This window comes from Rhinoraja longicauda, chromosome 3 (assembly GCF_053455715.1).
Source record: "Rhinoraja longicauda isolate Sanriku21f chromosome 3, sRhiLon1.1, whole genome shotgun sequence".
In the NCBI taxonomy this organism is placed as follows: Eukaryota; Metazoa; Chordata; class Chondrichthyes; order Rajiformes; family Arhynchobatidae; genus Rhinoraja; species Rhinoraja longicauda.
In genome coordinates this window covers 26,861,051-26,990,724 of record NC_135955.1, presented here as the reverse complement: position 1 = coordinate 26,990,724, position 129,674 = coordinate 26,861,051, and the positions used below count along the sequence as shown (strand labels likewise).

At 43.6% G+C, this 129,674-nt stretch overlaps 1 protein-coding gene across 3 annotated transcripts; it reads right to left on the bottom strand.

Annotated features, from left to right (window-relative positions):
* Positions 1-21,203: 21,203 nt before the first annotated feature.
* LOC144590541 (lysophosphatidic acid receptor 1-A) lies at positions 21,204-102,500 on the bottom strand. 3 transcript variants are annotated; one of them, XM_078395080.1, is made up of 4 exons: positions 102,040-102,500; positions 71,282-71,395; positions 62,064-62,808; positions 21,204-24,546 (listed from the first exon to the last, which is right to left on the bottom strand). In XM_078395080.1, exons 3-4 carry the CDS (start codon positions 62,797-62,799, stop codon positions 24,248-24,250), a joined length of 1,035 nt encoding a protein of 344 aa, XP_078251206.1. In that variant the 5' UTR covers positions 62,800-62,808; positions 71,282-71,395; positions 102,040-102,500; the 3' UTR covers positions 21,204-24,247. The 3 variants fall into 3 exon arrangements, with proteins under 3 accessions (XP_078251206.1, XP_078251209.1, XP_078251212.1); XM_078395083.1 differs by lacking the exon at positions 102,040-102,500 and adding an exon at positions 101,019-101,148; XM_078395086.1 differs by lacking the exon at positions 102,040-102,500 and adding an exon at positions 99,635-99,655.
* Positions 102,501-129,674: the final 27,174 nt, after the last annotated feature.

Below are 129,674 nucleotides of genomic sequence, written 5' to 3'. Positions count from 1 at the left end.
TTCCACGCTGTATGATGACTTCTGAAAGTTGGAAGTGGGCTGGGGCAGGACAAAGTTTGGCAGGTGATAGGTGGATACAGGTGAAGGGGATTTTGGTTTGGCAAAAGACCAAGGAAAAAAAAGTCATTCAAGTGCCGCATCTCCAACTGGTCTATTGCACTTGGCGCTCATGCTGTGCCCTTCTCTACATCAGTGAGACCAAATCTAGCCTAAGTGACAGTTTTGCAGAGCACCTGCATTCTGTCCATACCACCCAGTTTGTGCTTCTGGTGGCATCTAATTTCAACTCCATTTCCCAAACCAACCAGTCTGTCCTCCGTCTTCTCCACTGCCATAGTGAGGCTATAAGAAAAACTTAAAGAACAACATCTCATGCTCTACTTGGCATACAAGCCAATGGTATGAACATTGAATTTTCTACTTTCATATAACTCACATCCTACATTCCTTTCCCACTCCAACTAGTCCTCCCAGGTTCTCTTGTCGGGTTCAGCTTTTTGCATTCCTTCCACACCCCAACTCCTCTGCTCCTTCTGCCCAACACCTGGTTCCATCCATTCCTCTCCAGCACTTCTATAAATTGGCTGTGTTTCCTCTTTCACCCGCAATCCAGATGCAGGGTCTCGATCCAAAACATCAACCTTCCCTTTTACCACTCCAGATGCTGTTTGACCTGCTGAGTTCTTCTAGTAGTTTATTTTTATATGAAACTTTGCATGCCATGTGACTTCCCAAACAAAAATAGCAAAGATCAACTTTCACCCCAAAATGACTTTTTTTTAAATTGTACTTTTAAAGGAATACACTGCTTTTTTGCCAATCATGGAGGATTGGCGGGGTGGGAACTCTACATGCAGGTACCGGGTTGTAATAATTACCAGGGTAATTATGCCCTTGACATGGTTTGTATTGCTTCAATGTAAACTTTAGCAAAAAAACACAAAGTGCTGGAGAAACTCAGCAAGTCAGGAAACATCTGGCATTTGATTAGTACGGGTGTCAGAGGTTATGGAAAGAAGTCAGGAGAATGGGGTTTGGAGATGCCACCAGAATTGCTGAGGTTCTCTGGCAACTTGTGTTTTGCTCAAGATTCCCATATCTGCAGCTCCTTGTGTCTTCAATGTAAAGTTATTCCTCAATGCAAATCCCAAAGGGTTTGAAAACATGTAGGAAAGTAATGGGAGTTGGAAAGGATGCAAATCCTACATAATGTGTGAAAACAAGCAAACACTCCTAAAAAACAATAGACAATAGGTGCAAGAGTAGGCCATTCAGCCCTTCGAGCCAGCACCACCATTCAATGTGATCATGGCTGATCATTCTCAATCAGTACCCCGTTCCTGCCTTCTCCCCATACCCCCTGACTCCGCTATCCTTAAGAGCTCTATCTAGTTCTCTCTTGAATGCATTGAAAACGTTCGTTACTTCTGGCTTTACCAGTTCTGAAGCCTGTTTAACAGGTCTAATCAACAGTCATTCCAAACAAATGCTTCAACTAAAAAGCACCATTGTTACAATTATTTTTCATAATTAGAATTTCTGCCAAAAAACTTGGATAACCAGGGAAAGAATGATGCAAGATGAGCTGGAAGATAGAAATGTCAATCAATGGGATGATAATAAAACAAGTTAAAAAGGCCATTCGTCTCCTATCTGAAAAAAAAAGCAATGTTTATTAGCCAAAATAGTCAGAAGTGGAGGTAAAGTTGACTTCAGGAGATGACAGTGATACGTGTGAATTGATGTGTGGTGGTAGTCACAACCGAGGGTAAGGAAGAGTTGTGTAGGAAGGAACCGCAGATGCTAATTTTAACTGAAGATAGACACAAAAAACCGGAGTAGCTCAACGGCTCAGACAGTATCTTTAGAGAAAAGGAATAGGTGACCTTTTGGGTCGAGACCTTTCTTCAGAATTAAACCTTCTCTATAACCTTCCGATAGCCTCCATTATCTTCCTGGAATGGGACAACCAGAACTACATGCAATGCACCAAATGTAGCTTAACCAAAGTCCTATATAGCTGCATCATGATTTTCTGACTCTTACATTCAATATTCCAACCAAATAAAGCGAGCATATAATATGCCTTCTTTACTGCCTGTGTTCCCACTTTCAGGGAGTTATGGATTTGGACCCCAAGATCCCTCTATACATAAATGCTATTAATGATCTTGCCATAAATTGTACATGTTTCTCTTACATTAGTCTTCCTAAAGTGTAACATCACACCAGTGCTCAGATTAAACTCCATCTGCTATTTCTCAGGCCATTTCTATCCTTAAGAGCTCTATCTAGCTCTCTCTTGAATGCATTCAGAGAATTGGCCTCCACTGCCTTCTGAGGCAGAGAATTCCACAGATTTACAACTCTCTGACTGAAAAAGTTTTTCCTCATCTCTGTTCTAAATGGCCTACCCCTTATTCTTAAACATTGGGAACATGTTTCCTGCCTCTAACGTGTCCAACCCCTTAATAATCTTATATGTTTCGATAAGATCCCCTCTCATCCTTCTAAATTCCAGTGTGTACAAGCCTAGTCGATCCAGTCTTTCAACATATGACAGTCCCGCCTTCTCACAATTTCTCAAACTTGCAAATACTACCATTCAGGGAAATACACACATGGAAAGTCCACAATCACATGTGCCTGTTAACCTAAATGTCCACACACCATCCTGTTACACACGCCAGGTCACACACCGTTCTGTCCATTTCTTCGATGTTGCTGAATCCTGGAACTCCCTGCACAAGGATTCTCATCAAGTTAAGAATTCTGAAGGAATGTCATTACATATCAAGAGGTTAGAATAAGAAATTAGCTCCTTGAAGGCATGATTAAGATGGGCAACTGAGATGCATTTAAGAGAGAGCAGGTTAGATACATGAGCAAGAAAGAAATCATAAAATCATGGATATATTGAGGAGAGAGGGAGCCCATTGAATCCATGTGGAGCCTTCCTACTGTGTCCTCTAGCCTGACAAGCATTTTAACACAATTTTTGCCCAGTTTCCTTCAGAATTATAAAATTAGATCTGCATTCACCATGCCTTTGGGTCTGATTTCCAGATTTTAACCACTTAGAAAACTGGTTTCTTCTTTTTCTTCTTCTTCTTCTTCACTCTTCTTCTTCTTCTTCTTCTTCTTCTTCTTCGAGAGAGAGAGAGAGAGAGAGAGAGAGAGAGAGAGGTAGAGAGGTAGAGAGAGAGAGAGAGGTAGAGAGAGGTAGAGAGAGGGAGAGGGAGAGAGAGAGAGAGGTAGAGAGGTAGAGAGAGAGAGAGAGAGAGAGAGAGAGAGAGAGAGAGGTAGAGAGAGGTAGAGAGAGGTAGAGAGAGGTAGAGAGAGAGGTAGAGAGAGGTAGAGAGAGAGGTAGAGAGGTAGAGAGAGGTAGAGAGAGGGAGAGAGAGAGGGAGAGAGAGAGGTAGAGAGAGGTAGAGAGAGAGAGAGAGGTAGAGAGAGAGAGAGAGAGAGAGGTCGGAGTCTCGCCTGGGTCGGATTGGTGAGGACTCCTGTGAATGGGGAGAGTTTCAGGGGAAGAAGGAAGCCTTGAGGAACCTGCTGCTTGAGCGGTCCCGAGGTGCTTACGTGAGGTCGCGAGTCCAAATGCTGCACGATTTGGACCGAGCGTCACCTTTCTTTCTCTCTCTGGAGAAGGGGCGGGGAGCCCGCAAACAGCTCGTAGAGCTGCTCGCGGATGATGGCTCCTCTGTCACAGATCCAGAGAGGATCAGTGCTTTAGTCCGGTCCTTTTATGGGACCCTGTTCTCCGCAGATGGTTGCAGCGGGGAGGCTCAGCGGGTCCTGTGGGAGGGTCTACCGACTGTAGATAGGGAAGTGTCCGATCTTCTGGATGACTCCTTATCATTGGAGGAGTTGACACGTGCCCTGCACCAGCTCAGGAGGGGCAAGTCCCCTGGGCTGGATGGGTTGACGGTAGAATTTGTTAGAGCCTTCTGGGATGTCCTGGGGGATGATTACATGAAGGTTCTGGGGGAGAGCCTGGCGACCGGGGAGATGCCCCTCTCATGGCGCAGGGCAGTCGTTGTCCTGCTGCCCAAGAAGGGCGAACTCCGCCTGTTGAAGAACTGGCGCCCGGTCTCTCTCCTCTGTACAGAGTACAAAGTCTTTGCACGGGCGATGGCAAATCGCCTGGGCTCTGTGCTGTCTCAACTGATTCACCCTGACCAGTCCTATACAATCCCTGGTCGGTCCATTCAGGATAACATCCACCTGGTTAGGGACCTGATTCATCTATCTCAGGGCACTGGTCAGTCAGCTGCCTTTCTGTCTCTTGATCAGGAGAAGGCTTTTGACAGGGTAGATCACGACTACCTACTCGGGACGCTGCAAGCGTTCGGATTTGGACCGCATTTTGTAGCCAGGGTCCGGCTCTTGTACGCTGCAGTGGAGTGCCTTGTGAAGGTTAATGGTGTGTTGTTGGCTCCCATTCATTTTGGGAGGGGGGTTCGTCAGGGGTGCCCCATGTCTGGTCAGTTGTACTCGGTCTGTGTAGAGCCATTCCTGTGTCTTCTTCGGAGGAGGTTGACAGGTCTGGCTCTACCAGGTCCGGGGGTGGAAGTGGTTCTTTCAGCTTATGCCGATGATGTGCTCCTTACGTTCACTGACCCTGGTGACCTGCGGAGGATGCGTGACTGCCAGAGGATTTTCTCGGCTGCATCATCCGCCAGGATTAACTGGAGTAAATGTTCTGGACTATTAGTGGGTCAGTGGCAGGTAGACTCCCTGCCGGAGGAGATGGCGTTGTATGCGTGGAGCACCACGCACCTCCTCTATCTGGGGGTGTACCTGAGTCCCACTGAGGATGCTTGGCCGGCGAACTGGCAGGAGCTGGAGATGAAAGTCGTCGCCCGGCTGGGACGCTGGTCAGGCCTGCTTGGAGTCCTTTCTTTTCAGGGGAGGGTGCTGGTCATAAACCAGCTGGTGGCCTCCATGTTGTGGTACCGGCTGGCTACTCTTGTCCCGCCCTCCATCTTTGCAACTACTTTACAGAAGAAGCTGGTGGACTTCTTCTGGGGAAATAGGAAGCATTGGGTTTCCGCAGCAGTCCTGAGTCTCCCGTTAGAGGAGGGCGGCCAGTCCTTGGTATGCGTGCGTACCCAGGTGGCGGCTCTCCGTCTCAGGACTCTGCGAAGGTACATGTACACGGAGAACCCTCCCAGGTGGCACGCTCTGGCCACGTATTTTTTTCGTCGGGGTGGTTGCCTACGGGGGGATTCGCGGCTGCCGGTGGCGGGCATCAGTCGACCCACCTTACGGGGTCTGCCTAGTTTCTATCGGGACGTGCTTAGAGTGAGGAATTTGGTTGTTTTCAGCCGACGTGTTGCTCCACAAGGGGAGGGGGACGTTGTGGCTGCGGGAGTGGCCGGTCCTCACCCTGTCATGGCGGGTGTCGAGGAGAGGCGTGCGCCTAGAGTGGCTCTGACTGAGCTTACCCCCGCTCCGTCAGATTTGCTCATCGGGCCTAGGCTCCGGGATTTCTCTCGGGCGCCGGCTCCGCACAACTTGAGCCGCCTTTCCGAGGTGCCCAGCGTGCCGTTTCGTGATGCGAAGAGACGCACACTGTACAGAATGCTCCTGCACATTCTACACCTCCTTGTCTTCATACACCGCCCTGACACATCTTGGCGGTCTGTGTTACCACCTGAAGACAGGGACGGTCCTCAGTGGGGGTCTCTCTACAAGGGAGTCGTTCCCCTTTACATCGGGGACCTGGGGTGGAGAGTGTTTCACAGAGCGGTGGTGTGTAATAAACTATTGAGTCGGTTCACGGGCTCGCCGACCGCCTGTATTTTCTGCGGTGACGAAGAGACCGTGTTCCACGTGTATATGGAGTGTGAGACGTTACTGCCCCTGTACCAATATCTGAAGGGGTTGTTCCTCAAGTTTTGGTTACACTTTAGTCCTACGATTCTAGTGTTTGGACACAAGGCAGGGGGTGGGGTGGGACCTCCCTGTCGGTTTGCTCTTGGGCCTGGCCAAGTTGGCCATTCGCGGGTCCAGGCAGCGGGCGGTCGATGGTCTTGCCAGAGTCGGCTGCCTTCCCCTCTTCCGGGCCTACGTCCGTGCGCGCGTGACCCTAGAGAGGGAACACGCGGAGACCACGGGGACTCTGGAGGTCTTCCGTGGGCGCTGGTCACCGCGGGGGGTTGAGAGCATTGTAAATAATGAAGGCAACATTGTATTATAATGATTACTTGATGTTTTGTAACCTCTGAATGTGGTTTTGATGTGATGTATCATGTGATTGTGCTGAATAAAGTCTTTGAAAAAAAAAAAAAAGAGAGAGAGAGGTAGAGAGAGAGAGAGAGAGAGGTAGAGAGAGGTAGAGAGAGGTAGAGAGAGAGAGAGGTAGAGAGAGAGAGAGAGAGAGAGAGAGAGAGAGAGAGAGAGAGAGAGAGAGAGAGAGAGAGAGAGAGAGAGAGGTAGAGAGAGAGGTAGAGAGAGAGGTAGAGAGAGAGGTAGAGAGAGAGAGAGAGAGAGAGAGAGAGGTTTGTTGCTGTAAAATGCCCGGTTTGTAGCATAATCACCAGGTAATGTAGAAAGGAACTGCAGGTGCTGGTTTACACCAAAGATAGACACTAAATTCTGGAGCAACTCAGCGGATCAAGCGGCATCTCGGGATAAAAGGAACGGGTGACGTTTCGGGTCAAGACCCATCTTGAGACTGGAGTCTTGATCTGAAATGTCACCCATTCCTTCTCTCCAGAGATGCTGCCTGTCCTGCTGAGATTCTCCAGCATTTTGTGTCTATAAACACCAGGTAGGTCTAGCTGGGGTGAATGGCCATGCCCCCGCTTCCAAACAAGATGCAGCTCCATACAAGAAGTAATGCCTCTGAAACATTTGTTTACAATTTTGCTGCATCTAATGATTGCCTCAGAAACTCAGAGGCTGTTTGTAATTGTTTAACAGCTGCAAATATATTTCTGCACTGTAGCCATGTTAAGTTGAGCAAAAATAAATTCTTGCTCTTCAGAAACCAAATCTACCTCATCCCGCTTTGTTGTGGCCTGTATCTGAAATCCAAATATGCGCTACATGGTTCATGTCTTCAGCCACTTTTAAATAGACATGGGATCCAAGTTGTTGGCAGATTGCAGCAATTCCCATCTAAACATTGCCTATTCCCTGCATTTACCAAGCAAGGTAAATGCTTTACTTACACCTGTGTCAATTCCTTATTGTTATCAGCTGGGTCAAGGCCAAATCCTCTTCACCACGACTGACATTTCCATAGCAGCAACGCAAAACTCATTTTCTTTTTGTCCCTTAGAAAAAGAACTGAGCATGCGGTTTGTATGTTTCGATGTTTATGGAAGCAATATGTAACTCAGAAATAATGAATCTCAGTCAGCTGCTTTTGTTTTGCTGGTTTCTCTGCCTCGCTGGATTCTTTAAGGGTTTGGATCAGTCCAGCAATTTGGTTGCAGTGTTTATGCTCTGCTCACGCCTCCCCTTCACCCGACATCATCTCTTTCCATTCCTTTCTCCCGCATGTGGCCTACTGCCGTTCCTCCTGTGGAACAAGTTCTGCTCTCTGAGTAATATATGTTGGGGACTAACTTACACTCAGGGATTCTGGCATTGAATCACACCTTCTCCCCATCTGCTCTGTTAAATCCCATGTTTGTTTGCTGGATAAAGAAACCTCAGTCTGATTAGTTGCTCCTTTTAATCCCAACTTCTCAGTTCTACTGTCGTTCTTGTTCAGTGGAGCATTCCTCCATTCATGGCTAAAGTCCATCTTCATGTGTCCAGATTTGCACAGATCTGCAATTTAAGTAATCACCTTTGTATGCCCAGAGCACCTTATGTCTAATGAAGTTCTTTTATAAGTATAATTTTTTTAATATTATGGAAAATAAACCAACCAATGAGACTACTGTCCTACTACAAATATCAATGTTTTCATTAAGAGGGGAATCATGAGATTCTTTTACTAGATCCAGTGAAACTGTTTGATCGCGGTGGAAGAAAATGACCACAAGGCTTTTTTTCCCAAGATGAGCTGGCCAATATTTATAACTGACTAGACCAAGTGAACCCGTTGGGCCCAAACCTCTCCTGCATTGGTGTAGCACCCTCTCCTCCTCTCCTCCCCACAGGACAAACAAACGAGAGTTTTAGTATAGAGATTAACATAATTAAAAGCAGTTCACCTATTCATTATCATTTTAATGCTTGTTGGAGCTTGTGGTGCCCAGGTTGGCTGTCATGGACACTATATATAGGAAGGAACTGCGGATGCTGGTTTACACCGAAGCTCACAATAGTTCATTGGTGGCTGTGGGGAAGTTATACAAACAGTGAAACTCAACAGGACGACAGTGAAACTAGTTCAACGACTAGGGTTGTCATGTACACTCTGTTCACAAATTCCTGGCTGACTTTTATGAATCATCATTAAATATGGGTGCTGGAAGTCTGGAAGGTGGCAAATATTGTGCCTCTATTTAAGGAAAAAGGAAAGGAAAAGCCAATGAACTATAGGCCAGTGAATCTAACATCTGTGGTTGAAAAGTTACTAGAGCGTATTCTGAGGGATAAGTCAGATATGCAGTTATATTGATAAGGGCTGATTAGGAATAGCCAGCATGGTTTTGTACGTGAGAGATAATTTCTCATGAATCTGATTACTGTTTTGAAGATGTAACCAAAACGGTTGATGAGGGCAGAGCTGTAGACATTGTATATATGGATTTCACTAAGGCATTTGACAAAGATCCGCATGATAGGCTGCTCTGGAAGGTCACACGGACCAGGGAGAGCAAGCCAACTGGATAGAAAATTACTTAATGGAAGGAAGAAGGTGGTGATGGTGGAAGATTGCTTCACGGACTGGAGGCCTGGGACTAGTGGTGTGCCTTAGGGTTCAGTGCTGGGCCCGTTACTGTTTGTCATCTATATCAATGATTTGGATGAGAACATGCAAGGCATAATTAGCAAGTTTGCAAATAATACCAAATGGGCGGTTTTGTTATCAAAAATTGCAGCAGGATCTTGATCAGTTGGGCAGGTGGGTTGAGGAATGGTTAATGACATTTGATGCAGCTGTGCAAAATGTTGCATTTTGGGAAGTCTAACCAGGGCAGGACTTACACAGTGAATGACAGGGCTCTGAGAAGTGTCGGAGAGCAAAGGGATCTAGGAGTATAGGAAAAAACTGCAGATGCTGGTTTAAATTGAAGTTAGACACAAAATGCTGGAGTAACTCAGCGGGACTGGCAGCGTCTCTGAAGAGAAGGAATGGGTGATGTTTCGTGTCGAGACCCTTATTCAGACTGATGTTAGGGAAGTAGGTGGGACAGAGATAGAATGTAGTCGAAGACAGTAAGACTGTTGGGAGAACTGGGAAGGGGAAGGGAATGGAGAGGAAGGGAAAGCAAGGGCTATACGAGGTTAGAAAAGTCAATGTTCATACTCTGTGGTCTAAGCTACCCAAGCTACATATGAGGTGCTGTTCCTCCAATTTGCACTGGGCCTCACACTGACAATGGAGGCCCAGGACAGAAAGGTCAGATTGGGAATGGGAGGGGGAGGTAAAGTGCTGAGCAACTGGGAAATCAGGTTGGGTAAGGCGGACTGAGCGGAGGTGTTCAGCGAAACAATCGGCGAGCCTGCGCTTGGTCTCACCGATGTACAGAAGTTGACACCTGGAACGGCGGATACGGTAGATGAGGTTGGAGGAGGTGCAAGTGAACCTCTGCCTCACCTGAAAAGACTGTTGGGGGCCCTTAGATGGAGTCGAGGGGGGAGGTAAAGGGACAGGTATTGCATCTCCTGCGTTTGCAGGGGAAAGTACCTGGGGAGGGGTGGTTTGGGTCTGAAGGGACGAGTTGACCAGAGAGTTATGGAGGGAATGGTCTCTGCGGAAAGGGGTGGGTGGACATGGGAATATGCGGCCAGCAGTGGGATCCCGTTGGAGGTAGCAAAAGTGTTGGAGGATTATATTCTTTATGTGACGGCTGACGGGTGGAAGGTGAGGCCAAGGGGGACTGTCCTTGTTGCGAATGGGAGGTGGGGGGGGAGCAAGAGCGGAGCTGCAGGATATCGAGGAGACCCTAGTGAGAGCCTCATCTTTTATGGAAGAGGGGAACCCCCGTTTCCTAAAGAATTAAGATATTCTTTAGGAATGTCCCACATAGGAGATTAGTGGGCAAAATTAGAGCACATGGTATTGGGGGTAGGGTACTGACATGGATAGAAAATTGGTTGGCAGACAGGAAACAAAGAGTAGGGATTAACGAGCCCCTTTCAGAATTGCAGGCAGTGACAAATGGGGTACCACAAGGCTCAGTGCTGGGACCGCAGCTATTTACAATATACATTAATGACTTAGATGAAGGGATTAAAAGTAACATTAGCAAATTTGCAGATGACACAAAGCTGGGTGGCAGTGTGAACTGTGAGGAGGATGCTATGATGATGCAGGGTGACTTGGACAGGTTGTGTGAGTGGGCAGATATATGGCAGATGAAGTTTAATGTGGATAAATATGAGGTTATCCACTTTGGTGGTAAGAACAAGAAGGCAGATTATTATCTGAATGGTGTCAAGTTAGGAAAAGTGGAAGTAAAGAGATCTGGGTATCCTTGTTCATCAGTCACTGAAAGTAATCATGCAGGTACAGCAGGCAGTGAAGAAAGCTAATGGCATGTTGGCCTTCATGACAAGTGTCTTACAGCATGGAAACAGACCCTTCGGCCTAATTTGCCCACATCAGCCAACATATCCCATCTACACTAGTCCTACCTGCCAGCAATTGGTCCATATCCCTCTAAGCCTGTCCTATCCATGTACCTGTCTAAATGTTTCTTAAACATTGCGATAGTACTCTAAAGTCTTTATTTATATAAAGTTTATAGGAAGGATTTTCCATGCTTAAAGCACCCTGGGATCATCTAAGGTCCGCCTTTATAAATTCTAAGAAACTAAATTCATCCGAAGAAGAAAACAAGTTAAAAATTAAGAAAGGGCAATGGAGAATGGACATTTCAAGTTTGTTCAGTTTTCTAAAACAGAACCATCAATTTTGAAACAATTTCACTTGTGGCTTAATGACAGGAATGGTCAATGATAATCATCTTTGATCATTGATTCTAATTTTTAAGAGTCATCAGCAGGCAGAGCAAAATGGGTGGAGGCAGCTTCTGACAGCAAGCGAGCTGCCACAACGTAGTAGTTATATCACAAGGCTGTTAATCAAGAGATCGTTTTATTTTTAAGTATCCGTTACCACAATTTATGTTTCAATAAAAACCAAGGGTGGAACTGTGCTACTGCAACAGGGAGTAGGACTTGCAAATTTAGGCTTGTTTAGCTCTGTATTTTTAGCCTATGCTGTAAACGGAATGGTTGCACATGAAGCCTAAACTGTGTTACAGAATGGATGCCTTTAAGCCGAGCACAAAACGCCCTCATCTCTGCCCTGCTGGGGAGTACCTAGAGGTGATGTGCAGGAAATATTTCCAAGAAGAAACCCATGCCAAAGTTTGCCTTCATATTTTTGCTCATGAGAACAATGGGAATAAAAAGCCAGATTCACAGGAAGAGATACTAGTAAAAGCTTCAAAGGAACAAATAGTCACCAAAAAAAAACGTGTCCCCTAATTGTTTCCTTCTAACTTTACCAATATTGCAGATTCCGTGTCTGAAGTAGACCTAAAGAGAATTTGACCTTTAGGGAATCCTCAATCAGCATGATTCAAAAAGCTGTAGAGCCACTACATTAACAGTCTGGCACACACTCAGCTCTTGATTCTTATACAGTTGAGGCAAGAGATCCTTATACCATCTGTGGAACCAGAGAACAGTTTAAAACTGTTGGGTCTCACCTGTAATGACTTTCATTGAGGCCCAAGATACAGGGCCTCAGTATATATACTTAGATCCTAACTTGTGGTGATGTATATAGGATAGAAAATGAAAGAATGAAAGCCTTGCATTTCAATAGCATCTTTGATGACTGGCAATGTGCTTTAAGGCCAGTCAAATATATTGTTTAGATATGATCATCAATGTAGGAAATGCACCAGCCCATTGACACATTGCCAGAAATCATCATCTGATTCATGGCACTGACTGAGGGGTAAATATTGAATATGGGAAATTCCAAAATAGCAGCCAAGTGAGAATTTACCCCGACTGGCCAGCCATTCGGCTTGCTCTGCACATTGCGTTTCACATGATGTTGCCCTTAAATGTCACAGGACTCAACTTGAAGGACACTCTTCAGAAAACCATTTTTGGTCGAGGAAGAGAGAAATTCTTTTGTATTCATTACAGTTTGAAAACCTGCCTCGAGAAAGGCGCATTTTTAATATTGAAGCCAAACACCACAATGAAATCATTACGATCCTTTAGTGGGACTCTGGGGAATCTTAAAAGAAAGTTTGAGCCTGTAATCACAGGCATACTGCACGCACAAAGATGACCTCAACTGATTGCTGGGTGTGTTTTTGCTGCCATGGCTATTTCCTGACAAAGAAATCATCCACTAATTTTAGAGAAAGCTTAACTGAAGGAGGTTTTCCATACTCTTATGGCATAGAAAGGGGAAATTCGACTCACAGAGCAATTTCGTTCCCCCGCTAATTTTAGTTGTAACTCTATCCACACATATTCCCTTCAACTGCCCATTACTCAAGTTGAGGAAATTTATAGCAGCCAATTAACCCAATAATAATAGCTGTCTTCCTGAGGCATTGATCAGTGGGAGGAAACTGGTGAGACTGGAGGAAACCCTCACGGTCACGGGGAGAACACACAAAATCAGCACAGCATCACCAGAGATTGGGATTGAATCAGGGTTCAATCTTGATTGAAGTATCTGCTTGGGGAAAGAAGGAAGCTGAGGAGATTATCACCAGGAGCTTTACTTTCAAAGATGCTTCTGTATATTGTCCCTCGCATGTAGGATAGAACTAGTGTATGAGTAATCATTGATTGGCAGACTCAGTGGGCCGAAGGGCCTGTTTCCATGCTGTATCTGTGAACTAAACGAAACTATTGAAGGATCATTTTCTTTCTGATCTAAGATCGTTGTGAATTCCAGGCAAGACCAAAAAGGTAGGTGAAAAGGAAGGCAGGTCGATTGATGAAGGGATGCCTATCAATTGGAATTAAAGGGCTCATGATATGCTGGGACTAAAGCAGAACATGCCACCACAGAAAGGCTATTCAGTCCATTGGGTTATATTGCACTTGAGCCTTATCCATCTGTATTCATCTAAGTCTGTTAATGTCCTAATGTGCTTGTATCAATGCTAGTCATTTCAATTCTTGCCTGCACCATCCAGTGCCACATTCTCACCAGTCTCAGGGTAAAGAGGTGAACTGAGCTGCCCTCAGAATTTGTGGCATCTCTGATCACTGTGCTTCTTCTTTGCTTCTCACTTGGGGATAAGTTTGGGAAGATTTGATATGTCACCAGATACTCTATTGAACTTCTTCAGGTGCAAGGCAAGAGGACAGGTGTACAGATGGGCGGCACGGTGGCGCAGCGGTAGAGTTGCTGCCTTACAGCGAATGCAGCGCCGGAGACTCGGGTTCGATCCTGACTACGGGTGCTGTACTGTAAGGAGTTTGTGCGTTCTCCCCGTGACCTGAGTGGGTTTTCTCCGAGATCTTCGGTTTCCTCCCACACTCCAAAGACGTACAGGTATGTAGGTTAATTGGCTGGGTAAATGTAAAAATTGTTCCCTAGTGTGTGTAGGATAGTGTTAATGTGCGGGGATCGCTGGGCGGTGCAGACTTGGTGGGCCGAAAAGGCCTGTTTCCGCGCTGTATCTGAAATATGAAATGTACAAGTGACTAGTTGCATCATGGCCTGGCTTGATGAATTGAATGCTCAAGGTCAACGGAGGCAGCAGAAAGTGAAAATTGTCTAGTAGTCCATCAAAGGTACTAACCATCCCACTTTTGAAGGGATCTGCAGGAGGCACTGCCTCAGGAAGACAGCTAATATCATCATAGGCCCACACATCTATGCTCTCATCTGGCTGCTATCATTGGGAAGGAGATACAGGAGCCTGAGAAACATCACTTCCAGTTTCAAGAACAGCTTCTTCCCTTCAGCCATCAGAGTTTTGAATGACCCTGCTCAACACTAACCACAGCTTAGGTCAGGTTTACTTGGTATATGCGACAATTTCTTATATACTTATCTGTGGTGTTATTGTGCTCAGCGAATATGTAACACATTCCAAACTGCCCTTCCAGAAGCGACACCACCAATGCATAATTTGCTGATTTCAGCAGCCTTATTAATCAAGGCTCGCTCGCAAGCTTTCTCTTCATTAATTCACAAACGTGGCTGTGGTCGGCAAAGCCAGTAGTTATTGCACTTGCGGGTTGCACTGGGCAAGGTAGTGTGAGAACCACCTGCTTGACCGTTTAGTGGCTTCTTCTGCCAAGTTTGTTGGGCGTTAAATCACAGTTGCTGTGGGTCTGGTGTTGTGTAGGTGCCAGACTGGGGCTGTGGTTAGGTTCCTTCCCTTAAAGCTGAACATTAATGAACCAGATGGTTTTTTTCATACGAGAATTGGCCAGGCAGTCAAGATGATCCCTCCCTAATTGTCATCACTGAAACTGGCTTTCTAGTTCCAGATATTATTTAATTTATTAAACTTCAGCTTCAGTGAAGTGATTTGAACTCAAGTTCTGGATGATACTAGTTTAGTTTATCATCAAGTGTACTGAGGTACAGTGAAAAGTTTTTTTGTGTGCTAACCAGTCAGCGGAAAGACAATACATGATTACAAATGAGCAGTACACAGTGTATCGATACATGATAGAGGGAGTAATGTGAATAACATTTAGTGCAGGATAAAGTCCCGTAAAGTCTGAGTATAGATAGTCCAAGGGTCTCCAATGAGGTAGATAGTAGCTCAGGACTGCGATCTTGTTCGTGATAGGATGTTTTAGTAGCCTGATTACAGCTGGGAAGAAATTGTCCTTGAATCTGGACCTGTGCGTTTTCACACTTCTATACCTCTTGCCTGATGGGCTCTAGGCTACAGCCTCTAATACAAATAACCTTACCACTGTGCCCCAAAAAGCAAGATAGTGAGGAAATGAAATCAGTTTCTCTTTGCACAGAGCCCTAGGAGAAGAGCTGTGACATGCTCGAATGCCTAACTTGATGCCAGCAGACGAGGTGGACATTGGGCTGCTCTTTATCGACCAGTCCCGACGCGAGGGGCTGAATAGCCTCTGTGCCTTGCTAAGAGTTATTGAGCTAGTCTGGTTCTGGAGCTGACCTGTTTCAGAATAACAAGCAGTTGACAAAGTGAATATCTTAGAAACAGATTCACGTGATAAACATGAGCTACCAGGTCATCTCAGCAGACCGTCTCGATGCTCGGGTAATCGGTTGGGTTAAAGCAGCTTTCTGATGAGTAGTCAGTTGTGAGTCATGTACTCTGTTCGCATTTAAGGCAAATATTGTTCCACACACTATGGGGGGAGAAACAATTGGAAGACAATTTAACCAGGGCACCATAACCAATGTGAAGTGAATGGAAGTGAATGGAATGACCACTGCTGCCTCACAGCAACAGAGACCCAGGTTCAATCCTGACCTCGGGTGGCACTACATGGAGTTTGCACATTCTCCCTGTGACTGTGAAAGTTTCCACCAAGTGCTCCAGTTTCCTTTTACGTGCCAAACGTGTGGGTTTGTAGGTTAATCAGCCTCTGCAAATTGCCTCTAATATATAGGGAGTGATTCTAAAGATCGACACAAAATGTTTAAGTCACTCAGTAGGTCAGGCAGCATCTCGGGAGAAAATGGTCGAGACCCTTCTTCAGACTGATGAGACTTCCTGTTTTGTCTATCATGCTGTTCTGTGGTCTCTTCCATGCCTCAGTTTCACTGGTGGCATTCAGGAGAATGTTGAGAGACTAAATGAAGTTAGAAGCAGCAGCAGTCAATATGGAGCAACATGTTTATCCCAATTAACCATGACCACACATTGGTACAAACACCACTTCTACAGTTGTAACAAAGTTAAAAGAAGGCCACGGAAGGCAGCACCCCTCCACACAGAATAAGGATTAGTTTTATGCCAAAGAAATCAGCACAGGCAGATGGAATTTCAAGGGAACAATGTGCATAGAGGAAATAATGACAGAGACTGGTATTTCTTAACATTAGTGAGACTGGATTACAAGTGACGTGGCTTGAGTTATACAGCAAGAAAAATTATAGTTTCTAACCAGAACCTTTGAATAGAAGGACATCAGCAATCCTTGGATTGCGAACGACTTTCTGTGCAGTACATGTCTTTTGCAAATAACAAAATACATGCCAGTAATCAAGTAGAAAATTAACAGTCATATGATGAGAAAATTTGACTCATTCCTCTTCCCAGGATCAAGCTAAAGCCATAATCTATTTCCAACCAACTGGAGAAATACAGTTCCCATCTAAGACTTCAATCATTAAAAAGGTAATGAAGGAGCAACATAAATTTATATTTCAACTAGAAATGGAACAGACTTAAACATTTGTAGATATCTGGCAAGAGCCAACTTCTGCATCCAGTGCTTTAACCAAAAGCGGGCCATCATTAAATGACCAAATGGATCCTGTGATGGTGGGTCTTCAGGGTTATCCTGGATGGATGGTCCCAGCAGAATCAAACCTTCAAAGATAAACTGTGGAATTTACAAGACTGTATCGGGCCTGCATCCTAACTGGTCTCGTCTAATGTTTTCTGCACCTTCTCCTAACCTGACTCAATGCAATCTCTCAACACTTCATTTCCCTCCCAGACAGGCACAGAATGTATTTTGTTTTTATCCTGACATTCCTGGAAACAGTTCTAACATTGGGTGGCCCTACGGCTGACTCTGAAGTGGTCGTCTCTGACCCGTTCTGAACCAGGCTTCCCAGAGCAGCTCGAGTTGTGTGGTTCCAGCCCTCTGTTGAGAGTTTCCAATCCACTCTTTCTCGTGTTCCCCTTCATCTTTACTCTTTGACTTCTCCAAACCACTGCTCCTCCTGGCCCAACCAGATAAGTAGGTTGTTTTCCCCAACACAACAGTGCTGATTGCCTGCGGTCCATAGTCATTTCACTCTCTTGCTGGATGTAAAATCCTCGGGTAATTTTAAATACTTGGAAATAATTCAATTTTAGACTTTGAAAGTCCACCCTTCATGGCCCTCATTATGATGGACAAAACCAAGTACAGGCCTCCAATTGTTATTCAGGATGCAGGGCACAATGTACATCAAGAAATAGAAAAAACATGCAGGAAAGACAATGTTACAGTGGTCAGGGGGGGATTTTAAATATGCATGTAGACTGGGAAAATCAGGTAGGTACTGGATCCCAAAAGAAGGAATTTGCAGAATGCCATATGAGATGGTTTCTTAGAGCAGTTTGTGGTTGAGCCCACTAGGGAAAAAGCAATTCTGGATTTGGTGTTGTGCAAAGAACCAGACTTGATTGGGGATCTTAAGGTGAAGGAATCCCTATGAGGCAGTGATCATAATCTGACAAAATTCAACCTGCTATTTGAGAGGGAGGAGCAGAAATCGTAAGTATCAGTATTACGGTTGAGTAAAGGTAACTACAGGGGCATGAGGGAGGAGCTGGCTAAAGGTGTTTGGAAGGGAACCCTAGCAGGAATGACGGTGGAGCAGATGTTTCGGCAACGGCAGATCTTTCTGGGAATAATTCAGACGATGCAGGATCTTTACATTCCAAAGAGGAAGAAACATACCAAGGGTAGAATGTTGCCACTGGAGCTGACAAGGGAAGCCAAAGACAGAATAAAAGCAAAAGAGAAGACATACAGTATAACATGACAATGATTAATAGGAGGCTAGAGGTTTGGGAAACTTTCAAAAACTAACAGAAGGCAACTTAAAAAGCAAAAAGGGGAGGAAATATGAAATATGAAGGTAGGCTAGCCAATACTATAAAAGAGGATACCAAAAGTTTCTGATGTAATATGTAAAAGAGAGCAAAGAGTGGACACTGGACAGTTGGAAAGAGGTACAGATAAGTAGTAATGGTGAACAAAGAAATGGTGGGTCAACTGAATAAGTTTTTGTGTCAGTCTTCACGGTGCAAGAGACCAACAGTATGCCAGAAATCCAAGAGAGTCAGGGGGCAGAAGCGAGTGCAGTCGTTATTACTGAGAAGGTGCTTGGGAAGCTGAAAGGTCTGAAGGTGGATAAATCACCTGGGGTGTAGTCCACCTGGACCAGATGCACTACACCCCAGGGAAATAGGTAGCTGTAGAGATTGTGGAGACATTAGTAGTGATCTTACAAGAATCAGGAATGGTTCCAGACAACTGGAAAATTACAAATGTAACTCCACTGTTTAAGGGAGCAAGGCAAAAGGAAGGACATTAAAGGCCAGTTGGTCTGACTTCTGTGGTTGGTAAAAAATTTAGAGTCCATTATTAAGGATGAAGTTTCAGGGTACTTGAAAGCACATGATAAAATAGACCAAAGTCAGGATTTGTGTGGGGGAGATCTTGCCTGATAAATCTGTTGGTTTTTTTTGGTGGAGGTAACAAGCAGGATAGACAAAGGGGGAGTCAGTGGGTGTTCTTTACTTGGATTTTCAGAAGGCCTTTGATAAGGTGCTACACATAGGCAGCTAAACAAGATAGGTATTATAGGTAAAGTATAGGTTAGAATGGATAGAAGATTGACTCACCAGCAGAAGGGAAAGAGTAGGCTTTTCTGGTTGGCTGCCGGTGTCTAGTGGCATTCCACAGGGATCGATGTTGGGTCCACTACATTTTGCGTTATATGTTAATAATCTGGATGATGGAATTGAAGGCTTTGTGGCCAAATTTGCGGATGATATGAAGGTAGATAGAAGGGCAGGTAGTGTTGAGGAAGCAGGGAGGCTGCAGAAGAACTTGGACTGTTTGAGAGAGTGGGCAAAGAAGTGACAAATGGAATACAGCATAGCAAAGTGTGGAGTCATGCACTTTGGTTGAAGAAATAAAGGTGTAGACTACTTTCCAAATGGGGAGATGATTTAGAAGATGGAGGTGCAAAGGCATAACTTTTGGAACTTGTTTTTTTAATTTTTTAATTTTATTTTTTATTTTTTATTTTACAATAGGTGCAGGAGTAGGCCATTCAGCCCTTCGAGCCAGCACCGCCATTCAATGCAATCATGGTTGATCACTCTCAATCAGTACCCCGTTCCTGCCTTCTCCCCATACCCCCTCACTCCGCTATCCTTAAGAGCTCTATCCAGCTTTCTCTTGAAAGCATCCAACGAACTGGCCTCCAATGCCTTCTGAGGCAGAGAATTCCACACCTTCACCACTCTCTGACTGAAAAAGTTCTTCCTCATCTCTGTTCTAAATGGCCTACCCCTTATTCTTAAACTGTGGCCCCTTGTTCTGGACTCCCCCAACATTGGGAACATGTTTCCTGCCTCTAATGTGTCCAATCCCCTAATTATCTTATATGTTTCAATAAGATCCCCCCTCATCCTTCTAAATTCCAGTGTACACAAGCCCAATCGCTCCAGCCTTTCAACATACGACAGTCCCGCCATTCCGGGAATTAACCTAGTGAACCTACGCTGCACGCCCTCCATAGCAAGAATATCCTTCCTCAAATTTGGAGACCAAAACTGCACACAGTACTCCAGGTGCGGTCTCACCAGGGCCCGGTACAACTGTAGAAGGACCTCTTTGCTCCTATACTCAACTCCTCTTGTTACGAAGGCCAACATTCCATTGGCTTTCTTCACTGCCTGCTGTACCTGCATGCTTCCTTTCATTGACTGATGCACTAGGACACCCAGATCTCGTTGAACTCCCCCTCCTCCTAACTTGACACCATTCAGATAATAATCTGCCTTTCTATTCTTACTTCCAAAATGAATAACCTCACACTTATCTACATTAAACTGCATCTGCCATGTATCCGCCCACTCACACAACCTGTCCAAGTCACCCTGCAGCCTTATTGCATCTTCCTCACAATTCACACTACCCCCCAACTTAGTATCATCTGCAAATTTGCTAATGGTACTTTTAATCCCTTCGTCTAAGTCATTAATGTATATCGTAAATAGCTGGGGTCCCAGCACCGAACCTTGCGGTACCCCACTGGTCACTGCCTGCCATTCCGAAAGGGCCCCATTTATCCCCACTCTTTGCTTTCTGTCTGTCAACCAATTTTCTATCCATGTCAGTACCCTACCCCCAATACCATGTGCCCTAATTTTGCCCACTAATCTCCTATGTGGGACCTTGTCGAAGGCTTTCTGAAAGTCGAGGTACACCACATCCACTGACTCTCCCCTGTCAATTTTCCTAGTTACATCCTCAAAAAATTCCAGTAGATTTGTCAAGCATGATTTCCCCTTCGTAAATCCATGCTGACTTACGCATGTCAATGTCAGTCTGTGCACAGGGCATGGATACAGAACTCGTCATCATCACAGTCCTCATTGTTGATTAGAAGCTACCAGTTTGCTGCCACATATATTCCTCATTGATTTGCCTTCAATTGAATAAGTTATTCTGAAAACACAGGTCTCCTAACAGATACACTGGTTGAGGAGCCTAGTATTAAACCAGGGTTTGAAACTTAGAACCAGGCCACTCAGGGATAAAGTTAACAAACACTGCTCCTCCTGGAAATGGTACCCGAAATGAGGCAAATCAATAATTTTGAGTTTAAAAGCTTTGGTTGACAAATTGCTAAATAATTGCATTGTATCTGGCACAGGAGATGGGCAAGAGATCAGTCATGCTTAATGAATGATTAAGGGCGGCACGGTGGCGCAGCGGTAGCGTTGCTGCTTTACAGCGAATGCAGCGCCGGAGACTCAGGTTCGATCCTGACTACGGGTGCTGTACTGTAAGGAGTTTGTACGTTCTCCCCGTGACCTGCGTGGGTTTTCTCCGAGATCTTCGGTTTCCTCCCACACTCCAAAGACGTACAGGTATGTAGGTTAATTTGACTGGGTAAATGTAAAAATTGTCCCTAGTGTGTGTAGGATAGTGGCGGAACAGACACAAGGGGGCAAATGGCCTCCCCCTTTTCTAATCTTGCATTCTCAATGTATACTGAAAAAGCTGTGCAACTATGCAGCTGTTGATCAAGTAGAAGACAGTGTAATACAAATAATTTCTCAACACATTTTCAATCCAAAACCAAGGAATGATCATTTTTTATTATTTATATATAAATCACAAAAAACATCAATAGGAAGTTAAAAAAAGTTATCAAGTTGTAACGAATTCATTTGTTTTGAACCTGATAATATTGGCATTTTCACTATTACTGTTTACACGAAGACGGCATAAATATATCTGCAAAAGTGGTCCTTATTTTGAATAGCTGAGGAAGTGTATTTAAAAACTTTCAAAGGAGTTTATAATGCAAGGGTTCCACAAGTGTTATTTATTAATATCTGAGATATCTCCAATAGCTTTTATATCACAATTTAATATAGGTGAAAACTTTGTAAATACAATCTCAGAAGTTACATAACAGAATGTTAGAATGCAGATTGACGTGAGTGGTGACATTTCCCCCCATTCGCTTCCCATTCCCATTACACACCATTGCTTTGCTGCAAGCCCACTGGAGAACTCAATTTGCACACCGAGGACTTGTTTATATGTGGAAATAGTGGGGGAGGAATTCCAAGGCACTTCTGGTAAAATGTCTCCACTGAACTGGGAAAAGTTCCAAGGAATTTCACAGTCCAATGTTAGTATTTTTAAATATATAAATCCACATTTCAAGTTTTAATTTAACAACCTCCTGTTCTTAGTAACAACTGAACACTTTCAACCATACTCTATTCAAAACTAATTGACCAGTCCCAGCTAGCATCAGTACCTGGTGCAAACAATAAAGTCCCTACAGTCTTATTCTGACTCACCACCACATCAACAGTGCAAGTCTTTACTCATGTTCTCTCCTGCTGCCTTGGTTCCTGGCTGGACAAGGTGTATCCCAATCGGTCTTACTCTATTCCTGTGAGTGAGCGAGACTGGATTAAGGTGTAAAAGGACAAAAATCAGATTTCACTAACTAGGCCAGGGGACAAAAGAGTAGGCGAGGACTGAAATATCTGTTAGCTCTACAGCATTTATCAATAGAAAATTAAAACTCATCCTGGCACAAGGTGCAACTACAATGTCAATGCTCAAGACCTGGCTACATCAAAACTATTGTGTTCTGTAGTGGTAAATCATTTCCATAGTTATAATTAACAGTACCATCATTTTACACTACAGGTGCACACATTGCACAGTCCTGCCTTGAGCACTTTGTGCATTAAGCAGTATAATATTTACATAGCTTAGAACTTAAAAAGCACTAACTGACATAATTTAGGGAAACTACTTGGAACAACAATCTGGGCCCTGTAAACTACATCGTCTTTGAAGAAACACTTGCCAGGTTAAAGAAAACAAAAATCATAACTTGCATAAATTGTACCAAATCCATGAAACATACAAAACAATTAACTAAATACATGAGATTCAGCAAAGAGACACTGGGTCATTCCTGGTGCATTATTTAATGGAAATACAGAGCCAATTGTTGCCACTGTACTTTATAAACTGCAGGAATGCACATGAACACCATCAATTTACAAACACCCAACATTTCGCGAGGTTTAACGATCAGGCTAATTAACAATTGCCCAAGCATGTGATCACCAAATTGACCACTAATGAAACCTTTTTCTGCAACTCCTAAAACAATTTAAACATTAGAGTACAGTAGTTGATTTTAGTTTCCAATCATTCCATCCACTTGAGTGCAAAGTAAAATAACTTCACCGATTTATATTGGTACACATTTTCATTTAGCACTAACATCTTGGACCACACTGAGGAATGCATTCCAAAGGACTGCTATAATTTCCATGTTATGCCCGATTCATGTACCGCCTAGTATGTAAAAGAGATTATTTTACATATTTAAGAGAGATTCTACTGGGAATATTCTAATTCCTGAAATTCCAAAAGAACCTAGACTAGGAAAAGTTTACAAGGCATGTAGTATAGAATTCACTAAATGAATACCTGCAACTATTATTATGAAGGAGAAAACACCAAATATTAAAGTATTTTTTGGCACAATTGACACACAATACAGCAATGGGTACTTGGCAGGACTATTGCCTCTTCAACAAAAAGATGTTACACACAAACGAGGCAGTTCATTTATCCAAACATCTGGCATCAGTCCAGGTGGATCAACATAAGGCAACTCCTGTAGCCAACGAAACCCAAAGAATTAATACCTGTTCACAAAGATCATACCCAGACATGAGAAATCAAAAAACATGTCAATATTTTTTAAACATTACTTTGAAATGCAAAATTCAGACCATGTTAAATAGTTCACCTTTATTTTATGCTGACAAAATTTATTTATTCCAAAGTGTTTTTATTTCCATTTATAAACTGTAACACAGTCATGAGTATGAAGAGCTCAATTAGCAGCAAACAAAAGTCAATATTGTCAGCTAAGCTTCAATTAACTATTTATTCAAGAGGTCTTAAATGGTCTGCAATTTGAGAATATTTCATTCAAAAGAGCTCGACTGCCAATACTGAATCCATATTTTGCACATTACATGTCCATAACCTTTTACACAGTTATATAAAGGTGTGTTTGGAGAGCCAAATATTAGAAGTTAAACAATTGGCTCAAAATGGGACTTGAAGTAGCTTTCAAAATAACAGGGAAGTAAAACAGGTACATCTCAAACTTTTATTAATGGCTTACAAACTTTGTCGGTCCCTTAAGAACAGCATCCATGGGCTCCCATGCTCCTGGGAAAACTTACCATAAATTGAAAGTACTTCCAGTCTTTAAAAATGTTTTTTCGATTCAGTGGGAACTGACAACAAACTATAAAATGTGGAATTCTGCCTGCTATGCAAAAGTCCATCCCAAGCATGCTAATGGGTTGAATAAAATAAGTTTATTATGTTTTTACAAAGCCTCAACTTCTACAGCTAAATGCAGTTTAGCAGGTAATACAACACAAGTACTTAGGACTTCAACCCGTTACTAAAGGTGAATCACACTAGGTCCTATTAAAACAGAAATATTTGTCAACAGTCTCTCGCATTAGTTTGTGTGTTGGTCCCGATGCTAGTGTAGCATTTAATTTTCAGGGATCTACTTGCGCACATCTGGATGGCTCCAATATCCTAGTTATCTTGCAAAGGACAGCTGCAGCTCACAGGCCTCCACTTACACCATTGAATGGTCATTGTGTATTCCGCTCAAGATGGTATGGTTGAGGGAGGAGGCCGAGCGATCTGAACCTTCTGCAGCTCCATTGCTGTTCTCGTTCCGCCGGCAGCACAGGATCTGCTTGAAGGTGGCGCTCATCTCCTTGTCGCGGTAGGAGTAGATGATGGGGTTCATTGCAGAGTTGAATTCGGCCAGCAAGAGGAAGAACTTCTCGTACGTCAGGACACTGCAGTCAGGGCAAAACACATCGAGCAACAGCAAAACTAGCCCCGGAGTCCAGCAGACGATAAACGCCCCTAAACAGGAGAGAAAACAAACACTTAGTATTCCACAAAGAACTTGCAGTATGACTAAAGATAGACAAAAAGCTGGAGTGACTCAGCAGGTGAGGCAGCATCTCTGGAGAAAAAGAATAGGTGACGTTTTGGGTCGAGTCCCTTCTTCAGACTGAGAGTCAGAGTGAAGGGGAAACAGGATATATAGACGTGATGTAGGGAGATATAGAACAAATGAATGAGAGATATGCAAAAAAAATGATAAAGGAAACAGGCCATGGTGAATGAGTATAGACAATGAGACTCAACAAGATGACTGAAGCTGGTACGACTTGGGTGGGGGAGGGATGGAGAGGGAGGATGCAAGGTTTACAGTATGACTAACTACTCCAGCTTTGTGTCTACTCAGCTCAACTGGTCCAAGCCAGTATTTATGCACCTACTCCCATTCAATGTCACTTCTTCTGACACTGGGATAGTCCTTTGAATTTTGGCAAGGGAGGCTGTGAGATAGAATAATTATTATATAACATTTACAAGGAGAGAAACCTTACAGGAACTGGGATATCGTCATTCAACCAAATACAGTTATTGTTCTGCTCATTATAGACACATCCTGGACAAGACTATTCCCAAAAAAAGGCCGAGAGAACAAAACCGACAGGATGAATGGTGGAGGAACCGTTCTTTAGTGATGCAGTGGAGATTTAATAACGTAATCCAAAACACTACCATATCAAGTCATCCACCTAAAAGGTTAACCATGTTTCCTTCTCCTTAGTTTAGACACTGCAGAATGTTAACTATGTTCCTAGGCTAGTGGCCCAGAAGCCAGGATGTATAAGCCTTCACGTCTCACTGCCAAATAGAAAGTATACCATAATTAAACATTCTAGGATTAAAAACTAGTCACTAATGGTGACTGGATTCTATAATCACATGACTTTTAAGGAAGGCGAATTGCATCCATACACACTTGTCTACACTTAATCACATTGCCATGGTTTCTGGAGTTTTATTTTAATTGCCTCCTAAAATGGCAAGCAAGCTCTTCAGATCAACGATCAATGGTAATTGAAGGCAGAATTTGGACCTGCCCCTCGTGACAGTTATACAAGACATCAGCAAGGCCAGATTTGGAGTATTGTGTTCAGTTTTGGTCTCCCTCCTAGAAAAAAAAAAGTTAAGCTGGAAAGGGTGCAGGGAAAATGTACAAGAGTTTTGCCAGGGCTTGAAGTACAGAGAGAGGTTGGACAGGCTAGGACCTTATTCCTTGGAGCGCAGGAGGATGAGGCGTGATCGTATAGAGGTGTATAAGATCATGTGGGGAATTGGGTAGATGCACAGAATCTTTCACAGTGTACAGGACTCAAGAAGCAGTGCTCATACATTTAAGGCAAGAGGGGAAAGATTTAATAGGATCCTGAAGAGTAACTTTTTCATATAGGGGGTTGTGGGTATATGGAATGAGGTGCCAGAGGAGATAGTTGAGGCAGGCACTATAACACCATTTAAAAGACATTTGGACAGGTACATGAATTGGAAAGGTTTGGAAGGATATGACCACAACACAATGCAGATGTGTCACCTTGGTCAGCGTGGGCAGGTGGGGCCAAAGGGTCTATTTCCTTGCTGCATTGGAAAAAGGTCAGATTATCCCAAAAATGCACAATGGCATTTCAGGGATAACTGATCTAATTTCCACTGCAATGATCAACGGTTACACAGGGGAAACATGCAATTTCATGTGCACAGCACAAAACTAATGCCAGATGTACAAGCAAACCCATGTAGGAATTACTGCATTCTTCACTCGCTTTAATAACTCTGCCTTAAAATTTCAAGGACTGTTTCCTCTGTTCTTTATGAAATCTTATCCGAGAAAATATTTTGCCTCATCTCATTCTGAAATGGGCACCATCATATTTTTAAATCATGACCCCTAGCTCCAGATTCCACCTCTCAGCCTCTCCACATCCACCTTACTGAGATCCCTCAGGATCTTACATTTTCAATCAGGTTCCCTCTCAGCATTCTAAACTTCAACAGATGCAATCATCTGAGCTTTTTTCTCTCATGAACCCATCTATTCCAAGTACTAGTCCAGTAAGCCTCTTGGAATTACTTCCAAAACATTTACATCCTTCTACAAATAAGGAGATGAATACTGTGTACAATCTTCTAAGTGCAAATTCACCAATACCCTATATAACTGAAGTGTAACCTTCCTACACGTGTATTCACTTTCTCAAATAAAAAGCAATAATATTTAATTTTCCTAGTTACTCTGTCTCTGCACACCAACGTTTTATGAATCTTTCACAAGGATGCCCTCATCCCTTTGTATCTCAGAGCTCTGCGATCTCCCAGTAATTAGGTAAAATGCTTCTTTACTTTTGCTGTCCTAATCGACAATTTCACATTTTCTCAGATCTTTGCCCACTCACTTAACCCATCTACATTGCTTTGCAGGATATAAGATGGCTACAACTTGCCTTCCTATCTTTGCTTTATCAGCAACCTTTATCCAGGTAATCTGTGCAAACTCCACATTGACTGTTGCTTCCTTGGTTATTTCAGGGACTGGGGAGTTTTCATTGCTCCTTCGTACTCTTCAACAACCCGACATCCAAATACACCTTGTCAGTCCACTTAAAAAGTCAAAGCCCCAGACCCGATTCCTGTGGTCCACTATTGATAACAGCTAGTCAACTAAAGAGATCAGTTTAATAAGAAAATAACTGCAGATGCTGGTACAAATCGAAGGTATTTATTCACAAAATGCTGGAGTAACTCAGCAGGTCAGGCAGCATCTCGGGAGAGAAGGAATGGGTGACGTTTCGGGTCGAGACCCTTCTTCAGACTGATGTCAGGGGGGCGGGACAAAGGAAGGATATAGGTGGAGACAGGAAGATAGAGGGAGATCTGGGAAAGAGGAGGAGAAGAGAGGGACAGAGGAACTATCTAAAGTTGGAGAAGTCAATGTTCATATCTAAAGTTGGAGAAGTCGATGTTCATTCTAAAGTTGGAGAAGTCGATGTTCAGTTTACACTTTTGCTGTTTTCTGGTAGTCAGCCAACAGAAAACTCTGCACCAATGTCAACTCCTGTACTACAAGCATTTATTATTCACAACAATCAAATTGGCATCTCTGTCAAATGCCTCTGGAAACACAAGTACAATACATCCATGGATCCCCTTTATCCACAGCACCATGGTTCTTTGCAACTGAAGCAGGCAGCACCGTGTGGTCAGTTTCTTGAAATGGATCACTTCACAATTGAAACCCTTCATTTGTCAATTGTAAAACAATCCATGTGTTTTAAGTAATTTATTTCTCAGTTGTACCGTATTAACAAATTCTAAGCCCATTCGTCTCAAAATTCTGGTGCAATTTGTAATAGAATCGCAGAAATAGAAATAGAAATAGAAAGTACAGGCCACCCCAGAGACTTGAACACAACAATCTAGGCCAACCATTCATTGCAGGACCCAGGGAATGCTGTGGTACCAGAATTGGTGGCATTACCCCACCTTCTCTCAGCCCCACAAAGGCATTAAGCCAAGACTCTGACATGAAACCAGTCTGAAGAAATGTCTAAACATCTCTACCCAAACATCTTTCCATTTTCTCCAGAGATGCTGTCTGACCCACCGAGTTACTCCAGTATTTTGTGTCGTTCCCTGACATTCAGCCAGAAAAACAGAACACTGTACAGAAGACACAAATGACTGCAGATGCTGGATTCTTGAGCAAAATGAAAAATTGCTGGAGGAACTCAGCAAGTCTAGCAGCACCTGTGGAAGGAAATGCATAGGTGACATTTTGGGTTGGGACCCTTCTTCAGAGAGGGTGAAGAGAAAAGGGGATAAGAAGGGAGGGTCAGGGGTTTGCACCCACCATTCAACTCTCCCACCCCCATACAACTTTCTCCCACCACTCTGTCACCCTGTACCTTTCCTCCCCATCTGCTCATCTTCCACCTCTCCCTTCTCAAAGTCTATTTCTCTTTTATCCCTCCCTTTTTCCCTTTCCACCCATATATCTCCCCTCCAGCTTTACATTTCATTCTTTCTCTTCCTTCCATATCTGACATCCCTTTCTCTTCATTTCGCCTCTCGCCTTTGTCATTTACTCCACCATCTGCCAATAAAGTCCCCCTCACCTGTATCCACCTATCCCTTGCCAGGTTTTGTCCTACCCCCACCTATCTTTACCAGTTTTCTCACCTCTACTTCATCAGTTTGAACATGAACAAGGGTCCCGACTGGAAATGTCGTTTATCCATTCCCTCCACAGATGCTGCCTGACCCACTTAATTCTTCCGGCACTTGTGGGGTTTTTTGTTTCCATTTGTGGAAGTGGTCTCTGCGCTCAGAACTGCTAACATTTTCGGTGTTGTGAGATTGGCTAAACTTCAAAAGTACTGTACCCCACTGGCTGGCAACTAATAAGAGAGGTCATTGTTGAATTTCAACTAATTCACTCATGTCCTTCGAAGAATTCTGCCTTCTTTCTGGTCTGGCTCATCCCACATACAACTCCCGACTCTGAGCTGCCCTAATAGCTCATCAAACCTCTTGGTTCAAGGGCAGCATGCATTTCCTTTGCCAAGCAACACCCATGAAAAACAACAAAAAACAAAAGCCAATCTTGGACCAAAAATAATATTTGCTCTGAAATCTTTACTGCATCTTGGGAAAAGCAAAGCCCATGTTTCCTGTTGCAATCATTGATGCAAATGGGACCATTTGTCAGAAACCTACTGCACAATTTTGTGTGCTTTTAAAAAATATATAAACCAAAAATAAATGTAATCCATTACTACAAGAATATGTACAATACAAAACAATAGCAACAAACCCACCACCATAGTACAAATTAAAACAAATATTCTTAAATATCAAAAATACTGAGTATTAAACAACGATGTTACAATTTTTGTGTGCCCTTGTGCGAGATGCTTTATACAAAATGGAATGTGAAGGTTGTAGCAATGATCCAAGAAAGTAGCCAGTCAACTGGAGCCCACGCTATTTCAGAGCTGAGAGATGGAGGAGCAGCGGAAGCATTATTATTGCTGCAACATCATCCACTGCACTCCCTTTCCTATCCAAAGCACGCATCGTCCCAGGGTGCCTGAAAAGACATCTGCTCGGATCATGTAGTGGCCTCAATTTTGACCTCGTCCTTGTTTCCAAAACTACTCTAGCCTCACATCCTTCACCTTCTATAAAAAAAACAACAGGTCATCCAACCTCAAACTGTCCTGCTCAGAGTAGAAATCAGATCTGTTCAGCCCTCACCCCTGGACTCCCTGACCTACACTGGCTCCCAGTGAAGCAAACACAAGTTTAAAATTCTCACTCATTCACAGCTGTGAAGTGAAGAGACCATGGAAGGACATGAGAATGGTGTCTTGAGAATGGACTTGAGAATGGTGTCTCAGGGCTGGGAATAATTAACATCCAATAACAACCATCTTCCTTTGCGTGAAATCCGCCTCCAACCCATGTTCTCCATTTGGTACCCATTAACTTTTGTTTTATCAAGTTTTCTTTAAAGTCACATTTGGTAAATGCTACCATGATTTCAATGCTATTTATTCTCAACTCACCACTAAAATTCAGTTGTTGGTCCATATATGGACCAAGGATGTGATGAAGTCAGGGTGGGGAGAAGGGGGTGAGGACCGTGCCTGGGGAAAGGGGAGTATGGGGCGTGGTGACAGGGTTGACAGTATAGGTTTACTATTGTCATGTGCACCAATTAAATCAGATAATACTACACCTGAATACAATCAAGCCACCCGCAAGTAGAAAAGGTAGAGAAAAGAGCAAAATACCAGAGTACAGATAATAATTTATCAGCATTACAGCTCCAGAAAATAGTCCAATGTCCACAATAAGTTAGGTTGAAAGATCAGGATTACACCCTATCTTATGGGAGAACCATTCAGAAGTCTGATAAAGTTACTTGGGACGACAAAATGTTCCTACACAGATGAATTAACATCTGCCTAGCAGCATAAATGTCTGACAGGTCTGACCTATGCAGTTTTATTCTCAACATCATGAGTCCATGATTGCGCACATCAACTCCTGGAGCCACTACAATTTGCCTACTGCCACAATAAATCCAAAGGGGATGCAATCTCGCTGGCTCCCCACTGAACCACCTGGACAATAGAAATACACATGCAAGGCTGTTGTTCATCCCCATCATCCCCTCCAAACTTGTTACCAAGCTCAGGGAACTGGGTCTCCGCACATTCCTATGCAACCGGATCCTCGATTTCCTCATCAATAGACCACAACCGGTACAAATTGGCAGCAACATTTCTCCCTCGATAACCATTCCAATCCCATGGCTGCATAGCCACACCGTTCAAATTCCATCTTTTCAATTCACCAATACCACTGTTGTTGTGTGAATTACAGCCAATGACCAGAGTATACAAGGAAGATTGATCATGTGATTGAATTTTGCCAAAACATCCACCTTGCTCTCAACACCAGGCCAAGAAACTGATTGTTGACTTTAGAAGAGGGAGGCCAAGAATCAACAAACTTGTTTTCATCAACAACTTCAGGTTCTTGGCCCTGCATTTCTCTGAAGATCTGTCCTGGATCCAGCACATTGATGCAATTATAAAGAAACCACATGAATGAATGCCTTTACTTCTTTAGAAGATTGAGGATATTCGACATAATGCCAAACACTGTCTTGAACTTCTGCAGGTATACTGTAGAAAGCATTTTGATTGGTTGCACCAAATTCTAGTTCAGCAACGCGAACACCCAGGAATGGAGATTACAAAAGGTTGTGAACACTGACTGGTCCATCACAGGTACTCAACTCCCCATCATTGAAGGGATCAAAAAGGCCCCACATCAGCAAGGACCCGCACCACCTGAACCATGTTCTCATATCACTCCTGCCATCAGGAAGAAATTACAAGGCTGAAAACTGTGACCTCCAGGTTAAAGACAGCTTCTTCCCAACAACCATAAGGCTCTTGAATACTGCAAGCACTCACTAAACGATGAACTACTAACTGTCTTGGTTGCACTAATGACTTTGATTTTTTTTTCAATAATGTTGGAGTTTCTTAATTTATTGAATTTGTTTGTTTATGATATCTATGAGCACTGCATTTATGGGCCTGTTATACTGTTGCAAGCAAGAGATTTTTTTGTTCTGTTTTTAGTATATGTGACAACTAAATATTCTTGGCATACATTGTTCCTCTCGCCACGCGAACTCAGGGCAAGTAGCCAGGTGTCATGATTTTGGATTACCCAAAGTTTACTTCTCCTTTAACCTCAAAGCTGAGGGGACTATTAATGAGCAAGGACACATCCACACACCACTGATTCAGCTGTGGCATTTGTTCTTGCTCAGATCACCAGAAACCCAGTCAGAGGGCTGAGCTGAACCAGACTGGACACATTGGTGTGTGGATGTGTCCTATAGATCTCTTCAATGGTGGGGAGGTCAGTACCTAGAAACATAGAAAAATAGGTGTAGTAGTAGGCCATTCGGCCCTTCAATATGATCATGGCTGATCATCTAAAATCAGTAACCCGTTCCTGCTTTTTCCCCCATATCTATTGATTCCTTTCGCCCCAAGTGCTAAATCTAACCCTGTGATGGACCAGACATTGCCACTCAACTTTTTGCTTCAAAACTCCAAGAGAAAATCAGCAGGTCAGTCAGCCTCTGTGGAAGGAATGGACTGGCGACATTTCAGGTCAGGTCAGGATACTTCTTCAGACAGAGTCCGAAGAAGGGTCCCAACCCAAAATGAGCTCATGCATTCCCTCCACAGATGCTGCCTGACCTGCTGAGTTCCTCTTACAGTGTGTTATGCTCAAGTTACCAGCATTTGCATTTCCTCGGGCCTTAAAACTCTGTCTTCCTCCCAATACTCTGATTTATAGTGGTTCCAAAGATATCAATTGCTGCCACCATCGCCCTTCATCATTACAATCTCGCCCACCATGAATTATCTTCCAGATTTGCACCTTTGCAATGATGGCTTCTAGATCATTATCATTTCAGTCCCTCCACCATCAACCGCTGTGCCTTTAAGTTCTCTTTGTCCAAAGTATTTGAATTACCTCATGGCTCCTTATTATCTATGCTTAAAACTAAGTATTTGTTCATGCCTCCTAAAACCCCTTGTGCATCTCAATGGAACACACCTTTTGGGAATACAGAGGCATTTTGGACTGTATTTACTATATTATTGTTGCTGTAGTGATCCTGGTCCCTGCAGTAATGTAATGATGGCCTGCAATAGGAGAGGGAAAGATGGCAATGGTTTTGAAGTTTTGCAGTGGCCATTAGGCCAGGCATTTTTCCCTTTAGCATAATAAAATTTCTCGCCATGGCTTTCTCATGTTCGCTTTCCCAGTCTTGTGTTATTCCTTGCCAGTGGAAAAAGTTTCCCCCTCAAAGTTAAAAAAAAATTGCAGCCAAATCATCCTTAAAAATTAGAGGAAATCCTAGCCTAGCTTATGTCATGTCGCCTCATTGTCTAGCCCACAGCATTTGTAATTGAAAAGCAGGAATAGCCCCAAACGTGGATCTATCAGTCTTCGTGAAGGGTTAGCAGCTTCCTGGCAGCTTTTGGGTTATTTCTGCAGGGTTTCTCACTCAATGGCTGCAAGCTGATGAAGTAATGCAGAGCGTTTCCAGAGGGTAATCCAGAGAATGGAGTCTGCCATGTGGATTTGTTCTCAAAGTGGCTGATGCGCCCCCTCCTTAATAGACTAGTCATTTTCAGGGGTGAAGTTAGGAAACACCACTACAGATTGGGAGAGATTCGAAGCTTTCGTCTGCAACCTGCAATTGATGGTTGGGGCAATCAGTAGATTTGAATCTTAGATTTTTTTTTTTTAATGCAAAATATAAAGGATATTGGTAAGAGAGTTTATTATTCTGATCTCACTGCTTGTTGGAACAAGCTCACTGGGCTGAGTGGTCTCCCAATCCTGATACAAAAGAACCCGGTAATCTGGTGTGCAATTTTCTAATATCCAGCAATAATGAAATATGCAGAAGCTTAAACAAACTTTAAAAATTTAATTATAATCTAAATGTTAAAAGTACATTTGTTTGGAATTTGCTATTCTTTTGGCTGGTGGCCAGATTATAGTAGTACCAACCACTAGATGGCAATCGATGTTATAGTGGTTGGTAGACGTGTTAAATTCAGGTTAGTTATTTGCTGTAAAAATCCTCTGACTCCGCAATGTCCCAAGATCTCAAAGGTGCTACACAAATGTGAGCCGCTGTTTAGGTTTAACTCTTGTAAAGCAATTTAGAGTTACACAAGGAAACAAGCCTTTTAGGCCAGCTCGTCCATGCCAACGAAATTACCTCCTTGAGTTAGTTCCATTTGCCTGCATTTGACGCATATATCCCTCTAAACCTTTCCTATCTACAAACCTGTCCAAATATCTTTCAAACATTATAACTGCACCCACCTCTATCACTTCCTCTGGCAGCCGATTCCATGCACCCACCACCCAGTTTGAAAAACGTCCCACTGATCCCTTCAACCCCCCCCCCAATTAACCTTTGCCGTCTAGTAGTAGATTCCTCTATTCTTGGAAAAAGACTGCGACCATTCCCTTTATCTATGCCCCTCATGATTTTATAAACCTCTTGTCCAGTCAGCCACCTCCACTCCAAGAAAACAATCTCAGCCTATCTCGTCTCTTGCAATTCAAACCCTTCAGTCCCAGCAAAATTCAAGTGAACCTTTTCTGCAGCCTGTTTTAAATCACATCCTTCCTAAAGTACGGCAACCAGAACAGCACACAATAATCCAAGTGTGGTTTCACCAACTCCTTGTCTGCTTGTAATATGACATTCCTCGCTCTTCCACTCAATGCCTCTTCAAATGAAAACAAGCATGCCATACGCCTTCTGCACTACCTTGTCCACTTGCAATGCCATGTTCAGGAAATATGTACTTGTACCTCCAGGTCACTGTTCTACAATACCTCCCAGTGCCCTGTCATTTACTGTGCAAGTCCTGCCAAAATGCATCATTTCACACTTCATTAAATGCCATCTGCCTATTTTGACCCCTTCCATCGTTGATCTGCATCCTGCTGTAACCTTAGGTGACTTCATTATCCACCACATCACCAATTTGGGTGTCACCCACAAACTTAATCGCGCCACCTACTTTGCAGTCCAAATTATTTGTCCCCAACAAACACAGGTGACGGTAACGCCGATCTCTGCGGCACACCTCCAGGGTTGCAATCTGGAGATAACAACCCTCATCTGCCCTCCGACTGCTTCCACCAAGCCAATTTTGTATCCATCTGACTAGCTACCCTTGGCTCACGTGTGATCTCACTTTCTGGAACAGTCTACCATGTCAAATCTTGCCAAAAGCTTTGCAAAAGCTTATGTGGACAACATTTACCACCCTATTCTTGTCAATCCTCTTGTCACCTCTTCCAAAAACTCAGATTTGTGCGACATGATTTCCCACGCACATCAAATACTTTAACAAGAAATTCCTGTCACATGCACCAACAAAACATAGCAACAGGCTTGCCAACTGAACAGCCCCCAAATCTAAATGCTGCTGATTTTCCTAAGCTGGGCACAACACAGCCACTGCTACATGTGTGTGCTGGCAGCCAGGTAGGGCATTTTACCCCCTGTTGACCACTCTGTATTTCAGGACATGGGTAAAAGTGTTCCCACCAGGGCAGCAAAAGTTGAGGGGAAATGTGGTCGTTACTCGGGAGAAACCTTTCCCAGTAGCAAGACATGCAATGGGCAAAGGAACCTAAGGGAAGACGAGAGGATATATAATTAATGATGTATCATTTGTAAAATGGAATGCAAGTCAAGAAAGAGTTAACGTTACGATAGAACTTCATTTATCCTAGGAGGGAAATTGAACTGCCAACAGTCATAAAGCATAAGACACATGAAACATGAAATTAAAGGGAGCAGATACATTAGTAACTTTCAAAAGGGAAGCAGACCCATATTCAAAAAGGCAAAAACATGCAGAATCATGAAGAGCAAGGATTTGGAACTAATTGGGGAGAACTTTCAAAGAGCTGGCATTGGCACAAAGGGCCAAACGGTCTCCTACTGTGCATTACATTTCTGTTAAGGTCAAGGGGGAAAGATGCATATTGTTTATTCGCGTAATTGCAGGCAGCAGACCAATTCATGCTGGGTCTTCATTGAAATGATCTACTTATCTTTGTTATTCCATAGCTGTGAACTTTCTTGCCAAGGAAGGAGTGCCAGAGGTGGGGGAGGGGCGGGGGGCATCAGGGAATTAAAATGGTCATCTCTGCCGCACTCAAAGAGTGAGCTGCAGGAGAGCAATAGGTAGCAGGTAACAAGATGAAAAATGTTTGGAGGTGGTGCAGTGAAGGCATTAGGGCATTCCAGCGCTATGTTTGAGGCTTTGATGTGGACAGAGGGAGAAAGATATTTTGGAAGAGATGCAGCATGGAAACAGGCCCTTCGACACACCGAGTCCATGCCAGCCATCGATCCCCATTCACACTAGATCTAAGTTATCCCACTTTCACATCCACTCCATTTGCGCCTGGAGGAAATCAACAGAGACAAGCAACGGCACAGAGACGAGAGACTGGGGTGTGGGGGGCCCCTAGGGTTGCCAACCGTCCCAAATTAGCCGGGACATCCCGTATTTTGGGCAAAATTTGTTTGTCCCATACGGGACCACCCATGTCCCGTATTAGGCCCAAGGGGCCGCTGTAGGCCCCGACACTGTAGGCTCGGACAGTGTAGGTTAACGGACCTCATTAACGTTAATGGAGTTCAGGGAGTGGGGCCGAATGTGTTCGGGGAGCCGGGCTGAGTGTTCGGGGAGCGGGCTAAGTGTGTTCGGGGAGCGGAGGTTGCAACCCGCCTCCGGCGGCAGTCATTGGTGGAGTGGGAGCACGTGGCCGCTGGGTGAGGACACGCGAGGCGCGGCGCAGGGGGGTGACATCACCATGTCCCGTATTTAAGGCCCCTTTATAACATATGCTACGGGCCCCGTACTAGCTTAATCCAGCCCTGGAGATGCTCCTCCAAGACTGCAGCACCACCTCAGTACTGGCCTGTCAGCTTAGATTACCATGCTCAACCTCAAACAGCCACTAGTGGACATGTCTTAGAGAGCAAAACCACAGGAAAAACTTCTACAGCAAGCACGGAGTTGTAAAAACTACTTCAGTGATTCCCTAGGCTCTTGAGACTATTTTAACATAGCTAGCATGTCAGTTATTCAGCAAATGCAATCTTTATTATTCTGGAACTGGCTTTGTGCCAAATATTTGGACCATTTGTGCCGTGCTTGCTCCGACCTCAAGAACTACATGCGTTGCCCTTGTTTTCTATAGCAATTTTGTGTTGCAATTGGACATCTAGGGAATGATTGCACAATGGCACTTGGTTTATGAGCTGTCCCTTATCATAGCAGCAACTCATTCTGCAGCACTGGAAATCTATGCAATGTACCAATAAAACTGAAACACACCAGAATAACATAATTCCCGTCTCCTTAAAAAGATTCACTCATTTATTTACAATAAGGATTCCTAACCTGATCCGGAATGTGAAGGGTTTACTGGAAAAACAGCTGGTTTCATGGAAAATTTGAGACCAAATGGCTAGATTGGTCAAGTCTGCCGCAAATAACAAAGATTTCCATTTTGATAGCTTCTTTTGTGTCAACTGCATATCCTAAAGAATCTTTCTACTATATTCTTGAAGTGTGGTTGCTACTATAATGCAGGAGATGCAGGAGTCAATTTGTACACAGTAAACTCCCATATAACAGCAATATGACAATAGACTATGATAATGATCTACGTTAAGGATGTTAAGGAGAAGGAAAAATATTTGTCAGAATACCATCTGCTCTTTAAAATGATGAAATGGAATCTTGTACACATTCATCATAGTGGATTGGGTCTCGATGCAATCTCACTTATCACCTCCAACACTGACACACTCCCTCATGCCTGCACTGGTGCTCTACCCAAGGTTTTTGTGCTCAAATCTCAGAAATGGACCATGAGCATGAAACCTCAGAGATCAACCACTTAACCATGGTTGATACACAATTATCCTAAAGTCATAGAGTCACAATATACAAGTTGTTTGGCCCATCTAGCAACTGCCATCACTTTGTTAGTCTGCTCAATCACATCCGATGTTCACTTTCTATTTCGTAGCCCAGTGAATAAATCACCTTCAAATGCACATCTCATTGAAATTTCCCTCGGAATCTGCTTCAACTACCCTTTATGCCATCTAGATTTTAAGAATCCTCCATGTAAAAGAAATGTCCGTTCCTCTTCCACTTCTTGATCCAATAACTTTGAAATATTGACCCACTTACAGAGGGGGCACTTTCTTTCTAGTTGTTATATTGTTCATCAATTTTTAACTCTTCTATTAAGCTTGCACCTTTCTTTCTCCATTCTAAGAATTATGGATTTGATCGGATGTTACATTATAGAATAGAGTAGGAAAAGTTGGCAAATTGGGGATGGGAGGGGTGTTGAAAAAACAGGGACAAAGAAACATAAAAAGTTTCATGCTGGCAGTGGATCTTTCCGATATAAATCTAGAAACATTTCCAAGAAGTTGATTACAATACAGATGGAGTGTTGCCAACTTTGGGCCCATCTTACAGAACTGGATTAGCTATATGCAAATAATGATCAAGCTTTTCCATCTGTTTGTGACTACTGGAGTTATTCTGAGAACACACCCAGAAATTACTACAACAGAGAAACTTGCATTTCAAGCGTGCCTTTCATTCCCCTCTTCAGACATCTTAAAGCATTTTACAACTAATCAAATTTTGTTTTTGAAGTATAGTCATGGCTGCAATGTAGAAAATGCAGCAACAAACATCAACAAGTGATCAAATAAGTGCCCACTTTCAAGGCAATGATGACCAGATCATCTCTTAATACTGTGGAGAGAATTAATACAGAGGACACTGGAGATAAGGTCTTCACTGTTAAATGGGAATGAGGGCACTTCCTCACTGACAATGTTGGTCTGGATTTTGCTCTCTTTCGTCTTTACATTCATAGATTACAATTTGTTGGTTCCATTTGGATACAAATCTCCATTCTCAGAGCAGATCTATTTATCTTAATCTTATTAATCGTAACTCATTAAGTGTGGTTAAGTTTTCAGGACAATAATTTCAATTATTTGGTAAAGTTTATATTAAATCTAAAAGATGATATGAAATCTCCATGGAGCCGTGGCTCTTTTTAAACTAATGTTTGCAATACCACCCTGCAGCTCACCTATTTACATTATTGTAGGATTTACTTAAAAGGAGATTTAGAAATCAACTCTGGATAAACTCTGCAGAATTTGCAGGAGTTATGAGATGTCCACGTTGGCAACAGCATCCAGAAGCCGCATGCTTAATGAGAAGAGAGATTGTTTTTTTCCCCCTTTGTTTTGAACCATTTCTCACAGGGCTGTGGGCCTCATGTCCCCACTCATCCATGTCTGGTCACTGCTCCCTGTAATGGCAATAGACAATAGGTGCAGGAGTAGGCCATTCAGCCCTTCGAGCCAGCACCACCATTCAATGTGATCATGGCTGATCATTCTCAATCAGTACCCCCATTCCTGCCTTCTCCCCATACCCCCTGACTCCGCTATCCTTAAGAGCTCTATCTAGCTCTCTCTTGAATGCATTCAGAGAATTGGCCTCCACTGCCTTCTGAGGCAGAGAATTCCATAGATTTACAACTCTCTGACTGAAAAAGTTTTTCCTCATCTCCGTTCTAAATGGCCTACCCCTTATTCTTAAACTGTGGCCCCTGGTTCTGGACTCCCCCAACATTGGGAACATGTTTCCTGCCTCTAACGTGTCCAACTCCTTAATAATCTTATATGTTTCGATAAGATCTCCTCTCATCCTTCTAAATTCCAGTGTATATAAGCCTAATCGCTCCAGTCTTTCAACATATGACAGTCCCGCCATTCCGGGAATTAACCTAGTAAACCTACGCTGCACGCCCTCAATAGCAAGAATATCCTTCCTCAAATTTGGAGACCAAAACTGCACACAGTACTCCAGGTGCAGTCTCAGTAGGGCCCTGTACAACTGCAGAAGGACCTCTTTGCTCCTATGCTCAACTCCTCTTGTTATGAAGGCCAACATTCCATTGGCTTTCTTCACTGCCTGCATGCTTCCTTTCATTGACTGATGCACTAGGACACCCAGATCTCATTGTACGTCCCCTTTTCCTAACTTGATACCATTCAGATAATAATCTGCCTTCCTATTCTTACCACCAAAGTGGATAACCTCACACTTATCCACATTAATCTGCATCTGCCATGCATCCGCCCACTCACACAACCTGTCCAAGTCACCCTACAAACTCATAGCATCTTCCTCACAGTTCACACTGCCACCCAGCTTTGTATCATCTGCAAATTTGTGATGGTACTTTTAATCCCTTCATCCAAGTCATTAATGTATATTGTAAATAGCTGCGGTCCCAGCACCGAGCCTTGTGGTACCCCACTAGTCACTGCCTGCCATTCTGAAAGGGACCCATTCATCCCCACTCTTTGCTTTCTGTCTGCCAACCAATTTTCTATCCATGTCAGTACCCTACCCCCAATAGCATGTGCTCTAATTTTGCCCACTAATCTCCTATCTGGGACCTTGTCGAAGGCTTTCTGAAAGTCAACGTACACTACATCCACCGGCTGTATCATTTGCACAGCAGCTCAGCAACTGAAATTGGACACACCTGGGGTCTGGAAGCAATGCAAGTTGAACAACTTCCCACAAATCCCATCCTAGTGGCAAGCTTGGAGGTGAGATGCAGCTTTGTAACAAGGTAAAGGTACTGATTGCATGGCATCGTGGTGCAGATACAAGACGGGCATATCTCAGAGCTGCCAAGTTTCAGAAGGATACACCCCACTCCCTCTCAATTAACAGAATTAAAAGCTATTGGAGTCAGTCATACAGCATGGAAACAGGCACTTTTGCCCAACACGTCCATGCTGACCAAGATACCCCAGTGAACCAAATTTGCATTTGTCGCAGGAGATCATTGTGTAAGTGCAACAGAAAGTGCTGGAGTAACTCAGCGGGTTAGGCACCATATGTGGAGGGAATGGTTAGCCAAGTTCCGGGTCAGGAACCTTCAAGTCAAGTCAAGTCAAGTTTATTTGTCACATTCACGATGTGTAGTGAAATGAAAGTGGCAATGCCTGCGGATTGTGCAAAAAAAAAATTACAATTACAGCATATAAATTAAAATTAATACAGAAATGAAAATTTAGTCCCTGGAGTTATAATAGTTAACAGTCCTGATGGCCTGTGGGAAGAAACTCCATCTCATCCTCTCCGTTTTCACAGCATGACAGCGGAGGCCTTTGCCTGACCGTAGCAGCTGGAACAGTCCGTTGCTGGGGTGGCAGAGGTCCCTCATAATCTTGCTTGCTCTTGATCTGCATCTCCTGATGTATAGGTCCTGCAGGGGGACGAGTGTAGTTCCCATGGTGCGTTCTGCAGAACACACTACTCTCTGCAGGGCCTTCCTGTCCTGGGCAGAGTTGTTCCCAAACCAGACTGTGATGTTGCCGGACAGGATGCTCTCTACAGCCCCAGAGTAGAAGCATTGAAGGATCCTCAGAGACACTTTGAATTTCCTCAGCTGTCTGAGGTGGTAAAGGCGCTGCCTTGCCTTACTCACCAGTGTGGCAATGTGTGTTGTCCATGTCAGATCCTCTTTGATGTGGACTCCCAGGTATTTAAAACTGCTCACCTTATCCCATTCATTTCCAGTGGCGTGTACGTCCTTGGAAGTTTTGCTCAAGTTTCCAGCACCTGCAGTTCCTTGTGTCCCCATTGTACAAGTTCAACTGATTTTCCACTGCCGTCTGCACCGAGTCTGGCCTCTATGTGATTGAGACCCACATGGATGAGATGCAACTCTCCTCCAAGATGATCCAAGGGACCAATTAGAGGTGGACAATAAATACCAGCACCACCCTCATCTTATGAAAGAAATGAAAAGTGAAAAGGTCTGTCCAACGTCACAGTATCTGTGGCGTCTTACTTTGCACAACCCAACCTCGGCATTTTGTACATTACAACAGCTTTAAGTGATTGTAAATGACTTTGGACCGACTTACAACACAATGCAAGCGCAAGGCTCTTTCTAATCTTTGCAGCGCACAGCAGAAAGTTTGAGATTGAAAGCATGTTGCCTCCCACACACTGAGGTCTAGGAATGGAATGTCAAAGGGCGCAGTTATGGCTGCATATACAGAAGATGGAACACACAAGCCTCGCGCTGTACTTTGTCAACAAAGAGCAGATTTTGATTCTGTTTGCTGCCCTGGGAGATTTTGTTTAAAACATGGCAGAGATATTGTTCCTGATGCTAAGGAAGAACCAAAAACGAAGGAAGAACGAAAAGCAAAATAGTCTGCTGAATGAAATTTGTCAATCACAAAACATCACAAACATGCCAACATTACATTATTTACTGAATTTTCAGATACATCTGGTCACTAATCTTTCCACAGTGATAACTGCACCCAGGCAATCAATTTTAAATTCCTTGGCAGTGTGCATTTGGACGAGGCTACAACGACCGAGTGTATGCCTGCATCAGTACAACAAGGGGCCCTGGTCTTTTAGATGTTAGATGCAAATCAAGCATGAAATCATTGCACTTGTTAGCATTTCCATCAGTACAACAAGGGGCCCTGGTCTTTTAGATGCTACATGCAAATCAAACATGAAATCATTGCACTTGTTAGCATTTCCACCGATGCTTCTTGCTTGGAGTGATTGAGGGGAAAGGTTTTGATAGATTACGGAGAAGCGGTTTCTTGTGGCACAAGCATCAAGCAAGCCCAGATCCAAGGTTGCTGCAGATGGGGCCAGAGGGGAGATGAAGAAAACAAGTTTGCACAGTGAGTTACTGCGCCCTGGGATGCGCTGCCTAAAAGGGCAGCTGAAGCAAATCCAACAGTAACTTTCAACAGAACATTAGAAAAATACTTCAAGGGGAAAATGTGGCTGGGCTGAAGGGAAAGCGATTTATTTCTAATTTCACTTAAAAGAAGCAAAGTATGATTAAAGAATAACAACTCCAAGTAGAAAATAGTCCAAACTTGAATGAAGGTCACTGATTTCTTTGCACACAAGTTTTCCTTCAGTCTTGGAGAACAGCAGTCTGAAAAAAGATTGGTGTTAGAATAAATTGCTATATATTTGAGTGTTTATGCAAATGTGAATGCTTTTTTTAAAGATTGCAAAACTTTTAACCTGATATCCTGGGTTATGTAGGTAGCTCTGTAATAAATGGTTTATTAGTTTGAAGTGCCTTTAAACAAGCAGCATAATATATGCAGAAAGAGAATTTTCCACATATCCCTTGATTCCGTTAGCCCGAAGAGCTATAGACAATAGGTACAGGAGGAGGCCATTCGGCCCTTCGAGCCAGCACCGCCATTCAATGTGATCATGGCTGATCATTCTCAATCAGTACCCCGTTCCTGCCTTCTCCCCATACCCCCTGACTCCGCTATCCTTAAGAGCTCTATCTAGCTCTCTCTTGAATGCATTCAGAGAATTGGCCTCCACTGCCTTCTGAGGCTGAGAATTCCACAGATTCACAACTCTGACTCAAAAGGTTTTTCCTCATCTCAGTTCTAAATGGCCTACCCCTTATTAACATAGGCAGTTATTCCTCTGCTCCAGCTAGCCTCTCCTGCGGAGTTCCACAAGGCTCCATCCTAGGCCCCATTCTCTTCTCTCTATACATGCTCCCCCTTGGCCAAATCATTCAAAGGCACGGCATTTCTTTCCACTGCTATGCCGATGACACTCAGCTTTACCTCCCCCTGAAACCCAACAACCAGTCAAATTTAAACAGCCTCTTACACTGCCTTGAGGACAAAAAATGTTGGATGGCACAGAACTTCCTCCAATTAAATGAGAGCAAGTCTGAGGTCATCCTATTCGCCCCCCCCGACTCCATCAAATCGATAACAGGCAGTCTTGGAAGTCTATCCTGCCTAGTCAAACCGCATGTCAAAAACCTCGGCATGATATTTGACTCTGCATTAAAATTTGATAAGCAAGTCAACGCTGTGGTAAAAAGCCAGCTTCTTCCAACTTCGAACCATAGCTAAAATCAAACCTTTCCTCCAATTCGACGACACAGAAAAAATCATTCACGCTTTCATTTCCTCCCGCCTAGACTACTGCAACTCCCTATACACTGGGATCAGCCAATCTTCCCTGTCCCGCCTGCAACTGGTCCAAAACGCCGCAGCGAGACTCCTGACGGGTACCCGTAAAAGGGACCACATCACCCCGATTCTGGGCTCTCTCCACTGGCTCCCTGTACGGTACAGAATCAACTTCAAGCTCCTCCTATTCACGTATAAAGCCCTAAATGGACATTCCCCCCCCTACATCAAAAATCTTCTAACCCCCCTCTCTAACTCCAGGTCCCTCAGGTCGGCCGACTTGGGGCTACTCACTATCCCGCGGTCTAGGCTTAAGCTCAGGGGTGACCGCGCTTTTGCGGTTGCAGCTCCTAGACTGTGGAACAGCATCCCTCTCCCCATCAGAACTGCCCCCTCCATCGACTCCTTTAAGTCCAGGCTCAAAACCTATTTCTACTCCCTAGCGTTTGAGGCTCATTGAGGAGGCGCTGTGAACTGTTTGCGTGCTACTGTATGTTTCATTTTTTTTCCTTAGTACCTAATCAGATGTACAGCACTTTGGTCAACGTGGGTTGTTTTTAAATGTGCTATACAAATAAAATTGACTTGACTTGACTTGACTTATTCTTGTTCTGGACTCCCCCAACATTGGGAACATGTTTCCTGCCCCTAACGTGTCCAACTCCTTAATAATCTGATACGTTTCGATAAGATCTCCACTCATCCTTCTAAATTCCAGTGTATACAAGCCTAGTCGCTCCAGTCTTTCAACATATGACAGTCCCGCCATTCCGGGAATTAACCTAGTAAACCTACGCTGCACGCCCTCAATAGCAAGAATATCCTTCCTCAAATTTGGAGAACAAAACGGCACACAGTACTCCAGGTGACATCTCACTAGGGCCCTGTACAACTGCAGAAGGACCTCTTTGCTCCTATACTCAACTCCCCTTGTTATAAAGGCCAACATTCCATTGGCTTTCTTCACTGCCTGCTGTACCTGCATGCTTCCTTTCAGTGACTATATCTAACTCTCTCTTGAATACGTCAGTAAATTGGCCTCCACTGCCTGCTGTGGCAGAGAATTCCACAGATTCACAACTCTCTGGGTGAAAACATTTTTCTCTTATCTCAGTTCTAATTCCTTAACTGTGACCCCTGGTTCTGGACTCCCCCAACATTGGAATTTTTTTTCCCCGCCCAAACACTGAAATTTTTTATGTTTCTATAAGATCTCCTCTCATTCTTCTAAATTTCAGTGAATATAAGCCCAGTCGATCCATCCTTTCATCATATGTCAGTCACACCATCCTAGGAATTAACCTGGTGAATCCTTCAATAGCAAGAACGTTCTTCAAATTACGGGGCCAAAACTGCACACAATACTCCAGGTGTGGTCTTACCAGGGTCCTGTGCAACTGCAGTAGGACCTCCTTGCTCCAATCCTTCAAATCCTCTCGCTATGAAGGCCAACATGCCATTTGCTTACTTCAGTGCCTGCTACCCCTGCATGCTTACTTTCAGTGACTGATGTACAAAGACACCCAGGTCTCGTTGCACATTCCTGTTTCCTAATCTGACACCATTCAGAAAATAATCTGCCTTCTTTTTTTGCCACCAAAGTGGATAACCTCGCGTGTATCCACATGCATCTGCCCACTCACCCAACCCATCCAAGTCACCCTGCAGCCTCATAGCATCCTCCTTGCAACTCACACTGCCACCCAGCTTCGTGTCATCCGCAAACTTATTGCCAGAGAGATGGGATGTAGAAATAAGAATCTCACCAAAGCTTTTGAGACCACACTTTGTGCATTGCACACATTGTGTATCTCCCTGTTTACAGAAGAGATGTACTTGACGGAGGCAAAAGAGAGATAATTGATTAGAATAATTCTGGAGACAAACTGGATCTCTACTGCAGGCGAGAAAGGTGACCTTACTGAAACATAGATTGACGGAGCCTGATAGGTGTTACGAGAACCATAGAGCTGGGGTCGAACTCTGAATAAAACTGACATTTAAGAGCAAGATAGGGGAAAAAAAGGGTTTGGAATTCTCAACCTAAAAAGCAGAGAAAGAGTCAGGAAATGCATATAAGACAGCGATACATTTTTGGGTTGCAGGAGAAATTGGGGAGTAATGGGTTCCAGGCAAGATAGTGGCAACAAGTAGATCAACCATAATCTTATTGAATGGCAATAAAGACTGAAGGGTCTGAGTGGAGAGGAGCAAAGGAAAAGAAACAGAAGTGGCCGGTGATATATTAGAAGGCTAACATATTGGCATTCTAACCAATACAAGCCAACAGATTTCAGTTCCCTACCATCCCACAATTAGTATGGGCATCACCTTGCATTTAATCAGTATCATTAACAGAGCTTCTCTGGATTGTTATTAAAAATAATCAGAGATAAGTTATATCTGGAATTAATAAAATGCCCCATGGATCAGGAAGGTTTTAAAGGGAGCAAGTAGTGCATAAGAAAATTGCCTGGCGAGTTGTATTTTCTCAGTTCAATATTACTTGTCAAGAACAGCATCATCCCACTCCATGCTGTGGAGAGGAAACATATTTATGCAGTCAACCTGGAAGTTGCCCACAGCCCAGGGAAACAGTGTTTAAATGTTGACGAGACAAAAATGCAACCAACCTTAAGGGCTTTGAAAATACAGATAAGCATACATTACTTGCTGACGTTTTCCAAGCTATCCATATATTTCTAGGTAACATAATTACATCATTGTTCCATTGTTTAACATTGGCATAAATCAATACTGTAAAACACGCACAAGATAACAAATCTTGACTCCTCCTGATAACCTATGATCATTGAACAATTTCAAACTTTGCTGATTTTGCTATTGCCCCAAGTGTCTGCCACTAATCTCACTTTCAAACTCAAAAAGATTTGATTGTACAGATCCTCTAAGTCTTGGCACCATTCCATAAACAAAGCACAATACAGTTTAGTTTAAACAACATCTTGCTTGGCTGCATAACTGACATGACCTAAAAATATGGCTCTACTCATGCACATCTGAACAAAGAACTTGAATGACAACTGAAAATGCGAAGCGGGATGCAAATGCCTTGAAAATCATTTTTTTCTTTAATGCTGATTTGCTTCCAACTTGGCCAAGAGAATAAAACTGTAACGCAACAATTATTTGAACAATTCTGGAACCAGAAGTCTGAAAGAGCAATGAAAGCAGGTCCACAAGCAACCCTCAAGAGGAAAGGAGGAATAACTGGATTAATAATTGAAATAGAAAAAGTGGGAGGCAGGGTAGTAAAACCAACTGGGCAGTTCCAAAGATGGACCTGCAGTCCAATGTCATCTTACTCTGCAAGTTTCTAGTCACATGTCCAGATTGAAAGTGATCGATCCCAAACTTCAAAAGAAAATGGCTTCCCACTCACAAAAGGTTAACTAATCCCAACTGGTTATGTGTACACCATGGAGAGGGTTTAAAGTAAGGTGTTACTTAACGCAAGTCACAAAACTGCTGCTCGCTGTACCAGCAAGTCAGGTTCAATTCTGACCTTGAATGCTGTCTGTGTGGAGTTTGCACATTCACCCTGTGATCACATAGGGCTTCTCCCAGATACTCCCTCAAGCCAAGGATACACAGGATGTTAGGTTCATTGGCCTCTGTAAATTACCCCGAGTGTGTAGGTGAGTGGTAGAACAGAGAGCTGATGAAAATGTGGGACGAATTTTTAAAATTGGATTATATACACGTGTTTTTTCAGTGGCTGAAAGCCTATTTTTCAGCAATTCTCTTTTTGATTATAATCTTCTTATTGAGGAATTTAAGAAATCCAGAAAGTTATTAAAATTATCCAGAAAGGTAATTAAATAAAATGTCAAAATGCCCTCAATATCTCATTGTGGACTCAAAGGTTTAGAAATGTTTTTTTGATTATGAATGATAAAAGGTGGTGTCAACCATTTGAAGATTGATGGGCATAGTTAAAAATATGATTACAAATACTATTAAGATGATCAAACTCCTTTATTCTTGCCTTTCTCCCTCTCTGTTGTGAAATCCCTATTCATCTATATGGGCTCATGGATCATGCACCAGGTCAAACTTGCTTCAGAGTACAAACCGCTACTTCACAGTCAAGCAGCGTAAAGGTCATGGCTGGGAGTTTGTTGCAAATCCCAACAAAAACCAAAGCCAAGTGTCAATGAGCTTCATGGTCACTGAAAGTTGCGTGTTCAATCACTGGTCTGTGTTGAGAAAGGTGATGTCACAATGCTCCGGGTAGAATTACCATGTTTAGCATGGCTTAGTATCCATTTTCTACAAGTTCAAGCATCACTTAATAAAAATAAATCTAGCGTCAGAATCGTGTGCCTTCTTGTCGAATATGAAAGTTGAGATGTTAAACACAGCTAATTTGCATTTTAAGGCAAGAGATCTCATGATGTTATAGAGACAGAGGCACAAGAGTCCCTTCAACCCCCTGAGTCCATGCCACATGTCAACATCTCCATTCACATTAATTCTATATTTTAATCCTGTCCACATTCTCACCAAATTCATCCAGATTCTGCCAACCACTTGCACACTCGGGGCAATCTGCAGGTGGCCAATTAACCAACAAAACCTGCATCTCTTTGGGATGTGGAAGGAAACTGGAGCATCTCAATGAAACCCATGTGGTCAGAGGAAGCATGTGTAAACTCCACACAGGAAGCACCCATGTGGGGATTGAAGCCAGATCTTGGGAGCCGAGAAGCAGCATTCCTGTTAGCCGTACCACTGTGCCAAACATATTGTTATATTGGCAAGTTCTCCCTGGTATACAAACCAATATTTTTTTTTTAATAACCAAATGAAGCGAGAATCCACTCAATATCAAACTACAGTTTGCAGGGGCTTGCTGTGTACAAATTCCCTGTTACTGTTATTTTAAAACTTTCAAAGCCCCACAAATATTTTATTAGCTTTGGGGTGCCCTGAAGACAGGAAATGTGCTAAATAAATACGTCACTTCAGCATCCTGGGTTTGGAGGGAACTTTTTTCCCCCCTGTTACTGAGACAAATGGAGGGAGACAGGACCCAGCTACATTAACTACCAACCTCTTTCTACAGAAGGGAAAACATTGGAACAAATGTAAACCAAACACAATATTTCCACTCCAATCCAAGCCTGAAAATATTTGAACAGCAAGTTTAAGGAAAACAAGAATTCTTTCAAGACTTCCAGCCATTTGCTTAGGCAAGAAAAAAAAGATTTAGAAATCTATACAGCCTTACAACATTGAAGGTGCAGCCAAATATTATTCACAGAAAGACTTAATATTTATAATTGGCGTATCTGAAGCATTAGTTGGTTTCAGCAAATAAATACATTTAGATTACTGTGCAAAAATACATAAACATCCGGAAACTGTATTTGTAAAGGTTACCTAGTCCCAATTTCCACTCAACCTCCGCTATGAAACCTAGCCAACATGCAAAAATATCCATTTTGATAGCCTTCAAAATAAGTTGTACCAGATTAGATTTTGTACATCTTAACTTCTCAGAGGATTTAATTTCTCATGCTCAAATCAAAATTCACAATACAGGTGACCAAGCAAGAGAAAGACTTGTGACCCAAAACAGTTTTTTCTTAAAATAAATAAAATCTCTCTGCTTCCTGACATAGGACAAGTGAAGGCAGCAAGACCAAATAAAAGTCCACAAGACCACAAAAAAATATGCACAAAAGTAATCAATCTTTAAACAGAAGGGATAACCTTATGCCGGTAATCTAAACATAGAAACTATTTAAGAATCGCAAAATCATGTAACTTCATGCAGACGACCTTTCCAGAAGATCACATGGGTCAGGGAAAGAACCAAGGGTTGGATATCTATGAAGATGCAGGAGAAATAGGTTATACATGGAACATAAAAAAATACGAAGAGGAACAGGCCCTTCAGCTCGCACTGTCTGTGCCGAAAATGATGCCAAGATAAACTAAGCTCATTTGCCTGCACATGTTCTGTATCCCTCCATTCCCTCATACCCACGTGCCTGCCACTATCGTATTTGCTACCACCACCACCCTGGCAGAGCATTCCAGGCATGCACCACCCTCTGCGTGAAATACTTGCCCCACATTACTTTAAACTTTGCCCATCTAACTTTAAAGCTATGCCGTCAGAGTCATAGAGTCTGGAAACAGGCCCTTCGGCCCAACTTACCCACACTGGCCAACATGTCCCAGCTACACTAGTTGCACTTGCCTGGGCTTGGTCCATATCCCTCCAAACCTGTCCTCTCGCTGATGTTGGATATATCAGTGGAGTTAGAGAGACATGAAAAAAGCAGGAAGACAAGTGCTGAACTTGAGTCCCTACACCAAACAACATGGACTTTTAATTGTCCAAGTCACACCACAGCAGCGTGCTGATTACAGTGAAGGCCTCCTTCCACGTGTATGACCTGAACAATTTGTGGGGCACACACAGGGAAGTCATTGTAGTTATTTGGCCTCAAATTGTGCACTGTACTTCATGCACACATCTGGCAAGATGCCCCCAGAAGGAAACAGTAAAGTAACATTTCCAAACGAATGTCAAACATTAGTCATTATCGATGACCAATTGGATTCCCTATCTAAATAGAGCTCAATCTGCTCTCTTGGGTGGACCAATAGATCCCAGGCCGTTATCTAGAGAACCAGCCAGGGCACTTTCCCAGTGTCTCCCTCCTGTATTTAGCCTGGTTATTGAAGACGACCGAGAATAATCCGGAATGTCAATTAGATGTCAAACGTTGTCCGGAATAATACGAACTGGCCTTTGGGAAGCACTTTATGGGCAGTAGATACAATGCAGGACTTGAAAGGTGTTACTGAACTACAAGCTCCACGGAGGAATTAATCGGGTTACCGTGGGTCTGGCAATGGATATATTGACCAAGCTAGGCAATGATGTCAGACAGCCAGATGGAAAATCAGGTCGGCTTTTATCATTCAGCGCTTTCATGGTCACCATCGCCAATATTAGCTCTTAGCTACAGATTTATTTGCTTAACTGAATTTAAGTACACGAGTTTACCCAGTATGTATGCATCCGGAATGCTCTTGCAACTGCCAAAAATTTTACCGAATATTAAGCAATTACACAATTTTGTTTCCCCAAAATGTAAAATAAGCAGGGAAAGACATTATAAATCTGTTTACAGTTATACACAAGGCAGTGCAGTTGCAGCAAGATCTTCAGAAGAGTTGGCAGCATGTGACGGTGAGGATCGGCAGTCACTTGATTTATTTTTGCCATTTTTTCCACAAATACCATTTAGTCCTAAAATATACAATTTAGATGTCAAACGTTGTTATTTAAAAGATTGAGTTGACACAGTTCTGCAGTTTATTTTGAAGTGTATGGTGTACGGCATTGCTGTTTTGAGCTATTCTCATGCAACCCCGCTTCCCCAGGGCTGCTGCTGCTGGTTGGGTGTGCACTGTATCTTAATTGCCAGAGCGAGATTCCAACTTGCTCAGATCAATCATCCAGGCTTTTGCATACCAGTGAAATGCATCAGCTTACATTTCTTTAAAAAAAAACACAGCACATTAATATTGAAAGAATAACAGAAGCCTTGTGTCCAAGTGTCAAGTTACAACCGGGAATGCTTCAGAGTGTTTACTGCATACAACGGTGAATGTGTATTACCCAACAATCACCATCTCCAGGGGCTACAAGAGGGGGACGACGACACCTCTTGAAATTCCATCACTGTTTTACACCATCAACATGTTGGGGGATCATTGTTGACCAGAAGCTCAACTGGATGAGCCACAAATGCAGTGACTTAGAGTTGGTCTAAATTCGCAACTACTGATTGACCTGTTGACTTCCCAAAGCCTTTCCACCATTGACAAAGCGTGCCAGGAACATGATAATCACTACTTTCCTGAATGAGTGCAATTCAAACAAGTGTCTCCAAAGAGCTTAACACCATCTACAATAATGCAGCTCACATGATTAGCACACCATCCACCACTGTGGCTGCAGTGTGAACCAGTTCCAAATGAAATGCAGCAACTTATCAAAATTCCTTCCTATGACGCCGATTGACCTGGAAAAGCAAAAGCGGACACCATCCTTTCTTGGAAATACATCCCCGGACTTCAATTATTGGCAAAATTCTGCAACTCTCTACCCAACAACACTATATGTGCCCCTTCACTAGAAGGAGTGCAATGATTTATGGAGGGCGTAAGACTTGAGCGGCAAATCTTGGCCTTGAAGTGACATCTACTTCATGCAAGAGAATGAAAATAATTATAATTTTCTTTTAACCTTCCAAGCAAAAAAATCAATGCACAAGTCATTTTACTGTGAACAGAACCATTAATGGCTGGCAAAGCACAAAGAAAAAAGTCAAAAGTCAATGCCTCATTTAAAGCTCCATGCTGTTCAAAACCCAGGCCTAAAGGAAAGTCAGACAGTGTGCTAACTGTGACATGGCAGCAGATTATATTGGCCAAATGCCAATGGCTACATCCTATAAAACTTATTAGCAACGCATGCCAACACAGTTTCAGGTCTCGCCAAACAATTTAACCCCACTTCAAATTACTTTGCTCATAATTTTTTGCAAATATCGTTGAAATTTATAGCCAGCAACAGACAATTGCAAAGTATTTTACACTGCACTCCCTTTCAGTCTAAAGAAAGGTCTTGAAACAAAACATCACCCATTCCTTCTCTCCAGAGATACTGCCTGACCCGCTTAGTTACTCCAGCATTTTGTGTCTATCTTCGGTTTAAACCAGCATCTGCAGTTTTCTTTCCTACTCCCTTTCATACTCCTTCAATGCAATATATTAAGAGCATTTATATGGAGCCTTTCACATCTCCTTTCAACAACGCAAAAAATTCCAAAACACTTTCCAGCCAATAAAGTAATTTTTTTAAATATATGATACAAGTTCCACAGCAATCAATTCACCCACAGGTTCCCACAGCAGCAATGTGATAATAATATAATAATAATATATTCCTTTATTTGTCCCACACCGGGGAAATTTACAGTGTTATCATATCATATCATATATATACAGCCGGAAACAGGCCTTTTCGGCACTCCAAGTCCGTGCCGCCCAGCGATCCCCGCACATTAACAGTGTTACAGCAGCAAAGTGGATAGCAAGAGAGCAAGAGATCATTCATTATAAATAAAGATGCATAAATTGTCATCAGTTTTCTGTGTGTTCTTAGTTGTTATTGCTGACTCGTCTGCTGGGAGCAGTGCTGGTTGTGCAGTCTCGCAGCAGTGGGAAGGAAGGACCTCCTATATCTCTCCTTCACGCACTTGGGATGAAGGAGTCTGTCACTGAAGGAGCTACTCAGTGCAGTGAGTGTCCTGCATGGGGTGGGAGTCGTTGTCCAGCAGCGATGTTAACTTTGCCATCATCATCCTCCTCTCTCCCACCACCTGCACTGAGTCGAGGGGGCAACCCAGGACAGAGCTGGCCTTCCTGACCAGCTTGTCGAGTCTCTTCCCTTCTGCCGCTGAGATGCTGCTGCTCCAGCAGACCACTCCATAGAAAATGGCCGATACCACCACCGTGTTGTAGAAGGTCCTTCGGAGTGCCCCCTAACTCCAAAGGACCCGAGTCTCCTTAGCAGATAAAGTCTGCTCTGGCCCTTTCTGTATAGCGCATCGGTATTTTCAGTCCAGTTTATTGTTGAGGTAGACACCCAGGTACTTATAAGAATCCACCCTCTCGATGTCCGTTCCCTGGATGTTCACCGGTGTCGGGGGGAACTGGCTGCGCCTGCGGAAATCTATCACCATCTCCCTGGTTTTCCCTGCGTTGATCCGGAGGCGTTTCCGCTGGCACCAGTCCACAAACTCCTTGATCAGTTCTCTGTACGCCCTGTCCTCATCGCCCGTGGTGAGGCAGAGTCGTCAGAGAACTTCTGTAGATAGGAGGCTGCGGAGCTGTGCCCAATACTAAATTGTCCATCAATTTGCAAACCAAGGATGTCCTACAAAATAACTGCAAAACTAGAAAACAGAATATTATCCATTCTCTTTGCTCATCCACCTCTCTTCACACATTCCGCAAACACGTGAATGGGTTACAATGAAACTCTGGGGAAACCCAGATGTCTTTTGCTCTATTTGCAGAAGTTAGAAGTGCAACTACACACAAGAATAAAAGGCAGCATCCTTGGAGGGAACTAGACAGATAAGCTTTCTGGTCAGGACCCTTCTTTAGTCCATTGCCCTCCGCAGATGTTACCTGACCTGTTGAGTTCCTCCAGCAATTTGCTTTTTTTAAACTAAAGATTACAACATCTGCAGTCCATTGTGTTCCCACAAGAATAAAACTTTGCTCTCCAGATCTCAACACCCTCTATCACTGCAGGTAAGTGTTTTACCAATAACTTATGCCAAACATCTTAGCAATATACAATTACAAAATATTTTACATTTAACTATTTTCCACTAATTCAGATGTTCAAAAGTAGGTAGTATAAATGAATTCCTTCTCTCCAGAGATGCTGCTTGTCCCGCTGAGTTACTCCAGCATTTTGTGTCGACCTTCGATTTAAACCAGCATCTGCAGTTCTTTCTGACACATATTATAAATGAATGATTGATAACTGATTTTTTTCATCAATATAGAATCTTTAGCAAAAGTCCCAAAACAAAACTCAATGGCATTATCAAGTAAAAATGGGCAATGGGCCATGCAAGTCTGAAAGTTTGATCAGAGTGTTGGCTTTAAGGTATATCTGACAGGAAATAGAAAAATAGAGGTATAGGGAGGAAGTTAGAGAGCTTAGAGCCATACACTTGAAGACAAGGCCATCAAAGATAGAACAATTACATTTAAGGATAAACAGAATTGGAGCAGTGAGGAGATCTCTGGGGGTTATGAAACTGGATGAGACTGGAAGGGGCATAAAAATATGGGTAATTTTATAATAACCCAGGCAGCATAAACTAGAGATGATGCACATCACGGCACTCTGAGGTGATGGGCAAGTTGGCGTGGAATAAGTTTGGATGGATAAGTTCAAAGAGAACCATCTTCCCTCAGAATGGTGAGCTGTAGAACTTCTATCCTGGAGTGTGATGCCTTTTTAAGATACGCTGGATCTGCACGAGGGAGAAATGAAATCTGTAGCAGCTCAAGGCCTGTGTGGACAATGCAGCAACAGTCGTGCTGACCTTTACTATGTTGTTTAGTTTTATACCACTTTGTCTTATCCTGCCTTTGGGGGCTGTCTCAGAATTGAAGAGCATCTCAAAAAGATTTATCCATAGGTCACAATTGCAAAAAAGGTGGAAAGGAAGTCATGAGTGATTCTCAAAATCACAACGGCCTTTAATAAAGCAAGAAGCCTTTCCACCGGGAGGGCTGTGACCAAGATGTTTAACAAAAGAGCCAGAGCCAACCACTGGGAAGGCAAAACAAACGTACCAAATGTTGGGAACAAGCAGTAGGAGCAGTGAGATTATTTGGAGTGCTCTTTTCAAAGATGCAACAGGCTGAATGCACTCTTCCTGTTCTCTAATATCCAGGACTCCATGTTGTGTGATTCTTAAATTTGGTTCTGCACAAAATAGGACTCCATGTTACCTTTCAAGTATTGTCCATTTCTCTTTTCGAATTTGCTTCCACAACTCACCGTGACAGTTAAGAGCTGATCACAACCAGCATCAGTTCTCATCTTCCTGTTGAGTAATTGGCAACTTCTGAGTAATTGGCAACTTCTATTAGAAAACTGCAGCAAAGCCTCCATCAGGTCCTCACAAGAAATGTCAGTCAATGGAACTTTAAGCTTTTGTCAAGGACATTTGTCAAGAAACAGGACGCAATGTTAATGTTGGCAGGTCAGGGAAAGAGATGATAGGGGGAGAAAAATAACAGAATGACTTGGCACTTTCACAAAGATAATTAGCATGTTCAAAATAGCAAGCAACTGGTGAAAGAAGATTACAGAGGGAAATAATCATCTGCGACATGTTGTTTATGCCATATATACATCTTCACAAGAAATCATTTGGCAGGCTCCTAGGTTGTTCCCAGTTTGCAAAACATTAAAATTATGAGCAAAAGTACATTTACGTTTCCCCATTTACTTATTACAGGAGGAGGCCATTCAACCCATCAAATTCATCCAGGCTCACAGCTCTTTGCATTGATCAGTCCCTCACTCCTCCTGTCAGTTTCTTGTACGCCTATAACTTACTCTGTCTCACACATGCACCTTTGATTCTTTTTACCGCTTACCTGTACTAATGATAATTTACAGAAGGCAGGAAATCTATTAACTCATCTTTGGGAAATGGGAAGAATCTGGTGCATATGGTGTAGACATTAAAAGATACAACTTTTATCAGCAACAAACTATAACACAATGGGAGACTGCACTCACTGTTCCGATGATGCATCAGAACTGATCTCAAGAACATTGTCTCAATCTCAGCCTGACAGTTGTTTTCTTGCCCCCAACATCTGGAATTCCCTCCCAAAACAACTGTCATGCTGCCTCCTTTAGGATGTTCCTTAAAATCGTTTTAGTTGATGAAGCCTTTGGTTACAAATGATCGAGCGCTAAACGGGGTTTAAGGAAACTTCTGTCTAAAGGAGGGCCTCGACCCAAAACATCACCTATCCACGTTCTGCAGGGATGCTGCCTGGCCCATTGAACCAACATCTGCAGTTCCTTGAAATTTCAGGTCGCAGTGTTGCTTCATGAAATCATCTTTTTAAAACTTTACACTTAAGATCTTCATACCGATTCCCATTTTAAGATCTTCAGTGACATTAAGGGTTAAAAATCCATCTCTGTGGTGCCATTTGTTATATAGGTTATAAATAACAGTTGCTTTAAGTTTGTCACCCCTTTAAGGGTTGAGCCATGTGACTAATTTATTCTCTGGGCTGCAGCAAAAAGTATAGGCATGCAGGGGTAGTCTGGGAAAATACCTGGAATAAAGAATAAAAGAATAAAGAATAAAACACCTTGTCTGAACTTGTAATTAACAGTCTGTACATGCTGCAATGGACTTCATCCAGTCAGAACACACACTTGCATTGATCATTCACACTGATACACACGTGCACAATGTTCTACACTTCGAAAGTGCATTCCACTGAAATCTATTGAGCCAAATTTTGAATGCAGAGTACAATGCACAGTTGCTCCCTTGTTGCAAATTTAGTGCAAGTGCACAAGGATTAATTAGCACTGCCAAGTGTCTAACCAATTTTCTGGGATTCCTTTGCCCATTTGCAATAGGCAACCAAAGCTACCTCAGGCTTCAGAATAGACAAAGCCAGACCCAGTAGTCCAATTTACCTTTGCCAGGTCACACCACACCATTTGTCCAACAACATCAATAGTCAATCCATTTAGTTAAATGCCCACAATCTATTCTTCGACAAAACTACACTGAGATCTATGCCCATTTTACACCAGAAGAATTTACGTTGAATTGGTCTGAGCACACGTCAAAATGTGCTCAGGCACAGTGCTCCAGAGGGGTAGCTGTGAGCATAGTTCATTTAACTACATCGTAACATTATTGATTTTGGGAATGTTGAAGTTTGCTTTGGTCAACCAATTATCAAAAGTCCCATTCTAGAAACCTTTCCTCGTCTATGTTGCTGTGCCTTAGCGGATGAAAACATCAGAAACTAACTCTTGTATAGATCCTGTTATTATTTTCCATTTCTAATGTTAGTTTAAATTGATGCTTTTCAAACTCTTGCTCAATGCTGTCACTCTGATCAGAAAATGCATTCTTATTGGTTCAGAAACACACTTCAGCTCTGGTCAGGATGTGTAGAAAGGAACTGCAGATTGCAGCATATGCCGAAGATAGACATTAAGTGCTGGAGTAACTCAGTGGGTCAGGCAGCATCTCTGGCAAAAAAGGATGGGGTGACATTTCAGGTTGGGATGGGTTGGGTCTAAAGAAGGGCTGTGACCAGAGACATCACCCATCCTTTTTCTCCAGAGATGCTGCGTGGCCAGCTGAGTTACTCCAGCATTGTGCATCTCGTTCTGGTCAGGGGACAGGATTCGCACTTTGGAATCCAAGGTCATGAGTTCAAATCCACCTCGGAGACTAGAGCACAAGAATGTAGGTTTGCACTCCAGTGCAGTTCGGAGGAAGCACCACTCAGCTGGAGTAGTGGTCTTTCAGATAAGATGTGAAATGAAGGTTTATTCCCAAGAGGAAAGGTACATCTGGAGATGGAGGCAAGGAGGAACTTCTTTTGTCAGAGGGCACTTAATCTGTGCAACTCATTGCCACAGAGGGCTGTGGAGGCCAAGTCAGTGGATATTTTTAAGGCAATTCATGATTAGAATGGGTATCAAGGGTTATGGGGAGAAGGCAGGAAAATGGGATTAGGAGGCAGAGATCAGCTATGATTGAATGGCGGAGTATTCTTGATGTGTCAAATGGCCTAATTGTGCCCCTATAACTTGTGAACGTGTGAAAGCATCGCAACAGCAACACGTGGTGGGCAAGGAAGTTTCCCCTGCTAATCTAGGGTTTACCCATCCCTCAAATCAACACCACTAAAACAATCCGATCACTAAAACATTGTTGATGCAGGATCTTGATCCAAATTATCTTCGCCTTCATGGATGCTGCTTGGCCTGCTGAGTTTTTCCAGCAATTTATCTTATTTTTCATATTTATTCACTTTGGAAGTAAGAATAGAAAGGCAGATTATTATCTGAATGGTGTCAAGTTAGGAGGAGGGGGAGTTCAACGAGATCTGGGTGTCCTAGTGCATCAGTCAATGAAAGGAAGCATGCAGGTACAGCAGGCAGTGAAGAAAGCCAATGGAATGTTGGCCTTCGTAACAAGAGGAGTTGAGTATAGGAGCAAAGAGGTCCTTCTACAGTTGTACCGGGCCCTGGTGAGACCGCACCTGGAGTACTGTGTGCAGTTTTGGTCTCCAAATTTGAGGAAGGATATTCTTGCTATGGAGGGCGTGCAGCGTAGGTTCACTAGGTTAATTCCCGGAATGGCGGGACTGTCGTATGTTGAAAGGCTGGAGCGATTGGGCTTGTATACACTGGAATTTAGAAGGATGAGGGGGGATCTTATTGAAACATACAAGATAATTAGGGGATTGGACACATTAGAGGCAGATAACATGTTCCCAATGTTGGGGGAGTCCAGAACAAGGGGCCACAGTTTAAGAATAAGGGGTAGGCCATTTAGAACGGAGATGAGGAAGAACTTTTTCAGTCAGAGGGTGGTGAAGGTGTGGAATTCTCTGCCTCAGAAGGCAGTGGAGGCCAGTTCGTTGGATGCTTTCAAGAGAGAGCTGGATAGAGCTCTTAAGGATAGCGGAGTTAGGGGGTATGGGGAGAAGGCAGGAACGGGGTACTGATTGAGAGTGATCAGCCATGATCGCATTGAATGGCGGTGCTGGCTCGAAGGGCTGAATGGCCTACTCCTGCACCTATTGTCTATTGTCTATTATTTTCATATTTCAGATACAGCGCGGAAACAGGCCTTTTCGGCCCACCCAGTCCGCGCTGCCCAGCGATCCCCGCACATTAACACTATCCTACACACACTAGGGACAATTTTTTACATTTACCCAGTCAATTAACCTACATACCTGTACGTCTTTGGAGTGTGGGAGGAAACCGAAGATCTCGGAGAAAACCCACGCAGGTCACGGGGAGAACGTACAAACTCCTTAGTGCAGCACCCGTAGTCGGGATCGAACCTGAGTCCCCAGCGCTGCATTCGCTGTAAGGCAGCAACTCTACCGTTGCGCCACCATGCGCCATCTTGTGCTAAGCTAATGCTGCGTCGTTACCCCAATGATAACAGTCCAAATTTACCACATCCATGTTTGCCAACTAAGTGATCTAGAACAGAAACTGGGAGTATAAACAGACAGCACTGTGTGTCACTGCCCCACACCAAATAACAATTCCTCTAAATGAAGGCATTTGTTTCAGCACAATGTCAAACAACGGGATGCTTCCAAAACTTCTGACAAGAGCTGTTGTTAAACAGATTCAGAAACCACGATGCATGACACAGTGCTGCAGTACCAGGCGCCTGACAAACTGATAACAAATGCAAAGGAAACAGCAATTCTTTTCATCGCTTTTGGACCAAGACCAGGCAATGGTGTAACTAACATCTCAATCCTAATTTGTTTGCCGTTTAGCTTCAAACTTCACAGTGACCAGGACTAAAACTCCACCCATGAAGCTAGTTTCTGCAGTCCTGGAAAGGAAGGCATTTCCAACATCTTCCATTTGTGCACAACCTTCAGGGAGGTATATCATTAAATACAATTTGACACCAAGCAGAAACTTGACCAAATAGCCAAAAACTTGATCAGGGTGAAAGAATTTGAGCATTCTAAATGCAGGCAAGGTCAGCACAGAACTTTGCAGAACAAATTCCAGGGCTGGGGACCTGGGTAAGTGAAGCCACAGCCTTCAGTGCTGCAATGCTGAGATTTGGGGGATGATCAAACGCCCAGAATTAGGCAAATCCATACATATGACTGCAGTGGCTTAAAGGATGGAATGAGGTATGGTGAGGCATGGTGGGATTAGACAGCAAGAGCACTTACAATACCAACATGAACCAAATAGCTCATGCCATTTCTAAAGTCACACATGGTGGTATATTCATGCTACAAAATCCAATACTGTCCCAGTAATTTCATCTCTCCTCCCCACCACCCTGGCACTGATCCATATTGTTCCCAATCTCCAAGTCCTGCTAAGAATCAACATCACATTGAATTCTTGTGATGTTACTTTTACTGTCCAACTCATTTGCTACTGTCCTTTATATGAGCATCCCCACTGTGCTGCAAGGATGTGGTTCAAGCCCCACTCCAGGTATCTCCATCAGCTTCTCACTGCAGTATCTGGGAACTACAAACCTGTACATCCTTGGAGTTGGGGAGGAAACGGGAGATCCTGGGGAAAACCCATGTGGTCATGGGGAGAACATATACTCTGTACAGATAGCACCCGTAGTCAGGATCGAACCATGGTCTCTGGTGCTGTAAAGGCAGCGATTCCGCCACGATGCCACTCTCATGTGCATGGATTGCTTTTACTGTGGAGCCATGGTCTTTTACTGTGGAGCCATAGCCAGCAGAGCCATGGTCGCTCAGGGATGTTGATCCCACAAATGCCCCTCACTGCTGCATGAGGAAGGACATCCCAAGCTCCATACTCAAGATTCACCCATTTTTCCTTTGGCTCACAGAGGGTGGGCACAGCATCGCAAGCTCCTTCCAAACTGCAGGCATTCAGAGATAGCCACCAATTGTAGTCACATACCAGGCAAAGGACTGGCAGGAGCACCTCTCTGCAACCACTGATGGTCCTTGCACACAGGGCAAGTACCTTCATAGGACTGCTCGTCACCAGGCTGTCCAGGTCTCTCACCCCTTCCTTGTTACCGCTCTTCCAGAACCCTCACTGTTCAAGCAGCATCACCTGGACGAGCAGCAGCTGGACGAGCGTAGCTTGTGTTGACATAATGCCCAATTATGGATTAACTTGAAAATTTGCAATTCCCAGACAATATATCGATTAGTACGGGCGTCAGAGCTTATGGGGAGAAGGCAGGAGAATGGAGTTGAGAGGAAGAGATTGATCAGCCATGAGTGAATGGCAGAGCAGACATGATGGGCTGAATGGCCTAATTCTGTTCCTATCACGAATGAACTTATATGAAGATAACTGAGAGAAATTGCAATGCACCAAACAGGAAGAGCTGAAAATAGCTGTCAGTTTCAGCATGATGTTACACAAGAGCCCTGGCAACAGTCCATGACACTGGTGAAGTTTTGCACCTTTAACAGTGTGAGTGACTCCCTCATAACACCAATAAAAGAAGAAATGTGCTGGAAATTCTAGATCAGTATCTTTCAGGGATGCGAATAAATTCTGACCAGCAAGATGTGTATCAATCTACCATCATTCTTAATATAATCCTTCCTAGTTTTAAGTTGTTTCAAAATGCCTCTCCCAATGTACTGCTCCAGAGCATCAGCCTTGATTTTTAGAATCAATTCTTTGCACTACAATCCAAATACGTTAAAGGGAGACATCTCTCCACTTCCGGCTAGCTGTAAACTTGCTACAATTCTAGTGTTTTCATTAACTAGTTGTAGTGAAACTTTAACCTGAAGGATAGACAGGGAAAGGCTGTTAATAGGAAGCTATAGATGCCAATAAACTTCTGGCAAGGCTCCACTGAGAAACGGGAACACTTACCCAGCACTATAGCAACAGTCTTCAACAGGCTCATCATGGTGTCACGGTTTCTGCGGGGTCCCGAACTATGGCGTGACATCCGCATAGTCCTCTGACGCACGTAGACAAAGATGTGGGCATAGAGGATCACCATCACGACAAAGGTGACCAGGTTGAAAATGGCCCAGAAGACCAGGTAGGAGCTGCTGTACAGGGGGGCCATGGTGGAGCAGATCCTGATGTCGCAGATGCAATTCCAGCCCACACTGGGGATGGCGCCCATGACGATGGCCATGGTCCAGATCACCATGATCACCACCACCACCCTCCGGTTGCTCATCCTGGTGTGGAGCTGCATCCGGAAGACAGTGATGTGCCTCTCAATGGCGATGGCCAGCAGGTTGGCCACCGAGGCGGTGAGGCTGGTGTCAATGAGGCCCTGGCGGAGCAGCCACGTGCTGACCGTCAACCGACGGGTGTTGGGCCCCGTGTTGAACATGAGGTAAAAATATGCCAGGCCGGCAAAGAAGTCCGCAGCTGCCAAGTTGGCCATCAGGTAATAAATAGGGAAGTGGAAGCGACGGTTCACATAAATGGCGATCATTACAAGCATGTTGGCAAGCATGATGAAGATACAGACCGTGATGCCCAGACCCATGACCAGCTTGCTGACTGCATTCCATTCCGTCGCCAGGTGCTTCTTACTGTTGTTGTAAAAAAATGCAATGGTTTCATTGTAGTAGCATTGTTCTTCCATCTTGACAATCTAGGAGAAAAATGACAAGAGTTTACTGCCAGTCATAAAAATTATTGAAATCTCAGTGCTTGCAACATATGACCTTTGCTTTACGAGAAAAGCAAAGTTTTATCTTCAATTCTCTTTATTTTTTGTTGGAGCATTATGGCATCGTGTCTGTACAGTGGGCACAGAGGCGCTCAATAACAAAGCTTCCCAACAAAACCGCACCTTCCTTCATTCTCCTGGCTGTGCAGCAATAAGTGGGTCACATCTTGGTACTATGGAATATCTCCCTATTTATATCATTCAAGCACAAGAAACTGCAACAGGGCGAGATCACATGGTCCCTCAGGCTCACCGCGCCATTCATTAAAATAACAGATTCCCCACCAAGAATGACACATTCCAGCCCAGTTTCCACAACCCTCGCTTCCCTTTGTGACAAACGCATCAGCCTAACCCCTGAATGCAACTTAAAATTGCATATGATGAAACAAAGTGCTGGAATCTCCCCTCTATCACAGACATCTAAAAACTCCTTCCTTATTATATCATATCATATATATACAGCGCGGAAACAGGCCTTTTTCGGCCCACCAAGTCCGCGCCGCCCAGTGATCCCCGCACATTAACACTATCCTACACACACTAGGGAATTTTTTTAACATTTACCCAGTCAAATTAACCTACATACCCGAACGTCTTTGGAGTGTGGGAGGAAACCGAAGATCTCGGAGAAAACCCACGCAGGTCACGGGGAGAACGTACAAACTCCTTACAGTACAGCACCTGTAGTCAGGATCGAACCTGAGTCTCCGGCGCTGCATTCGCTGTAAAGCAGCAACTCTACTGCTGCGCCACCGTGCCACTATTATTGAAATAGTGATTTATTTATCCTTCTTCCTACCTGGACAGTTGCATTTTGTCCTCACATACGGTCACTAACCTGCTGTCCCAATGCAGGTTCTCAATCTGAAGTATCTAATTTCTTCCCCATCCCCCAAAATATGTTGCTCTACCCGCCGACCTCCTCCAGTCTTTCCATTTTGTGGAAGAAACAGTCAAGGATGTTTATTTGCAATTCCACAGACGTTGCCCGAACTGTTGGGCATTTCCAGCCTTTTCTGATTTTTAACAGAATAGCTTAAATCTCACCGTTCCACCGTTTCTACACCGTAACAGTCTTCCTTCAACTTTACTTGCATCCCTTCCAGCTAGATCAGCTGCCATTTATGAGCAGCCCTCACACTTTCTTACTTAACCAAAGCTCGCTTCTACACAGCCACGTCACCAACGCTTTCCACAGCAAAACATCAACTCCAGCTTATCCCAAATGGATTCCAACTGAAATTCCACTCTCTACAATTAGGATTCACCTAGGGTGATATGTACAAACTCTTGAACTTTTCTCAAGGTACTATCTCCATGCTTGATGCCATGTGTCATTCTAAACCAAAAATTACAACAGCTATTATTGTGATTCATGAAGTAATCCCCGTTAAGACCAGAAGTTCATTTTAGTGAAGTCAATGGGCATGCACTCAATCACAGCTGATTACATGACTGGCCACAAAATTTAACTGAATGTCAGCACACTTAAAATGGATGATTGTTGAAGATCGGCTCCACGCTATCCAACCATAGTGGCATTAGCAGTGCTTGCGTTTTGAATTTCATCTGGCCTATACCAGTTCCAGCACCTTCATTTTTAATCTGTCATCCATGTCTGCAAGTTTGTCCATGACCTCGCTCCTCTCCATAACTGCAGCCACCTCAAACCCACACTTCAGACCCCTTAATTGCGCTACCTCTGGCCGTTATAAAGACCCTTCACTCTGGAATTCTCTGCCCAAATTAACTTACCCCTCCAAGATTTCCTTACAACTCTCTCTTTGACCAAACTTCTAATCACCTGTCCCAAAATCTCCCATTAGTGCTCGGTATCCAATTTTGTTTAGTAAGTTCCTACAAGGCCTGTTGGGTTGGTATCAAAAAGACATCATATAAATAAATTGTTGGCAAAAAAAAAAACCCCCGTTGTTAATAAGGTACATTTTTGTGATGCAAGTGCTACAAAATTACAAATCAACATGTGGTAAAATTAAAGAAAAAATACTGGGTTTATAGAAAGAGAATAAATATGGTTCAAATATCTCTACTTTGCAAACTGCAATTTTAGATAAAAGTGCATCAAATTTAGTAAATCTGAAGTCCCTTTGTTGCACAGCTAATTAATCTGACCCGTCAAATGTAAAAATAATCCACCCCAGTCACTTCTCCTTTGATCACAGCTTTTTGAAATACAATGTTGTCTGAAAATATGAAACAATGGTGGTACCTTTGCACATGGGACAGACCCGAAACGTCACCCGTCCTTTTCCTCCAGAGATGCTGCCTGATCTGCTGAATTACTCCAGCTCTGTCTAGCTACAGATAAACCCAACCTCATTTCAAGAATTAAGTTAATTAATATTTTATATTATTCCTAGTGATGCTTCAATATTATTATACATTTAGATGCTGGATAATTATTCCCAGATTTGATAAACATTAATTAAATCCTGCTTGCAAATTAACGCACAAGCAGAGATAATTATTGGCATAACAACATGTGAGCAATCTTGCCTTAACTCTAGACCATATCATATCATATCATATCATATATATACAGCCGGAAACAGGCCTTTTCGGCCCTCCAAGTCCGTGCCGCCCAGTGATCCCCGCACATTAACATTATCCTACACCCACTAGGGACAATTTTTTTTTTATTTTTTAACATTTACCCAGCCAATTAACCTACATACCTGTACGTCTTTGGAGTGTGGGAGGAAACCGAAGATCTCGGAGAAAACCCACGCAGGTCACGGGGAGAACGTACAAACTCCTTACCACCATAAATGATAATTCACTAGTTTGTCTCAGTGATGGATGCCCATGTTCCTGGTGTGGAAACACAAGGCAGCCTTCTCTTTCCAACTCTGAACAAAGACATGCGTGACTCCAAAGATGAACAAGTTTGTTGGTTAATTGGCTTCCGTAAAAATTGTAAATTGTCCCTGGTGCGTAGGAAAGTGCACGGGGAATGCTGGGTCAGTGCGCCAAAGGTCCTGCCTCCACGCTGCATCTCTAAACTAAATCAAACTAAAGACAGAGACAAGGTCATGAGGTATACTGAACAAAACTCCGCAAGACACACAAGCTCTGTAAAGATCATGTGATGGTTAGAATGCCAGGCTATGCTGTTTCAAGGAAATATGAACAGATTTGATTGTATCCACAACTCATCAGCAAATGAAGCAGTCCCCAGGTATTAAGGCCGAGACAACATTCAGGTATTGGACAATAGGGGGCAAGTAATATTTACATCAGAGCAGGTTGGGGCCATCACCATTATGGGAGATCAAACTACCACCCTTGATATTACCCTCACCAGGTTCCCCACTATCAATATTGCAGAGTCACTATTGATCAATAATTAAATTGGGCCAGCAACATAAATACCATATCTACAAGAGTAGGTTAGATATTGGGTCTAGGTGTATTGCAGTGAGTGATACACCCAAGCCTTTCCACCATCTACCAAGTACAAGTTGAAAGCACAATGGGATTTTCTGCCGCCTCCATGAGAGCAGCTCCAACAACTCTCGAGAAGACTAACGCCATCAGAACACAGCAGAGGACATGAATTGCACTCCATCAACAACCCTAAACATTCATCTCCTCCACCACTGATCTACGGTGACTGCATTGTGCACCAACTGCAAAATGTACTGCAGTCACTTGCACAGGATACTTCAAGAGCCAAGAGTGTTTTATTGTCATATGCCCCAAAATGGAACAATTACATTCTTATATGCAGCACCAAAACAGGTTTGTAAACAAGGTACTCAATAGATGATATAATAAACAACAGCATCTAAACCCTCTATCTCTACCATGAAGAACAAGAGCAGTAGGTGCGTGGAGGGACCAGATTGGCAGGCTCCCCTCCAAGTCACACACGAGTCCAACTTTTTGTCATCCAAGTCTTTTGTCATCGCTGCATCTGAAAAATGGACCTCTCTACCCACAGCAGACCTCCCAACATTCAATTTTGCAAATTCATAAATTTTGATGTCCAAAATTCAGAATTTTACATCAAAATTCATAATATGGTGCGTAATGCAACATTTCAGCAAAAAAAGGTATGCCAGCCAAATGCTCGTATGCGTTGTGCTACATTCATGTGTGAAAAACAACTATCATTTCTAACAGTCTGTAGTTGTTGGACTACATGTACAATGTCAGGCCTGTCATGCTATTTATACAAAGGTTATTGAACAGAGATACTTTTTGCAACACAAAGAAAAAATTGTATTCTTTTGTTTTTTCTATTTTGCTTTTTCCTTACACATTCCAATTCTCTTGGTATTGAATAAAAGAATAATGGTCATAAAATGTATGACTAAGTTATGAAGAAAAAGTTGAGAAATGCAACTCGACTAAGCATATGGAAGTACTTGAAGTAAATTTGCACATTAATTGATAATCAGCCCAAAAAGGTAGTAATTGGCTTGTCTGCTGTGTTTTATATTTTATCCCAGTCTTAATTAATGAATATAGTTATATAATCTTGCACTTAAATTTAATATTTACTCATTACAGTTCCACCACTGATTTTCTGGCACTCTTGGTTCCAGAGGTTTGATGGTTTATCCAGCCGGCCAAGGAAGTCGGCTATGGGGATAGATGTGCTGGCTCCATCTGGGCTGGAGTTCCAGAGCCCCGGCCGCAGGTTGCAAATTCAACCTACTGATCGGCCATGGAAGTCCCGATGAGGTCGAGATTGGCTACCTTGCCCAGTCTAGGTGCCACATTTTCAGGGAGACTTCCAGGGCGGGGGGATTTCTAGCGGAACCCCTAGCGACCTCTAGCAGCCAAATTGACAAATTGCAATTACCGACTGTTTTGCAGAAAAATGAGGCGCGAAATAGGGATCGATGTGAAGGGTGAGATGAGTAAGGAATTAAAAGTATTGTATATGAATGCGCAAAGAGAAGAGAAAAAGAGTAGTAAAGTCAAATGTGGGTCCCTTGAAGGCAGACACGGGTGAAATTATTATGGGTAACAAGGAAATGACAGAAGAGTTGAACAGGTACTTCGGATCCGTCTTCACTAAGGAAGATACAAACAATCTCCCAGATGTACTGGAGGACAGAGGATCTAGGGGGGGTAGAGGAACTGAAATAAATTTTCATTTGGCGAGAAATAGTATTGGGTAGACTAATGGGACTGAAGGATGATAAATCCCCTGGGCCTGATGGTCTGCATCCCAGGGTTTTCAGGGAGGTGGCTCTAGAAATAGTGGATGTATTGGTGATCATTTTCCAATGTTCAATAGATTCGGGATCAGTTCCTGTGGATTGGAGTATAGCTACTGTTATCCCACTTTTCAAGAAAGGAGCGAGAGAGAAAATGGGGAATTTCAGACCAGTTAGCCTGACTTCGGTGGTGGGAAAGATGCTTTTGGATAGCAGTAAAAGGATAAGTCCAAGTCAGCATGGATTTATGAAAGGGAAATCATGCTTGACTAATCTTCTGGAATTTTTTTGAGGACGTGACAAGTAAAATGGATGAAGGGGAGCCAGTGTATCTAGACTTTCAGAAAGCCTTTGATATGGTCCCGCACGGGAGATTGGTGACTAAAATATAGAGCACATGGTATTAGACAATAGACAATAGACAATAGGTGCAGGAGTAGGCCATTCAGCCCTTCGAGCCAGCACCGCCATTCAATGCGATCATGGCTGATCACTCAATCAGTACCCCGTTCCTGCCTTCTCCCCATACCCCCTCACTCCGCTATCCTCAAGAGCTCTATCCAGCTCTCTCTTGAAAGCATCCAACGAACTGGCCTCCACTGCCTTCTGAGGCAGAGAATTCCACACCTTCACCACCCTCTGACTGAAAAAGTTCTTCCTCATCTCCGTTCTAAATGGCCTACCCCTTATTCTCAAACTGTGGCCCCTTGTTCTGGACTCCCCTAACATTGGGAACATGTTATCTGCCTCTAATGTGTCCAATCCCCTAATTATCTTATATGTTTCAATAAGATCCCCCCTCATCCTTCTAAATTCCAGTGTATACAAGCCCAATCGCTCCAGCCTTTCAACATTGGGGGTAGCGTGTTGACATGGATAGAAAATTGGTTGGAAGACAGGAAGCAAAGAGTAGGAGTAAACGTGTCCTTTTCAGAATGGCAGGCAGTGGCGAGTGGAGTGCCGCAAGGCTCGGTGTTGGGGCCGCAACTGTTTACCATATATATGAATGATTTGGAAGAGAGAATTAGAAGCAACACTAGCAAGTTTGCGGATGACACAAAGCTGGGTGGCAGTGTAAACTGTAAAAAGGATGTTAGGAGGTTGCAGGGTGACCTGAACAGGTTGAGTGAGTGGGCAGATGCGTGGCAGATGCAGTATAATATAGATAAATGTGAGGTTATCCACTTTGGTGGCAGAAACAAGGAGGCAGATTATTATCTTAATGGAGTTAGGTTAGGTAAGGGGGAGGTGCAGCGAGACCTGGGTGTCCTTGTACACCAGTCACTGAAAGTTGGCGTGCAGGTACAGCAGGCAGTGAAGAAAGCTAATGGAATGTTGGCCTTCATAACAAGAGGATTTCAGTATAGGAGTAAAGAGGTTCTTCTGCAATTGTATAGGGCCCTGGTAAGACCACATCTGGAGTATTGTGTACAGTTTTGGTCTCCTAATTTGAGGAAGGGCATCTTTGTAATTGAGGCAGTGCAGCGTAGGTTCACAAGATTGATCCCTGGGATGGCGGGACTGACATATGAGGAAAGATTGAAAAGACTAGGCTTGTATTCACTGGAGTTTAGAAGGATGAGAGGGGATCTTATAGAAACATATAAAATTATAAAAGGACTGGACAAGCTAGATGTAGGAAAAATGTTCCCAATGTTGGGCGAGTCCAGAACAGGGGCCACAGTCTTAGAATAAAGGGGAGGCCATTTAAAACTGAGGTGAGAAAAAACTTTTTCACCCAGAGAGTTGTGAATTTGTGGAATTCTCTGCCACAGAGGGCAATGGAGGCCAAATCACTGGATGGATTTAAGAGAGAGTTAGATAGAGCTCTTGGGGCTAGTGGAATCAAGGGATATGGGGAGAAGGCAGGCACGGGGTATTGATTGGGGACGATCAGCCATGATCACAATTAATGGCAGTGCTGGCTCGAAGGGCCGAATGGCCTCCTCCTGCACCTATTTTCTATGTTTCTATGAAATCGGAATGGCGGAAATGAAATAAGAAAGCGGAAACTTTCCACCAAATTTAGAAGGGTTGGGAGGGGTGCCACAGCACAATGCAAGCACTGTCACCAGCAGGGCTGTAGCCGCTCAAGAAAGCAGCTCATCACCATCTTCACGAATAATTAGGGATGAGTAATAAATACTGGCCTTGCCAGCAATGCTCAGATCCCCAAAATTAATAGGGGAAAAAAAGCGAATTTATGCACAAAATGAACGCAATGGCTGAATCTTTAGGTTTGATTATAATCTTTGCTCCAGGAGTGTCAATCTTTAATCAGGCCTTACTTTGTGTAATCAGCTCAGGAGAGAGATTGACGAGACACATAGATTAAAGTGTAGCTGGTCCCCAGAGTGGGTTTTTGGAGGATCTAGATGATACCAATATACAGGTAGCTACATCAGCTCCCATAGCCATAGATTTATAACATGCTTCCCATACTGTTGGTTTATCTTAGACATGTTATGATTATTTTACTCACCACCTTCCACAATATTCTCCAACTGTTGTTTAGTTTGGAGATACACTGGAAACAGGTCATTTGACCCATTGAGTCCACACTGACCATCGATCATTCATACACTAGTCCTATCATATCCCACCTTTGCATCCTACACACATGGGGCAATTTACAGGGAACAATTTACCTACAAACCTGCACGTCTTTGGAATGTGGGAGGGAATCAAGGGATATGGGGGGAAAAGCAGGAACGGGATACTGATTTTGGATGATCAGCCATGATCATATTCAATGGCGGTGCTGGCTCGAAGGGCCGAATGGCCTACTCCTGCACCTATTTTCTATGTTTCTATGAAACTGGAGTATCCGGAGAAAACCACACGGTCACAGGGAGAACTTACAAACTCAGACAACAACCATAGTCAGGATCGAATCTGGTTCTCCAGTGAAATGAGGCAGCAACTTTACCACTGTACCACCCTTGTGCCAGGATTTAACACCATTCCCTTTCTATAGCAAGAAGTAAAAATGAAGAAATGTCATTTCCAAGGCCAATGGTAGCCATGCCTCGAACTGCTTACATGATAAGCTCTGAAATTTTGACTAAAAAAATCCCTCCTCTCCTTCTCCTCCAAGATATCCTTGTATCTTCTTGGTGTTGCAGTATAAAAAGCTGTTTAAAGAGCATTGGAAGCTGCCACCAAATTCATGCCTTGGTTGTTTCTTGTATTGCACTCACCTTATGGACTGACAGTCAGTATTCAACAGCTTATTTTGTTTAAAGGAGTGTGGAGTTTCTCTCAGACGAATGTCATGCAATGGCCACAAATACGACTCTCGTTCTTACTTGAACCTGTAAAGGACAGATAATTAGTGAGGTTAAAACCTCTTCAATATACACAAGCACTTCACGCAGGCACATTGTGATTGTGGGATTCTGCCGTGCAAATTAGCCACCAAAACATTAACTGTAAAGCCAACAGAAAATTATATACAGGTTGGGGGGGGGGGAGGAAGATAGTGACATTAATTCAGCATGTAAGGCAGCAGCTGTGGAGGTAATGGATAGGTGATGTTTCAGGTTGGGACCATTCCTCACACGGAGAGTAGAAGTAGTAGAAAGCTGGAAACGGCATTGGTGCAGGAAAAAGCTTGGAAAAATGATAGGTGGATACAGATGATGGGGGCTTTGACTGGCAGATGCGTGCAACAAGTGACAGAGGTCAGAGATGAAGAGATGACATGAGGGTGCCAGATAAAGAGGAGTGAAACGTAAAACCCGGAGGGAGGAATACAAGTGGAAGGGAAGAGGGGGTGGGAGGAAAGTAAAAGGAGGACAGATAGTGGAAGAAATGGATACCCTGCCATGCGAGGGTGGGGTGCAAAAAGGAGGGGGCATGGGGATGTGTACTGCCATTCATTCTCCAAACCCCCCTCCTCCCCTTCCACCTTTATTTCTCTCACTTCACATTTAATTCCTCTTCTCTTTGCCTGGCACCCTTTTGTCTCCAGTTCATCTCACTGAATCCACCAATCATACCCCCCCCCCCCCGCCCCCTGCATTCACCCATCACTTGCCAGGTTTTGTGTCATCCCCACCTCTCTTTATCCAGCTTTTCCCCTCCCCATTACGATCAGTCTGAAGAAGGGTCCAAATCCTAAATGTCACCTGTCCATTTCCTCCACAGATGCTACCTGATGCTACCACCGAGTTACTCCAGCACCGTCGGTTTTGCTCAAGATTCCAACATCTGCAGTTCCTTGTGTCTCCAGACAGTGACTTTAATGGTTTCTCCAACTGGGTGGGACATTTGGCCCTCACCATAATGTCAACTCTGGCTTTCGATCCAAGTCCCTCACCAGAGCGGCAAATCTCACCCACTGGACAGAGGTTTGCTTCACTCCCTGCTGCACGAGTGCATCGAGGCTCCTCGCACTATTTCATTGATCAGTAGAGTTCTCCTGAGCATCTTGACTAGTATTTGAGATGCTCAACATTTGCCAAACAAAGTCAATAGTTTGCTGTTGTATTGCTGTTTGCAGGAGCTACACGGCTGTGTTTTAAATATTATTACACGGAACATTAACACTGAAGTACGTTGAAAGGAATGTGAAAGACAAGTCTTTATTATTCAATTCACAACATGGATCCAGCTACCTGGGAGTGGGGGTTGGGTGGGCCCGTGGAGAGTGTGAGATGGAGTCACAGCTTTGAACACACCCCTCAGCTCAATAGCGTCATGGTGCCTGGCAATGAAGAGGTTCAAAAACTTAGACTGTGTGTAAGTTTGCATTATCACACAGCATATTTATTTGTTGTGCTGTTGCATTTAATGTGTCTGTAAAGCTGCAGCAACTAAGAATTTCATTGTTCCGATCCTGGTGCAGATGACAATTAAATACTCAACTTCAGGGAAAAAAGATCCAGCCTATCCAACCTCTCCTGATTATTCAAACCCTCTAATTGGGGATCATCCATGTAAATTTGAAGGGTCTTGACCCAAAATATTATCTGTCTATTCCCTCCACAGATGCTGCCTGACCAACCAAGTTCTCCCAGCACCTTGTGATTTGCTCAAGATTCCAGCATCTGCAGTTCTTTAACTCATGCTTGTCAATCTTTACTGCACCCTCTCTGATGACTTGGGTTTTACTTTTGATATGACTGACATCGGAGCAGAACAACCTAGATGAAGGTTCACTCCCAAAACGCTGACTGCCCATTTCACCTCCACCGATATTGTTTGACCCATTCCTTCAGCACCTTTCCTTTGTTTTGCTCTAAATAAATGTTATTGCATAAATTTTCGCTAACATAAAATTGGGCAATGATTTACTTTCAATTAAAATACTTTGATTATATCAGTCAATTACTGCTCTCCACTTGGGAAAAGGCACCAGAGACCTATTTTGTCTGCACTTGCAGAATCTGCTGTGCTGCAAAACTTGCTTGAGCTTTACAAAGTTCCTTCCCTGTTGATTAATGATTAAAGATTAGCACTCAGTAGTTATGTAAACAAATCCAACAATCCTTACCTAGAAAAAAAATTCTTAACCAACAAAAAAAACATTGCTTCTTCCTCCCGAGAAAAACGTGTGCCATTTAATATTTATTTTTCCTCCCCTCGCCCCTTTTGCCCCACAATGCAAAGATATCAATTAAGCAGCCAGCTCTGACTGCTTGAAGGTCAATGAAAGGTGAGGCACACAAACATCTTCCCGGTCAATGCATCACTATGCACCCATTGCTCCACCCCCACAGGGAAATGTTCAACCTCCATTCACATCTTCTTCAGTAGTACGGCAAGAACCGGGCATTGGCAGCAGGTTGTAGGCTTGAGGGGCCGAATGGCCTAATTCTGCTCCTATAACTTATAAACGTAACATGCCAAGCTTCTCGAGTGACCCCAGGGTTCCTGCAATCTCTCTCCTGTTCCCAAACAAAGAGCTATTGTGGCTGAGCAGCCAATTAAAATTATCAAAGTTAAGACTGATAGTCTTATTACCACCAATAATGATAACATCTGTTGTTTTACTTCATCACTCCCCATTATCCATTGACCAAAACAATCATTACAGGGGAAGTGGTGATTCACCTGAACTTTTGCCAATCTGGTGGATTGCATTATGTTCACAATGCAGCCTCCTCTACACGAGAGAAAACAAATGTAAATTTGGTGACCTTTTTGCAAAACATCTCCATGAAGTCTACAAGGGGACCCCGAGCTCCCGGTGGCTGGTCATTTTAGTTCTGCCTCCCACTCTCATCCATTGATCTCAGTCCAACACAAGCTTGAAGCACCGCTTGTTCTTCTGTAAAGGCATTGCAGCCTTTCAGGCTAAAACACCAAATACAACCATTTTCTGTTTGTATCAGAACTGGCCAATGCTGCTGCAAGGCTTTCAATCTAATATTAATCCCATTTTTTCTTTCTCCACAGACACTGCCTGATCTGCTGGCCTTTTGAGTATCAGTGGTGACCTGCATTTAACATGTACCTTTGTCCCCTTCCCCCTGCAGATGAGGGTGCCACATTGACACACAAGAGCCACTGCCTCACAGTTCTATTCATTTCAACCCGAGCTCGAGTGCTGTCTGTGTGGTTTGCACATCCCTCGTGCCCAAAAAGGGTTTCCAGAAGTGCTTCAGTTTCCTCTCACTTTCAGTTGGTGAGCTGGTAGGTTAACTGGCTAGTGCAAATCAGCCTCTGTATAGGTGGCTGTCAGGAGAATCGGGATGCAATTGATGAGCGAGAGAGTGAGAGAGCTAGAGAGGCTATAGGGAAAACATGGAGGGAATTGATGAGGTTGCTCCGAGAACCTCCTTTTGTCATAACAATGAGAAATATGAAGAATAAAGAGCTTGCCCTGTTAGGATTCCCTCCAGTATTTTCTGTATTTTTTTGTAATCCAAAGGGCTGTTATCATTGCTGAAACAAAATGTCTTGATGGGTGATATCCCTTTAAAGAGGGGTTAAAGGCCAGGAAGGAGAGTTTGTCCCAGGCGGCTTGGTGGGATACTGGATATTCCAAGAGAGGTCCTCGTAACAGCACCCTTGGGTATGTACAGACCTCCCTGTAGTTTGTTTGGAGGGTGTGAATGGGGGAGGTGCGGAGAGGAGTACAGGAAAGGTTTGTCATCTGCGAATTGTCAACAGTGCAAACTCTCAGGAATGCGGCCTAAGAATTCCAAACACTCAAAACATTTGGTCACGAAACCCAACAGCATGATGAGTTTTCCCTGATGGATAAAAGTAAAACTAAATGAAACCAAATGTTTTGGAACAATGAGGAAAATCCAATATCAAGAATGCTTTTAACAGATATGTAGGCCTGGCCTGAAACATGTGGAACCTGGAAGTAATTCTTAACACGTTCTGGAATGCTGAACGAAAGGCTTGCAGATAATTGCCTGAATGTTACCCCACTTGGAGCAGAGAACTACTTACACCAGGCACATGGAGCAAACCCCCTGCTATAATATCCTGTTTAGATTTGAGAAGTAGGCTGACGATGATACAAGCTATGGCTTGTCCCTGCACAACTAATGCTCTTCCATTTATAGTCACTTGCTCCAATGTTGAGTTGTCATGGCTTCTCTACAGTTCAGTGAGGAAAAATAACTTTCCTTTCTCCCTCCTTCTGTAATCTTTCCCGGTCCTTTGAAAATGCTAACTTCACCTTCATTTTACCAGTCAGAACACCCCACTCCAATTCATTGTGGTATCTATACAGTCTGCTGTTTTGTTACATTATAGTTCCGATCCGGTCAATATGTTTAAGAAAATAGTTTTAAGCAATTAGGAACAGGAAAGAACAAACAGTTTGTACTATCAAAGGAGGCACAGTTCTCATATCCCTCTGCTTTTGCAGACTGCTGGCAAAAGTCAATTAAAGTCTTCAATGGCCCTGACACCATTCGGCCACAAATACACTTTCAGGAAGTCAGCTCAATCATTTTAAGAAACAAACAGTTATCAAGAGAAAACAAACATGCTCTTACATCCCTCCTGTTATCATAAACTCCTGGCAACATCAAATATAAGTGCATCTTTGCTCTGGTCCTTGGCACTACTTCCCAACTATGGTCCATAGGAGCCCTCTTCAGTTAAAAATGTCCATTGATACACAAACCTTGTGCATCATCACTGAAGTAGCCAAACCTAAATCAAGCTGTTTAACACATTCTTCACAAATTAACTATTACCATACCAGTATTATTAATTGCATGTGTCAAAGTTTTAATAAAGTAAAACCTTTACCACATTAACACTATTCAAAGCAATTAATCAGTTCTTGCTGCCATCCGCATCACACTACAGAGGTAGAAATTCATCTAAGGTCACTTGTCACAAAGAGCATCTCACTTTTGTTGTACTCGCCCAGCACACATTCAATTCTGCCCGGTATCACTATGTAATGTGGAGCCAATGGGCTGTGGATGTGCACAAGCTTCCTTGGTCAAAGACAAATTTTCCCACTCCTCTTTTTACAGCAGACCTATCAACATAATGAAAGCAAAACTTGCCCAGATAGAACCAAAACACTCCAGGTACCAGAAATAGATGGGCGGAAGTACTCACCAAGTCAGCCATTAACTAGGTTAATTCCCGGAATGGCGGGACTGTCATATGTTGAAAGGCTGGAGCAATTAGGCTTGTATACACTGGAATTTAGAAGGATGAGGGGGGATCTTATTGAAACATATAAGATAATTAGGGGATTGGACACATTAGAGGCAGGAAACATGTTCCCAATGTTGGGGGAGTCCAGAACAAGGGGCCACAGTTTAAGAATAAGGGGTAGGCCATTTAGAACGGAGATGAGGAAGAACTTTTTCAGTCAGAGAGTGGTGAAGGTGTGGAATTATCTGCCTCAGTAGGCAGTGGAGGCCAGTTCGTTGGATGCTTTCAAGAGAGAGCTGGATAGAGCTCTTAAGGATAGCGGAGTGAGGGGGTATGGGAAGAAGGCAGGAACGGGGTACTGATTGAGAGTGAGCAGCCATGATCGCATTGAATGGCGGTGCTGGCTCGAAGGGCTGAATGGCCTACTCCTGCACCTATTGTCTATTCTGCCATTGTGGACTGAATGGAGGTGTTCTCCAAAGCACCAAAACAATCTGGCTTTGTTTCTCCTGTACATTGGGGATCCTATTGTGAGCACCAAATGCAATTATCCAGGATGGAAAAAGTTTAAGTTAATTACAGCTCGATCTGGAAGAAGTATCTGGGCCCCAAGCGGTGGGAAGAGATGAAGCAAAAGAGTGGATGTTGTGTAACGACAGAAGATGCAATCATGGCAGACTGAGGTCAGTCAGTTGCTGCACCTTTTGATGGGCTATGGTACGTAGGATAAAATATACCCAAAAGAAAACGAAAATTAATGTTCAAGGTTAAAACGATCATGACGACCATCTATCAGAACCCTTCCATGCAGGATTTGGCCACCCAATACGTCTGCGGTGTTCTAAATAATGGCACGATCCAGTTTCACACCCACCCAGTGACAAGGCCCAAGGAAGGGCCACACAACGTCCCATCCACTCAAATGCAGCACTGCAGTAAATCCAACTTCAATCTCAAAGTAGTCTCAGACACATTACTAGCACAACCTGTCACTCCAGGAAGAGGTTCTTCATCAGTCTGAAGGTTCTCTACCTGAAAAGTTACCCATTCCTTCTCTCCATAGATGCTGCCTGTCCCGCTGAGTTACTCCAGCATTTTGTGTCTATCTTCGGTTTAAACCAGCATCTGCAGTTTCTTCTTACACACTCCAGGAACAGAACCTGGATCAATTATAGACCACTTTCGAGAATAAGCCAGCAGCATTATACCTGCAGTATACTGATAGTCCCTTGTTTGGAATGGGATGAACATTCAATTGGTTTCTTCAAATAGGTGATGGTTGATTTCAAAAATAAATCAGCCAATACAAATCTTACGAACGCAGAGCAAGACTGCTTAGTGCTGTGGAATCCACAGATGTAAACGGAGTCCACGTGAACTCTTCAATAAGCATCTATTCTCCTTCAACTGAATTTGCTCCTAATTCTAGGAAGCCAATCATTAAATGCAGAGTAATTTGGTCCACTGTGCACAACCCAACCAGTGTGTCAGTTGATGTGGCCACAAAAAGACTGGTGTTCAATGTTTGCACTGCTCTGCTGAAAGTTTGGTCATAGATTAAACAAGCTCGGACATTCTGCTATCTGACAGGGAGCCATGCACAGCATATAAAACAGAAAGACTCATTTCAAAAACAAGCTCTGCGACCCCTGTTTGTCTCAGAACGCTTTATAACCAATAATGCACTTCTCACAATGTTGCCACCGTTACAATGAAAACATCTATGCACATAGGTTCTCAAAAACCCCTTGTCATTGAATTTAATAATAACAGTGGAGGGATGAACATCTACCATGATATCAGGGATAATTCTCTGGTTCTTTGAAATATCATGGAATCTGTCACTTTGGCCTAGAAGATGGTTGGTAATAGAACCATCTAATAGCTATAGAACCACTTGCCTAACAGACCCCAGCCATTAGCTGTGAATAACAGATGCAAAGCAGCATAATCACCTTGTAATTGCCTTAGCCTCACCCTTTCACAAATACTCCTTTTGTCCTTTCCATCCTTCCTGCCACCTTCACTTAACATTCCCTTTTCTCAATCCTTCTCTCTCAGTTCTGCAGGTCTCAGTCCTTAAATGTAAACAGTTTCTCCTTCAGCAGATGTTGCCCAATCTGCTCAGTGTGTCCATCGCTTTCTGGTTTTAAACCCTCTCCCACCCCAGATTTCAGCAGTTTCTTTGATTTCCACCACCGATCTCCATTTGGTTGGATAGCTAGTCACAAGACTCTACTTGACTGACTGTCAAATGTGTTAATAATTCGATACTGCTGACAAGATGCGAGGGCTACATTTTACAGCGCCAACATTTACCTTAGATCCTCACATCCGTTCTGTTGCATTGGAAGAACACCCCGTTCTCTGTGCTTCAAGCTAACATCCCATCACAGGTGGTGGGGTGGCTCCACAATTCTGCACCCTCTGGCTGGACTCCATGGAGGTCCAAGGTCACCATATAGTGTAAGAAATACTGGAGATAGTACCAGCAGTTTGTGACTGACATTTTAATCCCAGAGTCACTGGCATTTTAGAACTACCCACTTGCTGTCCATAACCAGGAGCCGGCAACTAACCCAATTACTAACCCAATTCTCCCCACCACACCGCCCATAGCCTCAGATTACAATTAGAAGAAAAATAGGTCAGCAATATTACACTTCTACAGACAGAACAAACACTTTGATAAAGGTGATGTTCGTCATCTTTCCAATGAAGTGTTGACATCACACGTAAACATCCCAAACCAATTCATTCCTTCAATCCACAGATTACGAAACTACAAAAAGTACAGCATTTGACAAATGCTCACAAACTGACAGCGAGCCCTTATTTAGTCAAGCTAGCGACATGCCTCAAACCAGGGATAAACACTGCAATGATGTGACCTCCTTGAATAAACAAGTGTCACTGTAGACAGACTTGGTATTCTTGGGGCTTCTTTCTCTGATGCAGAGCTGCTTTGAACTGCAGGCAACACATGGCAGTACCAGAGTATCAGTCACATTCCAAATGCCTTGGGATCAGTCAGATAATTGCTGTAACTCTTTAGCACGTGAAATGTGAAACACTTTTGTCTGTTTTAGTGGAAAAGGCAAGTAGCCAAACAAATATAAAAGCAATTAAAGAGGCTAGTAACATGAGAACATGTTTCTTACCTCCAAGATGCAGGGGGCTGGTAGAAATGGCAGCTGATTTATTATGTATAGTGCTGTATCCGATTGTAAAATGCCTGAAATGTTAAAATCTTCTCAATATCAAGAAGATTTGCATGCACGTAGCACTTTTTATTGGATGCCCCAAATTGCTTAACAACCATAAAATTTAAGTTGTACAGCAGCCATTTCATGGACAGCAATCTTCCAAAAATAACTTTGTGATAATACCTAGATTAGCTGTTTCTAGGAATGTTGATCGAGGGATGCACATTGCCCAGGGCACCAGAAATAATGTTCCCGCGCTTCTAAATAAAATATTTTTTATTAAAAAAACCCAGAAGGGATGCAAAAGACCGCATCTTTAACATTACTGCACTCTCTCAGTACTGCATTGGAGAGTTAGCCTTGGCTTTTCTTCTCTAACCTCTGGAAAGGACTTTCAAAGCATGCCTTCAGGGTTCTAAGCAGAGATTGCAACCCATTCAACCCCAAGGCAATAAGATTTTGGACACTGCACCATTAAAACATGTAGACGCTTTCTGTGGAAAACTTGAGCAGTGTTAAGGGCTAATTATTAACAAAAAGCTCATGCAGAAACATTTTCGAAAGATTTGCAGGAAACTGTACCAACGCATTTCTATGTTACATATATGTCATTTGAATTAGGTTTTGGTTGTGACCTAAATAGTTAAGATGAACTATTATATAGCGCAAAATGCCTGCTCTCAGAAGGTGACAATGCAAAATTTGCTACCACATGGAAGTTACACAAGAATAAGAACATAAGGTAGGTCATCTGATCCTTTGGGTCTACTGTTGTGCCATGATTGATCTTCCACCTCAGCCCAGTTTTCCTGCCCTATCCCCATATCCCACTATTCTTCTAATATCTAGATATCTAATTATCCGTGTTTTGAATGAACCAGTGTCGCAGCCTCCACAACATCCTATGGACGAGACTTCTACAAGTACCAAGTGAAGGCATTTCCATTTTTAATCAGTCCTAGCGGGTCAGCCCCTTATTCTGAGACTGAATCCTGGGTCTGGACTCTTCCGCCAAGTAAAATATTTTCCTCATATCCCACCTGCCAAGCTCAATTAAAATTATTTAAACTCCAATGCGATATCCTTTCATTCCAAACCTCAGAAAATAGGCATAGACTATTCAATCTTCCTCCCATATGGCAAAGCCACCATTTCAGGAACCAGTCTGATGATTGTCATTGCCAGCCATTGTTCTTGCCCAAGGAAAACAGCCCCAATTCACTACTGACTATGGCATAGAAATTTGTCCCAGTCACTACATTGGCTGCGATTCATTTCAATGACTGCACACTGTCCACCGGGGTACATGGGTGTGCTCCTGGAGGTGGTCTATGCACGTGGCATCAAGCTCCAGCATTCAACAGGGCTTCAGGACAGTAGGGGCAGGGAATGATGGCCACGTGCACTACCTCCAGCTTGTAGATCAAAGTGCTCAGTCACGGAACTAATACAATTCAGTAATAAATTATTTAAAACGGAACTGCCTTTCCTTTGGGCTACACAATCAGAATTGTATTTAAATTAGGGCCCTGTATAGCCTCAAAAAGATGCAAAATGTCACCATGGATTCCCACCCCCACCCCCAATGGATTCCTCCTTCGTGCCCGCAGAAAATATTCGTCCCTCAACCAACAAATGACGCTGATCCAAGTGGAGCTTCACGTGTCCCCACCGGCTGCTACCACCTTTAGAAGATTACGAGAGTGACCACACTTCAGAAAGTATTTCATTCACTGTAAAGTACTGCAGCACATAATTAAGCAAGGCACCATGCAAGTGCAGGTCTTTCCATCCACTATCTATTCCTAAGTATCAAGTCTTTCATGCTTTGATCCCAAGTGCAGAAATCCCAAACTCGCTGGCACGTGAAAACACCCCACGCTGCCCATACAAAACCTCAAACAAGACTCGAGGGCTCTCGTTAAGTCAGATAGTTCAGTGGCAAATGATGCAAGCTGTTCCTGGAAACTAACAGCCCTGACCTTGCGAATGAGATGAAATATTTCAGATATTTTGTCAGCTGCAATGCAGTTTTATTTGGAGATGCTCGTTACAGTTCTGCCATTTTCTGCTCAAGGTCATCAACAGTCAGTTAACTCTCCTGACCAACAGCATTGGAACACAATGTGGGTCAGGCAGCATCTCTGGAGGTCGTGGATAGTCGAGCTTCGGGGTGGAATAATTTCAGAAACTAGTGCTTGCTGGGATGGTTACATTAGTGCAGAGAGCCTACACATGGATGCCACCTGAAGCTCATAAGGATTTCAAACCTCCAATGCGATATCCTTTCGGATATAGAGGCCACAGTACTGTCCTACAGTACTTCATTGACTCCCCCAATCATAAGAAGTTTTCTCTGACGCTACCCACACCATTGAGGACATGTTAGATAGATACAAAATGCTGGAGTAACTCTGCGGGACAGGCAGCATCTCTGGGGAGAAGGAATGGGTGACGTTTCGGGTCAAGACCCTTCTTCAGACTGATCCAGCATTTTGTGTCACTGTACCGCTGAGTTACTCCAGCATTTTGTGTCCCTTCTCTCCAGAGATGCTGCCTGTCCCACTGAGTTACTCCAGCATTTTGTGTCTCTTCTCTCCAGAGATACTGCCTGTCCCGCTGAGTTACATGGAAACATAGAAAATAGGTGCAGGAGGCCATTTGGCCCTTCGAGCCAGCACCGCCATTCATTGTGATCATGGCTGATCATCCACACTCAGTAACCCGTGCCTGCCTTCTCCCCATAATCCCGCTAGCCCCTAGAGCTCTGTCTATCTAACACATGACAATAATAAACTAAACTAAACCATAGATAGACACAAAAAGCCGGAGTAACTCAGTGGGACAGGCAGCACCTCTGGAGAGAAGGAATGGGTGATGTTTCGGGTTGAGACCCTTCTTCAGAATGAAGAACACGAATCGTCACCCATTCTTTTTCTCCAGAGATGCTGCCTGTCCCGCCGAGCCACTCAAGCCTTGTGTCCTTCGGTTTAAACCAACATTTGCAGTTACTCCAGCATTTTGTGTCTATCTTCGATTTAAACCAGCATCTGCAGTTCTTTCCTACACATACCGAGGACATGTTAGACACTCATACAAAGCTACATATTTCCTGTCAAAGAAGGGAGTTGTGCTTTAAAAGAAACACTTATGCCCTATCTGGCAATCTTGTGTTTTTAAAATAAATCTAGCATCAGCCTCATGCCTGTGAGAGTGCAATAAAGTGTCTGTTGATGTACATCAAAGGTTCCCTCAAACTCCCCTCAAGTCCACCATCTCAGGCCGGTTGGAATTACTTTGCCTTCAGGGTTATTATTAAGTCAGTCAGCATGCTGCAAGTTCTCAACCTGCGCCCCAGAAATAATTCCCGCAGCGGTATCAGGTTACTGCCTGTTAATTTCAACCATATTTTTGCCTTTTCCTCTGGTTTTGTTGTTCCTGTAATGATGGCTGCAGTGCAGACCTGCACAAAACACATTTCCTTCCCACCAGACCTCCCTATTAAAACGACATCTTAAACTCAGCCAGTGTTCAACAATCATCCTGACATTTTCCACTGCCTTCCCTGCATCACATTCTTGAACCAATCACCTCTTTCACACCCCCTTCCCAGAGGTGCTGCCACGTACTCTGTCTTAACTTTACCTCATTCGGTTATTCCATTATAGCTGATCAGCGCTTTATTTGCACAGTTTCAGATTATACTACAATCTTTGCACCATTTTGCCGTTTTGAATTCATCATTGGATTTTTTAAAATCTGTCATTACCATGTAATCTGTTTATGAGCTTCATGCAAATAAGGAATTTTATTGCAATAAACAATTCTGAATCAAGACTCTGAATACCAGCCCTTGGTAGATCCAGATTAAATGTTACTTCAGGAAACAGACAAGCGAGCTAAAGCAGAGAAGTCAGAAAGAGATGAATGAAGTAATTTTGTTTTTGCCTGATGCTGTTTTCATTGCCGTTGTGAAATTCCTGCACAGAGTTGGAGCACACTGTTGGAGAGGGGAGACGGTGTTGGTCTAAAATGATGACTTCAGCATAAAAGGGTCATTGTCATCAGTTCGGAAAACACCAAATGGAAGTTACAAAACATAAAAAGGACATAAATGTTAGAACTCAAAAGTTGTCAGAGGACATTTATCTCAACCAAGATCACAAACTGATTTAACGATGTTAATGTTTCTGGGATCTGTCTGGATTGCCAGGTTGTATAAGCCAGAGTCAAACAGCACAAAGATAGACCCTTTTTCTCACCATGTCCACACCAACCACTGTGTACCATCCAAACCAATCCTGCTTTCCAGCACGGTTTATAGCCTACTATGCCTTGACATATTAAGTGTTTGCCTAGGTATTCCTTAAATGTCATGAGAGTTCCTGCCTCCATCACACTCTCAGGTGAGCAATACTTCATTAGTTGTGAAGTTATGTAATAACTACACTGAATTAAGTTTCTATTTAAAGTCAGTTCCTAATTTTCCCCGTGTGGTCCAGTGTTCAGATCCCAGCTCAATCTAGGAAGGCCAGTTATGGCTGCTCCAACATGGGCTGCAAAAGGCCCACCCAGATAACCATCGCGGAGAAAAGGAAAGGACCAGGGAGGGAAAATGGATGAGAAAGCAGCACAGCGATCTGCGATATCTCTCAAACAAAGAACAGACAGCATGTTCTTGCAAAATCCAAGCTGCCCTCTGGAAGAAAATGCAGAGGATCTGACCATAATTTTTCTATCCTTCCTGTCCACAGAGTGGTGCCAGAGAAGTGGAGGACTGTTAATATTGTAATGTTGTTTACAAAAGATTAAATTAAATATTTACAGGTCAGTCAGCTTAACTTTGGTCAGATGTGACTCATCAAGGGCTAACCAAACTTGGCTCCCGTCACAGTTCTGTTTGTTCCTTTATAGGATGTGGACAAGCTTCTGTGCAGATTTAAAAAAAGATACAAAGTGCTGAAGTAACCCAGCGAGTCAGGCAGCAGCCCAGGGATCTGCCCGACTCATTGAGTTACTCCACACTGTCTTTTTTTCCCTAAACTAGCATCTCCTGTAGATTCCCCTTTTAATTCTAGGACATAAGATTGCTGCTACCATTCACTTCTCTCAAGCTTACTACATGAACAGAGACAAATCTCAACTCATCTAATTAAGGAAAAAGCAACTGTTCTCCCTTCAACACGGACTTCAGGGTGCTTCTTTGTATTACCTTTACGGGTGGGTTCAGGATATAAACCAATGCATACAGAGGCTCAAAAACACACCAGTCTCCTGCAGATGTTACCTCCATCCATAATTGCCCTTTCAACTGAACAGCTTACTGGAGTTTCTCAGTCTACCAGTTATGCTTTTACGACAATCCAACAGTTTCAAGACTTTATAATTGCATCATTATTGATGCACTTGTCAAGATTTATTTCATTAGTTGAAAGACCTGTGAAAGTAGAGCTTTGGTCAATAGACCAGCCTCTTGATTGTTAGTCCAAATAACTTAACTAAGCTGCTGCCATAAGCACATTTCCTCCAAATTCAGCTGGACAAATGTATGAGCTGGCCTTATTGCCTTTCAATAAGGCAAACATAAACCATATGACTGGGAACACTGCATCACCAACCTCATTGTGCCTTTTGCGTTGATTCTGACCTTTAAAATTCTTCTTCTTGCGTTTGAGGCAGCAGAAGTTATGTAACGCCCTCCAGGCGCTGTAGCCACTGCAATGTGCTGTTGTCAAGGGCCGTGAGGTCTACCCCTCCACCAGGGGGACGGAGGACAGTGCAGTCGAAAATGACATGCTGGTCTGCTCCACACACGCAGGCTGCTGATGGACGCAACCCCCAACGTTGCATGTTGGCGTTGAACCGGCCGACCCCTGTGCGGAGCCGGTTCAGGGCAACCCACTCTTTGCGGGGCATGTCCGAGCCGCGTGGGGCTGTGGTGTTCGGTGCGACAGTGAATTGAGGAGGTCGTGATGTCTGTTCCCAGCTGGTTCTCCATGCTTCTAATATGTTGAAACCGGAGCCACAGAGGGTCGCTGCATGACGGGAGAAAGGGCGACGAGATGACAGGCGTTGAGGTCCCAGTTGCTGTGAATCATGGGCGAGGTGGTGCAAAGGATGTTTGGCGTCCGATGGGGCCTTGCACACCAGCCTATGAGTGAAGAACTCTCTGCGAAGCTTGGTGGGTGCGATACCTGTGAGCACCGGCAGGAGATCCGTCGGAGTAGGGCGTAGGCAGCCAGTGATGATCCGCATGGTGTCGTTGAGGGTGGCGTCTAGCTTGCTAGTATGAGCGCTGCGGCACCATACTGGGGCGGCGTACTCCGCGGCGCTGTACACAAGTGCAAGAGCACTTGTTCGAAGAGTAGATGTCCTGGCACCCCATGACGACCAGGCCAAGCAACGCAGGAGGTTGATCCGTGCCGAGACTTTAGCACGGAGAGCTTCAAGGTGTTGTTTGTAGGTCAGCTGCCGATCTAGTTTCACCCCGAGATATGTAGGAAGTGGGTTGTAGGGTAGGGGTGACCCATTGAGGGTGACGGTTAGCTTGCGTTGAGCTTCCTTGTTGTTCAGGTGAAAGGCCGTTGTGGTGGTTTTTGCCATACTCAGTTTTAGTCACCAGGTCTTAAGGTAGCCCGCGACAAGTTCCATATCCGCCGAGAACACATCCTCAACATTTGACCAACTCTTGTCCGAGTGCAGTAGGGCCAAGTCATCTGCGTATCCATACTGGCGTGAGGTCGTGCATGGCAGATCGCTGATATAGGGATTGAAGAGCATGGGGGCTATTTCCGAGCCTTGGGGGACTCCGTTTCTTAGGCGTCACAGTCGGCTAGATTGTCCGTCGCTGGTCTTGAGTACAAAACTGCGTTTGGCAAGTTTCGAAAAGGGTGACAAGGCAGGCATCACACTGGCGGACCTCACCGCCGCTTATGACACGGTGTGGCACCAGGGCCTGACACGGTGTGGCACCAGGGCCTGACACGGTGTGGCACCAGGGCCTGACACGGTGTGGCACCAGGGCCTGACACGGTGTGGCACCAGGGCCTGACACGGTGTGGCACCAGGGCCTGACACGGTGTGGCACCAGGGCCCGACACGGTGTGGCACCAGGGCCTGACACGGTGTGGCACCAGGGCCTGATACGGTGTGGCACCAGGGCCTGATACGGTGTGGCACCAGGGCCTGATACGGTGTGGCACCAGGGCCTGATCGTGAAGCTCCTCCAAACCATCCCTGACCGTCATTTAGTGCAGTTCCTGCCAACATCATTGCCAACCTTTAAAATTAAAACTCAGAAAGCAGACTGAAAATCTGACAGCACCATTCATGCTAATGAATGAAGATAGAATGAAGAAAGACTCAAAGTGAAACAGTGGTGGTGCATTGCCTTGGTAAACAGAACTTTTGAGCTCAACTCCACTGTAAACATAGGAAAATACAACCATTTATTGACTCAGCAGTTAATAAGGGCCATGAAAGCCATTGCAAAGATTGATACATAGCATTTCGCTGATTTGTGAATGCAGCAAATCTCGTCAAAAAGCCCATTGTCCTCGAAACAAGATTTTACAACTGTGCTCCATCAAATCCACTCAGCACATTATTCTTAATTACATCTTCACAGATGCACATTCTGTTCCTACATTTTACCTGGAGAGTATCTACTAAACTACTTAATAAATACATACAACTCAACTATTTTAAGCAAGTGACAGGAAGTGTCAGCATGTGCAAGTTTGAAGCCCGAGCTGGCTGCAAGAAAAGTAAACCCATTGAACAAAGTGCTATGTGGTCATCCGATTACTGATGACTTCTTGGAACCCCAAATAAGTATTAATAAACATGTAAGCAAGGTTGAAGTTGAGACAATGGCTCAGCACTTCAAACTTCTGCACATGCGCCGTGGAAAGCATTTTATTGAGATGCATCACAGCATGGTTTGGGAACAGCTCCATCTAAGACCGCAAGAAATTGCAGAGAACTGTGGATGCAGCTCAGACCATCACACAAACGTCCCTTCCATTTACACTTTACGCTGCCTCAGCAAGGCCTCCAGCAGAATCAAGGATGAGTCTCACCCCAGACACTCCCTCTTCACCCCTTGCCCATCAGGCAAGAGGCACAGAAGTAATAATATCACCGGTAAAGGAAAAGAGACAAATGGCTGAAGTAACTCAGCAAGTCAGCAGCATCGATGGAGGACAAGGATTGGCAATGTTTTTGGTTCGGGATCCTTCTACAAATTGATTGTAGGGGTGGGGAGAAGGTTGGAGGAGAGGTGGGGTTATGTCAAAGCCAGGCATGAGACAGGTGGATACAGGTGAGGGGGGGGGGGGGGGGGTTGATTGGCAGATAACTGGACAAATGCTAGAGATGAAAAGGCAACAAAAGAGGATTAGTGAGGAGAGAAGAGGAATGAAATGTAACAGAGTGAGGGATATTGGTGGAAGGAGATGGGGAGAAGAGGGGTGGGATAGTGGGAGAAATGGATGTGCTTCAGAGTTAGGGAGGCAAAGGAAAGATAGGAAGAAGGGGTGGGGAATTGGAGAACACAATGTTCATACAGTTGGGTTTTAAACTACCCAAGCATAGAGATCCTTTTCATGCCCACTAATGCTTGCACCAGCTTAAACACAAGGATGCTTACCCGTGTACCTATTCCATGGGTTTCGCCTGCATACAAGTTTGAGGAATTTCTGCCAGCCCTTTCGTGAATTTTGACCATCAACAAACAAAAAGTTTTGCAACACTTGCCCTGGAATAGATATACGGGAAGCATCCTTGTGGTTGAAGCTGGTGCAAGCATTAGTGGGCATGAAAAGCATTGTTTTCATTGTTTCCCCATGCAAACTGTTTCCCCCCCCCCCCCCAATCTTACAGAGAACACTCCAATTTCCCCCCCAATATATTCTTGCATGCATTGCGAATATATTGGGGAAAATTGGGGTAATCTGTAAGATTGGGGGAGAAAAAAAGTTTGCATGGGAAATAAATCAGATTGGGTGTTGGTTGAAATAGGATTCTTCAACTCACTCCAAGAAGAGTGCTCCTTACACTACATTAATACTGGTCTGTCACTCAGTTAAGTTTAGAATAAGGTCAACAGTTCCCTGTTAAAATAATCAGGCTGATAGTCCCCTGATAAATGTGCTCATCAATCAAAGGCTAACACCAGTCACACACATCAAACACATTGCCAAAAGCAAGGCTGCCATTATTCCTCTGCAAGAATTAACAATTAATAGTATCCCCTTAACCGAACGGCTGCTAAATAGATTTTGCCATGATAACAAAAAATGAATTTTCTTGTTAAATTTATATAAAAATGTGATTAAAATCTGACGAACATTTAAATAACAGTGATTTGAACAAACTGCTTAATCATTGTGTACATTTTATGCACTAGATTAGTTTTGAGTCACTATGATTGTGTGGAATTACATAGAACTGACAGCACAAATGAGGCCTCCTGGCCCAGACCCATGCTGGTGTTTATGCTGCATTCAAGTCTATTCCCATCCTTCCTTATCTATCTCCATCAACATACCCTTAGTTTGCTAGCTATCTTCCTTACTTATTGAATGCATTAAACTATTCACCTCAACCACTCCTCATGGTAGCAAATTCCATATCTGCACAACTCTCAACAAATATATATATCGTGCTTAAAATGAAATTAAAACTTCCAGGTCATTTCACATCAACAGAAAAAACAAAAATTAATGCCAGGTATGCATCAGAAGAGGTGATCACACGTGTAAAATACATAGGATTTGAGTAAAGGGGGGAGAAAGGCAGATACATACAATAATGGGATTTCCGCGACTTGTGGTGACGGCTGGGCCCTAGAGCTTTGGATGACTCTTTGACGGAGGACAAGCCAAGCCCGGCTGAGGTACATCAGAACTGTCAAATCCAGCAGCACCTGGGGCAGGGTTGGAGTGGGCCGAAGTTACGTACATGAAGAGAGACATTCCTGCTAAAGCATAGGTTTGTGGGAACTAGGGGTCAATTAAAACACCAAGATTGGGACAGTCTGCCTCAGTTCCAGGATATTACAAGTAGCTTTCAATTTCTTATACATTTGCTCCCTGCAATTGCATTGGATACAAATATTTTAGCAACCTTGTCCACCATTTCTGCCGTCAATTCTCCCACCCACGGCCCCCCTCATGTTGGCTTTTTTTTTCTGTCCAATGTTTATTTTAGCATTAAAAGTGAAGCCTGAAAAAAAATCTTTTAACAGATCCTCATTCATGAAACATGGAAATCAGTGAAAACAACCAGAGTTCCTGCTCAGCGACCCCATCATTATTGTACACACATGGGCAACAGAAGGCAACTTGTTTCTCATCGACAGTCTCTGCAGTTGACTAGCCTTTCCACACATTAAAACAGCTGGCAATGACATTGCGTGTCTCCGTGCCTTTCCTCAGGGAGCAGGCTGTCGTGAGGGGCAGTGTGGTTGGTGAAAGTTAAAAGAAAACTGCAGGTAACATATTGTGCAGGGGATCACCACTCTGCAGTGAGTCAAAGTCTTAAGAAAAAGAAACAAGCCCTTCAGCCCAACTTACTCATACTGACCAAGATGTCCACATACACTAGTCTCATTTGCCCATGTTTTACCCGTACTTGGGGTACTTTTAAGCACATCATACCTTGTTCAGTTGAGCTTCAATAGCAAGCCATAATTACATCAGCATTGGCTCAGTCTTACTGGCTCAGTCTTACTTCCAAATGAGAAAGTTGTGAGTTCAAGACCAATGTCAGAATTCGAGCGCTATACTGGGGGGGATGGTACACTGTCGGCAGTGCAGACTTTGGGATGAAACATTAAAGAAACCCTGGGAGGTAGACAGATGCAAATCACAGTATTTATTTTCTGATGCCCTAGCCGATAGTTATCCCAAATAAAGCTCTGTTATACTGTTAACTAACAATCACTTTGACATTCCACGTGGTCATTTCACTGGTGTTTGTGGCAACTTGCTGTTCCTACACTGCTGCATTTCTTGCACTTCAAAGGCCTTGCTTTGACAGTGACACTGAGAATGCCTGAGCTTATCAAAGGCAGTCTTAACTAAATGCACAAGTTTAATCCCTTTTATCATCAAAACTGTGCAAGATATTCATTCCCAGGCACCCTTTGGAATAGATTTTCCAACAAATAATAGGAATGGATTATGAATTAAAGTGTTAACAGCAGAAATACAGTAATAACTAAACACTCAGAATCAATTACAATCCAGTAAATGCAACAACATATAATGAGACAGTTCAGGGCCACAATACAAAGTATCGATGTATACGAGGAAAATTACAGCTGCCATTTTCAAATAGAATAATTGTACCAAAGGGAGATAATTACAGCTTGCTGGTGATTTCCAGAAACCTACCATTCCACAGCCCACTGACATGCATTAGTTATATATTTACATCGGAACTGCATTCATCATACAGCACAAAATATAGGCCTGTGCACACTTAGCCAGCTTTCGAGACACCAGTAATTGAATAAACCTGTGCTGCTTCATCAGGACACTGCTCCAAACACCACGCGAGGATGTTACCGATTTGCTTATACCAGAATGTTCATTTATTCCCGTCACTCATTCAGTCTAAGGGAACTAAATGGGATTCTTAGGATGTGGCTCTATTGGCACGGCAGTGGAGGGAGCAAGATGGGAACACCAGCCAACATCTATTGCATAGAAACTAAGCAGAAAGATGCATTGGTGTATGTCATTCACTCAAGACCCCACACTCCATTAGCCATCCCCCAGTGTCACACACGGGCACAGTCAGCAGTTGCTGCTGGCGGACAGTCTCCACAGCGAGAGGAACTCAGTGATTCACTCAAAAGCTGCCAATCTGCAAGTGGAAGGAACCAGCCATCCCCAAGTGTGGCCGACCAGAACACCCCAAGATCCAGGAGTATGTAGTGCCATGCTCACACATACAAAGGAGTTGTGGGGGGGGGGGAGCCATTGTACATGCCATCTCCTCCAATGGTTAATGTTGATGTTTAAAGGGACACTTAGGCCATTTAGAACGGAGATGAGGAAGAACTTTTTCAGTCAGAGAGTGGTGAAGGTGTGGAATTCTCTGCCTCAGAGGGCAGTGGAGGCCAGTTCGTTGGATGCTTTCAAGAGAGAGCTGGATAGAGCTCTTAAGGATAGCGGAGTGAGGGGGTATGGGGAGAAGGCAGGAACGGGGTACTGATTGAGAGTGATCAGCCATGATCGCATTGAATGGCGGTGCTGGCTCGAAGGGCTGAATGGCCTACTCCTGCACCTATTGTCTATTGTCTATTGTCTATTGACACAGTTCCCTTATACACAAGTCATAGAGTCATACAATGTGGAAACTGGCCCCCTCGGCCCAACTTGCACACACCGCCCAACATGTCCCATGTACACTAGTCCCGCTTGCCTGCATTTGGCCCATACCCTCTTAAACCTGTTTTATCCATGTATCTGTCCAATTGCTTTTGAAACACTGCAAGTGTCCCTGCCTCAACTACCTCCTCCGGCAGCTCGTTCCATCCTTTGTATGAAAAAGTTATCCCTCAGATTCCTATAAAATCTTTCCCCCTTCACCATAAACCTATGCCCTCTGGTTATTGATTCCCCAACTTTGGGCAAGAGACTCTGTGCACCTACCCGATCTATTCTTCTCATGATTTTATCCCCAGAAGTTCATGTGCAAGTGCAGCAAGTAATTAGGAAGGCCTTTAATTGCAAAAGGATACGAGTGCAAGAAAATGCGAGTGCACAATTAAAGATGTCTTGCGACAATTATATAGACTGCTGATGAGTATCATACATCATTTTGATCTTCTTACCTATATTTGCTAGAGGGAGAGGAGCAAAAATTCACTCGACTGGTTTGTGAGATGGTGGCTTTGTCATTCAAGATCGAGTAAGGGCTAGCCATCTACCCCTTAAGTTTAGGAAGTAACTGCTAGTTTAAATTGAAGATAGACACGAAAAGCTGGAGTAACTCAGCAGGACAGGCAGCATCGCTGGAGAGAAGGAATGGGTGACATTTTGGGTCGTGACCCTTCTTCAGACTGGAGAAGGGTCTCGACTCGAAACGTCACCCATTCCTTATCGCCAGAAATGCTGCCTGTCCTGCTGAGTTACTCCAGCTTTTTGTGTCTACCTCTTATAGTTTAGCAGAATGAGAGGTGTCATTGTGATGCACAAAATACTTAGTCTAGAAATAGAAGTCACAGTCTCAAAGTAAATTAGAGGCTAATTAGGTCGGACATTATAAATTTCTTCACTCAGAGGATAATTAAACTTTGGAATTCTCAGCCTAATGGGGGTGGAGGCCCCCATTGATTGCATTCAAAACAAAGATCAAAGGATATTGCTTGAAGAACGCAATCGGAGGATAATGCAGGGAAATAGTGTTGTTGAAAATTAATATAATGATCTTGTGGAACAGTAGATGAGGCTCAAGGGGTCAATAGCTTTTCCCCACTTATATTTTGGATATATTATGTGAACCAAGAGCATAATCAGAGAAAGGCAAATAAAAGCGAGATTGCTTCATGCACATTTAATACACCATATTTCACACAATGTTGGAAATGTGTGTGCACATATACTTTTCAATGAAATATTTCAATGAAATAAAGCACTACCGTTTGTTGAGTCAAGGTGGTAATGAGCCACTTTTTCCCAGAACTGTTGCAAGCCACTCCTACATAAACAGGAGCTTCTGTGAATTTGACTCAGCGACACTTCAAAAATAGTGTGGGTTCTTGTCAGGGTAGTCCAGTACTTGGAAAGTGATTGGTACAGGTAGGGGAGGTACTGTTGAAGTCATCCCCATGAATCACTGCTGTGGCTTTTGACTTTTTTTAATTTCAGACTTCTCTTCTAGATGGTTAACTGTTTGGTAGCCACACCAAAATGGCAGCAGTCAAGTTCACTTCTCAACATCCTCATCCCAAATCCTCTCACCTACCTCATTGGAGACGATCTTTAATCTGACCGATATTATATCTTGCACTGAATGTTGTACCTTTTATCTATGCACTGTGGACAGGTTTCATGTATAGTCTTTTTTTAAAAACAGAATAGCACGCAAACAAAAGCTTTTCACTGTACCTCCATACACGTGACAATAATAAACTAAAGAAAAGTCTCCAAGTGTATTTTATGATCACCTCAACAATTGCCACATCAGAACCCAGTTAGCAATTTGAGTAACGCCACACACCAATAACAATAAAACAATTATAAACTTCAACTATGCCACGATGGAAAGTTAAATAGCAAAGTACAGCCCTCCCAAGCTCATAGAATAGGCAGCTGCTTAATACATCAGCCAGGGTTCACTGAGCAACACCTCTGCCTCTACATCAGGTCAGGGGTCAGGGTTCACGATGCACATCAGACTTGATCACATCAGAAAGACTGATAAATCAGTGCAGCACTGTGGGAGGGCAGGATTGTCAGTGGCACTATTTAAATGGGAGATTAAACCCAACCCTCTGATCTGCGTGAAATACACCTACATGAAGCACAACTCAAAAGTGGGAAACGATTGTGAATGATTCTTACTCCTCAAACATTTACTATTGCAAGATCTTGCAGAATTTAAATCTTTACATGACAACAACAACCACATTCCAAACAGAAGCTACTCGTTGAGACACATGAAACTGCAGATGCTGGAATCTTGAGCCAAACACAAAATGCTGGAGGAACACAGCAGGTCAGGCAGCATCTGTGGAAGAAATGGACAAGCGACATTTACGGATAGAAAATATTAGTGGCTGCAAAAGGTGGTGGGATGCCCTCAAATACTAAAAGGTGTGATAGAAATCCTATTTCACCAGTCTTTAGCTTGACATTGTATTTCATCACATTTACTAGACACATACCAGTCAAAACAGATTTCCAAGAGCTATTCAATGTAACAGAACCACAAATAATAGCTGCAAAGGCTGTCAAGAGGATGGGGCAGGAGCCTGCAGTTTATTCTGTTATTTAATATGCTCTTGAATGACACTCTCTCATGCCTACTTCTTCCCCACTGCACCCCCATCTCAAATCTCTCACTATCCCCAGATCTACAAATACATTCAATAACTCTGCCCCACTGCTCTCTGAAATAGAGTTCCAACGATTCGCAATCTTTTATGTAAAGAAATTTCCACTCACTACAACCCAAAATGGCCAACCCCTTTTCCCGAGATTGCAGCTGCTATTCTGGACTACCCAGCCAGAGGAAACACTCCCTTGGCATCCTGTACTTTTCAGTGAGATAACATTTTACTCCCCAGCAACATTCAACCAATATCATTCAATTTCTTTCCTGCAAAGAACTCGTCTCTCAACACCACAATTGATGCAGTGAAACTTTATTGTACTGGGGATCAAACTTCCAAGGATTTGCAATTTCTTTGCAATTATTCTTCCTTGGGTGTGGAGCCCAAACCAGAAAAAGTATGTATTCCAAGTGTAAATCCACCAGGTCACCAGTCAATGACAGTAAGATTTCTTCTTGTTGTTCTTCAAATCCAAGCAACTAAAGATTAACTTACTACTGAGATACAAAATGCCAGATTAACTCAGCGGGACTGGCAGCATTTCTGGAGAAAAGGAACGAATGACATTAAACAACACAATAAACTGCAGGCTGTATATCACCTCTCCACATCACTGCCTATATCTCTCATTTCCCTTATCCCAAACCAGTCTGAAGAAGGGTCTCGACCCGAAACGTCACCCATTCCTTCTCTCCAGAGATGCGGCCTGCCCCACTGAGTTACTCCAGCATTTTGTGTCTATTGTCGGTTTAAACTAGCATCTGCAGTTCCTTTTTACACACTAACTTACTCCTTGCCTTGCTAGTTACTTGCATTAGTTCCATGCTAACTTGATTTCATTCTCAGGGGCAACTAGATCACTCTGAACATCAACATTTAATCACTTACATCATGTAAAACAATCAATTTTCTTTCTCTATTAAAATAAATATTGTACCTAATACTCCATCTGCCACTTGTGTCAATTTACTTTACACCTAAATGTCCCCACGAACTCTATTGTTCTCCCTGTTATTACTATTGATGACATCTTCAGTCTTTTATCCATCTCAATATTCCACCCAGCTCCTATGAGCACTACTTTTGCAGACTGTCAGGGGCATGTTAGGCACATGATTCCCATCACTGCACCTCCCAATCCCCTGACACATGGAAACTAATCAAACGATTTTAAATAAGGCAATTCAGACTCCTTGGATCAGAAGTCGAAGAGCCAGTAATTAGGATTAACGGAACAAATCTTGCCAAAAGTTGCCTTTAGCTACAATTGCAAAACCAACAGCATAAAGCCTTTGAATCTGCAAAGCCAGGATTTTTACTCACACGAAATGTGTAAGAAGGGACTGCAGATGCTGGTTTAAACCAAAGACAGACACAAAAAGCTGGAGTAACTCAGCGGGACAGACAGCATCTCTGGAGAGAAGGAATGGGTTACATTTTGGGTAGAGACCCTTCAGACTGGTTTGGGGTAAGGGAAATGAAAGATAAAGAACAATGAATGAAAGATATGCCAAAAAACTAACGATGATAAAGGAAACAGGCCATTGTAAGCTGTTTGTAGGGTGAAAATGAGAAGCTAGTGCAACTTGGGTGGGGGATGGTTAGAAAGAGAGGGAATGCCAGGGCTACCTGAAGTGAGAGAAATCCATACTCATACCTCTGGGCTGCAAGCTGCCCAAGTGAAATATGAGATGCTGTTCCTCCAATTTGCCTCACCCTGACAATGGAGGACACTGAGGACAGAAAGGTCTGTGTAGGAATGGGAAGGAGAATTAGTGTCAAGCAACCAGGAGATCAGGTCGGTTCATGTGGCCTGAGCAAAGGTGTTCCACGAAACGATCACCCAGTCTGAGTTTGTAAAGAGTCCATATGTATAAGAGTCCACATCTTGTCCATGCCGATGTATAAGAGTTCACATCTTGAACAATGGATACAGTAGATGAGGTTGGAGGAGGTGCAAGTGAACCTCTGCCTAACCTGAAAGGACTGTCGGGGTCCCTGGACAGAGTCAAGGAGGAGGTATAGCGACAGGTGTTGCATCTTCTGCGGTTGCAGGGGAAGGTATCTGGGGAGGGGGTGGATCCCTACTCCCAATTCCTCCATCTATGCCGCATCTGCACCCAACATGAGGTGTTTCATACTAGATTGCCAACGATACCACCATTGTTGAACGAATTACAGATGGTGATGAGTCAGAGTGTAGAAGTGAGATCGAGCGATTGACCAAATGGTACCAGCACAACAACCGGGCTCTCAATATCAGTAAAACCAATGAACTGATTGTGGACTTTGGAAGAGGAAGGATGAGAACCCACAATCTTGTTTATATCAACGGGACGATGGTGGAGAGAGTCAAAAACTTCAAATTCCTGGGCATGCATATTTCCGAAGATCTTTCCTAGATCCAGCACACTGATGCAATTATAAACAAAGCACATTAACGCCTCTACTTCCTGAGAAGATTAAGGAGATAAAGTATGTCAAAGAGGATTCTCGAACTTCTACAGATGTACAGTAGAGAGCATATTGACTGGTTGCATCAAGGCCTGGATCGGCAACTTGAACATCCAGGAGCGGAAAAAACTGCAAAAAATTGTGAACTGCCCAGTCCATCGCCGGCTCTCACCTCCCCACCATCGAAGGGATTTATCGGAGTCGCAGCCTCAAAAAGGCAGCCAGCATTAGAGACCCACACCATCCTGGCCACACACTCATTTTACCCCTGCCATCGGGAAAAAGGTACAGGAGCCTGAAAACTAACATCCTGGTTCAGGAACAGCTTCTTCCCTACAGCCATCAGGCTATTAAACACTACAACCTCAAATAAGCGCTGAACTACAATAGACTATTATTATACTATCATTGTTTATTTTTTTGAGTATATATATATATATGTAATATGTGTGTACTTGTGAGTATGGGTATATATACACACTGAACTTTTTTTCTCTCGTTTATCATATTGGTTACAGTGTACTATGCAAGTAAGAATTTCATTGTTCTATCTGGGACATACGACAATAAAAATCAAGTCGCATTAGCTTCTTATTTTCACCCTACAAACAGCTTACAATGGCCTGTTTCCTTTATCATCGTTACTTTTTTGCATTTTTACATTTATTGTTCTTTAACTCTCCACAACACCATCTAAATCTTTAGTTTCCCATTATCCCTAATCAGTCTGAAGGATCTCAACCCAAAACATCACCCATTCCTTCTCTCCAGAGATGCTGTCTGTCCCGCTGAGTTACTCCAGCTTTTTGTATCTATCTTTTAAATGTGAAATCCAGCAATTCCAAAAGCCCAAACACATCATTTTGCTCCATCGCCAATTTGTGTGTGGAGTCCAGTTTGGGGAAGCATGGTGAAGGAGATTTTGAAAACTTGCTACTCCTGCAATAGATTGCACCCATCCAAGACCACGCCAATTCAAATAAGGGGGAAATCCTGCTTTGCTTTAATGTAAACAATTACATGATTGAGATATATTTTTATATTTGAACTAAATAACACCATCAGAAACTTTAACGATCAAGATCGGTTCCAGATTTTGCAGGGGACGATGCCCCACCTATCCAAGGCCTTTAATTCGCTGCATTTCAAGGAGGGGAGTCCTCACTGCAATACCCAATACCCTGATCATTGAACTCCCAAGCACTTAGAGCCAGCTAGACAGACACTCCCCTCAGCATCTGGACACAGTAAATATGACCTGTAGAAAAAGAGAACATGTCAATGTCTATCCAAAATCAGATACAACGCACCCATAACGTCATCTTAAACACCCTAAACTCTTGTAAATAGATTGAACAGTGCTTAGCTCTACGGCAGCACTGTTCACTGCTTCTCTTTCTCCAAGGCACACTTAAAAATAAGATCTTTACAACTAATACATCTACAATTTTTTTTTACTTAGATAACAAGAAAACATGCAGTGGCAAATGGGAAAGTTGGCGTTCTTAAATCAGCTTCAAAGTCTTCACTGCCATTTTATTCAGCATTCGAGTTAATTACACTTCATTTAAAAAAAAGATGCAAGAGTTAAGCAAGCAACAACTTAAATTGGTGGCAATTGAGAAAAGATCTACATAAAATGCCACCCACTTGCTCACTATCTGTCCGTGCCTCTGCTGAGATCACAGGGACGCCACAAAGCAGACACTCCATGCACTAAAACAAATGGGAACCAGAGTCCCCGGGGGGCTACACTCCTAGATAATTGCTTTTCATTAGCTCTGTTAAGAAAAAAATCATTTTCTATTTCCCCCTAACCAATGTCAGCCATTCAGCGGATCCTATACGTTCCTACCCCCTAATAGAAACGATTTCCACTTGCATGGCACCTTTGACAGTGCAGAGCGTTACAAGGTGCTTCACAAAACTCTGCCTGACGACGAGTCAGATGGAGCTTGAGCTAAACACAAAAGTGACGGAGGAACTCAGCGAGCCAGGCAGCATCTGTGGAGGGAGGCGACGTTTTGGGTCGGGTCCCTTCTTCACAGGCGGGGGTGAGAAAGACAACGGAGTGGATGAGAAGTGTAGGAAGGAACTGCAGATCCTGGTTTGCACTGAAGGTACACAAAAAATGCTGGAGTAACTCAGCGGGACAGGCAGCATCTCTGGAGAGAAGGGATAGGTGACGTTTCGGGTCGAGACCCTTCTTCAGACTGGATTAGACTCTGTTCACTGACATTTCCTCGAGTCCTTGCGATCCAAACATTTACCTTCCCACGATTCAGCCGGCTGATCGTGTTGCTGGAGCCGTCGAAATTGAACGTGGGAGCAGATCCCACAGCAACGTGAAGAGGGGACTCAGCAACTCTAATTAGAGGCTTTTTTTGTTGTTGATGGGCTGCGGGCGGGTGGGGGAAAGTGCAGCTAATTGGGCAGCTCTTACAAATAGTCGGCACTGGCACAAAAGGCCGGAGAGCCGCCTCCAACTCCAAAGATTCGATGATTTAATGATTCAATTCTTACAAAGAACCATTCCCAGAAAATAACAGGCACGTGATTATCCCTGGAATATGTCAGACCCAGGCAGAGTGAGATCACCTTACCCACTAACATCCAGCATAGAATTCGGAACAAAGTTTATTTTTGGATGAAATCCAGCATAAGAATAAATTAAAATCTTCAAAGCAGAATGCAAACAGTGAAAATGCTTTTCTGCAGACGTTATTTATTATTAAGCATTTTTAATGTTTTAAATAAATATAGTTTTTCTTAAAGCATGCAGGTAGATGTGCATATCACGGTTGGAGGTCAAGTCAAGTTTATTTGTCACATACACATAAATATGCAGTGAAATGAAAGATTACCCGCAGTCCAACAACAAGAGCAATAAAAATAAGCAATAACACACACACAATCAAACAAAAAGAAACATCCATCACAGCGAGTCTCCTCCAGTCACCTCCTCACTGTGATGGAAGGCCAGGATGTCTTTTCTCTTCCCCTGCCGTGCAGGAAGAGTGTTAAATCAGACAAACTCTCGGGAAACAAAAGCGAGCAAACAGTTTAAAAGAGCAGCGCTGGTTTAAATGTCCACCCGCTGCCGCCCACTCCCTCCAGCACCGTTGCTTGCAGCGGCACCACCTGACCTCTGTGTGTGCGGCCACACTCCGTTGAAAGCATTCTTTGTGAGCGCTTAAACCAGGCACGGGACTTTCTCAAAGGCAGACCCGTTCCAATACCTCAACCCGCTGAAGTTATGCGATAGTCTGACAACCCAGCGCAGCCCGGCCCAAGCGCCTTGCCTGACATCCCACAGAAGTCCAGGTCTGAATCGCCCCTTTCACTAGACTGCCGAATGCACAAATTAATTCAACATGTGCAGGAGGCGGCTCACGCAGAGCCAGGGATTCCAGGGCACAGCTTCGCTTTGTTGGTGCGCAAGGGGCTTCGCTTAGGCTGGTGGTGGTAAGGGGTTCGCCTTTTGGGGTGGGGAGTATCATGGCAAATTTGATAAGTAAATAAAACTAAACTGTGCAAAAGTGACATGGCAGGAACAAGAAGCTTCATTAGTTTCCCACTCCACTCACAGGTGAAGCGTCCAAGTTACAGAATCCCACTCACCCGGTCCCTGCAACCTCTCCTTTCTCGTCCTGTCCCTGTTGGAAACGCTTTCCCCGCCACAATGGAGTGCAGAAACTTACAAACCGACTCCCACTATTGACGCTGGATGGAAGTCGACCAGTAAAAAAAGTTGCGACTCCCGGCACAGTTATCCTTGCCCGGGTTAGATTAAAGAGGGCGGGAGAGGGGCCACCGTTGATGGAAAACCGGCGACAGTGAATGGAATAGTGCAGTAAATCATCCACAACCCAATTATAAACGCTTGACGCAGGAGAGAAGGGCTGTACATTTATTCTCTCCCCTCTCCTCCCCCAACCCCTCAACCCCAGAAAAACTTAAATCCCACAAGGATTGATAGAAAGTTGTAGTCCCCTCCTACCCTTCCGCAGAGAGCTGCTTGACTTTATATCCAGGCATTCAATGGGGAAGGTGGACACAAAATGTTGGAGTAACTCAGCGGGACAGGCAGCATCTCTGGAGAGAGGGAATTGGATGACCGAAGTCTGAAGAAGGGTCTCGACCCGAAACGTCACCCATTCCTTTTTTCCCCCAGAGATGCTGCCTGTCCCGCTGAGTTACTCCAGCATTTTGTGTGTCTCTTCGGTTTAAACCAGCATCTGCAGTTCCTTCTTACACATTCAACGGGGACTTTTTCTTTCCTCGCCACCCAAGCAAAAGGTGACGGCTGGAGTATTTCTGCGCCTCCGTATCCACCTTACCACACTGGGTTATACATCCACCGTCCGCCCCAACATCAGCTCGGTAGCCTCAACTCAAACTTCCAATCTTTCACCTCGAACGCACGCCGTTCTTTATAAACTCGACAACGCTGCCAGCTGCAATACGATTACTTTTTAAGTGCTAGACGTCAAGGAACCAAAACTAACTTTTGTTTCCACAAGTCAGTCCGGTTACAAGTGAAATAAAAAGAACCGTCAAGGAAATTCTCGAGATCGATAATATATTCAAAATATATATTTGGCAACAAACATTAAAGAGATTTACAGCCTTCCGCAGGTACCTTGGCTCAGCCTCAGTCTCCCGATGACTCGCGTTCCGTTCAGTCGGCAATGACCTTATTTCCAACAATGAACTTTCAGGGTGCTTCTGATTAAACCAATCGCCAGGGAACAGGTCAATCCGATATGCAATTCTGCAGCCTCAGTACAAGCCCGTGGAATAAGGACATCTTCACTCAGCGAGAAAGAGAGAGAAAAAAATACTTTTAAATGTGTTTTTTAAAAGTTTTTTTTCTCCAATGCAGAACAGGACGTATGTAGAGGTGCCTGTCTCCTTAGTATCCGATTAAAGTCAGTAAATGCACCCTGTATTCCGGCTCAACGCCCGTAATATGTGCAGATTTCAGGCTGTGCTTCCCTCCTCACTATGCTCACTTGTCCGACTCTCTTTACCTCTCCTGTCACCTGCAAAGATTTCCGCCTCTCTGCGCTTCCTTATCAGCCCTGCACTGCACTTGGTGCTCGCTCGCCCGCACTGCGCCCCGCCTCCCCTTCCCTGCACCGCCCTCTCCGCCTGCCCTGCACTAGTCCACTGCGCCCTGCCCCGCTCCCCTCCACTCCGCCAACACTGAGCAAAGCAAACTGGAGCTGACGTCAGCCGCGTGCCGCCAGCAGGCTGGAATTTAATTGCAAACACATTTGCACGAAAGCAGGCAGACTTTTAGCACAAAAACCCGGCCTTTCACCAGAAACCCCCCGCGTCTTAACTGCATTGCAAATGTATTTGGGAAGGGAGAGATGTGACATGGAGGGAATGAGGGAGAGGGACTTGGAGAGAGAGGCATGGAGGGAGTGAGCGAGTGAGGCAGAGGAAGGAGGGTGGAGCATCACGATAGGGAGAGAGGAAAGGGGGAATGAGTGTGGAAGAGGGGAGGGACTGAAGGAGTGAGAGAGGGAGGGAAGAAGGGAGAGTGGCAAAGGGGGAGGGAGTAAGGGAGAGGGGGGAGAAGGGAGAGTGTCAAAGGGGGGGGAGGGAGTAAGGGAGGTTGAGGGGGAAGGTGGAAAACAGTGAAGGGGATTGGGAGAGGAGAGGAGAGGGAGGTGGATGGGAACAGTGGAGGAAATGAGGGTAATGCAAGGAAGGGGGTGGAAGGGGAAATGATGGTACACAGAAGAGAGGAAATGGGAGGAGAGGGAGTGTGAGACCTGGAGAAGAGGAGGTAGTTAGGGAGAGGGAGGATGTGGAAGGGAGCAGGAGAAGGGGAGGTGGATGGGTGAAGTGGAGAGTGGAAGAGAGTAGGAAAAGAGGAGGTGGATGGGGCAGGGCGAATGTGGAAGGGAGCAAGAGAATGGGGTTGGTTGGAGGAGAGGGAAAGTGTGGAAGGGAACAGGGGAAAGGGCAAACAGTTGTGCCTGGTGCTTAGAAAGAGGGGGATTAGGGCAGGGCCGTCTTAACGCATGGGCCTGATGGGCACTTGCCCGGGGGCCCACGAGCATAGGGGCCCCATGCTGATCTGTGTATGCAATAAATAAATACTACTTTAAAAATGTAGGTTCAATAAGTGCTTTTTTCGCAACATTTTCGGTCACTAAGTGCTTCGGTCACAGCGATCTGTAAGTGCTTTTCGCAACAATGTAGCACCCTAAGTCCATCGCTAAGTGCTTTTCGCCGGCACGACAGGGGGGGGCTGGTAGGGAAAGGGGGGTGGGGGAGAGTAACGGTAGGGCCCCCAGTACACTGCTTTGCCCGGGGGCCCATAATGCTGTAAAAACGGCCCTGGATTAGGGTAGGGAAAAGGCAAGGGCAGAGAAAGGGGAAGAAGAAGAAGAGAAGGGCGAGAGAGAAACGGGGAAATGGAGGGAGGAGTGATGGGGAGAGTGGGAATTGGAAAGGGCAAGAGGAGAATTGGGAAAGACGTGGAGTAGGAAGAGATAATGGCAAGATGGTGTGAAAATAAAGTGGATGGGCAAGAAAGGAAGGGTGAATGAGAGTGGGAAAGAAAGAGGAAAACATAGAAGGGCAGACAGAAAATGTGGCAAGAGTGGAACGGAGAGAGGGGGAGAGCGGAAGAGAGTAACCAAAGGGACGAGAGAAAGGAGAGGAAGGGAGAACAGAGGTAAGAATGGAGATAGTGCGAGGGAAGGAATAGTGGGAGTGGAAGATAGGAGGAGAGAGAAGTGATGACTGGGGTGAAGGGGTTGGAGAAGTCAGGCAGTATGTTTCCAACAGTTTACAAAGCTTGTCTTCAAGTCCAAGTGCTTTATTCATTGTTGAATGGGCTTGGCATACCATGGGGGTGGCTCATCAACCTGGCAGTGACGTCCAATATTTCCTCTTTTTCTCCTTCCTTATGCAAATGTCTGCACTCATAGTTCAGAAACTTTCCAGGCAGTCAAATTAAAACCTCAAACACATACATAGGAGGAAGAAAAGGATGACTATAATTTCTGGATTCTGTGAATTAACTTGCATTTCCATACTTTTTCCTCCCACACACAAATGTAACGTGAAAGTCAATCAAGGTCAGAAATTATTTTGCAACTCAAATGAAAACAAGAGTCACTTGTAATTTTGATCAGCTACAAAGAAAAAGGAAATAAAAAATAATGAATGAAACTGGATGTTTTAAGTGTGTTGCAGTAGAACTGTTCCAGATGGAGTTGTAACTGCTTGGATAATAAGCTCCAGAGCTTGGCTTTTCACTTCAGTTCTGTCCTAAGTGCACAATGCTGAAGTGTGGGGGGAGGGGGGAATTGTCGAGGTAACAGGGGATGGGGTGGTGGAAATGGTATGATTGTTGTTGATTCCACATTTGTAAATCCCAGCACAAAACACCACTGAAACCTTTTTGGCCGTCAAATGATTTGAACTGAGCACAGTTTACTTTCCTGTTTCTTGGCACATGAAACCAACTCGATGCAGCACACTTTCGGTACAATGGTTGTTGCTGTATTTCATTATTCTCTTTATGGTTGGCGTCCCTAGAAGAGTTAAAACAAAACAGTAAACAGACTGGGAATGCCGAGATGAAAAATAACAAATGAAAATTGCTTCCAACAACTTCTGTTTATCCAGACTGTTTAATGTGGCTAATCTTTCCAAAGCACTAGGCAGAAATGTTTTCAAACAGAATTCTATACCAAGCTGCATAAGATGATGGTGAATCAGGGGCCAAATATTTTGTCACAGAAATAACAACCAAGGAGTCTAAAGGGAGAACATAGAACATAGAAAAGTACAGCACACTAATGGACCCTTCAGTCCACAATGTTTTTGCCAGACATCATTCCAAGTTAAACTGATCTAATTTCCCTGTACATGATCCATATCCCTCTATTCCCTATGCTTCCATGTGCCTATCTAAAAGCCTCTTAAATGTCACCATCGTATCTGCCTCCACCACCATTCCTGGCAATGCGTTCCAGGCCCCACTAATCTCTGTGTATAAAACCTGCCCCGCACACCCCAATTAAACTTTTCCCCTCTCACCTTATAGCTATGCACTCTTGCCTTGGACATTTCCATCCTGGGAAAAATGTCTTGACTGTCTACTTGATCTATGTCTCTCATAATGTTATATACTTCTATCAAGTCGCCCCTCAATCTCCGATGTTCCAGAGAAAACAATCCAGGGCTATCCAACCTCTACTTGTAGCTGAAACCTTCTAATCCAGGCAGCATGCTGATAAACGTCCCCTGCACCCTCCCCAAAACCTTCACATCTTTCCTGTAATAGAAAGGTTACAGAACTGCATGCAATACTCCAAATACGGCCTAATCAAACTCCTATAGATCTGCAGAAAATAAGGAAATGGAGCTACCGAGGTTCAGGGAAGGAATTGTTCAGGGAAGGATTCTACAGAGCTATGTATCTGTAGATGTATCCACCAATGTTAGACCATTTCAATTCAAGGATGGTGAAGAGAGCAGAACTGGAGGACAGAAATTTTGCCACATCAATAGATTACAGAGAACGGGAGGATGAGACCATGCAGGGTGTTGAAAATTGGGAATTTGAAAATTAACTGGTACCTGGTGTATATTAACTAGTGGGAATGTGTGAAAGGGTGATTTTGTATTGATCTCAAGTTTACAAAGCATAAGCCTTGGGAAGCCAGGCTAGAGAATATTGGAATAGTCAAGCCTTGAGGTAACCAAAGCATGGATGAGAGTTTCTGCAAGAGATGAGCTGAGGCAGAAACATCATCTGGCGATGATGCCAAGTTGCAAATGACTGTTCCTAGTGATAGCATTGATACACAGTCCATTAGAAAACGATTGGGCTGGTAGCCCCTCTGCTCATTCAGACTAGGTCAGGCAACAAGGCCAGCAATGAAAATAATACACTGAATTCATAGCACACAGTCTATTTATTTTAACTCATTCTATCAACGTGGGTGCAGGAGTATGTGCTGAGGGATGCATTTCAACTCAGCGCGCCCTCCACAAAGGCTCTGTGGGAAAGAACCACAGTCTAGGATCAGGAAGACTGATGGGCTGGATCCTGTGTAACAGCTTCTCAAATACATCAAGGGTACATATTGTTTGAAGAGGAGACATGGGTAGCATTAATGCATCGTAAGAGTATGTATTGATTTGATGGTGCAATGAATGTAAAGAAAGACGTGCCTATTGCAGTTTATGTCTATATTTTAATGACTACATTTATTTTTGAAATTAAACTAAAACTTTCTCAATCTTTCCCCCTCATGTATCTTTAGCAGTTTCTGTTTACATCTCCTGTCGTATTTTTGATTTGGCCCATTACCATCTCCTTTTACTTCACAATGCCATTTCCTTTTCACATTTAATCTTGTCCTGCCTTGCAGTCTATCGCACATCTCCCCCTTTTAGTTTTCCTCTCCCCCATTTACCTTCCACCTCATCCCCACTTGCTGTACTGGCTTAAGACCTATCGCTCTTTCCAGTTCTGATGTAAAGTCATTGATCTGAAGCATTAGCTCGGTTTCTCTCTCCACAGATGCTGCCTGACCTGCTGAGTGTTTTCTATTTTTGCTTCAGGGTTCAAGTACCTGCAGTACTTTGCTTTTACATTATACAATGAAAATAGCAATATTTCTCAGGGGCTATAGTACATTAGACTAAAATTGAAAACCTTGGTTAACCATTTCTCTCATTAACATAAGATGACCCTTTTCTTCTCTCCCTTCTGGGATATGTGTTAAATCAGTACTTATATTAGTACTTATATCAGTACTTATTCTCCAGAACCTTCTAAGCCCTGACTTCTGCTTAAGGATGATATAATTAATAATGTGCACCAAATCTTTCAAAAAGACTTCCATAAATTACGAAATATTTAAATAAATTATTACTGAGAAATCTCAAATGATTCATTTTGATAGAACAAATGAGGAACGGCTAAATTGGACAACTTTATTGGGAGTGTGAGACCAGAAAGCTAGAAGGTTTTTGATGTTTGTTAGTCTTTGAAGAAAACAGATTTAAGATGAGAGGGGCAAAATTTAAAGCAATTGTGCAGCGCAGAGTTGTACCACCCAGAGGAGTCTGGAATGAACTTCTAGGGTTGGTGGTGGAGGCAAATATGATGGTGGCATTTAAGAGGCTTTTAAATAGATGGCGATATGGATCACATGCAGGTAGAGGAGATTACTTTGCCCTGGCATCATTCTTCGGCACAGACATTGCGGGCCAAAGTGTTCCAGTGTCGCACTGTTCTATGTTCTGTGTTCTATGAAATGCGCGGTCCGAAAAGACAGTGAAAGAAAATTCAACAGATTTGAATTGGAGTAAATTTGCAAAGGCTGTGCAGATAGAGTAGGGGAGTGGATTCATTTGATTCTTTGTTCAAATAGCTGTCATCGGCACAATGGACCAAATGGCCTCCTTTTCTGCTGTGAGAATGTATAAGATTCAGGAAACCTCCAAAATCCACATATTGGCAGAGGGGATCTGATCAAACTGCTTTGAAAAAAATCTGGAATTCCTTTCAGCTGTTGCTGGTTTCATTCCTGTGGAATAGGTTTTGTAACCTAACAATGGAGCACAACTCAGGAAAGTAAAGTAGTCTTTGAGCATTTTTATTGGCAATTTTGTTCAGCCCCCACAAGCACAGCTAACACAAAAAGCTGTAGGAAGGAACGGCAGATGCTGGTTTGATATTCTTCCCAGAATAATCACTAGCACCACTTCAATAATTTCAGACTCTTTTCTCCAGCTCCAAGGCTGTTTTCTCCAGCTTTAAGTGAAAACAATCTTGCATTGTGCTTCTTTCCAGTAACCCGTGCAAAACCTGCATTTTGCATTTCCCCGCTGCCTCCACCCCGTCTGTCAGCCAGTTTCACCAAAATAAGTTGGAATATAAACCTCAGATGCTTTGCGATAGGGACTTTTAGTTCAATCACAAAAGTTAAATATTGAAGATGAAAAGGTATAATGAGAAGCCTGAAAGAAAGGCATTGTGTTTGACTCATTCAATTTACATGGAAATTGTTTGATCTTCATAAACTCCCCTTAAACAGTTTGAATACTTCCATTGTCTATGTTTGCATTCTTGGTGAATGATGACTGATGCTGATGAAATATGTGCTGATGAAATAAGTAATGCTGAAATATTAATTCTAATCTAAATGCATCACAAATTAGATTTACAAAAGAAAATAACTGAACTTGCTGATGTGATAGGATAGGCGTTTTCAGGTCAGAACCCTGACGTGTCTGAAGAAGGGTTTCAACCTGAAACGTCACCTATCCATGTTATCCAGAGATGTTGCCTGAGTTACTCCAACATTTTGTGTCTATCTTTGGTATAAACCAGCATCTGCATTTCCTTGTTATTACTTATGTAATTTGTTTTTATAGTTCCTGAGCATTTAACTGGATGAACTAGTTCCTGAGCATTTAACTAGACTGTTTTTTGCAATATCCAGGGTTTTAGCTGATAATCAATGGACTGCAAGAATAAAGGCTGGATCTCCCTGCACAGCACTGTCAGGATTGCTTAAGACAGTACATTTAATGCAACGATGTCCATTTAATGCAGGTATTTCAAAACAACATTATACTTATTCCAACCTTATTTCAAGGGAGCTTGCTTTGCAAAAATTAGTTGCTTTATCACAAATTATCACAGTGGCTATACCAAAAATACTGTACGTCATGAGCTCTGTAACAAAATTTGGGACATTCTAAAGGAGGCATGAAAGGCACTGCAAAAGTGCAAGTCTTCATTTTCTTTCATTTTAGAGCCAGTGGAAACTATGGAAGATTCCTTGTCAAAGTGCCACGGCTTGAGTGTGCAAGCGGAATGCGTCACTAAGATTCTCCAGAAATCATTGTATAATTGCTTTCTTTTATGCTGGATTCTGGTGCACAAACCTGCTGGAGAAACTCAGCAGATCACGCAGCATCTGTGGAGGCAAAGGGGCAGTCAATGCTTCAGGTCAACACTCCAGAATTTGGACTTTGGTGTTTAGCACCAAATGCTCAATATTACTCCTCCTTCATTCACACTACAGCCCCTCCTGATGCAGGCTTTTACTGAAAAGACCAAATACTAATTTCTGCAGCAAACACAACTCTTGCAAGCAGGCCATCATGTGAGTTTGCTAGGCAAGAAAAGTCCAACTTGCCCAACAACACTGGGTAGTTGTCCCTGGGCTCCTGTTGTTTGCAAAGCATCGGGGAAAATGCCAATAGAAACTGTATTTTTATTTCTGCATTACAGAAAGGATATGGAGATGGTGGTAGAAGAGGTTTAGCTGTATTTCAGGAACACGAGAGACTGCAGATGCTGGAATTGATGAGACGAACTGTTTGCAAGTACACTCTATCCACAATGGGCATCCTGAGGCCTGGTTGCATGTCATTCCAACCTCCCTCTCATTCCGTCACCGATCTGCCCATCGTTGGCCCCCTCCACAGCCAGACTGAGCCCAAATGCGACTAGAAAAGCCGCACCTCGTATTCCACCTGGGTAGTCCACAACCAATAGTATGAATATTGAAATGTAGCCTTGGTGTTCCTCCATCATTCTCTTCTTCTGATTCACCTAGGTTCTCCCACCCTCTTTTATTTCCATACCTTCCTCCAGTCCCCCATCACCTAGCTTTGCTCCCCACCCACCTTCACCCATCCCCACCTGGTTCCCTCTACCTACCACCCACACACTTTCCCAATGTGACTCCCACCCCCTCCCTTATCTGGTACCAGCTGCCCATTATGCCTCTCTTATCTAATTCCATTCATCACCTTCCTTACCACAATCCAGCATTTGTATCTCTTGTGCCTCCACTTATCACCATCACCCTCCACCCTCTATCTCTATCTTCACATCCCCTCCATCCCACCTGGCTCCTCCTGCCCTCATTTATCTCTTCCTTGTCTGCTTCCAACTCTCACGCTCAACATCTGTCTCCAAACTCCACCACTCCTCCCCCCCCCCCATCCACCTCCTGGCTTCATCTGCCCATCACCCCTCACTCCTGTCAGATCCACCCTTCATCTAGCAACTCCTACCTCATCCTTCTCCCCTCTATACTGGTTATCCTCTCATAGTGTTCTCAGTTCTGATATAGGTCGTGACATGAAATGTTGATATTCATGTGACCTCCACAGATGCTGCTTGACCCTCTGAGTTCCTCCGGCATGTTGTTTTTAATTGGGTTTTTTTAACCAGTATGTTACCTGGGCTAAACATTGAAACATAGAAAATAGGTGCAGAAGGGGCCATTCGGCCCTTCGAGCCAGTACCGCCATTCATGGCTGATCATCCACAAGAGGTTTGACAAATATGAATTGTTTACTCTAAAGCATCGGAGTCTGAGAGGGTGACCTGATGGAAGAATATAAAATTATGAGAGGCATAGACATGGTAGATACTAGAGGGCTTAGGTTTAAGATGAGCAAGGGAAAGTTTTAAAGAGATTTGTGAGGCAAGATTTTTACATACTTGGTAAGTGCCTGTAACGTGCTGCTACAGAAGTGGAAGAAGCAGTTTCAATAACGACATTTAAGAGACATTTAGACAGACACAAGTACAGGAAGGGAATAGAGGGATCATGGACCATATCATCATGAGCAGGCAGGTGAAATTAGTTTAGAAGGACATCATGGACAGTAAAGACAAGGTGGGCAAAAGGGCCTAGATTTATGCTGTTCTATGTACTGTTCTAACAGCATGAATGAGCTGAAAAATGGCCATCAGAACACAGGATCAAGGAGAGTCCAAATTCTAGTGCCATCCCATGAGGTTGAATTCCTGCTCCATTTAATGAAGAAATATGGTGGTCAACTTGCATTCAGCAATCTCTGAATACAGCAACATGATAATAACCAGATATTCTGTTCATTGAGGAACAGATATTTGGCCGGATTACAATAATGAATCATGAAAATCCAAGACCAAAAATATTTTACAGCCTTCTCTTTCATTTTTGGGAGATGTTCCAAATAACAGGCAGCCTTAAAGTTCCAAATGTCACCAGAGGCTTCAGAAAAATAAAAGACAAAATAAATTTGATGTAATTCCTGGCTGGAGTTACATTAGTGGCATCCTTGAACAGTGCAATAGGTCATGGCAACTCACCTTTAAAAATCCAGGATCAGATTTTGAGAGTTCCTGCTGTAAATGTCAAAGACTAGAGGGCACAGCTTTAAGGTGAGAGGGGGAATTTTAAAGGATATTTGTGGGGCAGGTTTCTTTTGCACGGGTTGGGTTGGGTGCCTGAATGCTTTTCCAAGGTTGATGGTGGAAGCAGATACAATGGTGACTTTTAAAAAGGCACATCTATATGGAGGGATATGGATCACTCACAGGCAGAGGGGATTAGTGGAAATTGGTATCATCTTCGGCATACATATTGTAGGCCAAGGGGCCTGTTCTTGTGCGGCATTGTTCTGTGTTGTATGTAAATCATACCAGTTCCATACCAAAGATAGACACAAAATGTTGGAGTAACTCAGCGGGTTTGGCAGCATCTCTGGAGAAAAAGAATAGGTGATATTTTAGGTCGTGGCCTTTCATCAGGCTGTTACCAGTTACTGTACTTACCAGTTGTACATAACATTATAATATATATAGATAGAATAGACAGTCAGAACCTTTTTTCCCAGGGTGGAAATTTCCAACACTAGAGGGCATAGCTACAAAGTGAGAGGGGAGAAGTTTAAAAGAGACTAGACCAGGTGGACCCGATGGGCCCAAACCTCTCCTGCATTGGTGCAGCACCCTCTCCTCTCCTCCTCCCCCCTCCCCCCTCCCTCCCCCTCCCTCCCTCCCCCTCCCCCCTCCCTCCCCCCTCCCCCTCTCCCCTCCCCCCTCCCTCCCCCCTCCCCCTCTCCCCTCCCCCCTCTCCCCTCCCCCCTCTCCCCTCCCCCCTCCCCCCTCCCTGGCTGTAGTTCAGGAACAAACAAACAAACAAATGAGAGTTTTAGTATATAGATGTATGGGACAAGTTTTTTACACAGAGAGTAGAGGAGTAAATGCATTGCTAGGGGTGGTGGTGGAGGCAGATACAATACCGGAGTTTAAGAGGCTTATAGATGGGCACATGGACATACAGGGAATAGAGCAATATGGATCAAGTACAGGCAGAAGAGATCAGTTTAACCTGGCATCGTGTTCAGCACAAACATTGTGGGCCAAGGGACCTGTTCCCATGTTGTACTGTTCTATGTTCTATATTCTATGTACACCATTGACCTGCCGAAGAGAGCAAATATCAGGATAAAGGTTCTACTTTGGTCTAAAGCCTTCAATTGTTTGGTTGCACCTTATCTGGGCTGAGTGATCTTACCCTTTCCACCACTTCCAATACCACTTATGCAAGATCTCAACCTGAAACATTCACCATTCCTTAAATGGAAAATAAAACTAGTGAATCCAGTCTTGGTCCCAAATTCCAACTCTCTTATCCCAGGTTTTACTTCACAAACTATTGTGACTTTGGGAATCAATTGTATTTTCGAGTGGTAACTCTTTAAGGCGGTCTACAAAATAAAATGTCAGCTCACATTTTTAGCAGCACTCTTTATGTTATCATATTTACATGGACACATTACTAGCAAGGAACAATGCATTACTGAAATGTTGACCTTGTGTTCAATTGCACTATCTTGCAATTTATTACATTTTTCAACATTTCTGTTCCTGTTCTACTTATCAAGTATTTGATAAGTTTATGAATTCCTCACAGCATACAGTAACAATATCCGTCAATGTAAACTAGTGTTCGAGCTAATTTGGTATCATCTGACAGCCTAGAGTACATTAGTCATAGGGTTGTTATGTCAAAAGATTTTTGTAATCTCAATATTGTGTCCATCTTGAAAGTAGCAGAATAAATCATCACAAAAATTATATTATGGAATAGAAGTACTTGTTTCTCTTGAGAGATTAGTGGATGCTAGATTGAGGTCACGCTTACAGATCATGTTCGTATTTTGTTACAGTTCTCTTTCCTTCCCATGTAAGGATTAAACCGTGACATGATTAATAATGATATCTTATATCGCGAGAAGCACTTGCATTAATAAAGTGCCAAACACTACCTCAGAACATAACAAAGCGTTTTACAGCCATTTAACTATTTTCTTGTGGTGTGATCTCAATTGTAGGATTGGAAATGAAGCAGCCAGTCTCCATACACAGAGACGTTCCCAAGAATCAAAATGTGTTTATGTGTTTAAATATAAATGGGACCAACGCGATTTTTCTTTTAAGGGGCCAGTGTAACTAATTGGACAGCACAACGACACAACTGGTGAGGCTGCTGACAGAGACGAAGGTGCTGTCCTGATCTTGGGTACTGTCTGTGTGGCGTTTGCATGCTTTCCCTCTAACCCTGTGGGTTACCTCTGGAAGCTCGTTTCGTCCCAAAGTCAAGCAGATTCATCAGTTAATAAACCAATATAAATCATCCATAGTAGTCTGGTAGTGTGGAAGCTGGTAGAAGTTGATCTTAATGTGGGGAGAATAATATATTGGTATGAATCTGCAATTAGTGTAAAAATGGTTAGTTCATAGTCAATGTGGACCATGCTACATCTCTATGTAAGTATCCATGACTTAAAGTGCCAAATATGACTTAAAGTGCCATATGTGCCCCTCCTGGAATGGCAGGACTACCTGCAAATGTTCCTGATCAGGCCATGGCCAAGCACATCCACAAATGAAAGATAATCTGATTTTGAATATAAATGCCTGAGATCCTAGAATCTGGAGTTCTCTGTATTGCTCAACAACACAATAGCAGTTCAATGAGGGTGAAAGAAACACTGCCAGAACAGAGTGAACAAAAACAGAAGCAACAGAACCTGGAATAGTCATAAAGTGAGAACTGAATATTTCACGTGATATTTGCAAAATATGTCTTCTTCTTCATCGTCGTCATCTTCAGAAATCTCTTTGGATCAAGGATGAGTGGATTCCATTCCAGTTCTATGTGCTCTTGTGGCAAATTATTTAGTTTAGTTTAGTTTCGTTTATTGCCACGTGTACACGATTACAATGTGGCTATAAGTGGGACCGGCAGATTCTGCCATGCATGCTTGACACGGCTGGAATGTGTAGAGGTGGGTAGTATGGGAGGTGGTGTGCACCTGCCACCATTTGTACTGCTGACAAAGAGACACAAGGCTCTCAGTGGCATTCCAAATGCTCCTTCGCCTTTCCACAAAGTCCTGGAACAGGGATTCCCAGCTGCCAGTGGAGGTGATACACCTTTGCAGGGTGGCTTTGAGAACATCCTTGAAACATGTCCTCTGTCCACTAGGTAATATCTTGCCATTCAGAGCTCAGAGTAGAGTGGCTGGTTTAGAAGCTCAGCTAGGGGCATGCAACAATGTAACCTACTCATTTGAGCTGATTGCCTGTAAATTAGAACCTAGGAATAAGGACCTGCAGGAGGATTCTAACGCCATCTATTCACCAAGGAGCAGTTGGAGGGCTATGCGGTGACAGTGGTGATGGTACTTGTCAAGTGCTTCAAGTCAAGTTATTGGCACTAGTAAAATGAAAATCTTGCTTGCAATAGCAAGCAAGTACAGAGACTCAAGAACACAAATTACACAATACAGTGGAAAGAAAAAGACTACAAAAACAAGAGATTTGTAGTAATAAGAACAGTAATAATAATAATTAGTAGCAACATCATTAGAAATACAAACCCTTGAAAGTGGCTGAGGTGGTTGGCCGTGTTCAGTTAATGAGGTAGGATTGGGGTTGTGTAGGAAAATAACTGCAGATGCTGGTACAAATCGAAGGTATCACAAAATGCTGGAGTAACTCAGCGGTTCAGGCAGCATCTCAGGAGAGAAGGTGACGTTTCGGGTTGAGACCCTTCTTCAGACTGATGTCAGGGGAGGGGGCGGGACAAAGATAGGATGTAGTTGGAGACAGGAAGACAGTGGGAGAACTGGGAAGGGGGAGGGGAAAGAGATGGACAGAGGAACTATCTGAAGTTAGAGAAATCAATGTTCATACCGCTGGGGTGTAAGCTGCCCAACCAAACCATGAGATGCTGTTCCTCCAATTTGCAGTGGGCCTCACTATGACAATGGAGGAGGCCCATGACAGAAAGGTCAGACTGGGAGGGGTAGTTGAAGTGCTGAGCCACTGGTAGATCAGGTTGGTTAAGGCGGACTGAGCGAAGGTGTTGAGCGAAACAATCGCCGAGCCTGTGATTGGTCTTGCCGATGTAGAGAAGTTGACATCTGGAACAGCGGATACAATAGATGAGGTTGGAGAAAGTGCAGGTGAACCTCTGCCTCACCTGGAAAGACTGTTTGGGTCCTTGGATGGAGTCGAGGGGGGAGGTAAAGGGACAGGTGTTGCAGTTTCCTGCAGTTGCAGGGGAAAGTACCTGGGGAGGGGGTGGTTTGGGTGGGAAGGGACGAGTGGACCAGGGAGTTACAGAGGATTGGGGTTGAGTAGGTCGGTTCAAGAACCTGATGATCGACAGAAAACATCTGTTCCTGAACCTGGTGGTTACTTCAGATTCTGTATGATCTGTCTGATGGTAGCAGTGAGAAGAGGGCATGATCTAGATAGTGGGGGTCTTTGATAAGAGAAATTATCAAATTGATAAGAGAAATGATCAAATACTACTTATGCAAAACGTCCATATACCAAACAATGTTTTTCCAGCAGATGCCAACACAGCTAATAGTAGCAATTGCACACATGCTTCAGGAGCAGTATCAGGCAAAATTGTTCCCTAGTTCACAGGTGAAGTAGATAGGTTTTAAGGATTGCCTTAAAGAAGGAAAGAGAGGAGGAAAAGGGCGGCACAGTGGTGCAGCAGTAGAGTTGCTGCCTTACAGCACCAGAGACCGGGGTTCGATCCTGACTATGGGTGCTGTCCGTATGAAGTTTGTACATTCTCCCTGTGACCGCATGGGTCTTCTCCGGGTGCTCCAGTCTCCTCCCACACACCAAACACCTACAGGTTTGTAGGTTAATTGGCTTTGGTAAAATTGTAAATTGTCCCCACTGTGTAGGATTGTGCTAGTGTACGGGGATCTCTGGTCGGCGCGGACTCAGTGCGCTGAAAGGCCTGTTTCCACACTGTATCTCTAAAGTAAGCTAAAGTAAAAAGAGGTTAGGGCAGAGAGACTGAGGGAGAAAATTCCAGAGCTTCGGATTCTGACTGCAGAAGACAAAGACTGCGGTGGGAAAATGATTAAAATCATAAAAGTGTGCTGGAATAAAAACAAGGTTTAAATTGAGAATTGAAATTGAGCACAGTAACCCAGTCCTTTAAAGGATAAATGTCCTACCCTGTAGAGTTTTGAGGAGCACCTTAACGCAGGGGAAATGTTAAGGAAGAGAGGGGGAAATGCAATGAAAATGCAGTCTTCCATATCACTTTTCGAGTGAGTGGGATAGACATTATTTCTATTTCTTCATGGTGCCCAGCAGAATCCAAACAGAATTTCATGCCCCACCTGATGGAAGATCTCACTGGTACTGACCTGCTGAGTGCTACGAGCATGTACTGATTTTATTACAATACGCTAGGTATACATTATACACATAGTGACAAGTGACAGGGTGACATCAAACAGCTCTTGGCAGATATTCCATGTGTTTTTGATGGAGCATTTAACTGTGAGGTGTATCTGATGCAAACAATCAAGAGTTGCACAACACTGCTGCTTCTACTTTCGGATTTCCATTGGTAACAATTTGCCCTTAATGTATAAATTGCTCCACAATCAGTTGATCTATTATCTGCACCTACCTCATTGTGCATTGTGCCTTGACTGTATCTCTCCCAGTGTGCACTGCTAATAACAATAACTCATCTACGCACGCTTCGATAGGGAGAACACTAATGTGCCTTCTTGGGCCCCCATAGTCCTCAATGGCTTTGTAATATCACGGAGGCCAATGTCAGAAGATCCTTCAGGAAGATGAACCCTTGGGAAGCTTCTGGACCTGATTGTGTGCCTGGCCACATTCTCAAAACCTGCACGGACCAACTGGCTGGAGTTTTTGTGGACATCTTCAACCTCTCGTTACTGAGGTGTGAGGCTCCCACTTGCTTTAAAAGGGCATTAATAATAGAGAAGAGTAAGGTGACGTGCCTCAATGACTAACGTTCGTGGTGGCAAAGTGCTTTGATAGGTTGGTTATGGTGCATATCAACTCCTACCTCATCAACTCCTACCTACCTCCTACCTCCTACCTGGACCCACCACAAGTTACCTACCACCACACCAGGTCAATGGAAGATGCAATCTTGCTGGCTCCCTACTCCGCACTGGACCACTTAGACATTTAAACCACATACGTCAGGCTGTTGGTCATAGACTACACCTTGGCATTCAAGACCATCATTGTTCCATTTTTATTTCAGATTTTCAGCATCTGCAGTACTTTATAATTCTCTTTCTAATTTCCTGTTATCGGACTTTATCTTGCACTAAATAGTATGCCCTTTATCCTGTATCTGTCTAGAGTGGACTGGCTTGATCGTAATCATGTATAGTTTTTTCATTGACTAGATAGCACGCAACACAAAAAGCTTTTTACTCTACCTTGATACAAATGGCAATAATAAACGGAACTAATACCATGTAATTATATTACATCAAGCGCAAATATGACCAGAAGTGACTGAAGATAAACAGCTGTCTCCATGACCTGACGGTTGATTATCCAGTCAGCTGTAGGCAGGAGATGTCTTTTTCCAGCAACTGAGTGGGAGGTGGAGGCGGAGCCTCATTGTCCATTAAACCATTCAGGGGCAGAGTCACCCACTTGCATTCACAATGGCCTTGCTCTGTAGTGGGAGGCCTGGCTCCTGTTGGGAGATTGAGTTCAGGAGAGCATTGGCAAAAACAAAGCATTCCAGATTTGGAACAACTGGCAGGCTCCACCCAGAACCCCCTTCATCCAAGGATCATCAGATCCAGCCCACTCGGAATAAATGAGGAACTGCAGATACTGCTTTACAACAGAAACAGATACAAAGTGTTGGAGTAATTCAGCAGTTCCGGCAGCATCTCTAGAGAACATAGATTTGGGATATTCGATTTCGATTTGGGACCCTTCTTCAGACTGATTGCGTGCAGGGGTGGGGGGTAGGTGGTGGAAGAAAGCTGGAAGAGAGAAGAGGGGCAGGACAAAGTATGGCAGATAATGGATGAACACAGGCAAGAGTGGGTTTGATAGGCAGATGTTTGGACAAAGGCCAGAAATGAAAAAAACAGAAGGTGTGAGTCAAAAGGATCGAAGAGCTGCGAATTGTGAAATCAGAGGAAAGAATGTGGGTGGAGGGGGTGGGAGGGGAGGGGAGAAATAGGCACGAGTCCAGGTGGGGCACATGGAACGCGAGGGGGTAGAAAGCTGGGGGAGAAAGAGAAGGGGCGAGGTTTAGAGGTCACCTGAAATTGGAGAATTCAATGTTGATACCGTTGGGTTGTAAGCTACCCAAGCGGAAAATGAGGTCCTACTCTGTGCTCAGCAAGCTCCAACTTAGACATATCTTAGACATGGGTAGAGGGGTAAATAATGGTCTGGATTCCCATGGCTTTCTTCAATAAAGAAACACAGGATCTTTTATGACCACCCTTGTCAAGCAGGCACTTAACTATCAGAATTTCATGTGTACCCTTAAAAGAAAGAGAGGCCTTTCTGATGACTACAACATGCTGCGTAACCAATAGTTGGAGTTTGTGTTATCTGACAAGGGCGGATGTTGATTTCATTTCAGACTTTGTTTGCAAACATTATCTGATTTTAATCCTGTTTAAACAGCAGCCCCCGGGCTCTCTGTTTCTCATCTACTCCTATGTTAATCTGATATGTGCTTCCTCCAAAACCTTTGTGGATTGATTCTGTAACACTTCGAATTTTCACTCACTGACCATTCAGAGGTGTTCAGTCAAGAGGAAAATGTAGCAAAGTTTTGCAAAAAAAGGGCTGTTATCACTGTGCAACTTACAACACTCTATGTTGTAAGGAAATATGATCTATGAAGTGATCCCGCAGGTCCATGTGTAACTCTAGCTACAGGTACCTACCATCGATTTTTCTGCACCCTTGGTTACTCTGGCTTTTTGTGTCTATCTTTGGTTTAAACCAGCATCCTACATGAGTGGGTCTAATTAGACAGTTTCTTCTGAAAAATTGGCACAGGCATGGTGTGACAAACAGTCTCCTTTGGCCCTGAATGATTTATCCTTTAATTGTTTGTGAACCTTTAAGTAGGCATTAGGATCTTCAAAATGAAACTGTGATGAACAATGAAGGATCCTCTTCCTTTGTCCTATGTTTGAAATATATTAATTATGTGTTGATCTGACTGTTAACACGGAAATAAAAATGCACCAGATAATTTTTACATCGGCATTAAGTTATTGGGGTCTGACACTTCCAGATCCCAACAAGTTAATTCACAAATAAAAACATATGTATTCATTTAATTACTGCCCATTCATATTGCCCATGAGAGGTTTTTTTGGCCAGTTGAGAGGGCACAATAGGCAACCACATTGGTGGATATGCAGTCAATGTTGGAAAAAGATGGATGGTTTCCTCACTGAAAGACATCAGTGGACCAAATGAGATTTTAACTCTTCCAACAAGTGTGAATCTAAAGCATTGTGTGTTGCTTACGCCAACCAGAATTTGAACAAAGCAAAAAACCAAATGGTCCATAGTTTGTGTATGAATATAGTTCCCCACCTCAGGAACTAATTACTTTAGGTTTTGGTAGTGTAATATAGCAATATATTTCAGTGCTTGGGTGCAACTATAATATGATGCTAGCCAATTGTCTTTGCGACTTTTCTTTTTATTACATACTTTTTCATATTGTTGAGCTGGAAAGGCCAGGATGTGTTGTAGCAGATGTTGGCTCCATGTCTTTGTAAAAAGTACCTTCCATTAATCTCATCCATATCATTGATAGTTCAATATTTGCTTACAAAAAAAGAAATAATTGTCTTTCCATAACTACTTTCATGTCCCTTTTAGTACTTTATAATTAATGAAGTACTTTTGAAAAACAGCAGGATTTCAGCCCAATAAAAGCAATGTGACTGAGATCAGATCATCTGTTTTCTAATTTGAGCTGAGAGATAAATGTTGACCAGGATACGATGGAGAACTAACACACTGAACTTCAATAATGACAAAAGATCTTGCACAAGATCTGAGCGAGGAGACAGATTTTGTTCTCCCATTCCAGCATCCTTCAGTATTAAACTGCAGAGTTACATCTAGTTATTGTGCCCATATCTTTAGAGTGAGCCTTGAAACTGGAACTTGCTGATGACTCAGAAGCCCTGTCGATCACTCATATCTGTGGCAGTAGCTAAACAAAAGCAGATAGCACTATACATAAATGATTTTGCACATTGTTACCTATTTGGCAAGTCAAGAGACTCAAGAGTATTTTATTGTCATATGTCCCAAAAAAGAATAATTAAATTCTTACTTGCAGCTGCACAATGGGTTTGTAAACACAATATTCAGTATATAACATAATAAGCAAAAAGAAGTTCAATAAGTTAAAAAAACCCAACATGGTGCAAAACAGAACAGAGCCCGAAGTCCCCAATGCAACAGGATAGTTCCTAGCTTGGGGTTTGGTTGGAGTTCGTAGTGTTCAATCGGCTGACGTTTGCTGGGAAGAAGCTGTTTCTGAACGTAGACATTACAGATTAAACTTTCTTATACCTTCTTCCCAATAGCTAGGGCCAAGGTGGTGTGGGTCCTTGATGATGCAGGCTACCTTTTCAGACAATGTTATTTACCAAGTCTAGGATTCCACATTTTTAATTTATCCAGTCATAGTCCTGGCCCTGACACAGGACTGCAGCATCTGGGATCAAAGTTATTGACAACTTTCTGCTCGATTGATAGGAGTAAATGCTCCTTCCCCATCTTTCCATCAAGCAACAAAGTAAAGAAAAAGCAAAGGCAATTGGAATAACACGAAGCACACAGAACACTTCCTCTGATTTACATGCACATAGCTGGTGAAAGGCCTTGCACTTTGAATATTAGGTTCATTAGTCTGACACTACGAGTCCACAGAACTATCTCGAATTTGGACAAGGTCAATGAACATCCTCATTCTCTGAGAGTTTTGCCAAGAACTAGATATATGAATGCAAATGATAACACGAACAGATTGAGGGCATGTTGTTGCATTATGAAGCAGTTATTTATTCCACAATACCAATGGAAACATAGAAATGTAGAATCATAGAAAAATAGGTGCAGGAGTAGGCCATTCGGCCCTTCGAGCCAGCACCGCCATTCAATATGATCATGGGTGATCATCTAAAATCAGTACCCCATCCTGCTTTTTCCCCATATCCTTTGATTCCTTTAACCCGAACAGCTAAATCCAACTCTCTCTTGAAAACGTCCAGAAAATTGGCCTCCACTGCCTTCTGTGCCAGAGAATTCCACAGATTCACAATTCTCTGGGTGAAAAGTATTTCCTCGTCTCAGTCCTAAATGACCTACCTCTTATTCTTAAACTGTGACCCCTAGTTCTGGACTCCCCCAACATCGGGAACATTTTTCCTGCATCTAGCCTGTCCAATCCTTTAAGAATTTTATGTTTCTATAAGATCTCCTCTCATCCTTCTAAATTCCAGTGAATACAAGCCCAGTCGACCCATTCTTTCATCATATGTCAGTCCTGCCATCCCGGAATTAACCTGGTGAACCTGCGCTGTACTCCCTCAATAGCAATAATGTCCTTCCTCAAATTAGGAGAACAAAACTGCACACAATACTCCAGGTGTGGTCTCACCAGGGCCCTGTACAACTGCAGTAGGACCTTCTTGCTCCTATACTCAAACCCTCTTGCAATGAAGGCCAACATGCCATTAGCTTTCTTCATTGCATTCAAGCAAAAAAACGTATAAAGTGAGCATAGCACATATGGATTGATAGATTTGAAAAGCAAGTGGGTCTGAGTTGGTGGTGGGGAAATGGGGCTTTGATATTGACAGGCAAGAAATCAAAAGCACCATTTGCCTTGCCAATGGTCCCAGCCTACTTTTGTCTCTTGCTCATTATTCTTAACGGATTATCAGCCTCCTCCTTCCTTTGATGCTCTGAAGGTTTGCAGCACCTTTTGTCTGCACTCCTCCCCCGTGGTTAGCCATCAGTTCTGAGCCAAGACGCATTTCCTCAGGGCAGCATTAAAGTTGCAGATGTTGACAGATGAAAAGCAATTGCCTTGTTAATTTGACTCTTGTTGGTTCATTGCTGTGCTGCAGTCGTAAACTAGTTCCTCTGCTGTGACTTGTGTGGTGCTGGATTCTAAGGAAACTGAGGCATGATGTTTCTAAGGAAGTATAATTCCCCATCCACCATGGGTACTGATCTCACCACCACAGAAGGCATCCATAGAAGGTGCTGCCTCAAAAAGGCAGTCAGCTTCATCAAAGAACCACACCACCCTGCCCATGCTCTCACTTCATTCCTACCATCGGGATGAAGTCTGAAAACCGTGAACTCCGGGGTCAAGAACAGCTTCTCCCCAACAAGCATCAGGCTCTAGAACATGACAAACACTAACTAAGAGCTATTATTCATCTTGGTTCCATTAAGGACTTCAGGCTTTTTGGGATTTTCATGTTATGTTTATTTTTGTTTGTTATGTTATCTATGTGTAATGTGTTTACAGCCTGTTTAGTTTAATTTAATTTTGAGATACAGTGTGGAAACAGGCCCTTTGGCCCACCGAGTCAATGCCGACCAGCTTTCACCCGTACACTAGTTCTATCCTGCACGCCATTTTACAGAATTGCAATTTTGCAGAAGCCAATTAACCTACACACCTGCATGTCTTTGGAATGTGGGAGGAAACCGGAGCACCCGGAGAAAACCCACACAGTCACAGGACGAATGTGCAAACTCAGTACAGACGGGACTCATATCCAGGATCGAATCCAGCTCTCTGTCGCTGCAAGGCAGCAACTCTGCTGCTGCTCCACTGTGCCACCTCTGTTATGGTGATACAAGTAAGAATTTCATTGTTCCTTTGTTGGTACATATGAGAATCAAATACTATTGACTCTTGTTGACATTCCTAATGCAGTACGAAGGGCATGCTTTCCTGTGGGATATAGTGTTTTTCAGGTGAGACAGAAACACCATCAAACTTTCTAGTGGATGCAAAGGAGTACTATGGCACTATTTCTTTTCAGGGTCGACCAATTTAGCAGCAAATGAAAGAGAGCAAGGCTCTAGTGGAGCCTCCATGTTGGAGCAGCCATTTTGAGAGGGGCTGCTTTGGGGTGGAAGTGGTGCCAATAGGTCAAAGTGCTTGCGTTAGTGAATACCATGCTTCGGTGGAATAACATTATAAGGCAGGAGATAGGGAGGGTTAAACTGGGAGCAGCTGTTACTCTGTGAGTCTACATCTAACATGTGGGAGTCATTTAAAGACCAGCTGACTAAGTTCAGGGGCAGCATGTTCCAGCAAGGAGGAGGGACAAGGATGGAAAGTTGACCTTGGATGACTAGAGACGTTCTAAATTTCGCCAAAAAGAGAAAGGAAGCATTTGTAAGGTTTAAGAAGATCAAATTCGACAGGACCTTTGAGGATAGTAAAGCAAGCAGGAAAGACTTCAAGCAGGGAATTAGGAGGAATAGAAGGGGTCGTGTAATGACTTGGCAAGTAGGATTAAAGAAAATCTCAAGGCTTTTTATACAGCCGTCAAAAACAAGAGGGTAATTAGGGGCCACTCAAGGATTAAGACGGGAATTTATGCTTTGCATCAGAGGTTGTAGGCGAAATACGAAATGAGTATTTTGCATCTGTATTCACCAAGGAGAAAGATATGAAGGACAGTGAGATCAGTGTGGAGAATATTAACATGTTAAGGCATTTTCAGTTCAAAAAGGAGGTGGTGCAGAGCCTCTAGAAGGGTATTAAACTGGATAAGTCCCCAGGGCCTGATGGGATCTATTCCAGTTTATTGAGAGAGGCAAAAGAGGAGATTGCTGGGATATTGATAAAGATATTTGTATCCATTCTAGCCACAGGCCAGGTGCCGGAGAACTGGGCAGCAACTAAAGTTGGTTCTTTGTTTAAGAAGGGAAATAATGATAATCCAGGAAATTATAAATAGGCTGCTGAGGCTCACATCAGTGATAGGAAAGCCAGTGGAGAGCATTCTTCGGGATAGGATTTAATCACAATTGAAAGGGAATGGGATAATTGGGGACGGTAGACACAAAATGCTGGAGTAACTCAGTGGGTCAGGCAGCACCTCAGGAGAGAAGGAATGGGTGACATTTCGGGTCGAGACCCTTCATCAGACTGATGTCAGGGGAAGGGGCGGGACAAAGATAGGATGTAGTAGGAGACAGGAAGACTAGTGGGAGAACTGGGAAGGGGAAAGAGAGGGACAGAGGAACTATCTGAAATTAGAGAAGTCAATGTTCATACCGCTGGGGTGTAAACTGCCCAAGCGAAATATGAGATGCTGTTCCTCCAATTTGTGCTGGGCCTCACTATAACAATGGAGGAGGCCCAGGACAGAAATGTCAGATTGGGAATGGGAGGGGAGCTGAAGGGGTGAGCCACTGGGAGATCAGGTTGGTTAAGGCGAAGGTGTTGAGCGAAATGTGTAGGAAAAAAACTGCAGATGCTGTTTTAAATGTGTCTGCCTTCGTGTTGAGCGAAACGATCGCCAAGCCTGCATTTGGTCTCACCAATGTAGAAAAGTTGACATCTGGAACAGCGGATACAATAGATGAGGTTGGCCAGTCAACATGGTTACAATAGATGAGGTTGGACAGTCAGCATGGTTTTATCCATGGCAGGTCATGTCTTACAAACTCGATTGAATTTTTCTAGGAAGTGACAAAGGTAATCTATGAGAGTTTGGCAGTGGATGTTGGCTACGAGGGTTTTAGTAAAGGGCCTGTCCCACTTAGGCAATTTTAAGGCGACTGCTGGCGACTAGGCTGTCGCCGACAGTTTGCCGAGGTGTCGCGGGCATGATCGTGAGGAGTCTTCCGAGAATCATAGTGGATCTCGGCGCGTCGCTGAGAAATCAACCAGTATGAAATTTCCTGGCAACAGCTGGCTTGTCGCCAGGTATCGTTGCTTATTGCGGACGCTGTTGCATGCTGTCCCCAGGTTTGCTAGGTTCTCTTAGATGCATTTAGAAGCACATAATATTAAATTAAGTAAAGTCATTTGAAGATACCATAAAATACTTGTGTTTAACCAATTTATTTACCGTCAGGACATTTGACAGGTAGATTGGAGGCGACAGTTTGACAATCAGGTAAGCGTGGGAATTTTCGCGATGTTTATGGCCATCAGCGATTACATTTAAAGTAGGCTCCCAACCCAGATATGCAACCCAGAAACCAGATATGCATCTCCCGTACATTTTCAAAGAATGCCCACACTCCGCACAAAAATCCATTTAACCACTTTTAAAATTAAATTTCTTAATACTGTGATTAGTAAACTGGAAGTCAATCCAGTTTATGCCTTGTTACCGTGAAGCTTGGTTTTCAAGTAACCCGGGCAAGATGTTATATTTCAAAACTCTCAAGTAATTACCGACTTGGCAGTGATTTCAGCGAAAATTAGGACGCTGGAGAAGCATTGACAGCATGGCAATTTTGCGATGTTTCCGAAGACGGTGTAATCTTGACCTGACTCGGCATTGTCGTGGTCATTGCGGTAGGGTAAAATAACATTTTGGTTATCTGCTACGACTTTGACAGTCGCCTAAAAAATCGCCTAAGTGGGACAGGCCCTTAAGGCATTTGATAAAGTACCTTATAGCATTCAAGGTTCATGAGACATGTGGTGACTTGGTTGTTTGGGTTCAAAACTGGTTTACCCATAGAAGACAAAGGGTAGAGATGGAAGGATGTCATTCTGGCTGGAGGTCTGTGGCCAGTGGTGCTTCCCATGAATCAGTGCTGGGAATTCTACCTTCAGCTACCTTTAGAGGAGGTATTTGAGGCAGGCACTATCACAACATTTAAAAACATTTTGACAGATTCATGGATAGGATAGGTTTAGAGGAATATGGGCCAAACGCAGGCAGGTGGATCTAGTGTAGATGGGGCATGTTGGTCAGTGTAGGCAAGTTGGGCCAAAGAGCCTGATTCCACCTACATAGTATGTCTCTATGATAGGTGATGGTTCGACAAGAAACGCCCACCCAAAATGTCACCAATCCATGTTCTCAGGGATGCTGCCTGACCTGCTGAGTTACTCCAGTAATTTGTGCCTATTTGTGGAAACCAGCATCTGCAGTTCCTTGTTTCTACTTCAAGACAATTAGAGGTATCACAAAATGCTAGAGTAACTCAGCAGGTCAGGCAGCATCTCAGGAGAGAAGGAATCTCTCCCGAGAAGGAATTTCTTTGTCCCGCCCCCCTGGCATCAGTCTGAAGAAGGGTCTCAACCCGAAACATCACCCATTCCTTCTCTCCTGAGATGCTGCCTGACCTGCTGAGTTACTCCAGCACTTTTTGTATATTTTTCAGCCTTCCTTTGTCCCGCCCCCTGACATCAGTCCGAAGAAGGGTCTCGACCCGAAACGTCACCCATTCCTTCTCTCCTGAGATGCTGCCTGACCCGCAGAGTTACTCCTGCATTTTGTGGTCTTTCTTTGTCCCGCCCCCTGACATCAGTCTGAAGAAGAGTCTCGACCCAAAACGTCACCCATTCCTTCTCTCCTGACATGCTGCCTGACTCACTGAGTTACTCCAGCATTTTGTGATACCTTCGATTTATACCAGCATCTGCAGTTATTTTCCTCCTCCAAGACAATTGGAGATCAGATTCTGCTGCACAGACCTAGCATGCATGCATGCCCCCTTCCCCTCACACCTTCACCCTCCCACACACATACTGTGACCACCCACTCACTGTGAACATGAACATGTACACATTCTCTCCCTCAGTTCAGCTCAGCTCCCCTCCTTCAGTTTCCTTACCCCTGATTCCCTACTTCATTCACCCTATCTGGTCCCATTTCCATGATTGTCATCTCCCTCTATCTTCCTGTCTCCACCTATATCCTTCCTTTGTCCCGCCCCCCTGACATTAGTCTGAAGAAGGGTCTCGACCTGAAACGTCACCCATTCCTTCTCTCCTGAGATGCTGCCTGACCTGCTGAGTTACTCCAGCATTTTGTGAATAAATACCTTCGATTTGTACCAGCATCTGCAGTTATTTTCTTATATTATACATTCCCATGACTGAAGTTAAGTGGGCAAGCTCATAGCTAACCGACTCATTTTCCTCTCCCATCTCAAACAATTGAATAACAATCCTAATTTATTGAACAAAATTGTTCCTTGAAGAAACATATGTCAGGATGTGATTTAAATTTTATAAGGTGGCATGCTCTACATGTAATAAGTTAAATTAAAACAAAACAGAAATAAATCTCCTTAATGGATGCACAACGGAAAGAGCGATAGTGTTAAACCAGTCGCAGGAATACAATATGATTTAGGTGCCTTTTTTAACACTTCACTTTCAGCAGTCTAGCAGCTGGTGAAATCTTACAAACTAACTTCTCCTGCTGTGATTTGCATGCTACACCCCATCCCCAGCAGCGTTGTGGCCCAACACCTAACAACTGTCTCATTTGCGGTAATCTGTTAAATAATTAATGTAATTAAACACCACGTCACTAAACTTTCTTTTGAAGTGACAGTTGGTTATTACGCAGAGCAGACAACTGGGGACCAATATTACTTTGGCCTAACAGTGGTGACCAAACCTTCAGCTGTCTGGATTCTTACCTCCGGAATACCGTCCTTAAACCTCTTTCCTCCTTTCAGACTATCCCAGAAAGCTATGGTCAAGCCCTTTTTCACCACATGTGCTTCTTTGTCAGGTTTTGCCTGCTCAGAAACCCCGCGGAGTACTTTGGGACACCTTTCTGCATTAAAGGCACTTTGTAAATGCAAGTTGGTGTTTTAAAGACTATAATAACTGTGCTCAAAGCCATTGTGAAATGAGCCACAATAGTCAGCAAATACCAACAGTTCTTTGAATACAATGAGAATTGGTGCCCTAGGGTTACCAACCTAAGTAAAAACAGCTTTTGGTTTAACTCGAGTATGTATCACTCTGATGATCAAAGTTAATGCTATTGTTTGACCCCATTCCAGTTAAAAGCTTTAAAACTTGCTGAGAGCTCCACAATCCATTCTGAGCCGAAGCTTCCGTTAAAATCTTGATAAGATCTGCCTTCAGTTTATCAGGATTTAAGACCGACATCTTCAGGCATCCTAGCCCAGACCATGGGGGCTTTTGTTCAGAATAAACACAAACATTACCAGAGGCAGAAGGATTGATATCTAGAGGACACAGACCAGGCGATTGGCAAAAGAAGCAGAAAGTTATGAAACGATAGATTAGGATCAGGAATTCACTGTTTGGAAGGTGGCTGAAACAAATTCAATAGAAGCCTTCAAATGGAATTGGAAAATACGCAAAGTAGAAAAAAAGTTGCTGAAGGATTAGGGAAAATGCAGTGTAGTAAAACCACACTGATTGCCCCTGAAAAAAAACTTCAGGGATCCGGGGAACACACGGACTCTCTTCTACGTTGTAATATAAACAGAGAATGCTGGAAACACTCAACAGGTTATGCAAAGTCTATGGAAAGAGAAACAGAGTTAATGTTTCATTCAGGAGTTAAGGACAAATTAACCATGAACCATGGAACAGGTTTGAGTAGCTGGAGACCCCCAGTGCTACCAGCCCTTGGTTTTCATGATATATTGCAGGTACAGCAGACTAGCAGTGGCTGCGTGATAGTGTTCTCTTGTCTCCAAATTCATGTCCTCGTCTAAAATCCTACACAGAAAAATCTAGGCTAACCCCTCCAAGGAAGTGCTGCATTGTCACATGCTGTAGTTTGAATGAAACATTAAAACCGGGTCCTCTGTGAAATCCTGGGATAATACAAAGATATTGAGGATGAGCAGGGCAGTTTTTCCCAACATCTATCCTCAATGAGCAGCACAAGAAACAATCACCCGGTCATAATCACATTTAGGTTGCTGTCTATGGGAACTGAGTGGGTTTCTCCGAGATCTTTGGTTTCCTCCCACACTCCAAAGAAGCACAGGTATGTAGGTTAATTGGCTTGGTGAATGTTAAAAAAAATTGTCCCAAGTGTGTGCAGGATAGTGTTAATGTGCGGGGATCGCTGGTCGGCGCGGACCCGTTGGGC

What these genes read in the sequence shown, in the direction of transcription:
- LOC144590541 (XM_078395080.1), bottom strand. Translation starts at nt 62,799, where the DNA reads ATGGAAGAACAATGCTACTACAATGAAACCATTGCATTTTTTTACAAC. An exon ending in GACTGTTGCTATAGTGCTGG is followed by an intron (nt 24,547 to 62,063) that starts GTAAGTGTTCCC and finishes TCTCCTGTTTAG; the next exon opens with GGGCGTTTATCGTCTGCTGG.